Raw genomic sequence first — 117,500 nt, forward strand, 5'->3', positions numbered from 1 at the left:
TGCGTAATGCATGCCACGATCATTTTTACCCCTCAGTTTATAAGCCACACTTTACCTATACCAATTAAACTTCACATATAGGATCAAATGTGCACCACACCTGACTTATTCTGAAAGGATTTCCCACACACGTTTTATCTCTGCGTCATGGATCGATGTGCACCTACAGCATTAACATTTAAACCAAAGAGGAAACAGACGGCTGTATCATAATGCCATTATTAACACTTATATAGGCTTATAAACACACAGTAATGTTAATAAGCATCTTGTAAGGACCTACAAGGGCCTTATTACTGGTTAATTAATGGTTATTACAAGGACCTTAATATAAAGCGTTACCGAATCAGAATTACTTTATTGATCCCCGAAGGGAAATTTGGTATATCAGAAATAGCAAAAACATATAAAATTGAGAAAATATACAATCATAAAAAATAAACAGACTTAAACATGCTATTACTGCACTGCGTACTGCTGCCTACTTTGATAAAAAAATCATCTATCCCCTCATATTTAGCGGGTCATTGAGGGTGAAAACGGCATTTTCCTCCATTGTCAGAGAGCTATAAAGCACAATGCCAGTTGATGTAGTTTTAGTTTAGCTATGAAACACATTTTAAATAGAGCATGAAAGACAGTCGTGTCTGATAAACAAAAGTTTGTGGTGCCACCACACATTCTCACAGCAAGTTCACTTTTCTTACATGTGGCGTGTTGGAGAAACAGCGTACGCAATGTTTTTGTGCGTGCGCAGCGTTGACACATGAGGCCCCTGGTGCTGCCTTTGAACTAAGCCACGCCCACTCACTCTCACAGGACAAACAAACAGACAAACAACACAACAACAAACAAACAGACACAGACCCTGAAACAGCCTGGAGTCATGTGACTCTTCCAACCACAGCGAGCCTCGCCGTGATGTCATCACTTCACTTCTTCTTCTGTCTTCATGTTTTCTTCTCGCTTCATTTCTTCCTGTGAAACACTTTGTGAAGTCCGTCTGCAGGTCAGCAGGTGGAACATCACCTGAACTCAGAGAGTCACACACACACACACACACACACACACTGTTTCCTTCATCTGTGACTTTAAAACAAGTTTCTATCTTCTGATCTTCAGAATCAATAAAAAGAATCAGAAGTAATAAAGTGATGTTGTTTGATGAACTCTGATTCTGACTCGGTGTGAACAGATGGAGAGGGAAAGGAAACAAACCTCTCTCTCTCACACACACACACACACACACACACACACACACACACACACACACACACCGGGCCTGTTTGAACAGTGGCGGTGCAGCAGGTGGTGCGGGGTGCAGCAGGGCGTCTCTGGCCTGATCCTGGATCTGCTCTTCAGCTCGTCACATATGGAGCTCAGCAACCTTTGAGGCGGTGAATTAAAAGTTTTAGTGGAGCATCTGTCTCCGCCTGCAGCGGCGCTCTGTTAACAGGCGCCGTGCGTCCCGTTATGAGTTCACCTGTTAGAGCTTCACATCATCACATCATCGACAGCAGGAAGAGTTTCATCACCTCCGTCTCAAACCGCTCCGCTCTCAGGTGGAAAACAGGAAGTTCATCTGAGTGTTTCCTCCTGACACAATACCACAAGGTGACCCAACCACCCAGCACACCGCCACGCCTCCAGCAGCAACATCTGGACCTGGTCACACACATCTGGACCTGGTCACACACATCTGGACCTGATCAGACACATTTGGACCTGATCAGACACATCTGTATAGTTTAACATCTGTATAATAAAACACATCTGTAGAATAAAACACAACTGTATGATAAAACATCTGTATAATAAAACATCTGTATAATAAAATACATCTGTATGACAAAACATCTGTTTGATAAAACACATCTGTATGGTATAACATCTGTATAATAAACATATCTGTATGCTATAACATCTGTATGTTATAACATCTGTATAATAAACATATCTGTATAATAAAACATCTGTTTAATAAAACATCTGTATGATAAAACACATCTGTATGATAAAACATCTGTTTAATAAAACACATCTATATAATAAAACACATCTATATAATAAAACACATCTGTATGATAAAACATCTGTATAATAAAACACATCTATATAATAAAACACATCTGTATGATAAAACACATCTGTATAATAAAACACATCTGTATGATAAAACACATCTGTATAATAAAACACATCTGTATGATAAAACATCTGTATGATAAAACATCTGTACGATCAAACATCTGTATGATAAAACACATCTGTATAATTTAACATCCGTATGATAAAACACTATCATTTAACTTTATTTATTTTTATTTATCTTTATTTAACTTTATTAAACTTTATTTATTGTTGTCAAAACAAATGTAAATTCTCATTATTTTCTGTCATCACTCAACTTTAACTCTGTCTTTAGTTTTATTGATGTATTTCAATGTTTATATTATTGTTGTATTTTCTCTGTATTTATAGTTTTTATGTGTTGTGTGACCTGATCAATGAATTATGTAATAAGTACTAAAGGGTGTGACGAAGGTTATCTGTTTCCTTTGTGACCCCTGACCTCTGACCTCTGAGGCTCAGGTCGCTGCTGGTTGTGAGCTGCAGGTTACTGAGCGCGCTCAGTCCGCCCCCTCCTCAACACTCGCTCATCAGAGGAATTCTGGGGGAATTTATGCACCGTCTCCCTGCTAATTGAATTAGGCGCTTCGTGTCGACAGTGTGTCCATTGTGGATGCTGCACAATGTTGAGCTTCATCGTCCAGAGCCCCCCCGCCACCCCCCGACCCCCCCCGACCCCCCCACCGACCACTGGCTCTGTTTGTTCCAGTCAGTGATCCGCCTCAGGCTCCGTCACTGGACTTGGACGATCATTAACCGACTGGGGGACGAGGGGGGGGCGCAGGGGCTGGGGGGGCCGGGGGCCAGAGTCACCTACAGGGCAGCAGGGGGGTGGGGTGGGGGGGGTTAATACATGATTAACATGATTAATGTTAATGTGTAACGCTTTAGACACTGACCTTACTTAGTTTTTGTGGCCTTTTACTTTGAAAAACCGAATCCTCCTGGCTTTTATTCTACTAAACTACTCATTGCTTGTTTATGTTAACTGTCACTGTTCTTTCTGATGTGTCTTTGGGCTCAAAGTAATAAGAAATGACAAATAATACAGTAATAACTAGTATAGAATGATGAATCTTAACCAGTTTAACACATTTATAATTTTGAGATTAACGAGTCAGAACTAAACTTTTAGTTAACAGCAGTTTGTGTTTGATGATGATAGATAAGCTCAAATATGTTTAGTGTATATATACAGACATACATATATATATATATATATATATATATATATATATATATATATATATATATATACACTACCGGTCAAAAGTTTTAGAACACCCCAATTTTTCCATTTTTTTATTGAAATTCAAGCAGTTCAAGTCAAATGAACAGCTTGAAAGGGTCCAAAGGTAAGTGGTGAACTGCCAGAGGTAAATAAAAAAAGGTAAGCTTAACCAAAACTGGAAATAATGTACATTTCAGAATTATACAACATTATTATTATACTACAATTATTATTCAACTTAACTCTATGGAGTCTTGGGCTATTTTGTCCATTTTTGAATTCTTTTCATGTCTTTGTAAGTCATTTTGTGTCTTTTGGTGTCTTTTTTTGTCATTTTGTGTCTTTTTTTTGGTCATTTTGTGTCTTTTTTTAGTCCTTTAGTTCAAAATAAAATGTGATTTTGAATCTTTTTTTTATTTTCAAAACACTATCATGCTCAATAAATAATTTTAAATGTTGCAAATGTGCATTAATTTCAGAGTAGACTGAGACATTAAACTGCATCATTTTCAATTAAATTCTCGAAAAGTTGGTGTGTTCTAAAACTTTTGACCAGTAGTGTATATATATATATATATCTGTGGGTTATCAGACTGTGATGATGGGTTCAGGTGAGAATAAGAACAACATCATACTTATTGTTTACTGTAAATATAATGTCTGACTCTCACCTGAACCGTTCAACGTCATCTCATCATTTCCACAGTTTCAGATGGAAAACAGCAGTTTGGGACCTGACAGGAGATCATGTGATCAAATGTTGTGAAGTTATGTAAACATTTTACAAACAAAGTTCTGGATTTATATATGTATGTATATATGTATAATAATAAAGTATAAGAATCTAGCAGCCACAGTGTTTCCAGCCACGACATGAACAACAGAGGAAGCAACAACAGATCTTTGTGTTGGACTTTCTTCCTCTGAGGCTTCGTGCGTTTCACCAAAACCACTAATAAGCATGACTTGTGATAGTGGTGGCGAATGGCAGCGAGTCGTACTGGAGCAGTCACAGGATCACTCATATGACATCAGACTTTATTTGAAAATTACACATTATGACATTACAAGGAGCAGCTTTTAATGTTGTGCAACAAAAGGATGAAAGCGGTTAATGTGCTTGTTTTCCTGTGTCGGAGGAGGAAGATTCTCTGAGTCACAAGTTTTATCAACCGTACATGTTGTCCTGAAGTGTGTCACTACACACACTCTATATTTAACTCTGAGCCACAAATACAAACACTTCAATAGGACAATGAAGTCATGTGCAGAACACATTAAAGAAAACAACCTGAGATAAAGTTCTGTTTTCTTTATTTATTTGTGGAGATTTATGAATCAGGACATGAATGGACTATTGTGAATAACCTTTTAAATTGGACTTGTTGTAGACGTTTCTCGTGCTGATGAAGTTAGAAATGTCCATAAATCTGCTCAAAGTCAAACAACCCAATTCAATAAGAGTTCAGACGCTGTAATTATCTGATCCTCAGCTGAAAACTCTACAGAGACAATATATTTATTCATATTTATATTATGTTCAACCTGAAAAAACAGTTGTTTATGTTGATGTATTCAGTTTTTATCAACATGTTACCCAACATGTGGAGGTGGTCATATGGAGGGACGGCAGGTATAAAACACAAGACGGTGACTCTGACAGTTCAGGACCGAAACCACAAGTCAGTTTGAGTCAGAGAAACATTCTTCAGATTTTAATCTCAATACCAGCCGAAGCTTCAGGGCAGAGCCTGAACAGAGCGGTGTTCCCACGTGGAAACATGAAGCGGTACGTTCAGGAGGTGGAAACAACTCTTCTGTTTTACTTATGTTTTAAATAATGTCACAACTGTTTTTGAATCAGGGTTGAAATAATGTTTCTTTATAATACAAACAAATGAAGTTTAGTGGCATTATTACAACATTATACCCCGATTTTTATTGTTCTCAGAATGTTTTATTTCTAAGTAGGATAACATGCTTTAAAAACTTTTAATATATAATAATAATGATGGTGAGAAGCTGTTGGTAACCAGTGTTGGGATGGTTTATCATGATCAGGTCTCCCCGTGGAGGACTCCTCATCTCTAACAGCAGAACCCTGAGGCTGGAGGAAGGTTTAACACTGCTCTGAACTAAAACCAGCCAGTTTACTAAAAAGCTTCATTAATGTGAAAACAGAGCTGATGTCACATTGTCACATGACGTCCCATATAAACCTCATGTTTTCACGTATCTGAGTCCAGTCTATAAATATGATGGGACCTCCCATCTGTGAAAAAGAGCCTTTTGTGGATAAAGCTCGGTCATAAATTCCTTTACGCAGCTCCACATTGTTCTGTGTTGGCCATACAGTGGAGGCTTTATTACCTCCTCTCATCGGTCCTGCTCAAAACTGTGTTTACAGATTCACAAAATCCCCCCAAATCAGAGGCGCTATGCTAATGGCGAGGAGTACTACTGAGGGACCCCCCGGCCACATGTGAACGGGCTGACACCACCAACAGACGGGCCTTTTGTCCGGGCCGGTGCCGGGACCGTGCCTGGCCTCAGGGACCTGTTATTCAGATGGTGTCTGGTCTTTAGTGACTGAACATGACAGACACGCATAGCTCTGCTAATTCTGGAGCGCCTCTGGTCACAGAAAGAAGTGATAAATAGTGAATAGAACAGAGGACGAGCTCTTCATGGGGACGAGGTCAACGCCCGACCTCCGAGGAATCTGATGTGTGAAGTCTGAGCACACTGAGAGCATTCACACGTTCACACTTCAGTTACCTTCAGTCTGTCCACCACCAGGTGCTTTACCTTCAGTCTGTCAGGTGCTTTACCTTTAGTCTGACCAGGTGCTTTAACTTCAGTCTTACCTGGTGCTTTAACTTCAGTCTGACCAAGTGCTTTAACTTCAGTCTTATCTGGTGCTTTAACTTCAGTCTGTCAGGTGCTTTACCTTTAGTCTGACCAGGTGCTTTACCTTCAGTCCGTCAGGTGTATTACCATCAGTCTGACCAGGTGCTTTAACTTCAGTCTTACCTGGTGCTTTAACTTCAGTCTGACCAGGTGCTTTACCTTCAGTCCATCAGGTTCTTTACCTTCAGTCTGACCGGGTGCTTTACCTTCAGTCCATCAGGTTCTTTACCTTCAGTCTGACCGGATGCTTTAACTTCAGTCTGGTCTGTCAGGTGCTTTACCTTCAATCTGACCAGGTGCTTTACCTTCAGTCTGTCAGGTGCTTTACCTTCAGTCTGACCAGGTGCTTTACCTTCAGTCTGTCAGGTGCTTTACCTTCAGTCTGACCGGGTGCTTTACCTTCAGTCTGTCAGGTGCTTTACCTTCAGTCCATCAGGTGCTTTACCTTCAGTCTGACCGGGTGCTTTAACTTCAGTCTGGTCTGTCAGGTGCTTTACCTTCAGTCTGTCAGGTGCTTTACCTACAGTCTGACCAGGTGCTTTAACTTCAGTCTGACCAGGTGCTTTATCTTCAGTCTGTCAGGTGCTTTACCTACAGTCTGACCAGGTGCTTTACCTTCAGTCTGACCGGTTGCTTTACCTTCAGTCTGTCATGTGTATTACCTTCAGTCTGACCAGGTGCTTTACCTTCAGTCTGTCAGGTGCTTTACCTACAGTCTGACCAGGTGCTTTACCTTCAGTCTGACCAGGTGCTTTATATTCAGTCTGTCAGGTGCTTTATCTTCAGTCTGACCAGGTGCTTTACCTTCAGTCTGTCAGGTGCTTTACCTTCAGTCTGACCAGGTGCTTTACCTTCAGTCTGACCAGGTGCTTTACCTTCAGTCTGACCAGGAGCAATACCTTCAGTCTGACCAGGTGCTTTATCTTCAGTCTGTCAGGTGCTTTACCTTCAGTCTGACCGGGAGCAATACCTTCAGTCTGACCAGGTGCTTTACCTTCAGTCTGTTAGGTGCTTTACCTTCAGTCTGACCAGGTGCTTTACCTTCAATCTGACCAGGTGCTTTATCTTCAGTCTGACCAGGTGCTTTACCTTCAATCTGACCAGGTGCTTTACCTTCAATCTGACCAGGTGCTTTATCTTCAGTCTGTCAGGTGCTTTACCTACAGTCTGACCAGGTGTATTACCTTCAATCTGACCAGGTGCTTTACCTTCAGTCTGACCGGTTGCTTTATCTTCAGTCTGTCAGGTGCTTTACCTTCAGTCTGACCAGGTGCTTTACCTTCAGTCTGTTAGGTGCTTTACCTTCAGTCTGTCAGGTCCTTTATCTTCAGTCTGTCAGGTGCTTTATCTTCAATCTGACCAGGTGCTTTACCTTCAGTCTGACCGGTTGCTTTATCTTCAGTCTGTCAGGTGCTTTACCTTCAGTCTGACCAGGTGCTTTACCTTCAGTCTGTTAGGTGCTTTACCTTCAGTCTGTCAGGTCCTTTATCTTCAGTCTGTCAGGTGCTTTACCTTCAGTCTGACTGGAAACAGAATCTTGTGATTTGAATCAACACAAGTTTTTATTTACTGATGAGAAACAAAATAGGGAATTCTGCTTTAATGACACTTATAAATGAGGACTGGAGTTTTATTCCGAAAAGCTTAAACTCATTAAAGTCTAAAGTAATTAACAGAGATCAATCCATCTGAACATAAACACTCAGAGCTTCTTGGTTTACCTGTTTCTGAGGTGTGACCCTGACAGGAAGTGGTCCTGTGGAATCCCCTGTCAGCCTTGGAGCCGATCAGATCAATTTAATCAGCACTAATCACAGACACAAGCTGTTCCATATTCACATAATCAGATTAGACCAATCATAAATCTGCCTGTTTACTACCGCAGAGAGGAGAAGAAGAAGAAGAAGTACGGCGCCTCCTAACGATCCGGTCCAGACCCACTGTCGCCGTTTGGCGCGGTGTCCCAAACCAGAAGATGGCGGTCCCTAACCAGGAGACAGCGGTCCCTAACCAGGAGATGGTGGTCCCTAACCAGGAGACGGCGGTCCCTAACCAGGAGACGGCGGTCCCTAACCAGGAGACGCCGGTCCCAAACCAGAAGACGGCGGTCCCTAACCAGGAGACGGCGGTCCCTAACCAGGAGATGGTGGTCCCTAACCAGGAGACGGCGGTCCCTAACCAGGAGACGGCGGTCCCTAACCAGGAGATGGAGGTCCCGAATCAGGAGACGGAGGTCCTTAACCAGTAGACGGCGGTCTGTAACCAGGAGACGGCGGTCCCTAACCAGGAGATGGTGGTCCCTAACCAGGAGACGGCGGTCCCTAACCAGGAGACGGCGGTCCCTAACCAGGAGATGGAGGTCCCGAATCAGGAGACAGAGGTCCCTAACCAGTAGACGGCGGTCCGTAACCAGGAGACGGCGGTCCCTAACCAGGAGATGGAGGTCCCTAACCAGGAGACGGCGGTCCCTAACCAGGAGATGGAGATCCCGAACCAGGAGACGGCGGTCCCTAACCAGAAGACGGAGGTCCCTAACCAGGAGATGGAGGTCCCTAACCTGGAGATGGAGGTCCCGAACCAGGAGATGGAGGTCCCTAACCAGGAGATGGAGGTCCCTAACCTGGAGATGGAGGTCCCAAACCAGGAGACGGAGGTCCCTAACCAGGAGACGGAGGTCCCTAACCAGGAGACGGCGGTCCCTACCTGGAGACGGAGGTCCCTAACTGCCTCCTCCCGTCTCCTCTCGTCTCCTCCTGCCTCCTCCTGTCTCCTCCTCCTGCCTCCTTCTGCCTCCTCCCTTCTCCTCCTGTCTCCTCCTGCCTCCTCCTGCCTCCTCCCGCCTCCAACCGTCTCCTCCTGCCTCTTTCCAATTGGAAATTGTAATTGGTTTTATTTATTTTATATTGATATTAGATCTGAATGTACATTGAATAAATGTTTCCTGGACAGAAACAAACTGTCGGACAGTCGGTCAGTTGAAACAAACAGACGTGACAGGAAGTGATGTCATCATGCCGCTGGAGGAATTATTTCTGTTTTTACTTGAATGTTTTTATTGTTGAAATTTCATGTTTATTTGAATTGAGTGTTTAAAATAATTCACTAATGTATTAAATTATCAATTAATGTATTAATCACCAGCCGAAAGACAAAATAGTTTATTCTATGTATTGATTAGAGAAGTTTCCTAATCTGTAGTGAAATATAATTTTAGTGATTTTAGTGATTCATGATCCTGATCTCACAAACATTTAACAGAAACACAAAAACAGCAGAGAGCCTTTCTGTCTGTGTTCAGTGAAAAAAAAACATTGACATGTTTCCCAGCTCTGTGTGTGTGTGTGTGTGTGTGTGTGTGCGTGTGTGTGTGTGTGTGCGCGCGTGTGTGTGTGTGTGTGTGTGTGTGTGTGTGTACCTGAGCCAGCTGCTCTTAATGAATGGAAACCTTGTAAAATTAATGTGATTACGATCTTTTCAAATAAAAACACCTCGTTTTCCCAGCAGGCGGAGATTTCCCCCCTCATTACTTTCACATTAAAAGCATCAGAATGAGATTAAAACTCGCACATATGAATCGTTTCATCTTCTCTTTTATTTGTGCGGGGCCTCCCAGGACCGGAGAAAATGTCGAGCAAACGTTTCTACGGCGACACATTAACTCAGATTACAGATTACAGGAAGTGGAGACAGCTCAGAATAATAACATAAACATTAATGAAGCGATTCAAACATCTCTTAACTTCCTGCATCACATTTTTACTGAACTACTCCCATAGGAGTCTATGGGAGCTGTGGTAGAGACTCTCATAGGAGTCTATTGCTGTGGTAGAGACTCTGAGGGTCAGATGCAGCAGGATGGAGTTTCGTCTGTAACGTGACTTAAAGTGTGAAGTCGAGTTATCTGCAGCAGCTCTCTGAGGCCAGGTCAAATTAAATATATAAGGACGTGTGTGGGGACATATGTGAGACACCTCCTGGTCCTGGTAGTCCTCCTGGTCCTGGTGGTCCTCCTGGTCCTGGTGACTGTGGGGTTGGACCAGGTCCAGGGGACGTTGGCAGCGTATCTTCTTTGGTTATTAATATTCCTGACAGCCTGAGAAAATACACTTCCTGTCAGAGAGCGTTGCCATGACGCCTGGCAGCTGTCTTTGTCTCCGACCGCTCATTATGTTTCAATCTATGGGACAGGAAGTGTCCCGCTGAGGACATAGCAACATGTTTCTGTTTCTGAGGACACTTTTCTCACCACAGAAACAACAAACACTGCACAAGAGACAGACCTGTCCTGATGGGGACAGACCTGGTGGACTGGAGGACAGGAGGACTGGTGGACTGGTGGACTGGAGGACTGGTGGACAGGTGGACTGGAGAACTGGTGGACTGGAGGACTGGAGGACTGGTGGACTGGTGGACTGGTGGACTGGAGGACTGGAGGACTGGTGGACTGGAGGACTGGAGGACTGGAGGACAGTCAGGACTGGTGGACTGGAGGACTAGTGGACTGGCGTACTGGAGGACTGGTGGACTGGAGGAATGGAGGACTGGAGGACTGGTGGACTGGAGGACTGGAGGACAGTCAGGACTGGTGGACTGGTGGACTGGAGGACTGGAGGACTGGTGGACTGGAGGACTGGAGGACTGGTGGACTGGTGGACTGGAGGACTGGAGGACTGGTGGACAGGAGGGCTGGAGGACAGGAGGACTGGAAGACTGGTGGACTGGAGGACAGTCAGGGCTGGTGTACTGGAGGACTAGTGGACTGGTGTACTGGAGGACTGGTGGACTGGAGGAATGGAGGACTGGAGGACTGGTGGACTGGAGGACTGGAGGACAGTCAGGACTGGTGGACTGGTGGACAGTCAGGACTGGTGGACTGGAGGGCTGGAGGACTGGTGGACTGGTGGACTGGAGGACTGGAGGACAGTCAGGACTGGTCTACTTGACGACTGGTGGACTGGAGGACTGGAGGACTGGTGGACAGGAGGACTGATGGACTGGAGGGCTGGAGGACTGGAGGACAGTCAGGACTGGTGGACTGGAGGGCTGATGGACTGGAGGACTGGAGGGCTGGAGGACTGGAGGACTGGTGGACAGGAGGACTGATGGACTGGAAGGCTGGAGGACTGGAGGACAGTCAGGACAGTCAGGACTGGTGGACTGGTGGACTGGAGGACTGGTGGACTGGAGGGCTGGAGGACTGGTGGACTGGAGGACTGGAGGACTGGTGGACTGGAGGACTGGGGGACTGGAGGACTGGAGGACTGGAGGACTGGTGGACTGGAGGACTGGAGGACTGGTGGACTGGAGGACTGGAGGACTCGGGGACTGGAGGACTGGAGGACTGGGGGACTGGTGGACTGGAGGACTGTCTCTGAGCTGATTTGAGGAGAAATAAAATAAATATGTGATGTGAACAACAACAAATTCATATCTTCCAATTAGCAACGTTCCACTAGACTGATTCTGTTTTACATTTCTGTTTGTCTGCAGATTCACTTCTTCTGCTTTAATTGACCAAAATAACATGTGAGACACAAGACAGGAATATTGAACAACACTGAGGCAGAGAGACACGTCCTCATGTGAGACAGACAGAGAGACAGACAGAGACACGTCCTCATGGGAGACAGACGGAGAGACAGACAGGGACACGTCCTCGTGTGAGGTCCTGCTGCAGTGTTTCAGTGCTCTATCACTGCTGATCTCTCCTGACTATCATCAGTACAGACTCGCACACTCTAACACGTCTAATTTCTGACTCGTCTCTCTCTGACTCGTCTGTCTCTGACTCGTCTCTCTGACTCGTCTCTCTCTGACTCGTCTCTCTCTGACTCGTCTCTCTCTGACTCGTCTGTCTCTGACTCGTCTCTCTCTGTGACTCGTCTGTCTCTGACTCGTCTCTCTGTGACTTGTCTGTCTCTGACTCGTCTCTCTCTGACTCGTCTCTCTCTGACTCGTCTCTCTGACTCGTCTGTGTGACAGCGTGTCATTATGAACTCTGTGGAGCAGATCTGTGTGGGCAGCCAGTAATTACACCGTTTGAAGGAAACATGAAGAAATGTTCAGTATGTTTTCCTCGTGTCAGTTTGTCGCTCCAGGAGCATTTCTCTCCATCACGGAGCGTGAGAATAATCCTCCTGCTGCTCCGCAGGTCGTCTCCAGGTCTGGATCAATAATCTGATACAGCTCTAACACATCAGTCTGAAGCAGAATAAAGAGATTCATCTGTTATTTAAAGTAAATAAACGGATCAACAGGACACTGAAATAACTCCAACATGATGCTGAATTGGTGCTTTTTCAGGTCTGAAGAACACGAGAACACTGCTGTTAAAACAATAGTTTTCTGACTGGAGTCTGGTTCAGCAGAGCATTTAAATAACTGAGTTCATATGTTTAAAGACACAGTATTTACCATCACATTATTATTATTATTTTAAATGATAATAATAAAAATAATAATAATAATAATTGTGCTTATTATAATTGTTATTAGAAGAACAGATATTAATAACTGTATTAAGTGATAATCAGCTGTGCAGCGTTTGAACATTAATAATAATAATAATAATAATAATATGTATAAGTATAAGTATAAATAATAAACAACAGGCCACAAAACATAATAATAATAATTTGTCTTCATTTTAATCGCTGTGATGTGTTTGTTTGTTTATTTGTTTGTTATATGGTATTGTTGGTCTGATTATTCTGTCTTTTCTTATTTTTATTACTCTGTGTTTGAATGAGGCCACGGTTTTTGTTCTGATGTCTCAGAAGTTTATTATCATTATAATATTTTATAATCAGCAGTCTGAGACTGACATCATTAGATATGCATGAGCAAACGGCCAATAATATGCAGAGATCAGCTGATCTGATAAACACGCTTTATAAATGAGTCTGTTTGTCTTCTGCAGCTCAGAGCTCGGGACAGGAAGTGGACTGTCCTCTTCAAACTTTTAAAACATTAAAATGATTCCTAAAGAAACAAAACAGTTTACAGTTTAACTGGACGACATCGGTAAGAATTTAGTTTGAGTCAGTGAAGAGTCTAAACTTTAAAGGGTCTGGTCTTTAAAGAAGTCCGAGCTTTAAAAAAGTCCGGTCTTTAAAGGAGTCTGGTCTTTAAATAGAGTCCGGTCTTTAAAGGAGTCCGATCTTTAAAAAAGTCCGGTCTTTTAAAAGAGTCCGGTTTTTAAAAAGAGTCCAGTCTTTAAAGTGTCCGGTCTTTAAAAGAGTCCAGTCTTTAAAGTGTCCAGTCTTTAATGGTGTCCGGTCTTTAAAAGAGTCCGGTCTTTAAAGTGTCCAGTCTTTAAAAGAGTCCAGTCTTTAAAAAGAGTCCAGTCTTTAAAGTGTCCGGTCTTTAAAAGAGTCCAGTCTTTAAAGGTGTCCGGTCTTTAAAAGAGTCCAGTCTTTAAAGTGTCCGGTCTTTAAAAGAGTCCAGTCTTTAAAGTGTCCGGTCTTTAAAAGAGTCCAGTCTTTAAAGTGTCTGGTCTTTAAAGGTGTCCGGTCTTTAAAAGAGTCTGGTCTTTAAAAGAGTCCGGCCTTTAAAAGAGTCTGGTCTTTAAAAAGAGTCCAGTCTTTAAAAGAGTCCGGTCTTTAAAAGAGTCCGGCCTTTAAAAGTGTCCGGTCTTTAAAAAGAGTCCGGTCTTTAAAGTGTCTGGTCTTTAAAGGTGTCCGGTCTTTAAAAGAGTCTGGTCTTTAAAAAAGGTCCAGTCTTTAAAAGAGTCCGGCCTTTAAAAGTGTCCGGTCTTTAAAAAGAGTCCGGTCTTTAAAAAGAGTCCGGTCTTTAAAAGACTCCGTTCTTTAAAAGACTCCAGTCTTTAACAGATCTTTCTCTCTCTCAGACTAAATGAATCCTGAATAAGTTTGCAGAGCCAGCAGCCTTGTGGGACGGATTACAGAGAAAGTTGTCCTGATGGACAGCCGTCGTCTCTTCTTGTCTCAGATTAGGGGACACACAGGTGGTGTCCTGCTCTCAATCCGTCCTCTAACATCCGTCCAGCTGCTGCAGGAAACATCTGTCCTGATTGCTTTTTTGTAAGACTGATTAACAACATAAATCCTCCTGCACCTTGTCTGAGTTCAACGTCTGAGGATCAAAGTAAATCCTTCATCCTCAATCCAACACATTCACACACACACACACACACACATACACACAAACACACACGAACACACACACACACACACACACACACACATACACACACACACACACACACACACACACACACTCTCTCTCACACACACACATACTCTCACACACACACTGCATCACAATGAAACTCAGCCTGATATTTATAATAAATAAACTCCTCTTGGTCTGTTGGACAGAATTTGACCCCTAATGTGTCGTTGGTGAGTTTTAAATCCTTGTTGGCACTTTGTTGTTCTTTTTACACATAAAATTAACAAAAAAAGATTATTTCTTTGTTAATTTTTTTTTTGTTTCACGTCTTTTGTGGTCATATTACATCTTTTTTTGTTATTTTCAAGTCTTTTTTTTGTTAATTTTACATCTTTCTTTGGTAATTTTACATCTGTTTTTGTTCATTTTATGATTTTTTTGGTCATTTTATATCTTTTTGGTTCAATTTATGTCTTTTTTTTATGTCAGAGTTCTTCTTTGTTCCACCAGAGTTGGTTTGAGCGTTGACAGCAGCAGAAACCAGACGGACCATCAGACAAACAGAGTTCCTTTAGAGCAGTAGTTCTCAACCTTTTTGAGTCGCGACCCCCAATTTAACATGCATGTTGTCTGCGACCCCCACTCACTGAACACAATCTCACACGCACAGTTCAGATCACCCAAAAAAGAAACAAAATGACCAGAAAAGACACAAAATAATCAAAAAACACACAAAATGACCAAAAAAAGACACAAAATCACCCAAAAAGACACAAAATTACAAGAAAAAACAAACACAAAATGACCAAAAAAAGACATTAAATGACCAAAAAGACTAAAACACATTAACACATGAACACTTTAACACAGTGGAGACAGAGCTGACTTCCAAAATGATTTGGCGACCCCCAGAAATCCTCTTGCGACCCCAATTGGGGTCCCGACCCCAAGGTTGAGAATAGCTGCTTTAGAGGACGGACAGATTAGAGGGACGGTCCTTATTTGATCCTCCTCAGAGCCACTTTTCGCTCTTTATACTTCCTCCTTCGCTTTCACACACTGTTACATCACTTCCTCCTTGGCGTTGTTTGTAATTAGTCCGGCCACTAGAGGCCGCCGCTAACAGCACATGGTCATGATCTCTCAGCTGAAAACAACCTGCTGATCCCTGACAGAACCTCAGATCTGATATCGACTGAACACAAAGACTCTTCAACGGTTTTAGATCCACATTAAAGTTTGAACACAGGACAAAGATTAAACTGATAAAACACTCATTCAGTTCTTATTTATGTTTCACAGAGTCCAAACCTCTCTAAAGCCAGGACTGTTTTAATTCAAATGAATCATAAAGTGTGTGTGTGTGTGTGTGTGTGTGTGTGTGTGTGTGCGTGCGTGCGTGCGTGCATGCGTGTGTGTGTGTGCGTGCGTGCGTGCGTGTGTGTGTGTGTGTGTGCGTGTGTGTGTGTGTGTTGTTCCCATGCCCTCTCTAAATTCTTGCTTCAGATCCCAGACGTGTTTTCGGGGTCTTGTATTTATTTTTCCTCCCCCGACATCAAGTCCAGGATGTAAAGTCACACACACACACACACACACACACACACACACACACACACACACACACACACACACACACACTGTGACACTATTAGCTGAAACTTGAAGCGATAAGAGAAACAGACACTTTGGAAAAGGAAAACAAAAATGTACTAAAGTGGAAAAGTGAAATGCCGGCCGCATTCCAAATCTTTTACTGCGGCTGAACACAGAACTACAGTACTGTACTTATTATATGATATTAATATTATTGTTATTATTATTATTATATGATATTAATATTATTGTTATTATTATTATTATATGATATTAATATTAATATCATATAATACTAATGTACTATTAGATTAATATGATAATGAGTTCAGTGTGTAAATATGAGTCTGAAACACTTTTCATATGTTAATCATTAATGTTTCTGTTCATTAACCACCTCAGTGATCACACTCACCGGGCCCCCAGGGGACACTATGAAGGTACTTTATTGTGACGGGGTGTCATCCTGAAGAGGAGAGATGACTTCCTGTGTGAGTTTCTGTGGGAAACAGCAGCAGTATCCTGCCAGGACCTTCCCTCACACAGGAAGTGGTGACCCCCGAGGTGCCTGTTGTTACAACACCCACAGCTTCACACACACACACACACACACAAGCACACACACACACACACGCACACACACACATACATACACACACACACTGTTCTCCCACGATGCACTGCTGCCTTGACCTCCTCCTGACAGACGACGAGCAGGGAGCGAGGGAAAGATCCTCACAGCTTATTTATAGACTTTAAACTGACTTTTATTCTGAAATCCTCACATTAAAACAGCGGAGCTGCAGAAATTATTATTCATTATTTATATAAAAAATTATATATAATATTTTCAAAAAATATTCTGATATTTATATGAACAGTCTGTGGTTGTCTATGTGGCTTCTAATGTTTGATGTTATTAATAGCACTAAAAATAAAATACTACACTAAAAATAAAGAATAATATCAGGAAGATAAACATTAAAATATGTTTCTGTCAAGGGCATGATGATGAAGATGATGATGGTGATGATGATGATGGTGAGGATTATGATGGTGATGGTGATGATGATGATGATGATGGTGATGATGATGATGGTGAGGATTATGATGGTGATGGTGATGATGATGATGAAGATGATGATGGTGATGATGATGATGGTGAGGATTATGATGGTGATGGTGATGATGATGATGATGATGATGATGATGATGATGGTGATGGTGAGGGTGAGGATGATGATGGTGATGATGATGATGATGATGGTGGTGATGATGATGATGATGATGATAATGATGGTGGTGATGGTGGTGATGATGATGGTGATTGTGGTGATGATGATGATGATGATGATGGTGGTGATGATGATGATGATGATGATGATGATGGTGATGATGATGATGATGATGATGGTGATGATGATGATGATGATGGTGATGATGATGATGACGATGATGATGGTGATGGTGATGATGATGATGATGATGATGATGGTGATGGTGATGATGATGATGATGATGATGGTGATGATGATGATGGTGATGATGATGATGATGATAATGGTGATGGTGGTGAGGATGATGATGATGATGATGATGATGATGATGATGATGGTGATGATGATGATGACGATGATGATGGTGATGGTGATGATGATGATGATGATGATGATGGTGATGGTGATGATGATGATGATGATGATGGTGATGATGATGATGGTGATGATGATGATGATGATAATGGTGATGGTGGTGAGGATGATGATGATGATGATGATGATGATGATGATGATGGTGATGATGGTGATTGTGGTGATGGTGATGAAGATGATGATGATAATGATGATAATGGTGAGGATGATGATGGTGATGATGATGATGATGATGATGATGTGATGGTGGTGAGGATGATGATGATGATGATGATGATGATGATGGTGATGGTGGCGATGATGATGATGATGATGATGATGATGATGATGATGATGACGATGATGAGGATGATAATGGTAATGATGATGATGGTGGTGATGATGGTAATGGTGATGGTGGTGATGATGATGATGATGATGATGATGATGACGATGATGAGGATGATGATGGTGATGATGATGGTGGTGATGATGATGATGATGGTGATGATGATGAACCCAAATTGCTCTCAGTGCTGCGTTCATCAGTGTGTGAATGAATTCCCAATGGTGGCAGGTGGCACCAGTGTGCCCTGGTAGCCTCTGCCACCAGTATGAATGTGTGTGTGAATGGGTGAATGAGCGTAGTGTGTAGTGTAAAGTGATTTGGATAAAAGGACTATATAAGTACAGGTCCATTTACATTACCCATCATGCCCCTGGAGCTGGGCTCCTGATGACATCATCAGGTGCAGCAGATTGTTTTTTTAAAAATCTGCATTAGTATAAAAATAAAAGCCTCTTAGAGCTGAAATCAAATCCTCTGAGTGTTTGAGCTGCAGACCAGGAGGAGGAGGAGCAGGGGGAGGAGGAGGAGCAGGAGGAACGATCTGGAGGAGGAGGAGGAGGAGGAGGAGGAGCAGGAGAAGCAGGAGGAGGAGGAGGAGGATCTGGAGATGAGGAGGAGGAGCGGAAGCGGGAGGAGGAGAAGAGAAGGAGGAGCAGGAGGAGGAGGTGGATCAGGAGGAGGAGGAGCAGGAGGAGGAAGAGGAGGAGCAGGAGGAGGAGCTGTTCGTCACTAATTAATTAATTAATTAATTAATTAATTGTTTCTGTGGCGTCGTGTTTCAGGTGATAAAAGTGTTTATGTCTGAACTGCAGCAGCTCAAATATAAAAATTAATTAATTAAAACATAAACATATAAATATATGAACATAACAATATATAGAAAATATGAATTATCAATATGTAAATTAATACAAAACATAAATATATAAGAAGATAAAAGATATGAATATAAGAACATAAATAGAGCAGCAGCATGACTCTAAGCTGTGACAGCTGGGTGTGTGTGTGTGTGTGTGTGTGTGTGTGTGTGTGTGCGCGCTCATGCATGTGTGTGTTTGTGTATGTGTGTTGACATTTTTTTCTGTTTGCAATCTGATAGATCAAAATGTTTCACTTCACTAATAGGCTTTTATTTTGTACATTTTGGATTTACTGTGCGCACACACACACAAACACACACACACACACACACACACACACACACACAGATGTTGAACAGGAGCAGACAGATGTTTGACTCCAAACTGTTGGTTGTTTCTTTATGAATCATTTAACACTTTCATGTCCCATTGTTCAGGGGGACATAAACCTGAAGATAAATCTGAGATGCAGAGTGGAGAAGTTGAGGTCATTAACCTGTAAAGAGGCGGAGGAGGAGGAGGAGGAGGAGGAGGAGGAGGAGGAGGAGGAGGAGGAGGAGGAGGAGGAGTAGAGTTATGAACGACAGCAGTTTATGTTGATTTGTTTCTCAGATCTGAGGACAGAGAAACCAAATAAAAGAGGAAACAGGAATGACTGAGAACATGATATTAATGAGACGTCACAGTGAGAGTTCAGTCCTCCGGCAGCGTGTGTGTGTGTGTGTGTGTGTGTGTGTGTGTGCGTGTGTGTGTGTGTGTGTGTGTTGAAGTTGGAGCTCCTGACTGATGTTAATGTTTCCATGTTTTGCTCTAATTAAGTGAAGCAGCTGAGCGCAGAGATGTTAATCAGCTCCGCCTCCTCCACCAGCTAATGAGCCACACACACACACACACACACACACACACACACTGCTGCCTGTCAGCTGATGTGTTCACGTCTCTCAGTAGAAACAGGTGACAGCCAAACGGAGCCTGGAAACATTACTAAACATGTTCCAGGTTTCTGCATGAAGTCGTGTTGACAGAGCTGAGTCCCTGATCGTCTCCAGGTCTGGATCAATAATCTGATCCTTCTGCAGGAACCGTACAGCACTAACACATCAGTCTGGAGCAGAATAAAGAGACTGTGAATAAACTGATCTAAAGGTGCTGAAATAACTCCGACATGATACTAAATTGATGCTTTGTCAGGTCTGAAGAACACAAGAACACTGCTGTTAAAACGATGGTTTTCTGACTGGAGTCTGGTTCTGGTTTTCTGGAGACATGCTGCAGAGCTTCAACACTGACTTTATCCACACACTCACATGAATACACAAATATGCAAATACCGCCTTTTTAAAATTGTCTTTTATTGTCCTAACATCAGAGAAGTTTTGTAGCGTGAACCAAATGAAACTGCATAATTTTCACAAAACGTACTGAGACAGTTCCATCTCTCTCTCTCACACACACACACACACACTCTCTCTCTGTCTCTCTCTCCACGTGTGTGTGTCCTCAGAGAGACGAGTGTTTGCATTATTTTCTTACATCAGAACACCTTTTTGTGTGTTTTTATCCAGAGTAATCTCTCTGGAGCTCGCTGTGTTTTATTATCTGATGTAAATGATATATTGTGTTTATGTTTATGTGCAGCAGCAGCAGATTATCTCCGAGACAAACATCAGCTCACGGTGTGTGTGTGTGTGTGTGTGTGTGTGTGTGTGTGTGTGTGTGTGTGTGTGTGTGTGTGTGTGTGTGTGTGTGTGTGTGTGGGTTAGAGGCCTCGGGGCTCCTCAGTCAGCGGGGGAGGACGAGGGGGAGGAGGTGGGGGGGATGCCAAAACAGAAATGCAGGGATGCTCGGAGACATTACATAAGCACTTAGCTGCATGAATACTCCTCAAATACCTGGCATTAGAGGGACTAATCTGCTTACAGGGACATTATGGGATGCACTCTGCCGCTGTGACAGGTGTCTCTGCATTAGGACGAAGATTATCGAGGCTCCATGCCGCTGCACTCATCTTCATCTCACAGGAGCCTCTTAATCTGCTGCAGAGATCCACAGAGCAGCTACAGGACCTCACTATAGCTCACTACACATCACTGTACCTCACTATGCCTCACTGTACCTCACTGTACCTCACTATACATCACTATATATCACTATACCTCACTATACCTCACTACACATCACTATACATCACTATACATCACTGTACCTCACTGTACATCACTATGCATCACTATACCTCACTGTACATCACTATGCATCACTATACCTCACTGTACCTCACTATACATCACTATACATCACTATACCTCACTATACCTCACTACACATCACTATACATCACTGTACCTCACTATACATCACTATACATCACTATATCTCACTGTACCTCACTATACATCACTATACCTCACTATACATCACTATACCTCACTAAACCTCACTGTACCTCACTATACATCACTATACCTCACTGTACCTCATTGTATCACACTGTACCACACTATATCTCACTGTACCTCACTATACATCACTATACCTCACTGTACCTCACTATACATCACTATACATCACTATACATCACTATATCTCACTGTACCTCACTATACATCACTATACATCACTATATCTCACTGTACCTCACTATACATCACTATATCTCACTGCACATCACTATACATCACTATACCTCACTACACATCACTATACATCACTATACCTCACTATACATCACTATACCTCACTATACCTCACTGTACCTCACTATACATCACTATACCTCACTATACCTCACTACACATCACTATATCTCACTATACCTCACTACACATCACTATATCTCACTGTACATCACTATACATCACTATACCTCACTGTACCTCACTACACATCACTATATATCACTATACCTCACTATACATCACTATACATCATTATACCTCACTACACATCACTATACATCACTATACCTCACTGTACCTCACTGTTACTCACTATACATCACTATATCTCACTGTACATCACTATGCCTCACTATACCTCACTATACATCACTATACCTCACTAAACCTCACTATACATCACTATACCTCACTAAACCTCACTAAACCTCACTATACCTCACTATACATCACTATACCTCACTGTACCTTACTATACCTCATTGTATCACACCGTCCCACACTATACCTCACTGTACCTCTCTGTACTTCAATAAATCTCACTGTACCTCACTATACATCACTATACCTCACTATAAATCACTATACCTCACTGTACCTCACTGTAACTCACTATACATCATTGTACTTTACTAAACCTCACTATACCTCACTGTACCTCACTATAGTGTTCACTCTTACACACTGTACCTTATTGTACTTTACTACTGTAAAATTCTAAAGTGTCACTGTACACTTCACTGTAACTCACTGTAATTCCACTGTACTTAACTGTACTTAATTGTACTGCACAGTACTTCACAGCACCTCACTGCACTTTGCTGTAACACACTGTAGTTTCACTATAACTCACTCTACTTCAAATAATTTGCTGTATCTCACTGTAAAATTCTATAGTTTCGCTGTACTACACTGTACTACACTCCACCATGTTGTATTTCACTGTGACACATTTTCGTTTCACTGCACTTCAATTACTTAACTGAACCTCCCTGTACTTTATTGTACTTCACAATTATATGATGTGTATGTGGCCCCTGGTCCCCGCTGTGGCCCATGGTGCTGCAGAGAAGTTTTCCCAAGCGGGCCAAGCTGGTCTGGGATCAGATCACTGTGCAGCTTCAGTTTCCAGCTCACAGAGTCCCAGTGACACACACACACACACACACACACACACACACACACACACACACACACACACACACCCCTCCCCTGTCAGCCTTTAACTCTGGTGTTATAATAAAACACATAAAGGCTTTCTGAGCATGAAGTTCTGCTGCTGATAGAGGCTGAGACCTGACTGGATTATTATATCCTCCATCCTCATCATGCCACCCACCTGCACCAGTGTTGTGAGGACTGTAGGCCTGTGTCAGCATTACGGGGACGGTGTTGTGAGGACTGTAGGCCTGTGTCAGGATTACGGGGACGTCCTTGTGAGGACACCTCCACTCATTGTGTCCTCGCACAGCGTCCTCGTTGTGGTCCCCTCTCCGTCTCTGGAGCAGAAAGAGACAAACGATGTTGTGAGTGAACAGATCTAGATTTGATGCTCCCTTCCAGGAGGAGGTCTGCTGAAAGGAGGATCAGGACAGTTATGAATGTGCGTTTGATTTCATAAAGCTCCGACCACACTGAGCTGCTTGTTGAGGCGTCCAGATGTGTCGCCGCTCAGACCGCCATCAATGCCGCCCTGTTCGCCTTGAGACACACTGAGGGACCTGCTGTCCACGAGCCGTGCCGCTCGAGGGGGGGGTCACTCTGAGGGGGGGGGTGGCGAGGACGAGCCCGCCACACGTTGGGAACACGTTTACTCAGATATTCTCCTTCAGTATTTCTTTTTTTTTTGTTTAAGTTTGTTTTCACAAAACTTTTGATCTATTTCTTCTTAAATTAATCCTCTGTTCAGATATTAATCATTTCATGATAATCATTTAATTTGTTTCTCATAACTTTTATTGTTTCTATTCTACAGAGGAATCAGGGGAATCAGACACTCGTCACCTGTTGGTTCAGTTATTTTATGTACTTTTTTAATCCTGGAGGTTTGTTTCTAACTGAAACGTGTTTCTTCGCTGTTAGCAGATTCAGTTTGTCTTGATGTGAAACAGTTTCAGGTGAATTTTGAGTCAAAATAAAATAAAACAACATGAAGTGAACTCTCTGGTCCTACTGGTGGACTGTGGTCCTGCTGGTGGACTGTGGTCCTGCTGGTGGACTCTCTGGTCCTGCTGGTGGACTCTCTGGTCCTGCTGGTGGACTCTCTGGTCCTACTGGTGGACTCTCTGGTCCTGCTGGTGGACTCTCTGGTCTCGCTGGTGGACTCTCTGGTCCGACTGGGGGACTCTCTGGTCTTGCTGGTGGACTCTCTGGTCCTGCTGGTGGACTCTCTGGTCCTACTGGTGGACTGTGGTCCTGCTGGTTGACTCTTTGGTCCTGCTGGTTGACTCTCTGGTCCTGCTAGTGGACTCTCTGGTCCTGCTGGTGGACTGTGGTCCTGCTGGTGGACTCTCTGGTCCTGCTGGTGGACTCCCTGGTCCTGCTGGTGGACTCTCTGGTCCTACTGGTGGACTCTCTGGTCCTGCTGGTGGACTCTCTGGTCTTGCTGGTGGACTCTCTGGTCCGACTGGGGGACTCTCTGGTCTTGCTGGTGGACTCTCTGGTCCTGCTGGTGGACTCTCTGGTCTTGCTGGTGGACTCTCTGATCCTGCTGGTGGACTCTCTGGTCCTACTGGTGGACTTTCTGGTCCTGCTGGTGGACTCTCTGGTCCTGCTGGTTGACTCTCTGGTCCTGCTGGTGGACTCTCTGGTCCTACTGGTGGACTCTCTGGTCCTACTGGTGGACTCTCTGGTCCTACTGGTGGACTCTCTAGTCCTGCTGGTGGTCTGTGTGTGTGTGTCATCGCAATTTACCATTTATTACATTATAATTGTGTTCTATTCAAATGTTATGAGATACATTTTATTGTTTTGTTTTTTGCTTTTATGTCTGATTATTTATTGAATGTGAATGTTTTTATTGTTTTATTGTGAATGTGTTTGTTTGTGAGCAGGTCAGTGGCAGTAAACAGAGTTCTGATGTCAGAGTGTTTCATCGACACGACGTCACATTATCTCTGCTGGATCAGACACAATGAGACCACCAGGGCTTTGTTACTGTGTTTACGCCTGGGGAGCAGGAGCAGGAGGAGGAGGAGGAGGAGGAGGAGGAGAGGAGGCGGAGGAGGAGGAGAGAAGAGGAGGAGAGGAGAAGAAGAGGAGAGGAGGAGGAGGATGAGGTGATACAAACAAAAGGAGGATGAAACCAACCAGCAGTGATGAAACAGCAACATAACAATAAATCTGCTTTAATGCTCAGATCAACAAGATCTGCTGCCAGAAACACTGAGACAATGACAGGACCTCTCTCTCTCACACACACACACACACACACACACACACACACACACACACACTGAGGCCTTCACTGTCTTTCTGTGAATACACTGATTTGTTCTATTAATTCAGTAATAATGTGAGTTATTGTGTGACTCTAATGATAATAATAATTATATTGTTTCAGTAATAATAATAATAAGTATTATTATTATTATTATTATATTGTTTGAATAATAATAATAACAATAATAATAATAATATAAAATCAATCAAATCAAAATTACTTTATTTATCCCTGAGACAGCCTGATGTCTGTAGGAGAGAAGGATCTTTTGAATCTCTCCATCCTGCAGCAGAGAGAGAGGAGCCGTCCACTGCTGTTTTTTGGTCCATAAAGGTTTTGTGTAGCAGATGATCTGGTATTTCAGGATGGCCTCCAACATGTTGACAGGTCATCTCTCCACCACCTCCTCCAGTGTGTCCAACCTGGCTCCAACCACAGAACCAGCTCTGTAGACCAGAACCAGCTCTTTAGACCAGTCTGATCATCTCTGTGTGTGATGCTGCCTCCCCAGCAGACTGCAGCATAAAACAACACACTACCACCACACACTGATAAAACATCTGCAGCATCGCACTACAGATGTCCAGAGATCTGAGCTTCAAGAAGAAAAAGAGGCGGCTCCACCCCTTTTTGTAGAGAGCGTCAGTGTTTAGGGACCAGTCCAACTTATTATCCAGGTATACACCTAGATACTTAGAACTTGGCACCACCTTCATGTCCACCCCAAAGGTATTCACTGACTGAAGAGGGGGCTTCAAACAGCGGAAATCTATGATCATTTCCTTAGTCTTTGAGGTGTTCAGTAGGAGATAGTTCTTGTGACTCCAGTCACTGAAGGCTTTTATCAGATCTCTATATTCAGATTCCTGTCCATTCCTGATACACGCCACAATAGCAGTGTTGTCGGAGTGCACTGCAAAAAAGCCAACTTGAATTTTTTGGCCTAAAACAGTGATTTAAGTTGGTAAAACTTGGAAATATAAATTATTGACATTTAGGGCAATAATGTAAGTTAGCACAACAAAGGAAGCCAGTTGTCTGCTCAAAAACAAGTTGGTGAGTTGTTGTTACTTATATCTTTAAGTTGGGGTTCACAACAAGGGACAATAGTTCTGATAACTCTTATTTCTTTGTTATGAAATGCGGGAAAGCGGTTAAATTCGGTCATTAGCGAAAGCTAGCGGCTAACTGATGCTGAGTAGCCATTAGCGTATCAATGCTAACTCAAAATTGTGGTCGCAACATTAGCTGACATTTCATAGCGGCGTTACAATCGTGCCAATTCAGCACATTGCAGAAGTTAGCAGAAGTAAGGATTAAAAGTTATTACAATGTAAAATCATAAGTTAGTACAACTTACAGTTGAGTTGACAAACTCAAAAACAAAACTTAAAATATTTAGTTTAATTGTCCAACTTAAAATTCTATCGAAGTTTGTTGCCTTGAAATTTTGAGTTCACCCAACTTTTCTTTTTTTGCAGTGTACTTCTGGATGTGGCAGGACTCAGAGTTGTATTTGAAGTCCGCTGTGTACAGTGTGAACAGGAGTGGAGCCAGAACAGTGCCTTGTGGAGCCCCTGTGCTGCTCATTAATGTCCCAGAAACACAGTTCCCCAACCTGACAAACTGTGGTCTTCCTGTCAGGTAATCTGTGATCCAGGAGATGAAGGAAAGATCCACTCCCATCTCTGTCAGCTTGTTTTTGAGTATGTTGGGTTGGATGGTGTTGAATGCGCTTGAAAAATCAAAGAACATGATTCTCACATCAGCACCAGTTTCCTCCAGATGAGCAAAGGCACGGTGAAGCATGTAGAGGACGGCATCGTTCACTCCAGTGTGTTGTTTGTATGCAAACTGCAGGGGGTCCAGTTTGTCTTTGACTTCAGCTCTCAGTAGGCGTAGAATCAGCCGCTCCAAGGTCTTCATGATGAGAGAAGTGAGGGCTGCTGGTCTGTAGTCATTAGGTTCAGCTGGACAGTTTATTTTTGGTACCGGCACCAAGGTTATTATAGTTAACGACAACTAACAAAATAACGAAAACTAAAATTGAAAAAACATTTTTGTTAACTGAAATAAAAATAACAACAAGAGCTTTTAAAAAAATGATAACTAACTGAAACTGTATTGTGTGGTTATAAAACTAACTAAAACTAACTAAAATTATAGTGAAAATGCCCTTAGTTTTCGTCTTTGTCAACTTTTTTCAGACATAATTCAGTGTTTCTATTTCAACATGCAGGAACACATGGTAAATATGTTTACTGAGACTGGGATGTTTACACTTCAACCAAAGTACAAAACACCCCGAACTGTAAGAGTTAATAACCTTATTGGGGCTGAGATGGATAAACCAAAGGAAATGAAGGCACATACCCATTACAAAAAAACTAAAACTAACACTAAAACTAATAAAAACTAAACTAAAACTAAGCATTTTCAAAAAATAAAAACTAAACTAAAACTAGCAAACTCACTCTAAAAACTAACTGAATTTGAAAACAAAAATTCACAACAAAATTAAAACTAAAACTAATGAAAAATCCAAAGCTATTATAACTTTGACAGGCACAACACAGGAAATCTTCCACAGTGCCGGCACTCGCCAAAACTGTAGACTGAGGTTGAAGATCTTGTGGAGATCTTGTTGACACAGTTGGGCAACACAGTCCTTGAGCAGCCTTGGACACACACCATCTGGACCAGCAGCCTTCCCAGAGCAACGTCTTCCCAGTTCCAACCTCACCCCCATCTCTGTGACAGACAAGGGTGGAGGTTCAGGTGTTTATGGGGGGTGGATGCTGCTTTGGAGATGTACACATGTAGTATAGATATTGTAGTAAACTTGATGATCTCATGTAATTAAAACACAGTGAACTCTCCACATGTTCGTCTGGTTGCTGTTTGTTTGTCAACTCAACAGATTCTGAGTTTCTTCTTCAAACATTCATCTCTGATCCAAACAGCTGCTCACAGTTCTTCTTCTCTTCTCTCAACTTCACTGCAGAAACTCAGAACAAGCTCCACCCACTGACCAATCACAGCTGTCTAAAATAATCATTTTATATATATATATATATATATATATATATATATATATTATTCTTGTTCTTCCTACATATGAAAGTAAGAATCATTATGTTTTATGTTCATAATATTTCACATCACGTGTTCTAGATAATATTTAAAGTTTATCCAGACAGACTCTGAAACTTTAACTTCAGTGAAATAAGTTCAGTATACATATACATACAATGATTCAGTCTCAGCAGGAGAACACTGATCCAGAATCTTACTAAGGATCTGACCCAGGGTCAGATTTACTAAGTCCAACTGCAACAACAGAGACTCAGATCAGGTTCTCGTCTCTTTTTCCCTCATTTAACAGACCTTAAAGCTGCAGGATGAAGCAGACCTTTAGTTCCTCTCTGAGGATTACTGACTCAGCAGGGGGCGAGGTTCAGACAGAGATCACGGTGATCTAATGGAGATCTGAGGAATAAACATGCTGCGTTCATGCTCAACAATTATTAAAATGTCCGTGTGATGATATTTCTGTAGATTAGAGACGACATCGATCTGTTTCCCGTCAGTTTCAACTCTGCAGCTGTTAATTAATAAATTAATAATTAATAAAATGATTCATTCAATAGAAACCAAAACAGCAGATTTTGTATGTTTCTGTGTAAACTGTGATTGATTTGATTCATTTGGATCCACTGAACATTTTTTCATCTGAACTTTGCCTGAATTTATTCCAAACGACCGGTTCTCCAGACGCCTTAGAACCAAATCTGTCAGATCCGTTGAATCTTTCTGAGGCTCAAAGAATCTTCAGCCGGCTGCAGATTTTCATCATGAGGTCAGCTTTCACCTCAACAAAAAGACCACGCCCAGTCGACATGTAGACCACGCCCACTCGATCTGCAGATCGCGGCAACTCCTGGTTCCTGTCCTCCTGGTTCCTGTACTCCTGGTCCCTGTCCTCCTAGTTCATGTCCTCCTGGTTCCTGTCCTCCTGTTCCTGTCCTCCTGGTTCCTGTCCTCCTGTTCATGTCCTCCTGGTTCCTGTCCTCCTGTTCCTGTCCTCCTGGTTCATGTCCTCCTGGTTCCTGTCCTCCTGGTTCATGTCCTCCTGGTTCCTGTCCTCCTGTTCCTGTACTCCTGGTCTCTGTCCTCCTGTTACCTTCCTCCTGGTTTCTGTCCTCCTGGTTCATGTCCTCCTGTTACTGTCCTCCTGGTTTCTGTCCTCCTGGTTCCTGTCCTCCTGGTTCCTGTCCTTCTGTTCCTGTCCTCCTGGTTCCTGTCCTCCTGCTCCTGTCCTCCTGGTTCCTGTCCTCCTGTTCCTGTCCTCCTGGTTCCTGTCCTCCTGTTACCTTCCTCCTGGTTCCTGTCCTCCTGGTTTCTGTCCTCCTGGTTCCTGTACTCCTGTTACTTTCATCCTGGTTCGTGTTCTCCTGGTTCATGTCCTCCTGTTCCTGTCCTCCTGGTTCATGTCCTCCTGGTTCCTGTTCTCCTGTTCCTGTCCTCCTGGTTCCTGTTCTCCTGTTCCTGTCCTCCTGGTTTCTGTCCTCCTGGTCCCTGTCCTCCTGGTCCCTGTCCTCCTGGTTCCTGTCCTCCTGTTACCTTCCTCCTGGTTCCTGTCCTCCTGGTTCCTGTCCTCCTGTTTTCTGTCCTCCTGGTTCATGTCCTCCTGTTCCTGTCCTCCTGGTTCATGTCCTCCTGGTTCCTGTCCTCCTGTTACTGTCCTCCTGGTTCTGGTCCTCCTGGTTCCTGTCCTCCTGGTTTCTGTCCTCCTGTTGCTTTCCTCCTGATTCATGTCCTCCTGTTCCTGTCCTCCTGGTTCATGTCCTCCTGGTTCCTGTCCTCCTGGTTCCTGTTCTCCTGTTCCTGTCCTCCTGGTTCCTGTTCTCCTGTTCCTGTCCTCCTGGTTTCTGTCCTCCTGTTACTTTCCTCCTGATTCATGTCCTCCTGTTCCTGTCCTCCTGGTTCATGTCCTCCTGGTTCCTGTTCTCCTGTTCCTGTCCTCCTGGTTCCTGTTCTCCTGTTCCTGTCCTCCTGGTTCATGTCCTCCTGGTTTCTGTCCTCCTGGTTTCTGTCCTCCTGGTTCTGTCCTCCTGGTTCCTGTCCTCCTGGTTCATGTCCTCCTGGTTCCTGTCCTCCTGGTTCCTGTCCTCCTGTTTCTGTCCTCCTGGTTCATGTCCTCCTGTTCCTGTCCTCCTGGTTCCTGTCCTCCTGTTACTTTCCTCCTGGTTCATGTCCTCCTGTTCCTGTCCTCCAGTTCATGTCCTCCTGGTTCCTGTCCTTCTGTTACTGTCCTCCTGGTTCATGTCCTCCTGGTTCCTGTCCTTCTGTTACTGTCCTCCTGGTTCATGTCCTCCGGTTTCATGCCCTCCTGTTTTCTGTCCTCCTGGTTCATGTCCTCCTGGTTCATGTCCTCCTGTTTCTGTCCTCCTGGTTCCTGTCCTCGTGTTACTGTCCTCCTGGTTCCTGTCCTCCTGGTCCTGTCCTCCTGGTTCCTGTCCTCCTGGTTCCTGTCCTCTTGGTTCCTGTCCTCCTGGTTCATGTCCTCCTGTTACTGTCCTCCTGGTTCATGTCCTCCTGTTACTGCCCTCCTGGTTCATGTCCTCCTGGTTCCTGTCCTTCTGTTACTGTCCTCCTGGTTCCTGTCCTCCTGGTTCCTGTCCTCCTGTTCCTTTCCTCCTGTTTCTGTCCTCCTGGTTCATGTCCTCCTGTTCCTGTCCTCCTGGTTCATGTCCTCCTGGTTCCTGTCCTCCTGTTCCTGTCCTCCTGGTTCCTGTCCTCCTGGCTCCTGTCCTCCTGGTTTCTGTCCTCCTGGCTCCTGTCCTCCTGGTTTTGGGGGTCCCCCCTGCTTCAGTGTCTGACCTGTAGGTCCTTGTGGTCGGTCGTGTCCTCGCTGCCCGGGACAGTGGACTGAACCTTCTTCAGTGTCTCAGTCAGAGGGGACGGATTGATTATTATTCTTGTGGTTAGTGTGTTGGTCTGCAGTCGACTCGCTCCGCTGAACATCAGCGGTTATTAATTTATCATATTTATTCTGTTCTTCAGTTAAAACACCGGGGAGCACACGTCAGCAGGATGTGTGTGAACTGTGTTTATAATCGTCAATATATATATATATAGTGGGGAGAGTGTAGGACAGTGGTGGACAGTGAGGACAGTGGGGACAGTGGTGGACAGTGAGGACAGTAGGGACATTGGGGACAGTGGGGACAGTGGAGACAGTGGGGACAGTGGGGACAGCTGGTGTTAAAGTGACAGAGGAGACAGAATCTGTGTTAATCTGATAAAAGGTTCAGATTATTTGAAAACATTTAGAGCTCAACTGGATTATAGATGCTAATACGCTAACAGCTAACAGCTAACAGCTAACAGAGACAGACAGACAGACAGAGACAGAGAGAGAGACAGACAGACAGACAGAGACACAGACAGACAGACAGACAGAGACACATGGACATCAGTGTCCTGTGATGTGTTCACTGACATCATCTCATTCGAGATGGAGCCCGGTCCAGTCCCTGCTGTCCCTGCAGTCTGCTGTCCTCTGAGGAGGACAGGGTGGACGCAGCACTGGAAGGGGACGCTCCCCAGCCTCAGAGTGTCCACACCGTCCTTGTCCCTGTCATTCGCCTGAAGATGCTTGCCGCTCGCCGTGTCCTCTGATGAGTTCGTGGTGGAGAGCTGGTGTTGGACTCTTCAGCTGCTTGAGTAATTTCAATGTCAAACAAAAAGCGTGTTGCAGCGTTTGTGTCTGTGGCTGCAGCTCGTCTTTGATGTGTTTAAGGCCTTCGGGGAGATTCCGACTGTTATCTGCAGCCTCAGATGTTGGACGCCTCGCAGCTCGCTGACAGTCAGAACTGAAGAAGAGATCACTGAACACTGACTCACATTCATGCAAACGCTTCGTTTAGTGGCATTTATTAAACCTCTCAATGTGATCGGATATGATAACCGCTGATAACCGCTGATAACCCACAAGTCTCCTCTTTACAGACATGCCCACTTCATGTTGATAACCCACAAATCTTTACTGACAAGCCCACTTCATGTTGATAACCCACGAGTCTCCTCTTTACTGACTGTGGAGGGGGTGTGGTGCATCAGCTGCAGGAGAGCAGCGCCAGGTGAGTGTGATTGGCACACCTGTATAGAATGAGCTAATCACTCTCTCCCTTTAAAAATCTGAACACACACACCCCCTGCTGTCACACACAAGTTTTAATGTATCCTCTACTCCAGTAGTTCTCAACCTTTTTGAGTCGCGACCCCCAATTTAACATGCATGTTGTCCGTGACCTCCGCTCACTGAACAGAATCACGCACAGTTAAGACCACCCAAAAAATGAAACAAAATTAGCAAAAAAAGGAAACAAAATGAGCAAAAAAGACACAAAATGACCAGAAAATACACAAAATGACCAAAAAAAGACACAAAATGACCAAAAAGACACAAAATGACCAAGAAAAAGACACAAAACGACCAAGAAAAAGACACAAAATGTCCAAAAAACACACAAATTGACCACAAAATGATAAAAAAAATACACAAAATTACCTAAAAAGACACAAAATGACAAAAAAAAACCACAATGACCAAAAAAAGACATTAAATGACTAAAAAGACTAAAACAATTGAACACTTTAACACAGTGGAGACAGAGCTGACTTCCAAAATGATTTGGCGACCCCCAGAAATCATGTCGTGACCCCAATTGGGGTCCCAACCCCAAGGTTGAGAATAGCTGCTTTACGCCACACTCAGATCACATACACACACAGCTAAAGGGCCTGTCAATGCGAGGATCCTCCGTTGTTAACTGAGTCTCTTCCCCACTCAGACACTGTACATCAGTCCCCAGAGCCAAAGATACACAGAACCAACGCCGTCAGTCCCAGTAATCCCAGATTCTGCCTCGCCCCTTCTCATCCAGCCCTCTGCCTCAGTCTCTATAGTCTCTCATCAGCCTGCTGTCTACTACGCCAAGCCCTTCTCCTCCAACACTCCTGGGTGACTCGTCCTCCTCCTGCAGCAGGTTGTTCGATGGCTTTGAGGACGCTCTTCTTAGACGTATCCTGTATCTCTCCTCCCATCAGAAACTCATAAGAATAGAATAAAGAAGCCTTCTCAAAGTTAAAGATGATGTCCATCTCACACATGCTGCCAACGTATTTATCCAGGAGCTCTACTAAACGGTGGATGACTTCCAGTGTGATCAGCTCATTGTCCTGCTCTTCAATTGCACAACAGAAATACAGGCTGGCGTACCTTTTATAGACAATCTTGAGGTCTCTTCATTCTAGGAAGCTGCACATCTTTGGTTTGCAGGCGGGAACTATCTGCATCAGCTCCCTGACCATCTTCTTCTTGTCGCGCTATGCTGTGGCTGTGTACCACTTCTGCAGTCGCAGCTTCCCCTGTTGGCTGAAGAGCAGCATGAACCGCATCATTTCTTCCAAATGTTTAAACTACTGTGACGGAACAAAGAAACACTACATCTACACGGTGTGCTCCACGGCCCTATCGGTTACCTGAACACAAGAGAAAAGTGGTTCAGGCAGAATTGAAAACCCAATGTGTAGCCCCATTGGGTGGGTCCATCCGGTTCTGTGTGGACTATCGCAGGGTGAATGATGTTTCACGGTTTGACACCTATCCAATGCCCTGGATCGCCTGGGCACTGCTCGTTTTTTCACAACACTGGATTTGACCAAGGGCTACTGGCAGATTCCCCTATCTGCAGAGTCCAGGGAGGAAACGGCCTTCTCCACTCCGTACGGTTTGTACCAATTTGTTACACTTCCGTTCGGGTTGTTCGATGCCCCAGCCACATTTCAGTAGGTTCAGTAGAGGAGTAGGTGAGGCCGGATGGCTCCCCGGGCGGTGGAGGTATGTGGAGGGGGCGTGGTGCATGAGCTGCAGGAGAGAGGTGTGGAGAGGGCTCAGGAGAGCAGCGCCAGGTGAGTGTGATTGGCACACCTGCATAGCATTAGCTAATCACTCTCTCCCTTTAGAAACACAGTAGCTTGCTGGACCTGGGAGGCAGAAGACTGAAGCACACACTCAGTTGTTGCGGCAGCATAAAACCAGAGGAGGTGCCTGTGAACGGCTCTGTACCATTGTTTAAATTGTATTTAATAAAAGAAAGCTGAGCCTACCTGCTGAGGAAAGAACCCACAGTGGCTCAGACTACGCCACACTGACATGCCCACTTCATGTTGATAACCCACAAGTCTTTACTGACATGCCCACTGTGTTTCTCCTGCAGTAAATGTGTTATTTTGTCCTCTTGTGTGTGAATCTTTATGCATCCTGGGGTCCCTAAACAGTCTGACTTTAAAGCTGAGACTCTTGTGGATTCAATGAGCCTAATATTCTTCATGAGTGATGATGTAAGTGAGTGAAACTTGATCTCAAGTATGAAATGTCAGGCTCTCTCAGACCTGAGCTTCACCTGTCAGGTCTAAAACTGAAGAATAAAATTATTTTCTTCTTCTCTGGTGTAATCTGTATCGGTTGCCTTCATTGTCCCCTGAGCTGGCGTGTGATTGGCTGAGAGGACAATGACCACATGATGAGCAGCTCATTGCGATTCTCATCAGCAGAGAGACAGTTAATCAGCAGCAGACTCAGAGGTCAGAGGTCAGCGATAACACCCAGCGCCCTGATTATAGTGGTTATCAACGGGCAGAGACAAAGGTCCACCTTGGAGTCCTGGTCCTCTCCGTCCTCTCCGTCCTCTCTGTCTGTCTGTCTGTCTGTCTGTCTGTCTGTCTGTCTGTCTGTCTGTCTGTCTGTCTGCCAACAGTAAACTGGTTCAGAACATCAGATCTTAAAGTCGATCATAGTGGATTTAGTCGGTGGAGGATATTTGTGTGTCTGAGGATTCTCTCTTCACAGAGTCCACTTCTATAAGAACTGGTTTTATGGATTCTTGGTTCTGGTTGGAACAATGTCTGATGGGACTGATGTCTCTTAGAGTCTCTTTCTCTGTTCATCACATTCTGCTGAAAAACAGTTTGAAATATGAGAAGAGAAAAGGTGCTTTGACTTCCTGCTTTCTTGTCATGAAAGAGTTAATAAAATATGAATGTTACGGTCCTGTTGGAGCAGGACCCGGTCCCTGCAGGGCTCCGGTCCGTCCGGTCCGTCGGGGGACGAGCTGTCATGCAGCTAAAAGGTGCTGTTGCTAGGTGATGGCGGTGCAGCTCTGAGGCCCGAACCAAACGACCCGAGGACCCCGCAAACACTTCCTGCCACCGCTCCGGGCTGGGGGGGGGGGCGACCTGCTCGCAGCGTTGGCACGGAGACGGCACCACACCGAGTTTTTGTCCCCAGAGGACGACTTCCAGGCCGAGGACACAAAACGTCTCTTTACACGTCCATCTGTCCCCAGCGGCACACTGAGACTGTGTTCTGTCGCTGTTGGTTTTTCTTTTGTCACTAATGAGTTTATGGGGCGGCTCGCTGAATTACTGTGTGTTTAACTATCGGATCCGGTCCTCCAGCACAAACACAAGAACAAGAGTCAGACCTCCACACGGCTCCTCTGACGGACCTGGTCCAGGTCCAGGTCCAGGTCCAGGTCGTAGTTCTGATAAATCTACAAACTGTGAACAGTAACCTGCAGCAACAACTGATTCATGACATCATCACGAACAACCTGCTGACATCACTGACCACGACGAGTCCAGAGGAGGAGAACCAGTGTGTGTGTGTGTGTGTGTGTGTGTGTGTGTGTGTGTGTGTGTGTTGTTCTTTTCTTCATGGACATGGTTATTATAATATTACATTAATACATTAATATACTAATAGATTATTATACAATTATATTAATAGATTATTATATTATTATATTAATAGATGAATATATTATTACATCAATATATCATTATATTAATAGATTTTTATGTTATTATATTAATAGAATATTATAAGGCTAACCTGGTGAAATGATGTTTGTCTTATTATTTTAATAAAGAACATGAACAGGTTTCATGTTTCTGCAGGAACAAATATAAAATATATATAATACATATAATATTTATATTTATAATATCTGTCTCTGACTGTTCTCCATGAAGTCTGTTTCTAATAACTGTGTGCATATATTTTCCTTTTTCTTTAAATCATTTGAAAACAACAGTTTCCAGTGGAGCTGTGATGTCGTGGTGCCCTCTGCTGGACCAAAAGCTTCACTGCAGGAGCTGTTCTCCAAATATCTCTGATGGAAATGAATCATCAGTCAGGATTCATAAACTCAACAACAACAATAACAACAACAACAACAACGGAACAGAACAGTTCACAGAGAACATCATCAGGTGAACACATGAGGTCAAAGGTCAAAGGTCAGCAGAGGTCACAGACTCATCACCTCGTCACTAGAAACCCTGGAGTGAAGTGGAGGTTCCTTAAAGGTTCTGGTTCATGTTCCATCAGAGGAGATACAGTGAGTCCAGCAGGACCTGCTGCATTTCTGAAGGGTCTCTCTTAAAGAACTCAACGAGTTCTACACAGAACCCTGAAACCTGCAGGAACAGGAAGTTAGAAAGTGCTGGTTCAAGTTCTTGGCCTCCTCATTGGTTCTTAAAAGACGTTCCCCCAAATGACAGACAGAAGCTCCTGCAGACTGTCAGGAGGTTCTAGTGGTACTGATGAGTTTTCAAGGATCCATTACTGGTTGTTCTGGTAGCTCAGGAGGTTCTCGTGGTTCTAACGGCCTATGAAGGTTCTGGGGGTCTTTCAGGAGGTTCTAGTGGATCTAATCCCACTGAGGGTTTTGGGGGTTCTTTCAGGAGGTTGTTATGGTTCTAACGGCCACTGAAGGTTCTGGGGGTCTTTCAGGAGGTTCTAATGGATCTAATGCCCACTGAGGGTTCTGGGGGTTCTTTCAGGAGGCTCAGGTGGTTCTAGAGGTTCTAACGGCCACTGAGGGTTCTGGGGGTTCTTTCAGGAGGTTCAGGTGGTTCTAACGGCCACTGAAGGTTCTGGGGGTCTTTCAGGAGGTTCTAATGGATCTAATGCCCACTGAGGGTTCTGGGGGTTCTTTCAGGAGGCTCAGGTGGTTCTAGAGGTTCTAACGGCCACTGAAGGTTCTACAGGTCTTTCAGGAGGTTCTAGTGGATCTAACGCCCACTGAGGGTTCTGGGGGTTCTTTCAGGAGGTTCAGGTGATTCTGGAGGTTCTAACGGCCGCTGAGGGTTCTTGGTCGGTCTTTCAGGAGGTTCTAGTGGTTTAACATATCTTAACCAAACTTGGTATATAGAGTCATGACGTCATCCTGGGAACACCTAAACAATTTGGTGACCTTTGACATCTAGGGGGCGGTGCAATATAGAAAATGTGTTTTAACTTCTATATCTTCACATAAGTGGATTGCAAACTTATTTGCCAGACCTCTCCAAATAGTTCCAAAACTATTTTTCACATCAGAATTTGGCTGCCATTCTGATCTTTGAGCATCCTGGTGTTAAACTTTAACTCTTAGTGACATTAAACCTGCTTAGAACCTAGGAAAAAAACCTGGTCTCAACCAGCCTTGGTGCCATCCACTATACAGGCCCCTTCATCATTGCTTGCAGCTTTTAAACGTTTTTGGAATGGATTATTTTGTATTTCAAACTCAATTTCAACACACAACAAAAGTAACCTATATCCAGAATAAATAAAACCAATAGCAAATAGACAATGTATTATCATTATTGAATGTGAATATTATATGAAATAACTTCACTCACCATAGCCTCATTTGCCCTCCATATTTTGGAAGATAGACTAATTGAAGTAAATATAGAATGTAGTTAGAAAAACTATGTAGGTAATGCAATACTTGTAATGTAATACTATATTTTTGATTATTCGTATAAGTAGTAATAATATATTACTGGTGATGATTAAAGACAATAATAGTAGTAATAATAATAACATCTAGAAACAACTAGAGTGGATATTTTGGCTAAAATGTTGCAATGTTGCTGAGCTCACTAAGCTAGCTGCTTAATTTGAAACACGTGCATCAAGGACATATAAGGAGAGACCTTTGACCTTCATCATCAAATCAATTAATATTTAAGTCCCTACAAACACTCATACCAAATTTGGAAAAAACTTGCACCAATGCATTCTGGAGATACTGCACTCAAGATTATCATGGCTGTCAGAGAGCCAAATGGTTTTAAATTTGAAAAAGCTGTTTGACACATTTGTTCAACTTGGTCTGAAGATCATATGCCAAGTTTCATGAAGATTGGACAGAATATGTGGCCCCCTAGAGGTCAAAGGTCACCAGATGTTTTGGGTGTCCCCAGGATGATGTCATGAGTCATATGATGATGTCATGATTTCATATGTACCAAGTTTGGTTAAGATATGCTAAAGGGTTACTGAAAAATGGGCTTACTTCCTGTTTGGCGACCTCACCATCAAGTTTGATTGGCTGTCACAGCCAAGTGCCTTTGAATTTCATGAAGATGTTGAATGCATTCGTGTGTCATGGTCTGAAGATCATCTGGGCCAAGTTTAGAGAAGATTAGACAAAATTTGTGATAAGAGAGGTCTTTGAAAGGTTTTTGATCAAATCAAAGATGGCGGAAAATCCAATATGGCTGAAAAACCTCATTGAGGATGCATTGAGCTGGGATTGGCCCAAGGGTTCCAGTGATACAGCCTTTGTGAAAAACGGATGAACGGGTCAAAAGTTAATAAACATCCAACTTTGACCTGTTGGTGGCGCTAGAGCTCTTGAGCTAGAGTTGATACACAGTATCACCACTTGAACCCAAGTAATGGGTGGTCTGCTGTTAAATTATTACAATATTGGGGAATTATTACATTATCAGGACTTGTGAAATGAAGGCTAACCTGATAATGTAATAACCTCCCATTAATGTAATACTTTATTACATTATTGATAAAAAGTGTATTACATTATTGGGAAATGCACTTTTTTACATTATCGGGAATTTATTACATTATCAGGTTCTACAGGCCCCTAAGGGTTCTGGGGGTCTTTCAGGTGGTTCTAGTGGGTCTAACAGTTGCTGAGGGTTCTGGGAGTCCTTCAGGAGGTTCTAGTGGACGAGCAGTGATTGTCAGGTTGTTCTGCTGGTTCTTTGGGATGTTCTCGTGTCTACTGAGTGGCTTCTGTTGGTCCTAGATGCCTGCTGTCCGTCCAACACTTTTATTTCATGAAACTCTCTTAAAGTCATTCTGAGTTTGTCTGGCGGCCTCTTGCTCGGTCTCTTTCTGTCTCTGTGTCTCTTTCTGTCTCTCTGTCTCTCTTTCTGTCCCTGCGTCTCTTTCTGTCCCCGTGTCTCTGGTGTCTCTGTCTCTCTGTCCTCATAACGTGTCTCTGTGTCCGTCTCTGTCCCTGTGTCTCTCTGTCCTCATAACGTGTCTCTGTGTCCGTCTCTGTCCCTGTGTCTCTCTGTCCTCATAACGTGTCTCTGTGTCCGTCTCTGTCCAGCAGGGTGTTGAGTCGAGTTGTCTGCTGTGACTTTAACGTATTGAAATGATTTGTGTGAGATGAACCATCTGCTGATCCTGCAGCTTCACACACACACACACACACACACACACACACACACACACACACACACACACATATGTTTAATGTGACATGCAGCTGCAGACTCTCTGTTCTGCTGCAGGTTTCATGTCTCATCTGTACATTAAATACATGAATTGTTTCTCTATAAAACCTGATACTGAGTTATTAAACAACAGGAGGACCAACTCCTAGTATTTGTAGTACATGTAGTACTAATACTACATGTACTGTATTTTTTTTATCCTGGTAAAAGTAAAACATGAATAAAACATCTTGGGGGCTGTGTGTGTATGTGTGTGTGTGTGTGTGTAGGGGGGGGGGTCGGTCTCGTTGGACTTGCGTGCCGGGCTGATGAGGGGGGGGCTCTCGTCCAATCAGCTGCAGCCTCCTGCAGCCTGCAGACACGCAGAGGCTTTAATGCATCACGAGATCTGAACACACACACACACACACACACACATATCAGCCATTTAATTTTGGTGTTTCAGCTTTTAAATTTCTAGAAAACAGAACAAAACGTTTAATTAAAAAATTAAAACAAAATGGTTTTCTTTTCTTTCTTTTTTTTTTTTTAAATTTGCCAAAATGTTCCTGACAGACAGAAATTGTTTAAACCTCTAAGTTATTGTCAGTTGTTCAGCTTTTGGAACGTTCATGAATCAGGAAAAAGCTTCAAATGTGTCCAACAATCATCAGAGCGGCTGTTTTATTCATTTCTGTTAATAAGAAATTCTACTTTCGATGACTCGTATTTCTAACTGTAGCCCCTTTCATAGTGCGGTCCCGCAAATGTCCCGATACATTGCCGGAAAGATCTGTGCCGACTTTTCACATTAAGGCGTTCAGAGTGATCCCGCGAAGGAAACAGCAGTGCTAACAGGCTACACAGTGTGTGTGTGTGTGTGTGTGTGTGTCTCTGTAGGAGGTGTGGAATCTCACACTCGTCTGTCTCGTTCACAGGAAGACACACACAGATTCTGCTGCTCTACATTAAAGTTAATTAATTAATTAATTAACATTAATTATTAATTTGAAATCACTGCAGCACTATTAAAGCTGGGACTCACCTGATGATGTCAGTGGAAGCTGATTGGTGGAACAGCTGTCAGACACACAAACAGCCGGTTTACTGAGCAGAGACGTGAAACACAGCGTCGCTTCATCTTCATCGCTGTTAGAGAACACAAACACAACGTTCGGTCTGAAACTCCTCAAGATGCTGCAGGAAGACTCAGAGTTTCCCTCTGAGGGTGAATGAGCTCAGAGTTAGTGGAACATGTTGTTGTTGTTGTTGTTGTTGTTGTTGTATGTGCGACTGGCTGACAGCAGCTCTGTGTGAACCAGACGGACCAGATGTTTCTCTTTAAAGAAACGATTTATCACCCTATCTTATCTTTACCACACATCAAACAGGAGAGTGAACGTTTTGTCACACACTTTTTATTCTGAGTGCTGAGAGGAATAAAGTGGCTTTTTAATTACTGGAGAGACGCCATCAGCAGCTCGCCCACGCTGCAGCAGCAGAACTGCCAGGAAGCTCGAGACACTGAGAGGCTCAAGATCCCTCTTCACTCTGAGGTTCACGTTTCCTTTCTGGAGTATGTGTGTTTATTATCTGTTCTTCACAAAATTCAACAGAATTTCCTCAATATATATATATATATATATATATATATATATGTGTGTGTGTGTGTGTGTGTGTGTTAGAGTTGTCATAAAATCATCTGATATTTAGATTGTTGTGTCCTTCAAGAAAACTGTTGATCACAATTCTTCCTGTAGAGTAACAGCTGGTGGGCGGGACCTATCTGATGTGTGATGAGTCTCTATTGGCCGTCTTGATCAGAGTGACAGCTTAGAAAAACTTTTTGGATTTGTGTGTGTGTGTGTATGTGTGTGTGTGTGTGTGTGTGTGTGTGTGTGTGTGTGTGTGTGTCTAAAGGTCGTCTGAAGGTCGACGCACTGACACAATGACTTGCTGTGACAGAAACAGATAATCTGCCTCTGATCTGTGATTAAAAGTTAACGAGCCGAAGAATGTGAAGCATCAACACACACACACCTCTACACACACACTGTCAGCTGTGACACACACATCTACACACGCCAACACACACTAACACACAACAACACACCAACACACACTTCTACACACACACAGTCAGCTGTAACACACACACCAACACACACAACACATACTTCTACACACACCAACACACACAAGACACAACAACACAGACCAACACACACCTCTACACACACACAGTCAGCTGTAACACACACACCAACACACACAACACATACTTCTACACACACCAACACACACAAGACACAACAACACAGACCAACACACACCTCTACACACACCAACACACACAACACACAACAACACACACCAACACACACACCAACACATACAACAACACCAACACACACAACACACACCAACACACACACCAACACACACACCAACACATACAACACACAACAACACGCAACGAAATACAACAACAACTTCTGACCTGTAGGACAACTCACCTGGTTAAATACAGAAAACACAGAAAAAACAATTCTGTCCATTATACTCCTCTACCCGAGGACACGTTCCACCAGAGGACAGGTTCAACCAGAAGACAGGTTCTACCCAAGGAAAGGTTCCACCATAGGACAGGTTCAACCAGAGGACAGGTTCCACCAGAGGACAGGTTGAACCAGAAGACAGGTTCCACCAGAGGACAGGTTCTACCATAGGACAGGTTCCACCAGAGGACAGGTTCCACCATAGGACAGGTTCAACCTGAGTACAGGTTCTACCCAAGGACAGGTTCCACCAGATGACAGGTTCTACCTGAGGACAGGTTCTACCATAGGACAGGTTCAACCTGAGTACAGGTTCTACCCAAGGACAGGTTCCACCAGATGACAGGTTCTACCCAAGGACAGGTTCAACCTGAGAGCAGGCTGCTGTACTATAACTAATAGAGTTGTAACAGAAGTCCAAACATCTGATGTCAGCTCAGTCAGTTTTCTGTCCTGCTGGATGGATGGATGGATGGATGGATGGATGGATGGATGGATGGATGGATGGAAGGATGGATGGATGGATGGATGGATGGATGGATGGATGGATGGATGGATGGTCCCAGTATGACAGGTACCTGGTGGAGGTCACCTGTATCTGCTGACAGTGACTGAGAGCAGGTGAACCATCACACTGAAATGTAAAGAAGTTATTTTTGGACAGATGAGTGACTGAACACAACAGGACTACAGATTATTGTGGATTATCAAACAGGGATTATATGTGATGGGTCAGAATTGATCCGTCCATCAGTGATCAAATCGAGGTCAGTGTCACGTCCCGTAACTCTCCTCACGGGAGTCAGGACTCCTTACAGGACACTGCATCTAGTTTCCTCCACTGGAGGACACCTTATAGGACACTGCATCCAGTTTTATCCACTAGGGGACACCTTACAGGACACTGCATCTAGTTTTATCCACTGGGGGACACCTTACAGGACACTGCATCTAGTTTTATCCACTGGAGGACACCTTAGAGGACATCTCGGCTGTTATACTTAGCTCATAGCCGTTTATATGCATACAAGCCGTACGTATCGTATGTAGTAGCCGGCTACATATGGACATCTCATAGCAGTCTATGCACAGATACCAGCATGTAAATCACAGCGGTCTGTGCTGTTTTTTTCAGCAGGGTAACTAAAATTAATGAACAATTTTGACTGATTTTAAATTGTATCATCTTGACTTTGTATTTCATCATTTTTTATTTATTGTGAATGAATATTTTTAAATATTTTTTATTTTATTCTGTTTCTTTTTTCCTGGTGTGAACTGATAATAAAGAGTCAGCAGGTCATGTTTCTAAACGTGTCTGTGTGTGTGTCATAGGCTGTATAGACTGTAAAGGTGTGTATAGATAACAGAATGTAAAGGTGTTTATTGATCATAGAATGTATAGGTGTGTATTGATCATGTATTGATCATGTTCCGGGATTAATCCGTGTCTCTGGTGTGAACCCAGCAGGGGGCGGGGCTTCCATCACATTCCAGACGTCCTGCGTCAGGACGCCGCATCTGATTGGTGGAAGAATCCGGGTTGAGCCTCTCCTCAGCAGCCTATTGGTCGCTGCAGCTGTCAATCACAGTATCCTGACAGATTATTATGGAAGAAGGAAGAAAAAAAAACAAAAAACAAAAATAATCTGCGGGGCGGCCATCTTGCCTGAGCGGGTCCAGGGACAGAGAGAGTCAACCCGGCGGAGAGCTTCACCCCGGGCCGGTAGAGGATCCAGATCCAGTCCGGGGACGTGCAGCTCGGTTCGGGAGCTGCTGGTCGTGTCTGCGGTTCTCCTCCTCCGGATCCAGTCACGGAGCCAGCCCGACGGCTAGCCGCGGAGCTAAGCTAAGCTAACGGCTAGCCGGGCCAGCTAGCTGCTCGGTGACCGGACTGCGGGCGTCAGCGGCGGACAGAGGGAGCAGCTCGGCTCGGGGACACGCGGCGTGTTCCTGGGTGGACTCTGATCCCGGATCACAGCCTTGACACGGCTCCTGTTGGTCTGGTTCGGGGTCTCTGTTAGCTCGGACCCAGCGGCTCTAGCAGCAGCTTCAGCCCGCCTCTCAATCACTGCAGCCGCATGAACCGAGCTCCGGGCCGCCGGAGGAGAAGCGTGTTGTCCCGCAGCAGCCTGCAGCCTGTCGGTCAGATGCTCGTTATATAACCGGCTGATGCACCGACCTGTTGGGCGCTCTGACCCCGGGCCTGTGTTCACATAAACGGGTTAATCTGCAGCTCACTCACGGTGCTTTATGTGCCACATTTTATCTCGGTAGACCGGGACCAAGTGGTGGCAGAGTGGACCGGGACATGTCTCCGGGACTCTGTGTCCACCAGCAATTAGTTTGAAGGGACGTTAATCCGGTTGGTTCGGTGGATTATCAGTAAAATCTAGTTCTGTCTGTGATCCACCATGGGATCAGCCACCAAACTGGCCTTCAGTGTGTTCCTCATCTCCTGCTCCTCAGGTGAGCCTACCTGTCCACACACACACACTGTACACACACACACACACACACACACACACACACACACACAACACACACACTGCACACACACACACACACACACACACACATACTGCACACACACATACAGTACACAGAGTACACACACACACAGACACACACTGCACACACACACACACACACACATACTGCACACACACATACAGTACACAGAGTACACACACACACAGACACACACTGCACACACACATACAGACACACACTGCACACACACACACACAGACACACACTGTACACACACACACACAGACACACACTGTACACACACACACACACAGACACACACACACTGCACACACACATACAGTACACAGAGTACACAGTTGGAGTACTGCTCCAGTGTAACGATGCAGAGTCTGTTGTGTATTTCTTTATTGATCTGCATTTATTTTATTTATTAATGTGTGTTTATTAATCTATGTTTCCTCACTGTCAACTGATTTATGTCAGTTGTTTTCATTATTTTTATTCAATTTTGTTGTTATCGTAGTTTATGTTTGCTGTGGCAGTGTGGACTATAGTCCCCTCCATTGGTCTATTTCATGCCGAGACCTTCTCTGTAACGTCTCCCTGCACTCTGAACGCTCCAGCAGCAGGATGCTGATCAAATGATCCACCAAAGTTCCTCCAGAGTCACAGAGGAGGAACATTGGGGGGACTGTTGGAGCGGGACCACTGTGAACGGGCCGTCCCGGCATCTAACATACACCTCCATCAGGTCCGGTGCAGCTACCGCTTATTGTAAACAAACCGGCATGCTAACTGTGCACAGAGTCCGGTGCTTGTTGTAAACAAATGCAGGTCGCTAAGTGAACACAAACTGCTGCAGCACATACACACTGTACTGCTACAGAGCTAACTGTTAGCCTGTTAGCACTGCTGCTGCTCTGACTATCGTCTCCTTCCACTATCCTCCACCTCGTTCCGTGACGCCAGACTGCACTATGAAAGGGCATAATATCACTTTGCCTTCACAGGATCACTATGAATGCCCCGAGTTGAAAAGCCGGCACAGATCTTTCCGGCAATGTAGCCGGACGCATTGTAGTGTGACGCATCTTCTGTTGCATATTATTTATGATTTATTGATATTTTCATGGTCCATTGTTCAGTTTCTCTCTCGAACAATAGATTATTAGTTTAGTTGCTGAGTGATGATTATCTTCATTTGTTTTCAGTTGTTACACTTCTTTAATGTAAATAAAATGTGAGAAACTGAAACCTGAGATTCAAGTGATTGCTTCTCTTGATGAACTAATTAATTCATGAAAAACGAAGACAAGTAAAGATTAAATGTTCCGCTAGTCGCCAACGTTTTGTCCTGTTTTATCTTTAACTGTAAAAATCCCAAGGAGCTGAAAGCAATCCATTGGCTCGTTGGTGGATTTTTTTCTTTAGTGGTTTTATTCATTGGTGGATTTATTGGTTGGTGGTTTTGTTGGTTGGTGGATTTGTTGGTTGGTGGATTTGTTGGTTGGTCAAACATCTTCTCCTGTCTTCTCCTCAGGTGCCATCTTGGGACGCTCGGACTCTCAGAAGTGCGTCCACTATAACTACAACCCTTCGTCGTTCTCGGGGTCGGAGGGTCGGGGGAACCTCAGCGCAGTGGTCACCTGCTCTGGAGACAAAGATAAGAGACTTCACTGCTTTGCCACCTGGAAGAACGTGTCGGGAGCGGTGCAGGTGGTCAAACAGGGCTGCTGGCTGGACGACGTCAACTGTTACGACAGGTGAGTGACTTGGTCTGTGCTCTGTCTGTCTCTCTCTGTCTCTCTGTGTCTCTCTGTCATTGTCCTTGTGCAATATTCCTGTCCAGCGTGTCTCAAGACTTAATTAATTAGTTAATAGTATAATATGTTATATAATTTAATTCTCATGTTGTGTGAAGTACCTTCCTTTCTGTCTATAAATGACCTTATCCTTCTTCTTCTTCTGCAGGAGTGAGTGTGTGGAGAGGAAAGATGATCCTGACGTTTTCTTCTGCTGTTGTGAAGGAAGTTTGTGTAATGACAAGTTCTTCTACAGCCCCGACAACCATCCCATCACACCCTGTGAGTCCCCTGATTGCCTCATCCCTTGTCTGTGTGTGTGTTGATTCAGTTCCATAAACAAAATTCAAATAAATTAGAATTTCCTGTTTCTTATAAACGTTATTGTCTAAATATTCTGACTTCTGATTATATTTCTCAGAAAAACATTCTGACTTTTAATTCTTATCTTGCACAAATGTTACAGCTTTATTTGTTTACTTTTCAGACTCAGTCTGTTGTTGTTGTTGTTGTTGTTGTTGTTGTTGTTGTTGTAACATCTGTGTGTTGCCGCAGCGACCAACCAGCCAGTGACGGCGAAGCCTCCGGTGCTGACCACGCTGATGTACTCGCTGGTTCCCATCATGGCCGTCACCGCCATTGTCCTCTTCTCCTTCTGGATGTACCGACACCACAAACTGGCCTACCCACCTGTCCTGGTGCCCACACAGGTGAGACACACACACACACACACACACACACACACGATGTAAAGTGTTGAGCTGCAGGTAAAAGTGTGTCTCTGACTCTGACCTTTTCCTCTCAGCACGCCTTTCATATAATGATCGAGGTAAGAAGATCAAACGTTTCTACTTCACCTCATTTATCGTCTTTTTTTTTTTCTTCACTTGGTTCTGTTCAGTTCGTTCTGTACAGTTTCTTTAGTTCAGTTTTTTAAGTGCGGTTCATTCGGTTCAGTTCGTTCTTTTCACTCTGTTCATTCTGTTCAGTTCGGTCCTGATCGTTCAGTTTCGTTTTGTTCGTGCTGTTCAGTTCGGTTCAGTTCGTTCTTTTCACTCTGTTCAGTTCTGTTCAGTTCGTTCTGTTCTGTTCAGTTCAGTTCAGTTCAGTTCAGTTCGGTTCAGTTTGTTCTGTTCATTCTGTTCAGTTCGGTCCTGATCGTTCAGTTTCGTTTTGTTCGTGCTGTTCGGTTCAGTTCGGTTCTGTTCAATTCATTCAGTTCGTTCTGTTCAGTTTGTTCTCTTCGTTCTGTTCAGTTCTGTCTCTTTTCTCCTGTTGGCTGTTTGTCTCCATGTGTTGATGAAATGATGTCAGATAAACAGCTGAGTGTGTTTACACATTGAGAGTGATCAATAGATGTCAACATGTTTACACTTAAATCAGTTTATCGTCAAATCAAAGTTTCACAACACCGACACGCCCACCTAGTGACATCATCACCACTGTATTATTTTTGACCAGTTTGTCAGTTATCTCTGCTTAAACAAAGGTTTGTTTATAGACATGATCAATAATTATTTTGTGGTCGTTGGCGATACTTTAATAAATTTAAAGCTTCACATATCGCAACAAACTAAAGAACTCCCCGTCTGTCTGCCATCTGAACACTCAGTCCATATGAATCAATGAGAGGATGAATGTGTGTGTGGTGCAGGGGTTAAAATTAACTTTTTTGCACCACCGTCCCGGAAATGCCCCGAAAAACATTTTGAACCGTCCCGAATTTCCCCAAAAACCTTTTTTACATTTTGAGTTGTTACTTACTGATAATATAATAAAAACACAATACATTATGTTGATTAAAGAATATATTTATTTCCAGACTAGATTTGTTTAGCTTCAAGATTACAACCAACACCCTCAGTCATATAACTGTGGTCTACGTGACCTCCTGCCACTACTCCACCGTTCCTTTTTGCCTCATAACAGTTGGTAGAGCTTCCTTGTTTCTGTAGAAAATAAGAAATGTTGATTTTGATTAATAAAGAACAAAGAAATGCATTGTTGAGGTCAAAAACACAACAGCCGACTAAACCCTAAAAGAAAATAAATATAAATCTTCCAACATCTAACATTACACTGACATATGATACACAGCTGGTATACTTGTTAGGATTTAGAACCACAAAATATGGTTTTGATATGATCTAGCAATCAAACCATTTGGTCTTGAGTGAATGGGTCTCCACTTGAATTATAGTACTTTTTATTTCACACTTGCATTGACAACCGTATAAGTCAATGAACAGATGAATGTGTGAGATGTCCGTATGAGTCAATGAACGTGTGTGTGATGTCCGTATGAGTCAATGAGAGGATGAACATGTGTGTGGTGTCTCTGTGACTGTACAGCTCCATACTGATCTCATGCACCATGTGGGGTCCTCTGAACAGAGCAGCTCACCTGGAGACCCGACAGCAACACTGTTAATGTATTTCTACGTTCAGTCAGAACAAACGTATCAACTCTGACTCGTTGAATTCATACTCTGTTCGTCTCTGCCGCAGGACCCCGGGCCCCTGCCCCCCTCCCCCCTGCTGGGCCAGAAACCCCTGCAGTTACTGGAGCTGAAGGCCAGGGGGCGCTTTGGCTGCGTCTGGAAGGCTCAGCTGCTCACACAACACGTGGCCGTCAAAGTCTTCCCCATCCAGGTCTGTTTTGTCCCAGCCTCCTTGAACGCACCGCCACTTACTATCAATCCATACATCCATTAACTCATCCATCCATCCATTAACTCATCCATCCATCCATCCATCCTTTCATCCATCCATTCATTAACTCATCCATCCATCCATCCATCCATCCATCCTTTCATCCATCCATTCATTAACTCATCCATCCATCCATCCATTCATTAACTCTTCCATCCATCCATTCATTAACTCATCCATCCATTCATTAACTCTTCCATCCATCCATTCATTAACTCATCCATCCATCCATCATCCATCCATCCATCCATTTACTCATCCATCCATCCATCCATTAACCCATCCATCCATCCTTCCATCAACTCATCCATCCTTCCATCAACTCATCCATCCATTAACCCATCCATCCATCTCATTATAGTTCTTTATTGGTTATTATTGTTTGTATCTGAGGTTCAGAATCTAAGCGTTGTTCAGTGGTGACTTCCTCTGGACGGGACGAGTCCAAAGACTCGTTCAGTGTTCAGCTCTGACTGAAACACGCTGAGTGTGTTTTTTCTTCATGGACCTTTAGTCTCAGTTGTGACCTTTTGACCTTTGACCTTCAGGATAAGCAGTCGTGGCAGAACGAGTATGACATCTTCACGCTGAGCGGGATGAGACATGACAACCTGCTGCACTTCATCGGCGCCGAGAAGAGAGGAAGTGGTGGCGAGCTGGAGCTGTGGCTCATCACCGCCTACCACGAGAAGGTACCGCCCCCTGCAGGACACATTCAGAACCGCATTACATTCATAGATTAAATGTTATTAAATAAAATAATACGGTTTACATTTACATATTAAATATTATTAAATGTTCAAATCTGTCCTCATCAACACAAAAGGTTACATTTTCTTAACAATTGTTTCATATACTAATATTCATTAAATATTTAGAATATAAATGTATAAATATTACAAATAAAAAAATCTAATTTAAGTTTTTATTTTAATTAATTTTATTCAATGTGTCATGTTTTTAATTATTTGTTATTTCATTTTATTTTATAACATGTCATTATATATATATTTATTTATATGTTTTCATTTTCTCAAAATTAATATTTATATTTTGATTGAAGTAAAGTTCACTAACTGAGTCGTCTGTCCTCAGGGTTCTCTGACGGACTACCTGAAGGCCAACGTCCTGTCCTGGTCAGAACTCTGTCTCATCGCCCAGTCCATGTCCCGAGGACTGGCCTACCTGCACGAGGACATACCTGGACACAAGGACGGACACAAACCTGCCGTCGCACACAGGTACACACATGCACACACACACACACAGGTACTCAGGTACACGCACACACAGGCACACACACACACACACACACACACACACACACAGGTACACACACGGGTATACACACACAGGTACTCAGGTACACACACACAGGTACACAAACACATACAGGTATACACACACACAGGTTTACACACACAGGCACACACGAATACAGTCACACACACAAACACAGTCACACACACACACACACACACACACACATACAGGTATACACACACAGGCACACACAGGTACACACACACACACACACACAGGTACACTCACAGGTACACACTCTCAGGTACACTCACAGGTACACACACACACACAGGTTCACACGGGCAAACACACACACACACAGGTACACATACACACACACAGGCAAACACACACACACACAGGTTCACACAGGCAAACACACACACACAGGCACACACACACACACACACACACACACACACAGGTACACACACACACAGTTACACACAGGTACACATTCACACAGGCAAACACACATTTTTGGTGGGATGTTTCAAAGTTAGGTTTTTGGGTTTTTTTTGACAGGAGATGTCACTCTGCCTCTTTTTGTTAAGAGGTCTCACTCTGCCTGTGGTCTCACTCTGCCTGTTTCAGGGACTTTAAGAGTAAGAATGTGCTGCTGAAGTCCAACCTGACCGCCTGCATCGCCGACTTCGGCCTCGCTCTCAGGTTTGAGGCGGGAAAATCACCTGGAGACACACACGGACAGGTGAGTCCACCTGGGAGACAATAAAGTATTTTAAAATATTAGATCAAAACTCGGATGTTAATGAGACACACATCAGACAGGTCTGTGGCTATTACGGGGTACCACAGTTTTAAACCAGGTGTGATATGTGAAGTATACCTGTTTGTGTGTCAGGTGGGGACCAGGAGGTACATGGCCCCAGAGGTCCTCGAGGGCGCCATCAACTTCCAGAGGGACGCCTTCCTGAGGATAGACATGTACGCTGTGGGACTGGTCCTGTGGGAGCTGGCATCCCGCTGCAAAGCTGCTGACGGTAAGACCCTCACAGGACGGGTCCCTGGTGTCCCCGTCTGTCTCTGAGTATCCCCGTCTGTCTCCGATGTCCCCGTCTGTCTCTGAGTATCCCCGTCTGTCTCCGATGTCCCCGTCTGTCCCTGTCTCTGATGTCCCCTGGTGTCCCCATCTGTCTCTGATGTCCCCGGCGGTCTCTGAGTGTCTCTAATGTCCCCATCTGTCTCTGATGTCCCGTCTGTCTCTGATGTCCTGTCTGTCTCTGATGTCCCCGTCTGTTTTTGATGTCCCCGTCTGTTTTTGATGTCCCCGTCTGTCTCTGAGTGTCCCCGTCTGTCTCTGAGTGTCCCCGTCTGTCTCTGAGTATCCCTGTCTGTCTCTGGTGTCCCTGTCGGTCTCTGAGTATCCCCGTCTGTCTCTGATGTCCCTGTGTATCCCTGTCTGTCTCTGAGTGTCCCTGATGTCCCTGTCTGTTTTTGATGTCCCCGTCTGTCTCTGAGTGTCCCTGATGTCCCCGTCTGTTTTTGATGTCCCCGTCTGTCTCTGAGTGTCTCTGATGTCCCTGTGTGTCCGTCTGTCTCAGGGCCGTTGGACGAGTACATGCTGCCGTTTGAGGAGGAGGTGGGACAGCATCCGTCTCTGGAGGACATGCAGGAAGTCGTCGTCCACAAGAAGCTGAGACCATCTCTGAGGGACACCTGGCAGAAACACACCGTGAGTGTGTGTGGCGTGCTGACTGTGTGTGTGTGTGTGTGTGTGTGTGTGTGTGTGTGTGTGTGTGTGTGTGTGTGGCATGCTGATCGTGTGTGTGTCTCTGTCTGTCTGTCTGTCTGTCTGTCTGTCTGTCTGGCGTGCTGACCGTGTGTGTGTGTGGCGTGCTGACCGTGTGTGTGTGTGTGTGGCGTGCTGACCGTGTGTGTGTGGCGTGCTGACCGTGTGTGTGTGTGTGTGTGTGTGTGGCGTGCTGACCGTGTGTGTGTGTGTGTGTGTGTGGCGTGCTGACCATGGCGTGTCCCCCCAGGGCCTGGCGGCGCTCTGTGAGACCATCGAGGAGTGCTGGGACCACGAGGCGGAGGCGCGGCTGTCGGCGGGCTGCGTGGAGGAGCGGGTCGTGCAGATGCAGCGGCAGACGAGCGCCACGGCGCCGGAGGAGATCGTCACGGTCGTCACCATGGTAACGAACGTGGACTACCCGCCCAAAGAGTCGAGTCTATGACGAGGACTTTCGGCGACTCGGTGCTCAGGTGACCCGCAGGTGAGCCTGAGGAAGACGACATCAGTTCCTGTTTTGTATTACAAAGTAAAAGACTTCCTGGACAGATTTTCTACAATAATGTGATTTCAGAATAAAAGGGCGACTGTAGTGATGACGAACAACAAACAGCTTCTGAATGTTTCTCTGCTGTATGTACAGAAATATAAATACACATTATTATTATTATTATTGTTATTGTTATTGTTGTTGTTGTTGTATATTCAATCATCAGTTATTGATCAGGAGAAACTGAACAGAATGATGTGAAACACAGAAGATAAAATTATTTATTCATTTAAAAACTGGTTCATTTAATTTTATTGGTTTTAAAACCTGTAAACTTTAAATTATTAAACCACATTATGTGTTTCTGTCATTTGGATTATTTTGGTCAACATTGAGATTATTAGAGATTATAAATAATAAAATAACACACTGATTAATTTCAGTCCGACAATCTGACATTCAGTGTTCACTTTGCTCTATATTTGAAAATATATAATCTGAATTTAAAATTCTCAGAATAAAAAAGACAATCAGAACGTCGTCCAGTTTCTCCTCGTCAGAAACCGATCAACTGATCAATGACCCTGATCGGCTGATCAATGACCCTGATCGGCTGATCAATGACCCTGATCAACTGATCAATGACCCTGATCGGCTGTTATAAATAAGTCTTCAATCAGAATCTGAAACACTAAATGTCAATATTTAAAGCTTTTATTTTGTTATATTTCCTGCTGGTTTCCTCTCTTTCTTCCTGTTTGTTTTATTTTGACAAACCTTTTTGAAATGACTTGTCATCAATAAATATTTATATTAATATTATTTCATTGGCAGAAGTAAAACTGAGCAGCAGGGGGCGATGTGGCGATAACGAGAGCACGTTACGAGAAAAGTATCGTAACTACGAACAAATTAAAGGAGAAAAACTACGAAAACAAACGGAGGCGTTCAGGGACCTGCAGGAAATCACAACACTATCTCACTTCACTGTGTCAGATAAACGTTCACTTTCTTCTTCTTCTGACCGGCTGTAAAGACAAAATGTATTTCTGCAGAAGGAGAAGTTTATTTGGTGTTTTTGTACATATGAATGTTGATTTTAGCATGAGTTCATTTTTTAAAAATCCTTTATAATGTTGACAAATAGATTTTATATGATGAGTGTTTAAGAGTTTTATGTTGAAAACTCAGAACACTAACTTCCTGTGGAGGAAAGTGTGTGTGTGTGTCTGTGAGAGTGTGTGTCTGTGAGAGCGTGTGTCTGTGAGAGTGTGTGTGTGTGTGTGTATCTGTGAGTGTGAGTGTGAGTGTGTGTGTGTGTGTGTGTGTCAGTGTGCGTATGTGTGTGTGTGTGTGTGTGTGTGTGTGTGTGTGTGTTAGATACCTCAGACGTCCCTGCTGGTGCTCACCTCTCATCATCATGACATCATTGTGACATCATCCCTCAGCTCTCCTTCAGTTTCCTGTTTTTATTTAAATGTTTATTTTCACTTTATTTGTTTCTTTAACGTTTTAAAGTTTTCCTGTTTGGAAGCAAAAAATAAAACTGAACCCGAGAATCAAATGTTTTTACTTTCCTTCAATCTGCAGAAACAACGACCGGAGATGAGAAAAGTACAGTGAATATGAGAACATGAAGAGAAAACTAGAGTGAAGAAAAGTCTGTTATTTTGATTTGATTTGATAAATCTTTATTGTCCCTGAGGGGCAATTTGTTCTGCATTCAGTAGTTAAAAATGTCACACAACAAACAAATAATCATAATAAATACAAAACACAGAACATAAAAACATTAAAGCATAAAAGCATATGGGAGACATCATGGAATATATAATTTACATTGCTTAAGAAAGACAAAGCTACTACCCTAGTTCAGCTGTTCTCAACCTTGGGGTCGGGACCCAAATTGGGGTCGCGAGATGATTTCTGGGGGTCGCCAAATCATTTTGGAAGTCAGCTCTGTCTCCACTGTGTTAAAGTGTTCATGTGTTAATGTGTTTTAGTCTTTTTGGTCATTTAATGTCTTTTTTTTTGTCATTTTGTGTCTTTTTTTGGTTGTTTTTTTTCTTTTTTTGTCATTTTGTGTCTTTTTTGGTCAATTTGTGTCTTCTTTTGGTCATTTTATGTCTTTTTTGGTCATTTAGTGTCTTCTTGGTTATTTTGTGTCTTTTCTGGTCATTTTGTGTCTTTCTTTGGTATTTTTTTTCTTTTTTGGTCATTTTGTTTCCTTTTTTTGGTGATCTGAACTGTGCGTGTGAGATTGTGTTCAGTGAGTGGGGGTCGCGGACAACATGCATGTTAAATTGGGGGTCGCGACTCAAAAAGGTTGAGAAGTACTGCTCTAGTTTGTTTAGGAAGCCAACAGCTGAGGGAACAAATGATTTTAGATGTTTGTTTGTTTCGGTCCTCTTCCTGTAAGTATCTCTCCTTCCTAGTGGCAGGAGTCTAAACTCTGCATGTAGAGGCTGTAGGAGGTTTGACAGTATGGCCTTTGCCTTCTTGTGGCTCTGACTTGGTAAATATGTGTTCCAGGTCAAGGCCAATGATCTTTTGACATAACAGAACAATTTTTCCAAGCCTTTTCTTATTGATCAGACTGAGGTTACCGAACCAGATCATTCCAAATGTTAAAATTGACTCGATAAAAGATGAATAAAACATTTTTAAAATCGATCTGTCAACATTAAAACTCCTCAGCTTCCTCAGGAGAAACCGCCTCTGATTGGCCTTCTTACAGATGGAGTCTGTATTCGCATCGTCAATTTGTCGTCCAGAATGGTGCCGAGGTATTTATATGTTACACTGATTACAGTGGGTGCTGTGGCAGGAACATTCCGGCGGAAGTCGATTTTCATTTCTTTTGTCTTTGAAACATTTAATTGTAGATATGAACTATCACACCACTTGACAAAATTGTCCAAGACAGGCCCATGGTCCACCTCATGGTCCTGCAGGAGACTATGACTGAATCATCTGCAAACTTAATAATAGTCCTAAATATAGTATAAAATAATAAAAATAATAGGCCTTGTGGGGATCCAGTGGAAGACATCAGGGCATCGACAGAGTGTCATTAACACGAGTTCATTGTCCAGAAGTCAACAAGCCAACACACAGTGCCCATCTCAGCTTCCTTTGGGCAAAGTTTGTGTTCAAAAAAGTAAACTGTTTGAATGATAAAACTATAAAATTATTTCTTTAAATTGTGTCAAAATAAAAGCCTGTAAGTATTACCATTATTATGAATCCAGCCAGACAGAAACATAAATAGATAAATTAATAAATAAATATATAAATAGTAAATAAAAGCAGCGGACTGTTTCAGGACTTTATGTTTAATATAAAATTATTGTTTGTCCCTGTCTCTTTGTCTCATTCTGGATCATTTCATGTCTTCAAGGACACAGGTGAATGACAGTGGTTTGTGTCCACACGGGACACAAACTGTCCACAGTAATTTACATAATATATAAATTACAGGGAGGTCGCCTGTTGATTGTCCATAATAAATCAATAAAGTTCTTCTCTCACTAACTGTATTAAAACCATATATTAAAACTACAGGAAGCTTCTTCTTCTCTCTGTTGTATCTGTTGATGTTGGTGCTGCCACCTGGTGGACACACTGAGTCCTGCTTTATTTGGGGAACAAATGTCCCCTGCAGCCCTGGGACGTCTCTGTTTCTGTAAAGAATAACTTTCTATATTTATTTATTTATTATATTTATTATCTATCACAAATGATGTCACAGTGCAGGCAGACCGAAACACTCTGAACCAGAACGACTCCTCCTCTTCTTCTGCTTCTTCTTCACAAGTTCTATCAAAATAAAGTTCTATCAAATAAAAGTTCTGTTTGAATTCTAGAACGCATTCAGAACTATCAGAATGTTGAAACATTGTTGCTTTAAGCAGTTTAAACTTCATTATTATTAAATATTATCTCCAGTTTGAGCCTTATTATTGTTAATAATAATAAATATTATTATCTCCAGTTTGAACCTTATTACTATTATTAAATATTGTTAAGTGTGTCCCTTAGACGGTCTATGGTCTTAACATTATTATTATTATTGTTATTATTATTATTATTATTATTATTATTATATATTATTAGTGTGCACCATAGACGATCTATGGTCTGAACATTATTGTTATTATTTTTTAATTATTTTTAAATTATTATATTATTATTATTAGTGTGCCCCATAAACTGTCTATGGTCTGAACATTATTATTATATATAATTAGTGTGTCCCATAGACGGTCTATGGTGAACTCTGGTTTCCTTTTCCTTTTTTCTGAGCGCGCCGCCGCGGTGGCTGACGGGATGCCTGGCCGCTGTGTGGACATGTCCGCCATGTTTGTCCCGGTGCTGGAGATGAGCGGACCGGGTCCCGCCGGGTCCGGGTCCTGCAGCGGACGGTCCTGACGGAGCAGACGGACTGGGAGCGGAGCGGGTCGTGTCCGGTAGCGGGTCGGTTCTGTTTGTTAAAAGCATGAGTAAACTGTCGTTCCGGGCCCGGGCGCTGGACGCCGCCAAGCCGCTGCCGGTGTACCGGAGCCGGGAGCTGCCGGAGCTGGGAGCCTGCCTGGCCATCAGCCGGGCCGTGCCGGCCCTGCCCAGCGGGATGGAGAGGGAAGAGGAGCTGGTAGGACATGTTTATTACCGGACCGGGGCGGGATTCATCACGTCTCTACGTAAAGTCCTGCCGCCGCCCGCCGCCGCGCTACGCCGCTGACGTAGTCTTTACGTAGTCTTTACGTAGACGCTCCGCTGTTAGCGTAGCGCCGTCAGGCAGGAGCGCGGTCTGTACTGTGACGTGAACGTTTTTACGTAGTCCCCATGGCAACGGACGACGCAGTATCTTGCATCTTCAGCCAATCAGACGACGTCATTTCTTTATAATCATGTTTTATCATTATAGAAATAAAAAATATAGAATCTGTTTATCTGCAGAATGTTATTAAATAAATGTAAATCTGATACAAACTACAACAAATGATTGTTATTATTGATTATAATTGTTGTAATGTTATTATTATTGTTATTATTACAATCAGTGAACTACAACTTCGTCAGGCAGAATAACTCAAACGTGTGTGTGTGTGTGTGTGTGTGTGTGTGTGTGTGTGTGTGTGTGTGTGTGTAGGAGCACCACCTCCAGAGGGTGATGTCTGCTCAGCAGGCGTTCAGGGAGAAGGAGGCGAACATGGTGATCCCGGTCCCTGAAGCAGAGACCAACACCACCTACTACGACCGCCTGTACCGAGGAGAGGTTCGGGTCCCCAAACAGCTGATCCACATCCAGCGTGAGTCATGAACCAGGTCCAGTCTGACCTGATGTGTGTGTGTCTGACCCAGTCCTGATGTGTGTGTGTCTCTCTGTGTGTGTGTGTGTGTGTGTGTGTGTGTGTGTGTGTGTGTGTGTGTGTCTGACCCGGTCCTGATGTGTTCTGTTTGGTCCTGCAGCTCTGGGTCTGGACCCGGAGCAGCCAGACTATGACATGGACTCGGAGGACGAGTCACTGCTCAACAGACTGAACAGGAAGATGGAGATCAAACCGCTGCAGTTTGAGACCATGGTGGACCGGCTGGAGAAGGCCAGCACACACCAGGTAACACACACACACACACCAGGTAACACACACACACACACACACACTGGATCAGTGGTGATGGTTTTCTGTCACTTATTCAGCGTTGACTGTGTCTTTATTCTGTGTCTCAAAAACTCAGAAGCTTCAGCCTGTAGGATTGTTTCAGTCAGTCTGTAGGATTGTTTCAGCCAGTCTGTAGGATTGTTTCAGTCTATATATTTGTTTCAGTCACTGTAGGATTGTTTCAGTCTATATGATTGTTTCAGTCAGTAGGATTGTTTCAGCCAGTCTGTAGGATTGTTTCAGTCTATAGGATTGTTTCAGGCAGTAGGTTTGTTTCAATCTATAGGATTGTTTCAGTCTGTAGGATTGTTTCAGCCAGTCTATAGGATTGTTTCAGTCTATAGGATTGTTTCAGGCAGTAGGTTTGTTTCAGTCAGTCTGTAGGATTGTTTCAGCCAGTCTGTAGGATTGTTTCAGTCAGTCAGTAGGATTGTTTCAGTCTGTAGGATTGTTTCAGCCAGTCTATAGGATTGTTTCAGTCTATAGGATTGTTTCAGGCAGTAGGTTTGTTTCAGCCAGTCTGTAGGATTGTTTCAGTCTGTAGGATTGTTTCAGTTGGTAGGATTGTTTCAGTCAGTCTATAGGATTGTTACAGTCTATATGATTGTTTCAGTCAGTAGGATTGTTTCAGTCTATAGGATTGTTTCAGGCAGTAGGTTTGTTTCAATCTATAGGATTGTTTCAGTCTGTAGGATTGTTTCAGCCAGTCTATAGGATTGTTTCAGTCTATAGGATTGTTTCAGGCAGTAGGTTTGTTTCAGTCAGTCTGTAGGATTGTTTCAGCCAGTCTGTAGGATTGTTTCAGTCAGTCAGTAGGATTGTTTCAGTCTGTAGGATTGTTTCAGCCAGTCTATAGGATTGTTTCAGTCTATAGGATTGTTTCAGGCAGTAGGTTTGTTTCAGCCAGTCTGTAGGATTGTTTCAGTCTGTAGGATTGTTTCAGTTGGTAGGATTGTTTCAGTCAGTCTATAGGATTGTTACAGTCTATATGATTGTTTCAGTCAGTAGGATTGTTTCAGTCTATAGGATTGTTTCAGCCTGTAGGATTGTTCCAGTCAGTAGGATTGTTTAAGTCTATAAGATTGTTTCAGTTTGTAGGATTGTTTCAGTCTATATGTTTGTTTCAGTCAGTCTGTATGATTGTTTCAGTCTGTAGGATTGTTTCAGTCTATAGGATTGTTTCAGGCAGTAGGTTTGTTTCAGCCAGTCTGTAGGATTGTTTCAGTCTGTAGGATTGTTTCAGTCTGTAGGATTGTTTCAGTTGGTAGGATTGTTTCAGTCAGTCTATAGGATTGTTACAGTCTATATGATTGTTCCAGTCAGTAGGATTGTTTAAGTCTATAAGATTGTTTCAGTTTGTAGGATTGTTTCAGTCTATATGTTTGTTTCAGTCAGTCTGTATGATTGTTTCAGTCTGTAGGATTGTTTCAGTCTCAGCTGGTTTCTGTGGTTCTGTTCTGTCCTCAGCTGGTCTCTGTGGTTCTGTTCTGTCCTCAGCTGGTCTCTGTGGTTCTGTCCTGTCTTTAGTTGGTGTCCCTGGCGGAGGCGAAGCTGCTGCTGAACGAGGACGACTACCTGCTGAAGTCTGCGTATGATTACTGGCTGAGGAAGAGGAAGAACTGCCGGGCGGCGTCGCTGATTCCTCAGGTCAAACAGGAGAAGAGAGACGGGTCGACCAACAACGACGCGTACGTGGCGTTCAGACGGAGAACGGAGAAGATGCAAACCAGGAAGGTCAGTTGTCTTTATTATATATTATCTGCTGATTATCTTGAAAAAAAAAATCAGAATGGAGAATTTTTAGCCTCTTTTCACTATTTAATGAACAAAAAGTTACTGAATTATCTTTTTGTTGATTGAGTGACTCATTGAATTATATTTTTAAAATATTTCAAACTGTTCTTGTAAAATAAGAAATTAATTGGAAAATCAGCAAACATCTATAGATTTATTTCAGGTTCAGAGGCTTCAGACATCCATTTTTACAGAGTCTCGCAAAATCATGTTTCACAGATGAGTTTCAGTTTAATAAGGAAAACATTAAAAACAATGTAAAAATGTTTCAGAATCGTAAGAACGACGAGGCGTCCTACGAGAAGATGCTGCGGCTGCGCAGAGAGTTCAGTCGCACCGTCACCATCCTGGAGATGATCAAGAGGAGAGAGAAGTCCAAGAGGGAGCTGCTGCACCTCACGCTGGAGGTGGTGGAGAGGAGGTGAGACACCAGTTAGAATATATTCACTCACCCTGAAACAATTAAACATGTGATAATTATAGAATATTTAAATAGTCGTTATAAAAGACAGCTATCAGATCAGCTCCTGACTCCCAGGTGTGTTTAAGGTGTGGTGATGTGTTCAGGTACCAGATGGAGGACTTCAGTGGAGACGCTCTCAGAACCGTCTCACTCCCTCTGCTGGACAAACAGCTGCACTGCAGCGCTGCAGCCGCCAGCAGACACAAACCTGACGTCAGCAGCAAGGTAACACCTGTCTGTCTGCCTCCACCTGTCTGTCTGCACTGTCTGCCTCCACCTGTCTGTCTGTCTGCACTGGCTGCCTCCACCTGTCTGTCTGCACTGTCTGCTTCCACCTGTCTGTCTGCCTCCACCTGTCTGTCTGCACTGTCTGCTTCCACCTGTCTGTCTGCCTCCACCTGTCTGTCTGCACTGTCTGCCTCCACCTGTCTGTCTGCACTGTCTGCCTTCACCTGTCTGTCTGCCTCCACCTGTCTGTCTGCACTGGCTGCCTCCACCTGTCTGTCTGCACTGTCTGCCTCCACCTGTCTGTCTGCACTGGCTGCCTCCACCTGTCTGTCTACACTGTCTGCCTCCACCTGTCTCACTGCAGTTACCTGTCTGCCTGCACCTGTCTTGCTGCACTTTCTGTCTCCACCTGTCTGTCTGCACTAGCAGCCTCCATCTGTCTTTCTGCACTGTCTGCCTCCACCTGTCTCACTGCAGTTACCTGTCTGTCTGCACCTGTCTGTCTGCAGTTACCTGTCTGTCTGCCTCCACCTGTCTGTCCGCACTGGCTGCCTCCACCTGTCTGTCTGCACTGTCTGCCTCCACCTGTCTTGCTGCACTGTCTGTCTCTACCTGTCTCACTGCAGTTACCTGTCTGCCTCTACCTGTCTCACTGCAGTTACCTGTCTGTCTGCAGTTACCTGTCGGTCTGCATCCACCTGTCTCACTGCAGTTACCTGTCTGCCTGTACCTGTCTGTCTGCATTAACCTGTCTGACTGCACCTGTCTGTCAGCAGTTACCTGTCTCAATGCAGTTACCTGTATGCCTCCACCTGTCTGACTGCAGCTGCCTGTCTCACTTCAGTTACCTGTCTCACTGCAGTCACCTCTCTGTCTGCACCTGTCAGATTCTTCGTCGTATTTAGATTTGAGTGGATTAAATTCCGTCTTGGAATTCCTTTCTTCTTAATGCTTCCATGAGTAAACGGACGGTGGTCTGATGCTTTCAGATGCAGAATAAGAAGCAGCTCTCCGTCAGGGAGGAGCTTCCCTTCGACCTGCTCAGACCAAAGAAGAACGTGAGACGGGACAGACTGTATCCTCCCCAGAGATGTCCCGCTCGTCCCCCTGGTCCCTTCACCGTCAACAAGGCCGATATCAAACAGTACGACTTCCACAGCTCCGGAGAGGACGACGGGCCTCTGCTGCCCCCGCTGGTCAGACACACACTCAACAATACGCAGAATATTATAACAGAATATCATAGAATATCATTTAATGTAATCTTCATGTCTCTCAGTCTCCTCCATCTTCACCTGATGATGAAGAAAATCATCCTGATGGAGTTTTTGACTTCAGGAGAAAAGCTGGATGCCAATATTTCTCTGTGAGTTTATTACTTTTATACGATTATTATTACTAATATTATTATTGCTATTAATACTATCACCATAACTTTTATTACTACTACTACTATTATTAATAAATGTATGTGCTTTTTGCTGGCAACATATTTAAAAACATAATAGCAATAACAGGTTGTAGAAACAGCTGATGGAGCGAGGTTCACCACTTAATAATCAGTTTAACAACAGTTTGAGATTTCCTTATGAAAAGTGCTTTACCAATAAAATTAATTATTATTATTATTATAACGTCTGTAAACTCCAACATCAGCACCAAGGAACTTTAGTTTAGAACCTGAGCAGTTGGTGTCGTCGAGTGTTAAAGAACGGCTGATTATTTTAAACTTTAAAACAAACATTTTTTCAGTTTGAACGTTAAATATTTTGTCTTTAGACAGTTTTCAGTTGGTTGTAATGAGTGTTTGATGTGCAGCCTCGTACGGAGGAGACGGGCGGACTGGATCTGGTCCCTCCGTGTCTCCGGCACTCTCTGGCTCAGCTGACGCTGCCTCCTTATTGGACGGGACTGAGCCGGCGGCGGATTGGACGAGGGGGACGGTAACATAATGTTTTCTTATCATAAATCAATAAAATATATTTCTGTGTTCCTGTTAACCCTTTATCAGGCAAAGAACTATATTTGGTAACTTCAGGTAATATTTCGAGGAAAAAGTTGCAAATTTACTAGATTAAAGTGGCAAATCTACAAGAAAAGAAGTTGCAGATTTTCGAGAAAAAAGTGGGGGAAAAGCAATTAAATCTCGTAAATCTGCGCATTTTTTTCTCGTAGATTTGCCACTTTAATCTGGTAAACTTTTTTCTCAAAATATTATTTTCGTATGTTTTTTTTACACATTCTAGCAGTATGTAATATCCTCCAATATTCTCTAGGGTTGAAATTTGGAATTTGCAAGTATTTCAATGAGTGTCCTATTAAGGGTTAAAGTGGTGAATCTGGGAGAAAAAAGTTTTTTTTCCCCCACTTTTTTCTCGTAAATCTGCGACTTTTTTCGCGCAGATTTCCCACTTTAAATCTCTTAAATCTGCGACTTTTTTTCTTGTGGATTTGCCACTTTTTTCTCGAAATATTACCTGAAGTTACAAAATATAGTTCTGTGCCTGATAAAGGGTTAAAGCTGAAGTCTTTTCTCTCTGATCAGGATCATCCTGGACCGAGCCTCCTCAGCTCTGGATCCAGTACTGAAGCAGCTGGACTCTGGAACCAGAACCAGGACGAGGACCTGCATCCTCAGTGACCCAGTAACAGCCTCCAGCTCAGGAACCAGCACCCTCTCCCTGACTCAAGTCCTGAACAACATCCAGACCCTGAGGAGGTTCTGCTTCAGACCCAGACCACTTCAGGACCAGAGGGAGGGGGGCACCCAGACCACAGAGTCCTCTACAGAGGACAACAGACTCGCCTGTCGTCTTTCACCTGACAATAACTCAGGTGAGTTATGAGTTTGAATAAGTCATTTTGATAAGTTTTAATATTTTAAGCTGCTCCCTCTGCAGCATGATCCCTGACTGTACTGTAAAAACACCAACAACTGTTTATCTTTGTTTAGCCTGTCAACCTCAGCTCCTAGACCTGACCTCTGACCTCTGACCTCCACATATCTGAACCAAATGTGTTCTGTGGGTACCCACAAGGTTCCTCCTTACTAGTGCTGGGTTTAAAGGATTTCTCAATACTGATTCTTAAATCTTAAGAGCGGTCTGTGCCATCACTTTTTTTAAAGTCAACACCATAATGCCTAAAAAATATCAACGGAAAAGAGATGAAACAAGCTCGTCCATAATCCACCGCACCAATTCCTCTTTTTTCACCATGTTTATGAACGCCATCACAGTCACCAAGCTTTTAAAGACACTCAGCTGCTGGGACATTTTGCTATTGTATGCTACTTGCTAACGGTAGTTAGCTGCAGTTATCCCACAGGAACCTGACAGTGTTTAGCTCTGAATATCAACGGAGTGTTCCAACAGCGATCCAGCACTCAAGATCAAGACAAGATCAGACAAAAGATAATTAATATGTACACAATATACCTGCTGGACAGGAGGTGCGAATTACTTTAATTTTGGTGGATCAAAAAGTGTGGGTCATCATGTGTGATGATTTTAGTGAGTAAAACTTGAGCTCAATCTATAAAATGAGCTGCTGTGACCTCTAGGAGAATCACAGCCTCATGAAACTTTACAACCACAAACTAGAGACCTGGAGCATTCAGAGGACGGATAGACTCTAGATTCACAATAAGCAGCAACAAAACACAAGTGCTGCCGTACAATCGCACAAAATCCACAAATCTACCAAGTGTCAAAAGTTTCTGAACCCAATGAATGTGCCTGCAGGGGGCATCACAGAGGAGCAGTACCACAGTCATCAGCAGCAGCTGGTCCAGATGCAGAAACAACAGCTGGAACAGCTGCAGAACAACACGTCTGCTCGCAGACTCACTGCACAGGTAACACAGCAATACTTTATTTATATTATTATTTATGTATATTATTATATAGAAATTATAAAACAGGCTATAAATCACATCCTGGTCCGTCTGTAGTCCAGCAGGGCTGCCGAGTCCAGCTCCAAGACCCTGGACTCGGCCGGCGCTCAGTTCGCAGCCTCAGCTGTGATTACCGCCGCTCCTCACGGTCGCATCAACGGCGAGAACAGACAGCACAAGGCCAGCGTCAACGGAGCCCTCCACCCGATAGGTGAGTCACCTCACCTGTCTGAGTCTCACCTGTCTGAGCCTCACCTGTCTGAGCCTCACCTGTCCTCTCACCTGTCCTCTCACCTGTCTGAGCCTCACCTGTCTGAATCTCACCTGTCTGAGCCTCACCTGTCCTCTCACCTGTCCTCTCACCTGTCTGAGCCTCACCTGTCTGAATCTCACCTGTCTGAATCTCACCTGTCTGAGCCTCACCTGTCCTCTCACCTGTCTGAATCTCATCTGTCCTCTCACCTGTCTAAATCTCATCTGTCCTCTCACCTGTCTGAATCTTATCTGTCCTCTCACCTGTCTGAGCCTCACCTGTCTGAGTCTCACCTGTCTGAGTCTCACCTGTCTGAGTCTCACCTGTTTGAGTCTCACCTGTTTGAGTCTCACCTGTCCTCTCATCTGTCCTCAGGTCCCTCTAGGTCTTCATACTCTTCATCCTCCTCCCCTCAGTCCCTCCCCAACCAGAGGACTCAGGTGGGAGCCGTCTCCCCTGCCCACCCTCACACCGCTCGACCCTCCGCCCCCCCAACATCTGCCTTAAAGCTCGCCACTGTCGCCACCAGCAGGTAAACTCCACCTACACACACCTGTCCAGGTATACTCCACCTACACACACCTGTCTAGGTAAACTCCAACTACACACACCTGTCCAAGTAAACTCCACCTACACACACCTGTCCAGGTATACTCCACCTACACACACCTGTCCAGGTAAACTCCACCTACACACACCTGTCCAGGTAAACTCCACCTACACACACCTGTCCAGGTATACTCCACCTACACACACCTGTCCAGGTATACTCCAACTACACACACCTGTCCAGGTATACTCCACCTAAACACACCTGTCCAGGTATACTCCACCTACACACACCTGTCCAGGTATACTCCAACTACACACACCTGTCCAGGTATACTCCACCTAAACACACCTGTCCAGGTATACTCCACCTACACACACCTGTCCAGGTATGCTCCACCTACACACACCTGTCCAGGTATACTCCACCTACACACACCTGTCCAGGTATACTCCACCTACACACACCTGTCCAGGTATACTCCAACTACACACACCTGTCCAGGCATACTCCAACTACACACACCTGTCCAGGTAAACTCCACTTTCTTTTGTTTTTTTTCCAACAGAGACGCTCACGATTCAGAGAGACTTCTGAACGGACTGTCAGAGACCACGCTGCCCATGGAGGTCACATAACGTCCTCCTCCTCCTCCTCCTCCTCCTCCTCCTCCCCCCATCAGCTTCTCCTCCTCCTCCTCTGACAGGTGAATGTGACCTCCAGAAGAAGTCATCAGAATCGGGGGTTTAGATTATTATTGATGATATTGTTATTATTGTTATTATGAATATTTTTATTATTATTACTGTTGTTGTTGTACAGTTTGTAAATGTCTCTGATGTAAAATAGGTTTTGTTTGTTTTTATTAGTTAAGTCTCAGATTATCATCATGTGACTGCAGAATCATCTCTGATTGGCTCACAACTAGTCCGGTATCTTTCCTCTGATTGGTCCATGGTGAGCCTGTATCTTTGCTCTGATTGGTTATTTATTTCTCATGTTTACATCTTGTATTTCTTTAAATATCTGAACTTGATCTCGTTTGTTTTTGTTTTCCCAAAGATGAAAACTAATTCACAGATTTAAAGATGTTTTTCATATTTTTTAACGTTTGATAAAGATTTTCATCATGGCCCTCTCATCATTTCATCCCACATTAAAATAAAATATGCATTGTGTAAAACCAGATGTGGATCTGCAGCTGCAACACAAAGTTTTTTATATTTTTAAACTTGTCAGAGGTGATTCAGACTGATGATCAGATGTGTGTGAACTCTTTATATTCAGTGTGTCGACTGGTTTACACACTCTGCTCGCTCTGTTTGTGTCATATAAAATGCTGGGAAATAAAAATGCATCAACACAAACTTTGTTTTATTTTATTTTGTAAATAAAACATTTTCAGCCTGAACACTCAACACAACCTGTTAGTTGTCTTCTTCTGGTTCAGAGTCTATGGGCAGCAGGTGATGTTTGATTGGCCGGTCAGAATGGAGGTTTATTGAATCAAGCAGCTGCAGCAGCTCTCAGACTGACCTGAACCCCATAGGAGTCTATGGGCTGTTGTCAAGAGGAAGGTGAGAGACACCCGATGAGCTGAAGGCTGCTATCAGAGCAACATGGTGCTGTAGGCTGATCTCCTCCATGTCACCAAGTATTAATGCAGTAATTCATACAAAAGGAGCCCAACCAAGTATTGAGTGTATAGAAATTAATATACTTTTCAGAAGCCTGACATTTGTGTTTAAAATATCCTTTTTTTATTGATCTTATGTAATATTCTAATTTGTACGCCATAATCATCAAAATGACAATAAAAACCGGCTTGAAATATTTCACTCTGTGTATTGAAACTATATAATATACAAGTTTAACTTTCTGACATAATTGACAAAAATAATGAACATTTTCCCAATATTCTAATTTTTTTAGATATACCTGTACACCAGGGGTGGGCAACCTTTACTAACTAAAGAGCCACAACCCAAAAAAGAGAAAATCGTGGAAGGGAGCCGCAAACCTTATATTGAGCCTAAAATGAAAATTAAACAGCCTAATAAGTCTAAATTAGCCTACCAACATTATTAATAGTCATATTGAGCATTTATTAATATGATTTTGAAAACTAGTCTATCTCGGGGAACTCAAAACTAAACTCAAAATTGGCAAAACTTAAAAGTTAAGGCGCCGGGCTGCAGACTTTCGTAGGCTATGAAGCACATTTTAGTTGACTTAAATGTCTTTTTTAACATGCTGTAAAAAGGCTATACAATTTTACAATTGAGGAATACAAATAGCTTTTGGTCTACACCATTGATAAATGAACATTTTAATGTAAAAAATATGTATATCATTTTTTTTGCATGACATTACATGACGCTGCAATACAGGGGCATCTGGTGGTAAAAGTGATGGGATGCTGCCCTCCTCCCATAGCTTTTATGTTGATTCAAGGTCACAAAATCACACCATATACAGGAGCATCTCAATACATTATAATATCATAGAACGTTTATGTCAGTAATTCAATTGAAAAGGTGAAATAACACATTATATAGATCCATTACACACAGAATGAAACATTTCATGTCTTGTGAACATTCCAAAAGACCAATTTTAAGACCAGGAACACACACATAAATGTGATTTTTTTTTCTTCTTCAAAGCTGATAAAAAAATCAGCTTCTCTCTATGGAAACAGAACTCCATGTCCCAGAGTTCCTTGCGGCTCAGCGGTCCAGGGTGGACCTGTGTGAGGTGGGAGTGTCCATCAGTCTGCAGCATCCTGATCTACCGGAGACCTGCTCGGTTCACGGCGGGGCTCTGTCGGTGTTTTTCTCAGGCTCAGCCCGGTCTGTGTGTGTTGGTGTGTTTGTGTGTGTGTGTCCTGTTTACCGGTGGCTGCGTGTCTCCCGGTGAGTGTGTCTGTGTGTCTGTGTGTCGTGTTGACCGGACGGTATCGGTGATGGAGGACGCGGCGGGGTGCGGGGTGTGCGGGGTGAAGGTGATGTGTCGCTTCAGGCCGCTGAACGACTCGGAGAGGAGCCGCGGAGACAAAGACATCCCCAAATTTAACGGAGAGGACACGGTGGTGGTGGCGGTGAGTCCCCGGACCGACTGGTACACCGGTGTGTGTGTGAACACGGTGTTTTACCGACACACCCTTTATCCGTCCGTCTGTCTGTCTGTCTGTCTGTCTTTCTAATTGTCTGTCTGTCTGTCTGTCTGTCTGTCTATCTATCTATCTATCTATGTCTATTGCCTGCAGCCACAATAGAAACAAACACCTGAAACTGCTGATTCATCAGGATGTTGTTTTGATTTTCAGAAATGAATTAATTAAGTTAAATGAAATCCGCCATCACACTCTGCTGGTTTATGATTGTATTTTTTGATTATTGTTATTATTTTTATCTGATTCTTGGTTGCAGGTAATAATGTGATTCTCTCTCTCTGTGAGAAAGGGATAAAGGCATAATTTCAAGAAATATATTATGACAGTTACCTTTTTTTTTTTTCCACCAATAAATAATACAAAAATAGCAGAATTTACAACATGTTTAATTGAAAAAGCAAAGTAGACGTTTTCTTTTTCTAAATCTCAAGTTCTGCAAACATTTCAGCATCCACAGATCAATGATTGTTGTAGGATTCATTGTCCGTTTATGGCTTTTAAAGATATTAAATCATTTCCCTCCCTGTGTTATTGAAAGATACGATTCATGCTGTTGACTTGGTGTGTGTGTGTGTGTGTGTGTGTGTGTGTTTATAATATAATTGAAGACATAACGAGGACAGTCAGTCTGTCTCTGTTCTCTTCATCTCTTTAATGAGACGTCATTAACGGGACAAACAGACGTTTAAGGGTTTTTTACATTTCTTTTACAAACTCATCCGTAAAAGTAAAAAAAAAACAACATCAACAAAAAGACTCAGAAACAGAAACAAATTGTCTTTTATGTAAAACAAGCTTATTTATTTAACTTTAGCTTTATTTAAAAATCAAAGAAAACTTTTGAAAATGCAAAACAAAGTCAAACCTTAATAATTTAATTGATTAAATACATGTTAAGATAACATTAATTTCTCATCAATTTAACAGGAATTATGTCCTGATCATTAACTAACTAACCACTTATAACTCTTGCTAACTATTATTAACCACACTAATCATAAGTATAAACCATACTAACATTTCCATTATTAACCTTACTAACATTAGTATTATTAACCATACTAACATTACTATTATTAACCATACTGTCACTATTATTAACCATACTAACATTACTATTATTAACCATACTGTCACTATTATTAACCATACTGACATTACTATTATTAACCATACTAACATTACTATTATTAACCATACTAACATTACTATTATTAACCACACTAATCATAAGTAGAAACCATACTAACATTACTATTAACAATACTAACATTGCTATTATTAACCATACTAACATTACTATTATTAATCATACTAACATTACTTTTATTAACCATACTAACATTACTATTATTAACCATAATAACATTACTAAATTAGCAGCTAAAAAAGCAGAGGTCCCCATTTGGCGAGTGAAGACTGATGGTCCCCTGTTGGTGTAGGTGTGTGTGTGTGTGTGTGTGTGTGTCTGATGCGGTAACCATGACAGCACACAGACGTCAGCTGCTTCACATTTTCTTTTCTTCTGAGTTTCACATTTTCAGTGAAATGTCACGGCTCAGTCTGCTGCCCTGATGGTTTATTGGGACGTTTCTGAGTATATTGTGATTTTTGTGGGTGTACTGGGACTTCTATAACACAATTGTATGTGTAATTTAATGAATCCCATGTCGGACTTAATTATTTTTCTTTTGTTGTTGTTTATATTTCCTACAATATGATTCTTCTGGCCAAATATTCACAATAAATATTTGAAATATTACATTTATTTAAGAAGTTTATAATCTAAAATGTTTTTGGCACATTTCAAAGCAAACTGGAAGACTTTTATTCAGAAGGATTGTATTTAAAGTAATTAAATACTTTTATTTAATGTACATTAGACTTTTATTTTGACACTGTGTTTCCTGTGTTCCAGGGGAAGCCGTATGTGTTTGACCGAGTCCTCCCTCCGAACTCTGAACAGGTCCAGGTGTACGACACCTGCGCCAGACAGATCGTCAAAGGTTGGTCACATGATCACCATCAGGAAAACCCTATCTTATTCTGAAAAGTCTTGTTAATGATGCTTTGTGACTTCCTGCTCAGTAACCATGGTAACTAGCCTCCTCTGTGGCTAAGTGAAGAGCTAACACGGGGCAATCGCACCGAGCACTATTGTTATACTGTGGATTTTTTCTTCTTCCTCTTATATATCAAAACGTGCGGTTTTATCGGGATCGGTGTGCTATTACTTTTCTCTACGGAATACGAATTTATACGAAAAAACTGCCCAAAATTTTGCATTGAAGTGAATGGGACGGCCGAAAAAAATGAGCGAAAAAGAACAATAATTGGAGATTTTTAAACGTCTACTTCTCCGGCATAATTTCACCTAGAGACTCCATTTGAACTTTAAACAGTAGACACAAGTCTTGTGTATCGGTGTATTAATCCACGTTTCGATAGGTCATATAGTTTTTTATCAATCCCTGTTCAATGACCATGATCATTTTTGGAGAAATTCTGAGATTATAATGGGTGTGTATTGCACGGAATGTTCGTGTCACAGTGTGTGACATCATCGCCAGAGTGTAGAGGGAGAGGTAAAATTGTCAAAAAATAAATTTGAAAACAGCGCTCCAGGCCGCAAATTCCACTCTACAGAAATAATTTATACATAGAAACGTAGGAAAATTAGTCTTCTCACTCACAATCCTCTGGTAAAGCTGTCAGAGTTATAGTTTGGGCGTAGGACGCACAAATGCGCCACCAACAGACTCATTGGCTCCCACATTAAAAAACGCAGGAAGATTTCTGAAAAGGGGAGATGTAACAGTTTTTCTATTTTTAAATTTTCTATTTAATATATATAGTTTAAACAAACAAATTATCTCACTCTGTTTTATTTACGTGCTACACAGCGTCCAACTAATGTGTTGTTGTTGTTGTTGTTGTGTTGCAGATGTGTTGGGAGGATACAACGGGACCATCTTTGCTTACGGTCAGACGTCCTCAGGAAAGACTCACACCATGGAGGTTATTATTAATGATATTATCAACTTATTGTTTGTTTCATGATGAAAAACGTTTGTTTTCTGTCCGTCAGTGAATCTGATGTTTCAAACTGATTTAATTTATTTAAGAATATTAAAATAATGTCATATTAAAGGCTGATGAACTGTTGTGTGTTGTGGGAAAAGTAAAATCATTTTCACAATGTACTGAATAGAAAAACATGCAACTTCCTTTTAATATTCTTTCATGTTTTTGAATTTTGAATCATACATTTTCCAGGGGAATCTTCACGACCCGCGTCTGATGGGAATCATCCCGCGAATCTCCAGAGACATCTTTGACCACATTTACTCCATGGACGAGAACCTCGAATTCCACATCAAGGTGATGATGTCATCAGTCATTTTTTATAATATACATAAACGGTTGAAAGGTCGCACAGCAGTGAAACAGAAAATGTTTATAAATTAAAACATCAACTGGAAAAAAGAAAAAAACATCCTTTTTGGATCTCCAGGACCAACCGTTTTCACCTGCTTTCCAAGTTCACGTGCTCATCTGCACTTTTTGCATTATTAACAATAATAAATGTGTACACGTCATTTTAATTAATCTCTGAGTTTTCATATTAATATTTGAATGAATATTTTAGAACAAACAGTAGAGAATTTATCTTTAATTTGCATTAAAATGTAATTTCATTAACTTTCTGTATAGAAAAAATGTAAACAGAATATTACCTTTTTTTCCTGCAGGTCTCTTATTTTGAAATCTATCTGGATAAAATCAGAGACTTACTGGACGGTGAGGATGATGTAATGTTTTAATAATTTAATAATGAACTGGACGGTGAGGATGATGTAATGTTTTAATAATTTAATAATGAACGTATTTAATAAATAACATATATAATTGTAATATTCCTGTTTCAGTGTCGAAGACGAACCTGGCTGTTCATGAAGATAAAAACAGAGTTCCTTTTGTCAAAGTATGTCCTCAGTAATATTTCAAGATAATGTAGTATCAGTACTGCAGTATCTGGAGTACAGTAACAGTACTCTGCTGTGTACTTCCTGTCAGGGCTGCACCGAACGCTTCGTCTCCAGTCCTGATGAGGTGATGGACGTCATCGACGAGGGGAAGGCCAACCGACACGTCGCTGTCACCAGTGAGTACAAATACTACTACTACTACTACTACTACCACTACTACAACTACTACTACTACTGACACGTCGCTGTCACCAGTGAGTACAAATACTACTACTACTACTACTACTACCACTACTACTACTGCTACTACTGACACGTCGCTGTCACCAGTGAGTACAAATACTACTACTACTACGACTACTACTACTACTGACATGTCGCCGTCACCAGTGAGTACAAATACTACTATTACTACGACTACTACTACTACTGACATGTCGCCATCACCAGTGAGTACAAATACTACCACTACTACTACGACTACTACTACTACTACTACTACTACACGTCACTGTCCCCAGTGAGTACAAATACTACTACTACTACTACGACTACTACTACTACTACTACTGACACGTCACCGTCACCAGTGAGTACAAATACTATGAGTACTACACGTCGCCGTCACCAGTGAGTACAAATACTACTACTATTACTACGACTACTACTGCTACTGACACATCGCCAACACCAGTGAGTACAAATACTACCACTACTACTACTACTGACACGTCGCAGTCACCAGTGAGTACAAATACTACCACTACTACTACCGAGACTACCTATACTACTACTACCGATACTACTGATACTACCAGTACTACCGATATTACTACTGATTCTGATACTACCTATACTACTACTACTACTACTGATACTACTGCTACTACCGATACTACCTATACTACTACTGATACTACTACTGATACTACCTATACTACTACTGATACTACCAATACTACCGATACTACTACTGATTCTGATACTACATAAACTACTTCTACTACTTCTACTACTGATACTACCGATACTACTGCTACTACCAATACTACTACTACTACTGATACTACCAATACTACCTATACTACAACTGATATTACTACCTATACTAGTACTACTACCGATACTACTGCTACTACCAATACTACTACTACTACTGATACTACCAATACTACCTATACTACAACTGATATTACTACCTATACTAGTACTACTACTACTGATACTACCAATACTACCTATACTACTACTGATATTACTACCTATACTAGTACTACTACTACTGATACTACCAATACTACTGATACTACCGATATAGGGAGGGGCAAGCAAAAAAATACAAAGACAGCAGAAAAACTAAACTTTATACTTCATATTTACATTACTACTACTACTGACGTACTAACGTATATTTCCGTGTACTAACGTGCACTTCCCCTGTAAGTCCATGTACTAACGTGTACTTTCTGTGTACTTGCAGACATGAACGAGCACAGCTCTCGCAGTCACAGTATCTTCCTGATCAACATCAAGCAGGAGAACGTGGAGACGGAGCTCAAACTGTCGGGGAAACTTTACCTGGTCGACCTGGCGGGCAGCGAGAAGGTCACACTCTGTTATTATTATTATTATTAATGTGTTATTGTAGATATTATTATATTTATGTATTATTACCAGTGATGATGCTTTTGTTCAGGTGAGTAAAACGGGAGCAGAAGGCTCCGTGTTGGACGAAGCCAAGAACATCAACAAATCTCTGTCTGCTCTGGGGAACGTGATCGCCGCTCTGAGCGAAGGAACGGTGCGTCTGTGGAACAGGAAAGTTTACTCCTTTCAAAATAAAGGAGCTTCTGGTAATATCAGTTCTCTATGTGTGTAGAAAACCCACGTCCCGTACAGGGACAGCAAGATGACCCGGATCCTGCAGGACTCTCTAGGAGGAAACTGTCGAACCACCATCATCATCTGCTGCTCGCCGTCCGTTTACAACGAGGCCGAAACCAAGTCCACCCTCATGTTCGGACAGAGGTAAAGTACTGCTCAAAGTAATGCAAGTACTGGTATATTTCAGGTATATAACTGGTATATATCAGGTATATAACTGGTATATTTCAGGTATAAAACTGGTATATATCAGGTAAATAACTGGTGTATTTCAGGTACATAGTTGGTATATAACTGGTATATTTCAGGTTTATTTCAGGTGTATAACTGGTATATAGTTCAGGTATATATTACTGGTATATTTCAGGTATATAACTGGTATATTTCAGGTATATAACTGCTATATATCAGGTATGTAACTGGTGGATTTCAGGTATATAACTGGTATATTTCAGGTATTTAACTGGTGTATTTCAGGTACATAATTGGTATATAACTGTTATATTTCAGGTTTATTACAGGTGTATAGCTGGTATATATCAGGTATATAACTGGTATATTTCAGGTATATAACTGGTATATATCAGGTATATACCTGGTATGTTTCAGGTATATAACTGGTATATTTCAGGTATATAACTGGTATGTTTCAGGTATATAACTGGTATATTTCAGGTATATATTACTGGTATATTTCAGATATATAACTGGTATATTTCAGGTATATAACTGGTGTATTTCAGGTATATAACTGGTATATTTCAGGTATATAACTGGTATATTTCAGGTATATAACTGGTATGTTTCAGGTTTATGGCTGGTATGAAATGGCCCCTCCAGTACTGAACTAAAGACTCTTCACCGCCCTTTATCTGTTGTGTCACACGTCCTGACAGCAGCAGCTCTCTGACTGTTTGTTGCTTTTGTGTCTTAGAGCTAAAACCATCAAGAACACCGTATCTGTTAACCAGGAGCTGACGGCTGAAGAGTGGAAGAAGAAATATGAGAAGGAGAAAGAAAAAAACAGGAGTCTGAGCATCATGGTTCAGAAACTGGAGAATGAGTTGAAACGCTGGAGGAAAGGTAAACGCCAGAAATACCCAGGAGGAACAGTCGGGTTCATAGGAATGAATGAGGAGGTTTGAGCAGGCCTGTTTAAAGGTTCCTCGAACTTCAGACTTGTCGCTGCGCTCGCTGGGGTTCTCGGCAACAAGCCAATAGGGTATATTTCAAGTATATAACTGGTATATTTCAGTTATATATCTGGTATATTTCAGGTATATAACTGGTATATTTCAGGTACATAACTGGTATATTTCAGTTATATATCTGGTATATTTCAGGTATATAACTGGTATATTTCAGGTACATAACTGGTATATTTCAGGTACATAACTGGTATATTTCAGGTTTATTTCAGGTGTATAACTGGTATATATCTCAGGTATATTTCAGGTGTATAACTGGTATATATTTCAGGTATATATTCCTGGTATATTTCAGGTATATAACTGGTATATTTCAGGTATATATCTGGTATATTTCAGGTATATATCAGGTATATAACTGGTATATTTCAGGTATATAACTGGTATATTTCAGGTATATAACTGGTATATAACTGGTATATAACTGGTATATATTATTGGAATATTTCAGGTATATATCTGGTATATTTCAGGTATATATCAGGTATATAACTGGTATATTTCAGGTATATAACTGGTATATATCAGGTATATAACTGGTATATATTATTGGAATATTTCAGGTATATATCTGGTATATTTCAGGTATATATCTGGTATATTTCAGGTATATATCAGGTATATAACTGGTATATTTCAGGTATATAACTGGTATATATCAGGTATATAACTGGTATATAACTGGTATATATCATTGGTATATTTCAGGTATAAACACCGTTTATATTTCAGGCCAAATGTGAAGTTGATTGGATGAATTTCCTGAGTTATGTGGACAGACAGGCTCAGCTTCAGTCTTCACACTGAATCAAACTCGTCTAAGCGTGAATGTTCTGAACGTGTCCAGGTGAGTCTGTACCTGTGGAGGAGCAGCTGAGCAGCAGAAACAAGAAAAGTAGCAGTGAGACGATGGCAGTGGCTGACAGCTTGGCCCCGCCCCCTGTCCCTCTGTCAGACGAAGAGAAGACGCAGTATGAGACACTCATCAGTGACCTGTACCATCAGCTGGACGACAAGGTGAGTCTTACCTGTTCTTTCACCTGGATATTATAAAGCAAGTCTCACCTGGACCAGCTGGGAAACAACATATAATACTTTTGACTGTTTCAGGACGAGGAGATCAACCATCACAGTCAGACAGCCGAGAATCTGAAACAGCAGCTGATCGATCAGGACGAGGTGAGTCTCACCTGAGTGTCTCCGCCTCCAAACGCCTCGGCAGCACCTGACTGTCTCTTCTTCATCTTCTCATCCAGGTGCTGCTGTCCGGCCGCCAGGACTACCAGCGTGTGCAGGAGGAGCTGTCCCGGCTGCAGAGGGACGGCGACTCGGCCAAAGAGGAAGTGAAGGAGGTGCTGCAGGCGCTGGAGGAGCTCGCCGTCAACTACGACCACAAGAGCCAGGAGGTGGAGACGAAGAACCGCTGCAACGAGGCACTGAACGAGGAGCTCGCTCACAAAACTGTGAGTGGACGTTGAAGACAAGGGTTAGAGGGACAGGGGGACAGAAGGACAGGAGGACAGAGAGACAGGAGGACAGAGAGACAGGAGGTCAGAGAGACAGGAGGTCAGAGGGACAGTAGGACATACAGACAGACAGGAGGACAGAGGGACAGTAAGACAGGAGGACAGGGAGACAGTAGGACAGACAGACAGGAGGACAGAGGGACAGTAAGACAGGAGGACAGAGAGACAGGAGGACAGTAGGACAGACAGACAGAAGGACAGAGGGACAGTAAGACAGGAGGACAGAGGGACAGGAGGTCAGAGGGACAGTACGACAGACAGACAGGAGGACAGAGGGACAGTAAGACAGGAGGACAGAGAGACAGGAAGACAGAGGAACAAAGAGACAGGAGGACAGAGGGACTGGTGGACAGGAGGATAGAGGGACAGGAGGACAGAGTAACAGGTGCACAGGAGGACAGAGGGACAGGAGGACAGAGAGACAGGAGGACAGAGGGACAGGAGGACAGACAGACAGGAGGTTAGAGGGACAGAGAGACAGAGGGACAGGAGGACAGAGAGACAGGAGGACAGAGGGACAGGAGGACAGAGAGACAGGAGGACAGAGAGACAGGAGGACAGAGGGACAGGAGGACAGAGAGACAGGAGGACAGAGAGACAGGAGGACAGAGAGACAGTAAGACAGGAGGACAGAGAGACAGGAGGTCAGAGGGACAGTAGGACAGAGGGACAGTAAGACAGGAGGACTGAGGGACAGGCGGACAGACAGACAGGAGGACAGTTGGAGGTCTGTGTGAGCCGTCTCTTCTTCTTCTGTGGTCAGGTGAGCCTGGAGGCGGTGCAGAGGGAGCTGTCCGGCCTGCAGGAGGTCAGCGCTCACCACAGGAAGCGTTCTGCAGAGATCCTCAACCTGCTGCTCAGAGACCTCGGAGACATCGGCAGCGTCCTCAGCACCTCAGACCTCAAAGCGGTGAGACTCTTCTTCTGCTCCTCGTCTGCACGGCGCTGACCTCTGACCTCTCTTGCTCACTCTGTCCCTTACTGTCTGCAGATGACGGAGGCGAGCGGCGTGATGGAGGAGGAGTTCACCACGGCGCGGCTCTACATCAGCAAGATGAAGTCTGAGGTCAAAACTCTGGTGACCCGCAGCAAACAGCTGGAGCTACACCTGACAGAGAACACCTGCAAGATGGAGGCCAACGAGAAGGAGCTCAACACCTGTCAGCTGCTCATCTCACAGGTAACACCACTCGTGACAGGTGACGAACACCTGTGACAGGTAACAAGACTCCTGTGACAGGTAACGAGACTCCTGTGACAGGTAACACGACTCGTGACAGGTAACGAGACTCCTGTTACGGGTGATAAGACTCTTGTGACAGGTAACGAGACTCCTGTGACAGGTAACGAACACCTGTGACAGGTAACGAGACTCCTATGACAGATAACGAACACCTGTGACAGGTAACAAGACACCTGTGACAGGTAACGAGACTCCTGTGACAGGTAACGAGACACCTGTGACAGGTAACGAGACACCTGTGACAGGTCACAAGACTCCTGTGACGGGTGACGAGACTCCTATGAAGGGTAACGAGACTCCTGTTTATTGTTTTTTTTAATTATTATTATTATTATTATTATTATTATTAATGATAATAATAATAGATAAAAAGGTGTTTTCGGTTGCAGCTCCAGGCGAAGGTGGCGTCGCTGACTGACGACCTGCAGAAGGTGGAGCAGAAGAAACGTAAACTGGAGGAGAGTCAGGACGCTCTGATGGAGGAGGTCGCCAAACTGCATGCTCAAGGTCAGACAGAAACCATAGTTACAGGAAACACTACCCTCTGATTGGCTGCTGAAAAGGCGGTTAAAGAGTGTGTGTGTGTGTGTGTGTGTGTGTGTGTGTTCAGGTCAAATGCACGAGGTGTCGTCGATGGATAAAGAGAAGGAACACATGAGTCGACTGAAGGACGCCGTTGAGATGAAGGTAAAGATTCTGATCCAAACACAGGTCATCGTTTAAACGTTCCACATCAACTGATCAGATGAGTTTTTCACTTTTTTGAGCTGATATCAAAGATCAAACACTTTTTTCTATGAACACAAAATGCCTGCATTGCACAAAGTTCTCAGAAGATCCTGGAGACCTTTCAACAGGACCAGAGAACATGAGGATCAGCCAGGAAAGATGATGGTTTTTATAGAAAACCTGCAATCTAATTTGGAGAGTGTGAAAAGAGCTGAGTCAGAGTGGAGGGTCCATATACAGGAACAGTGTTAACTTACACAATCAGTGAGTAACAAACTGATATCAAACAGAAATGAAGCGGCGTGTCTGTCTCTAAAGAGGAGGAGACAGAGAAAGGTAAGGTTCTCAGAGTCAGTTACCACGGCAACCAGCCAGAGCTGAAGTTACCTCCCTTTCTGGAGTTTCCCTCATTTCAGGTTAACAAAGTAAGAGTTATCTGAAAACCTGCTTTCTGGAACAGGCCCCTGGTCTTCTGTTTTATAGTCAGATAAAACAAAAAACGAATTGTTTGGCCACAGTGATATATCCTTCATTTGGCGTAAAAAAGGAGAAGCCTTCAACACGAAGAACAACATCCCCACTGTCAGACATGGTGTTGGGAACCTGATCACAGGAGAAAAGATTCCATCAGGCAGTCTGCAGAGAAACTTAGCCATTTCAGCACGACAACGACCCAAAACACAAAGCAGAAGTAATGAAGAAATGGTCAGTGGACAAAAACATGAAGGTTTTGAGTCCTGAATCTGTTACAAAATTGTGGGAAAATTAAAAAAAAGATGACTAGAAGTTGCTCAGCAGTTCTAGGAAGAGTTTGATTGCTGTAATAGCCAATAAAGGCTTTTATATTGGTTATTGTGTCATAATAATGAGTAATCTATCATTGTTAATGTAACAGAGAACTCTGGAGGAGCAGATGGAGAACCACAGAGAAGTTCATCACAAACAGCTGAGTCGCCTCCGAGACGAGATCGAGCAGAAACAGAGAGATGTCGACCGCGTCAAAGAGTACCTTTTTGATTTTTTAATAACCTTAAATCATTATTCATCATGTCAAACATAACTGATCAGTGTCTGATTGTCATTATTGATCTATTGAGTCTGAATTTGTGTTTGTGTTTCAGTGTGAATCAGGCCCTGCAGCTGGAGAACAGGAAGCTTCAATCTGACTTTGACAAACTGAAAGCTGAAGACAAGAACAAAGCCCAGAAACTCCACAAACTGCAGTAAGTTTGTCCTGTTCAGCTCACAGTGTGTTTTGTTTCCTTATCAACAATCCTGAGTGGAAACACTGCAAGTAAACAAGATGAAATATGAGTAAAAGTTGGAGTACGGATGAAACAAATGATTTGATCATGAGTCAGACTGTGTTTGTGTGAATCAGGTTCCTGAATGAGAAGAGAGAACAAGCCAAAGAGGACCTGAAGGGCCTGGAGGAGACAGTGGTTCGTGGATTATTATTCTTATTTTTTACATTCATCGTATCTTCATCTGAGATCAGCCGAGTTATTCTGTTTACTCACAGGCCAAAGAGCTGCAGACGCTCAACAATCTCCGCAAAGTCTTCATCGAGGACCTCGGCACTCGAGTCAAGAACGTAAGAATACCATCAGTCGCCTCTTCAAGACTACAGAAGAGTTAAAGCATCAATCACAGAATGTAAAAAACAAAGTATTTAGCATTAGAACGTTGGGGTGAACAGGCTTCAGGTGTGTCCTCACCTGTCCAGGTGTGACATCATTGACAATGTGTCAGATCAACATTGAAAACCACCTCTGCAGCTGTTGATGCTCGTCATTCATCAAAGATGAACGTTAAAGGTTTGTTTGTGTGAACTTCAGTGTTTCTTCTTGAACAGAGTTCAGAGAACGACTGCGACGAGGCCGGTGGCAGTTTGGCTCAAAGACAGAGAATTATCTTCTTAGAAAACAACCTGGAGCAGCTCAGCAAAGTCCACAAACAGGTCCGTGTCCACTCGATCAAGTCAATCGATCAGTTTTTTATTTTATAAATAAATGGTGTCAGATCTGAAGCCTTTGTGTTCTTCAGCTGGTGCGGGACAACGCTGACCTCCGCTGTGAGCTGCCCAAGCTGGAGAAGCGTCTGCGGGCCACGGCAGAGCGGGTGAAAGCTCTGGAAGCCGCACTCAGAGCCGCCAAAGAGTCGGCCGTCAGGGACCGCAAACGGTACCAACAGGAAGTAGACCGCATCAAAGAGGCTGTTCGCTCCAAGAACGTCTCCAGGGGACACTCTGCTCAGATAGGTGAGGAAACAAACTAAACATAGTGATGAGTCAGACCGTCAAAACAAACCTGAGTCACTGCAGGAAAGGGTTTTTCCTCAGGGGACCTCTCAGTGTCAGGTTGTGTAATATATCCAACACTAACAGCTGACTGTCCTGTCTCCATACAGCCAAGCCAATCAGAGCTGGACATCATCATCATCAGTACCCGTCCTCCTCTCCATCCATCAGACCGACTATCCGAGGGGGCGGGGCATCATCCAGCCCACGCCATCACTCCCCCCGACAGCAGCAACCACGACAACAACAACAACCACAACCACAGCAACAAGCATTTCATCAGAGCCACAGCAAGTAAACTACAGGTGAGTCACAACCACAGCAATCCTATCAACACCCATAACAACCACAACCACAACAACCACAACAATCCTATTAACACCAACAGCAACCACAACAACAACCACAACAATCTTATCAACACCCACAGCAACCACAACAACAACCACAACAATCCTATCAACACCCACAGCAACCACAACAACAACCACAGCAACCACAACCACAGCTACACCCACAACAACAGCCACAGCAACCACACCAACCACAGCAACCACAACAATCCTATCATTTCATAAGAGCCACAGCAAGTAAGCTACAGGTGAGTCAAAACCACAACAATCCTATCAACACCCACAGCAACCACAACAACAACAACCACAACAATCCTATCAACACCCACAGCAACCACAACAACAACCACAACAATCCTATCAACACCCACAGCAACCACTACAACCACCACAACAATCCTATCAACACCCACAGCAACCACAACAACAACCACAACAATCCTATCAACACCCACAGCAACCACAACAACAACCACAACAATCCTATCAACACCCACAGCAACCACAACAACAACCACAACGATCCTATCAACACCCACAGCAACCACAACAACAACAACAACCACAACAATCCTATCAACACCCACAGCAACCACAACAACAACCACAACAATCCTATCAACACCAACAGCAACCACAACAACAACCACAACAATCCTATCAACACCAACAGCAACCACAACAACAACAACAACAACAACCACAGCTACAGCCACAACAACACTCACATTAACCACAACAACAACAACAACCACAGCTACAGCCACAACAACACTCACAGCAACCACAACAACAACAACAACAACCACAGCTACAGCCACAACAACACTCACATTAACCACAACAACAACAACCACAACAACAACAACAACAACCACAGCTACAGCCACAACAACACTCACAGCAACCACAACAACAACAACAACCACATCAATCCTATCAACACCCACAGAATCTATGTCAATAAACACAACAGCTGAATAAGTAAACCTTGAACATATAAACATGTTGTTTTGTTAATCTGCTTCGTGTCTTCGCAGGTTTCAGACGACTCCAGATCATTTTCCTTCTCTGTGGATCTCTCCTGATCTCACCACTCTGCCTTTACTGGAACCAGACGCCTTGTTTCCACAACTCTTTCCATTCCACCTTAACAACCATTCCACCTTAACAGCCATTCCACCTTAACAGCCATTCCACCTTAACAGCCAACAAGTGCTTTCTTTCCTCCTCTGAGTCGGGTCAGCTGTCTGACACACAAATTCAGTTAAATGAGTAAAATAATGCTTTGAATAAGGAGATTAAAAGGTCTTTTAGGTTTTAAGTAAGTTAAATAAAAAAGTTCAATATCCTCTTTAATTTGTTTAATAAGAAGTTAAATTTTGACTTCAATATTGACTTAAATTGAGTTAAATACTGACTTTAATGATAACTTTAATGAGTTTAATAATTATTTAAATACTGACTTCTATGATAACTTTAATGAGTTTAATAATTATTTAAATACTGACTTCTATGATAACTTTAATGAGCTGAATAAGTGAATCTGGGGTTTCTGAAGTGAAATAAGTTGGATGATAATGGACTCCAATGTAAATTGTTGTTGTCTTTGTGTTGTTTTGCAAACAAACATTGATCCGTGTGTTGTTCTGAAAAATTAAAGTATTAAAAAAAAGAAGAAAGGTTTGGAAACGTACAATCAAAGTACTACAGGGAAATTATGAGAGTCAACTTACTTTTCTCCATGCATTTATTCAGGTTCTTCTCTAATTTCTTATCCATCTGTGGTTGTAAATATTAACTTATTTTGTGATTTAATTTTTGGTTAGAAAGTCATAATTTAGACATAATATCCGGTGCCGGTACTCTTATTCGAGGGGGGTTATCAACCAAGTTGTGCCTTTCCTGCATTACTCTGTGGTGTACGTTAAGGAAAACAAATCATATTCGAGGTATAAAAATATAATGGAATATAATGCAGTAAGGCTCTCAGGCATTCCATATTGTTTTTAAATATGTATTCTCCTATATGTACGATTTACGAGGTGCACCTGAACACACCGTGGAGTCTGTCAGTGCCCACAGTACACCGGACCAAAACAAAACTAAGTGACTTTATCATCTGTTAACTCTGCCTGAGAAAATGTTGAAGTCATAATTATGAAATTAAATAAATGATGAAGCAGCAGAGGTACGGTGCTGCAACATGGAGTTTTAAAGGTGGAACCCCAAATACTTTAGAGCCATCATAAAACAAATATAGAGGGCAGAAAAGAGTACTGGCAGCTTGTAAGAAAAAGTCACAGTACACCAAAGAGTAAAAAGTAGACATACGGGCGAGTACTGGTACTACATACATGGGAGTACTGTTACTTTATACGGGCGAGTACTGTTACTGCGTACGGGCCAGTCCTGGTACTCCGTTGGGGCCAGTACTGGTACTGCGTACAAGCCAGTGCTGGTACTACGTACGGGCCAGTACTGGTACTCCGTAGGGGCCAGTACCGGTACTGTGTACGGGCCAGTACTGGTATTGCATATGGGCCAGTCCTGGTACTCCGTAGAGGCCAGTACTGGTACTCCGTATGGGCCAGTCCTGGTACTCCGTAGGGGCCAGTACTGGTACTCCGTATGGGCCAGTTCTGGTACTCCGCGGGCCAGTCCTGATACTCCGTAGGGGCCAGTCCTGGTACTCCGTACGGGTCAGTACTGGTACTCCGTAGGGGCCAGTACTGGTAATGCTTACGGGCCAGTACTGGTAATGCGTACGGGCCAGTACTGGTACTGCATATGGGCCAGTACTGGTACTCCGTAGGGGCCAGTACTGGTACTGTGTAGGGGCCAGTACTGGTACTCCGTAGGGACCAGTACTGGTACTGCGTACGGGCCAATCCTGGTACTGCGTACGGGCCACTACTGGTACTGCGTACAAGCCAGTACTGATACTCCTTACGGGCCAGTACTTGTACTCCGTATGGGCCAGTACTGGTACTGCGTACGGGCCAGTACTGGTACTATGTAAGGGTGAGTTCCAGCGCTGCTTGTATCTCATTTTAACCAGTAAATAATCATTTTGTTTTAAAGGTGATGGTGTTGACCCAGTGCTGAATAAAATCTGCCCCTGTGCTCGGTTACTTATTTAACTTATATTAACTTATATTGTAATAATTCCTCCACAGTATTATGTATCCGTTACAGCTGTAGAATCTTTACATCATGTTGGAACTCTGATGAATGTTTACATCTGTTTTTATAAAAAATGTGCTCAGTTTTCCTCCAGGAAAATAAAAACATGAACAGTTAGGAATAATAAAATATAAAATATCATATACAATTTTATATTAAAACAATCTTTTTTATTATAATGACATATTTGTAATTTTATAATGTCAATATTTGGACTTTTTCCAACCTTTTCTTTAAATGTTCTAAAACGTAAAATTTCAAATGTATCTGGAAATAGCACAACTGTCCTAGATATGTACTAATATTATTATTATAATAACTAACATTAGACAAATATATGATAATATATTTTAGTAAGTGAAATAGAATTTAAAAACAAATAAGTACAAATTTAAGTTGGAAGTCCCTTAATTATTGTTATGATGCGCTATCTGCTTATTTTTAGGCAAAGTGATATTTATTTATTATTCCTAACATTTCATGATATTTTTATTTTCCTGAACAGAATGTTTTATCACACTGATATTGTTTTTAAAGAAATATTTATTACAGAGGTGTTTTTCTATCTTCATTTTTTTTACTTTGTTTCACTGTAAACTGTTTGTTGTATCTAAAATCGTTCTGAGAAGCACAGTGTGTGTGTGTGTGTGTGTCTGTTTGTGTTATTAAACTGTGGTGCAGTAGTTTGTATCCTGAGTTTTTGTCCTGACTGACTTTCACAAATATTTTATTGTTGGGCCTCAATCATCAACTTGGTTCAACAAATTAATGTTTTCTTTTTTCTTAGGTAAGTTAGTGTTTTGCAAAATAATTCATTACATTTTCTTCAGTTATTCAGTTGTATAATATTATAGGATTTATATTAGTATTTTTGTTCTAATTTATAAAATGTTAAAATATTTCCATCACCAAACAACAATGCATTGTTTAAAATGCTTTAAAATTTATGAACACTGCTGGTCTGACACGTGTCCTCCAGTGGAGAAAACAAGACACAGTGTCCTCTAAGGTGTCCTTCAGTGGAGAAAATAAGACACAGTGTCCTCGAAGGTGTCCTCCAGTGGAGAAAATAAGACACAGTGTCCTCGAAGGTGTCCTCCAGTGGAGAAAATAAGACACAGTGTCCTCTGAGGTGTCCTCCAGTGGAGAAAATAAGACACAGTGTCTTCTAAGGTGTCCTTCAGTGGAGAAAATAAGACACAGTGTCCTCTGAGGTGTCCTCCAGTGGAGAAAATAAGACACAGTGTCCTCTGAGGTGTCCTTCAGTGGAGAAAATAAAACACAGTGTCCTTCAGTGGAGAAAATAAGACACAGTGTCCTCGAAGGTGTCCTCCAGTGGAGAAAACAAGACACAATGTCCTCTGAGGTGTCCTTCATTGGAGAAAATAAGACACAGTGTCCTCGAAGGTGTCCTCCAGTGGAGAAAATAAGACACAGTGTCCTCTGAGGTGTCCTCCAGTGGAGAAAATAAGACACAGTGTCTTCTAAGGTGTCCTTCAGTGGAGAAAATAAGACACAGTGTCCTCTAAGGTGTCCTCCAGTGGAGAAAATAAGACACAGTGTCCAGTGAGGTGTCCTCCAGTGGAGAAAATAAGACACAGTGTCCTCTAAGGTGTCCTCCAGTGGAGAAAATAAGACACAGTGTCCTCTGAGGTGTCCTTCAGTGGAGAAAATAAAACACAGTGTCCTTCAGTGGAGAAAATAAGACACAGTGTCCTCGAAGGTGTCCTCCAGTGGAGAAAACAAGACACAATGTCCTCTGAGGTGTCCTTCATTGGAGAAAATAAGACACAGTGTCCTCTGAGGTGTCCTCCAGTGGAGAAAATAAGACACAGTGTCTTCTAAGGTGTCCTTCAGTGGAGAAAATAAGACACAGTGTCCTCTAAGGTGGAACCTGCAGACTGGGCAGATCTCAGTGACTCTTTTATTAATAATGTTTCTTTAAAAGCTCTGTAGCTTGGTAGACAACCCTGTGAAGGTTTTCTATGGAACAATATAGAGAGAATAAACCACCTTCAGAGTGTAGCGCTGCCTGATGAGAAGAGTAAAGCACCTGACATATACTACTGTACATTATACTGCTGTTCTCTGTTGAACATTATCTTTTCCACAATTCAGGTTAGGGTTAGGGCTGTTTATTTTTTGATTTCTGTAACAAAATGAAGAAAGATTTTCATCTATCTTTTGATTTTTTTAAGATAAAGTTTGGCAAGTGACTTACCTAAAACTGCCAGGTGGTTTGTTGAATAGAACCATCTGAGAAACCATTGAAAACTGTCAGCAAAAGGACAGACACTTTGAAAAACCTCCCGAGCCACCTGAAACAGCTCAGCAGGTGACAGGTGGTGAGGTAAACTCACCAAAACAATGTTAATTAAAAAAATATCTTCTTAAACTTTGTACAGATCAAAAGACATTTGTTTATTTTATTTTTTTTACATACTTCTGTTTTCTGCTTAAACATGGAATGAGTTTGTTATAGTTGAAATGTGTACATGTGAGTCCGTCAGATAATCAGGTCCACCTCAGCACGCTTTACTTCCTGTCCAGGTTGAAGATTTCTCGGCTCTCAATGAGGATGAACTCCATAATCTGGTTCTGGTAGACCATGTTGACCGCCATGTTTCCCCCGTCCAGCTCGGGCCACATCAGCGTCGGGCCAAACACGATGCCGATGCCCTGGGTGGACATCAGGTTCTTCTTGGAAAAGGCCAGAACTCTGCAGCAGGGAAACTCCAGTGAGTACCAAGGTTATAATAGTTTGGGATTTTTCATTAGTTTTAGTTTTAATTTTGTTGTGAATTTTTCTTTTCAAATTCAGTTAGTTTTTAGAGTGAGTTTTCTAGTTTTAGTTTAGTTTTTATTTTTTGAAAATGCTTAGTTTTAGTTTAGTATTTATTTGTTTTAGTGTTAGTTTTAGTTTTTTGTAATGGGCTATACGTTGGGTGCCAGATTCAAAGAGGTCATAATAAATTTTGTCTTTATTTCCTTTGGTTTATCCATCTCAGTGCCAATAAGGTTATTAACTCTTACAGTTCTGGGGGTTTTGAATTTGGTTTGAGTGTAGACATCCCAGTCTCAGTAAACATATTCACCATGTGTTCCTGCATGTTCGAATAGAAACACTGAATTATGAATGAAAAAAGTTGACGAAAACGAAAACTAAGGACATTTTCACGATAATTTTAGTTAGTTTTAGTTAGTTTTGTAACCACAAAATACAGTTTCAGTTAGTTATCGTTTTTTTAAAAACTTTATTCTTATTTCAGTTAACGAAAATGTTTTTTCAATTCTAGTTTTCGTTATTTCGTTAGTTTTCGTAACTATAATAACCTTGGTGAGTACCATGTGTTTTAATGAGTATTTTTACAGTACAGTACTTTACATTTTACGTCATAAAGTAAACCACATTTTACAATCCTAAAATGTGACATTTACATCAGTATGTTTTGTATTTGTGCTTCATTTTTAGGGCTGGGTGGTATAGCCCAAAAAATAATGAAATTAATTATCAGGTCAAATCTTTATTTCTTCCAAGTTGCAAGGCTGATTTTGGCTGCTGAGTTAAATTTGAAGAAACCTTGATGCCACGACACTAAAACACTAACATTTCTCTGATTGTCGGAATCTTTAATGATGTGATGGTTTCTAGATGGTTGTGTGTTGAAAGACAGTCTAACAATGTTTCTACTGAATCTCCAGTTGTGGCTCAGGTGTGTGCAGGTACCTGTGCAGGTGACTGAAGAGCAGCTTCATGGTGTCATGGTTGGGTTTGGGCAGTTCCTGGATCAGTTTCTTCACAGCCTGAATTTTGTGTTTGGATTCTTTAGTCTCTGTTCAGAGAAAACACAGGAGCAATATTTTAATATATGCATCTTATTGTAGTTAAACATATTTTGTATGTGGACAGCATTGCAGTTTGACTCACTGACGGCCTCCAAAAAAGGCTGGAAGAACCTGAAGGGGAAGAGCGGCTCAGGCAGCTCCCGGAAAAACATTTTGAGGGCTCCGGTGACGACATGGATGTCCTCCCACTGACTGTGGTCCAGGTCCAGGTGCTCCTCTGGGGGGAGAGACCAGAAGCAGACACAGGATCCTTTGATAATGTCTATTTTGATATACAAATATTAATATCACAATAAGTTTAGCTGATGAGCTGGACTCAAGTCCAGCTGATTATAGTTTTTCAGCAGCGAACCATGAAGTCAGACTTTCAGTTTCACTCTCAGCTGCAAACCGTTAAGGTGAGTACTGAAGGTCTGATGAAACCAACTGAACCTTCAGAGTCTTCAGAGTTGAAAACAGCAAACAGAGACCAGGGACAGTCCTGATGGAGACCAACAACCACTGAGAACCTGTTTGATGTTTGAGGTTCCTCATATTCCTGCAGTACACGCTACAGCAGCTATTCTCAATCTTTTTGAGTCGCGACCCCCAATTTAACATGTATGTTGTCCGCGACCCCGCTCACTGAACACAATCTCACACGCACAGTTCAGATCACCCAAAAAAGAAACAAAATGACCAAAAAAAGGAAACAAAATGACCAAAAAAGACACAAATTGACCACAAAATGATCAAAAAAGACACAAAATGACCAAAAAAGGAAACAAAACTACCAGAAAAGACACAAAATGACCAAAAAAGACACAAAATGACCAAACAAAGAAACAAAATTACCAAAAAGACAGAAAGTGACTAAAAAAAGACAGAAAATGACGAAAAAAAAGGAAACAAAATGACTAAAAAAGACACAAATTGACCACAAAATGATCAAAAAAAGACACAAAAGACACAATATGACAAAAAAAAAGACATTAAGTTACCAAAAAGACTAAAACACATTAATAAATTAACTTTAACACAGTGGAGACAGAGCTGACTTCCAAAATGATTTGGCGACCCCTAGAAAGAATCTTGCGACCCCAATTGGGGTCCCGACCCCAAGGTTGAGAATAGCTGCCCTACAGGACTCCTGGTGGGGCACAGAACACATTTAGACCGTATTCCCATGAGGGAATCTGGTCTAAATGTGTCATTATGTTTGATAGTTCCCATCAAACACAATATTAAAATGTCCTGTTGTAAATGTAAGCTATAGGAGACAGGGCAGGGTCCAACAGTGAGGAACTGACCCTGATCCACGATGAAGCGAAGTTTCTGGATTGTGGCCAGATTTCCACTGACTCTGTAGATCCCGTCAGCCTCCAGACCTGAAACCACAAACACACAATATGAAAAGGCACCTCTGGATTTTAATGGTGTTTTCTCTGGCAGCTGCTTCTGTAAATGTTGTTGGTTCTTTATCAGCGGAGGTCGGTGACATACCTCGCTTGTCAACGGCATCCAAACACGTCTGAACGAACCTGGGCACCGTGGTTCCTTCACGCTCACAAAGAGTCAACAGATGGCAGCCGAAAACCCGATCTGACACACACATATAGAACATGTATAACATTAAGTTTGATGGGAATGAATTAGGAATTGTTATTATCCGCCTGCTTATTGGATCGTATCAGTCATGATGCAAAATGGTGCAGCAGACATGAATATAGAATATTTTGAAAGAATCCTGGGTAACGCTTTATACTAAAGTCCTTGTAATAACCATTAATTAACAAGTAATAAGGCCCTTGTAAGTCCTTACAAGATGCTTATTAACATTACTGTGTGTTTATAAGCCTATATTAGTGTTAATAATGGCATTATAATACAGCTAATAGCAGGCGATAAGAGATTTATAATAAGAACATTAATAAAAGCCTCATGAGTATCTTATAATTCTTCATAATAGCATTACAAACACCCATAACCCACCCATTATGTCTTTGCCATGCCTTTATTAATCTTTTGTTTGCTTATTGATATTAAAATATACTTTATTGCTCATCTATTATAAGTTAACTATGCACTTGTTAACAGTTAACTATGCTTTTTGCAGCTAAAGGGATCTAAAGCGAGAACAATGCCTTATTACTTGTTAATTAATGGTTATTACAAGGACCTTAATATAAAGCGTTACCGAATATAGATATAATAAAAGCATAAAATAAAGTAATTATGATCCTGTCAGACAGACCACATATGTTCCAGTTTCATGTGTAAAAAAAAAAGCGGGAACCTTTGATGAGGCCTTTCTCCTGCAGCGTCTTCATGGACGGACGTCTGCTGATGAACTTCTTCAGTCGGTTCTTCACGCCATTCTTGTCGGCGCTGTCAGACGCGCTGTGTTTCAGCTTGGCACTGCCGAACATATCTGCAGAAAAACCAACATCTGTCAGTCTATACTACTTGTACTGCTAATAATAGTTTGTGTCTGTGGGCGTCTTACTGATGGAGCGTCTGTGGACGGGGTTGCGTTGCTTGGCGTTGGGGGAGGCGGAGCCATATCCAGGTAATGAGCTGTGTCTGGGCAGGTACTCTGTGCTGTTTGATCTCCGCAGAGGAAGTTTAGTCTGAAACAATCGCAGGAAGCTTTGAAACAACTAATAACCTAAAGAAGATCAGGTGGGGCTGCTCATTTTGAAAACCATATAAATAATGTCTTTATGTCTCAGATACAACTGAAAACGAGACATCTAACTCAGACTGCAGATCTCTGCATGGTACTAAAAAACAGAAATACATTTTTTAAGACGTCTAAATTTTGACGCACTTCACAGCATTGATAACGTGTCCCACATTGTCCCACACTGTCCCATATTTTCCCACATTGTCCCACATTTGGTTTATTGAGGTCACTGCAGTCAAGACCCCAGTTGGTGTTCAAAGACAGCAGAGAGTTCTTACTGAAGAGTCAACGGTCTTTCTGATGGCGTCGTACCATTTAGTGGCGGTGGAGTAACCGTCCGTCTGGAGGAGGTACTCACTTCCTGTGTTTGTTGTGATCTGGAAAATTTGAAGGTGAGTAAAGTCAGAAACCACTTCTTCCATACATACATTAATAATAACTAGAAAATTTCCTCTGGGGAAACTTTGAAAGGGCCACGGGGGCTACTGCCGGTGTGTGTACACGATGATGAGATTCTTCAGAGATTTTAAACTATGCCCTTTAACCTCAAAATGTGTGTGTGTGTTTAAAATTAAAATCACATAAAGTTACTGTGTGTGTGTGTGTGTGTGTGTGCGTGCGTGCGTGCGTGTGTGTGTGTGTGTGTATCTGTAACTGTAATCACATCAAAGATCAAAGGCAATCAGATCAAAGCAATCAACAGAATTAACTGACACCACCTGTTAATGAAAGAGTGACAGCAGCCAGAGGTGGACAGACTGGAATTTCTGGCCTCGAACAGAAAGCATTTTTGGCAAAACCATAATACCTATCATTGATCCGACTTCACTTTGAGCGTCCCGAGTTCTTCCTGAACGTCCACATATGTTTTTTTTTAAGAAAAATGAAAAAATAGCTTTGTTAGAGCGATCTAAAAAAACTGTTCCATCTTCCTTTTTTCCGAAATCTTCCTGCGTTTTTAATATGGGACCCAATGAGGCTGTTGGTGGTGTTGGTGGATCATCTGTGCGTCCTACGCCCAAACTATAACTCTGACAGCTTTACCAGAGGATTGTGAGTGAGAAGACAAATTTTCCTACGTTTCTATGTATAAATTATTTCTGTAGAGTGGAATTTGCGGCCTGGAGCGCAGTTTTCAAATTTATTTTTTGACAGTTTTACCTCTCCCTCTACACTCTGGTGATGATGTCACACACTGTGACACGCACATTCCGTGCAATACACACCCATTATAATCTCAGAATTTCTCCAAAAATGATCATGTTCATTGAACAGGGATTGATAAAAAACTATATGACCTATCGAAACGTGGATTAATATACCAATACACAAGACTTGTGTCTACTGTTTAAAGTTTAAATGGAGTCTCTAGGTGAAATTATGCCGGAGAAGTAGACGTTTAAAAATCTCCAATTGTTGTTCTTTTTCGCTCATTTTTTGTCGGCCGTCCCATTCACTTCAATGCAAAATTTTGGGCAGTTTTTTTGTAACAAAATTTGTATTCCGTAGAGAAAAGTAATAGCACACCGATCCCGATCAAACCGCACGTTTTGATATATAATTTGTCCTGCAACTCTTGAAGTTGTAGGACTAGTAGCGGGACGAAATTGCGTCCGGAAGAGGAAGAAGAAGAAATCCACAGTATAACAGTAGTGCAGTTTCTGTTACCTGGAAGACATTCTTCCTGCTCGACTTCTCTGTTGTCCAGTGGATAACTGCTCCGCACAGCTGGACCACATCTGTCTTTCCTCCAGGTTTCTAAACACAGAGGTCAGAGGTTTACTGTTAGCAGTTTATTCTGCAGTCACTTCACTGACCAACAGAAATGAGTCAGTTTTAGTTGGCCTTAGAAAGACGAGTCACAAACATGTTGCTGATATTACAGGATGACTGACTCGACTCAGTCAGCCGTGTGACGTCTCACTTCATGAAACAAAGATACAGAAGAAATATTAGAGACTGAATGTTCTCATACCGGACCCGTTTCCTGTTGTTTCTCTTTATAAAGCAGCAGCTGGTCTGTGGTCAGAACACTCCACATCAAGGTCCAGTTCTTCCTCTGCTTCTTACCGCAGTCAGAGATTTTAGCCACATTCAGGTGTTCACCTTTCAGCTCCACCTGGACACACACACACACACACACACACACACACACACACACGTAGATGAATGGAAAGTAATCATGATGTTTCAAAAATTCAGTTCATCGAAAGGAAAGAAAGACCAGCCGACAAAGCCACATACCATTAGAGTGACATACCGACAGAGCCACATACTAACAGAGCAACACAAGACAAATCGACATACAGATCGAGCCACAGAGCCATATTTAACGACAGAGGGACATACAGACAGAGCGTCTGACTGACAGAGCCATATACCGACAGAGCGACATGTTCAGATTAAATAATACCAATAATGCAGTGTGAGGAGAAGACAGTTTGGAGTTGACATTAGATTAACCCTAACCCTGGATTCTGGTGCTACATGAGTTGACATTAACTCGTTAACTGGGACAGTTCTGGAGCTAAATGAGTTGACATTAACTCGTTAACTGGGACAGTTCTGGAGCTAAATGAGTTGACATTAACTCGTTAATGGGACAGTTCTGGAGCTAAATGAGTTGACATTAACTCGTTAACGGGACAGTTCTGGAGCTAAATGAGTTGACATTAACTCGTTAACTGGGACAGTTCTGGAGCTAAATGATTGACATTAACTCGTTAACTGGGACAGTTCTGGAGCTTAATGAGTTGACATTAACTCGTTAACGGGACAGTTCTGGAGCTAAATGAGTTGACATTAACTCGTTAACTGGGACATTGTTGGAGCTAAATGAGTTGACATTAACTTGTTAACTGGGACAGTTCTGGAGCTAAATGAGTTGACACTAACTCGTTAATGGGACAGTTCTGGAGCTAAATGAGTTGACATTAACTCGTTAATGGGACAGTTCTGGAGCTAAATGAGTTGACATTAACTCGTTAACGGGACAGTTCTGGAGCTAAATGAGTTGACATTAGCTCGTTAACGGGACAGTTCTGGAGCTACATGAGTTGACATTAACTCGTTAACGGGACAGTTCTGGAGCTAAATGAGTTGACATTAACTCGTTAACGGGACAGTTCTGGAGCTACATGAGTTGACATTAACTCGTTAACGGGACAGTTCTGGAGCTAAATGAGTTGACATTAACTCGTTAACGGGACAGTTCTGGAGCTAAATGAGATGACATTAACTCGTTAACGGGACAGTTCTGGAGCTAAATGAGATGACATTAACTCGTTAACGGGACAGTTCTGGAGCTAAATGAGTTGACATTAACTCGTTAATGGGACAATTCTGGAGCTAAATGAGTTGACATTAACTCGTTAACAGGGACATTGTTGGAGCTAAATGAGTTGACATTAACTCGTTAACGGGACAGTTCTGGAGCTAAATGAGTTGACATTAACTCGTTAACGGGACAGTTCTGGAGCTAAATGAGTTGACATTAACTCGTTAATGGGACAGTTCTGGAGCTAAATGAGTTGACATTAACTCGTTAACGGGACAGTTCTGGAGCTAAATGAGTTGACATTAACTCGTTAACTGGGAGAGTTATGGAGCTAAATGAGTTGACATTAACTCATTAACTGGGACAGTTCTGGAGCTAAATGAGTTGACATTAACTCGTTAATGGGACAGTTCTGGAGCTAAATGAGTTGACATTAACTCGTTAACGGGACAGTTCTGGAGCTACATGAGTTGACATTAACTCGTTAATGGGACAGTACTGGAGCTAAATGAGTTGACATTAACTCGTTAACAGGGACAGTTCTGGAGCTAAATGAGTTGACATTAACTCGTTAACGGGACAGTTCTGGAGCTAAATGAGTTGACATTAACTCGTTAATGGGACAGTTCTGGAGCTAAATGAGTTGACATTAACTCGTTAACGGGACAGTTCTGGAGCTAAATGAGTTGACATTAACTCGTTAACGGGACAGTTCTGGAGCTAATGAGTTGACATTAACTCGTTAACGGGACAGTTCTGGAGCTAATGAGTTGACATTAACTCGTTAACGGGACAGTTCTGGAGCTAATGAGTTGACATTAACTCGTTAACGGGACAGTTCTGGAGCTAAATGAGTTGATATTAACTCGTTAACGGGACAGTTCTGGAGCTAAATGAGTTGACATTAACTCGTTAACGGGACAGTTCTGGAGCTAAATGAGTTGACATTAACTCGTTAACAGGACAGTTCTGGAGCTAAATGAGTTGACATTAACTCGTTAACAGGACAGTTCTGGAGCTAAATGAGTTGGCATTAACTCGTTAACTGGGACAGTTCTGGAGCTAAATGAGTTGACATTAACTCGTTAACGGGACAGTTCTGGAGCTAAATGAGTTGACATTAACTCGTTAACGGGACAGTTCTGGAGCTAAATGAGTTGACATTTACTCGTTAATGGGACAGTTCTGGAGCTTAATGAGGGTCGTGGTAGCAGGACCCACCAGTGGTTCAGAAGCAGCAGCTCCTCCTGAGACTAGGACGCTGTGCTGAGACTGATTCCTGCGGTGCCGAGACATCTAGCAACAGAAGAATAAAGTGTTAGAGGTGAAGCAGAGCGCCCTCTGCAGGATGGAGGCTGTCTGTTGACTCACGGGCTTCGGTGGGAGGTCAGAGTCCTGCAGCACCATGGACTTGGACTGACTGAGGCGCTCTCCGGAGCTCTGGGAAGTCTTAATGCGCATGTGGACGGCTCCCTGCGGCGTCGTGCTGCGCTGCGGAGGAGGTGGCTTTGCCACACTCAGGTTTGTGATTCTGTGGAGAAACAAACAAAAACAAGTCAATATGAAAAACTTGTCAACATGTTCTCAGTCATCGTTCTGTAAAAACTGACTTTGTTAGTGTGCCAAAAACATTATAGTTCTTATAAATACGGGAAGATGGCTTCCTGCTGTAAACCCACTCTGTGATCGATGTGGACAGGCACCCACCTCATTAGCACATATGTTTTGGACTTGTCCAAGCATCACCACCTACTGGGTTAAGATATTTCAAAGTTTATCTGAGATTTTCCAGAAATATATTAAACCAGACCCAGTTCTTGCCATGTTTGGGGTTGGCTCCGCTGCCATGGAGCTCTCTTTGTCAAATAACCAAAAGAATGTGATTTGTTTTGTGACACTGTTAGCGAAAAGAACAATTCTGCTGAACTGGAAACAAAAAAATCCTCCAGTTTATCAAACTTTAATGAATGATATAATGTAACATTTGCAGTTAGAAAATATAAAATTCACCCTGAGAGGTAAGATAGATACCTTTTACACAATATGGCAGCCATTTATGGATTATTATACTAATATATAAGTGAAAAATTAACAAATGTAAATTTTGGAAAACCTGACATCCTCTGAGTTGTAGTATTAATATTTACATCTATTTTATTTATAAATACGGGAAGATGAAACATTTCCTCTAACTATAGACTATGTGTTTATAACAAAGTGAGAAAACTTTAGTTCGTTTAAATTGTGTGGAAGACGTTTTCCTGTCTGGGTTCCTGTTTGCAGCTGTGATTGCTTCACTGAGTTTCACAACATTTGTTCTTGTGTTGACGACGAGGAAAACTAAACTCATACAAACTACAGAGTAATAGAGTGTGTTTAGTTATATAAAAAAGTGAGGTCTCTTTATTAACCCGTGCTTAAAATGTGCAGCTTTCTTATTATAAATTGGAATTCATAATTCAAAAAGAAAAACTAAGACTCATGCACAGCGACATTATGGAAACAGCTGATGAACTGATGCATGAAATTAGTAATTATAACTTATGTAATACACATCAAATGTATTTATTGCAGAGCTGCTTTATCATAAACATTAAAACCAGCTGTGATATTTGGGAGTTGTTGATATTATTAAGCACCTTTACTGTAAATGAACATTATTAGTTGTAGAAATTACATCAAAGAGCATTAAAGAACAGAACGGTAGTTTTCACTCATATCTTCTAATATTGGTCATTAATCATCAAGTAGCCTTTTACTGAAGCATCGCTGTCACTTTAAAATGACACAGCTCTGTGGGTTTAGACCATTTTAGTAAGTGACTGAGTTAAAAACCACATTATACACCATGCAACATCTGATGGTGAGAGCCATAGCTTCACTAACAGGAAACAAACTGAACCCTGCATACGGAAGCTGGAACTTCAGTCGAACTCTGGCCTCCTACAGAATGGAAATGTTCAAACCAGAGAAGGGAGGTTTTAACTCTGAATCATAGCATCTGTCTTTAAAATCAAGAAGTGGAAACAATCGTCCATCCAAAGTTGCGTGATTCACACATCAGTGAGTTTAGGCCTGCAGAGTAAATCCATCAAACCAAGAGAGATAATGATGTGAAGAAATATGCACCAACAGATCACCGAGACAACAAAACCAGACTCTAACCCTGACCCTAACCCCAAACCTGAGCCATCATTGAGTGTGATCTTACCTCGTCCCCGCCATCTCTGTGTCTCTGATCAGAGAGTCTGACAGTTAGAGGAAGTAGCGTTCATCACGTGCTTTCTTTAAACCAGCCGAGTGCTGCAACCTTCCTATTTCCTGAAGAAAAAAAAAGTCTAACCTCATTCTCATGAGACCAGACACGAGCAGTCTCCTACTGCTTTTAGAAACCTTTCATACTACATGGCCCAACATCAGAAACACTTTCTCTGTTTCACTTTATTCTGCTGATGTTTCCTATCCTTTTTAAACATGGTTACTGTAGAAATGCATGACATTTACCTGTTTTAAAGTTTTGATCTGATTTAAATGTCATAATGTGCATGTACATCAGTTCTTATCGATACTAATGGTCAAACATGTAGAAAGTTTCTGCACTGAGGGAACTTTACATTACTCTGTGTCAGTGTTTCCCTGTATTATCGTGCTAAAATCAACTGTAAATCCTCCTTTCAACGCTGACATTTTGATGATGTTCTTGTTTTTCTCTTGAGATGACTCCAGGCTGCTAGCTGGTCCTGAAGCTGAGAGCAACAGCTGCTCAGGGGTCAGCTGGGGACCAAAACTAAAAATAATATTAATAATAAGAAAAATAATTCTAAAACAGAATACAACAAAATTATTTTTTTAAAAAGGGAATAATAAACATTTAGAAATGGTGTTTATTTCATTTCTATTCATTCTGGGGTTTTAAATGTCAGCTATTGACTGACAATGAGCTACAATAATGATGATCATTACGCTATTTACTTTCATTGTATATTGTAATCTATATCAATGTAATATTCCCATTAAATGTTCCACAAATTATGAATAAATAAATACATTTAGGCATTAAATAATTAATAAAATGATATATAAATACAACTCGCTAGATATGTATATTTAAATAATTTTAAATAGTTATTTACATATACTACTTCATAAAATTAATAATTCTCTCAAATGTTGTGAATCATAATTCACTTCCCAGCATGCATTTCACTCCAAACGGGAAGATTTTTTCAGTTCTTTTATCTTTATTTTTTCTTCTTCTTCTTCTTCTTCTTCTTCTTCTTCTTCATTCCAAATGGGAGGATTGTTGAGTATTTTGTTAAAACACTTGCTCTTGAAGGTTAGGGTTAGAGTTAGATTTTAAAATCCACTCACATTAGGTTAGGGTTAGGGTTAGGTGAGGGGTTGCGGTTAGGTGAGGTGAAAGGTGCACAGTCCATCACCCCGACAGACCTCCCGTACTCCCGTTCCCATCTTGGCTGGCAGGCACACTGGCGTCTCCTGCCATAGCGTCCAGTCGTCCATTTTTTGGATCTTCTTTATTCCTCTTTCTTTTTTTTCAAAAAATATTTTCTTTTAAATAAGGCAAAGAGACCTTTTACAATTCAAACTCAACTATATTTATTTAAACACAACTAAAAACACCAAATTACAAATAATCAAACAAAAAAGGTGTGCAAAGGCAACGTTTCAACCTTCTAAGGTCTTCCTCAGGCGTGAGCGCGGTGCTTCTTCCTGCTGGAACGCCTCAGCCGGTTCTGAGCGACAAAGAAATGGTGACGGTCATCGTTCGGTCTCATAGATCCATAGTTATAGGCATAACTTACGATCTATTTCAACCTCACTCAGGCCGTCACCACGGTCATAACCTTGGATGACTAGTGCCAGCAGTGTCGTGAAGAACAGAGGACCTTCCTCACAACCTTGCCTAGCAACTGAAAGCAGCATGGCAGAACCAAACGGTGCAGGGGACGCCATATTGACTCTGTAGAACCTGGAGAACGTGCAGGAAGTGCCCCAGCTCGCTGCTGCACAAATCTCCGACAGAGGAACGTCCTTCATGGCAGCCCAGGAAGTGGCAATTCCCCTGGGGGAATGAGCTACCACGTGCCCTGGGAGTGGGATACCCTGAGCAGAGTAGGCCTCAACAACGGTATGGACAATGCAATGGGACAACCTTTGCTTCGAAACAGGATGACCAGCCTTCTGTCCCCCAAAACAGACAAATAACTGAGAATGCGAGCGCCTCAAAGACTAAGTGCGTGCAACATAAGACTTCAACGGCCTCGCTGGGCACAAAGTAAGCAACCCAGCACCCTCTTGTAACAGGGCCTGACTGGGCTGAAAGGTACTGATGTCAATCACCTGGTTGACCGTTTGAGGGTTCGGCCACAGGGACACCCCGAGTCATCGGGTTTCCACTGTAAACAAGTGTCACTAACAGACAAAGCATGTAGTTCACTTACCCTCTTGGCTGAGCACACAGCCAAGAGGAAAACCGTCTTGTAGGTCAAGAACTTAAGGCAACACTGATCCAACGGTTCATAAGGAGCCTGCATCAAGGACCTCAGCACCACAGGGAGGTCCCATGATGGAGCCCTGGGTGTCCTGTGCAGGCGCAGTCGACATGGCCCCCTAATGAACTGAGAGACTAGTGGGTGTCTCCCCACTGTAGCACCGTCAACCCCCCGATGAAAGCAAGAAATAGTAGCAGTATAGACCTTGATTGTGGTAGGAGTCCTGCCTGAGTCAAAAAGTGAATGCAGGAAGGCAAGAACCAGATCAATCGGACAAACCAGATTTGCCAGATTTGGCCCCCTACCTGGGAGAGGAGATCTGCCCAGCCCATGGCTGGCCGTGACCAGACGGAGAAGTGTGGGGAACCAAGGTCTCCTGGGCCACCTGGGGGCTACCAGGAGCACCCTGTAGCGGCCCTGAGCCACCCGATTGAGCAACTGAGGAATCAGAGGGAATGGTGGAAAAGCTTATAACAACCCTTCCGGCCATTCTTGAGACAGCGCATCCAGCCCCAGGGGCCCCCCTGTCCTTACAGGGAGAACCACATGCTGCAGTGGGTTGTCTCAATTTAAATTCCAAGTTTTCAAAAGGCTTTAATCTTGAAATGATCCTTTATAACGTCTTGAAACAAACTGAGGGACAGCCTGAGGATGTCCACTGTCCAAGTGAAGTAGAATGAGTCTCTGATTATGGATGGTTTCCTTTTAATTGCAATTTGAAATTAGATGGAAATACAGTTAAACCGGAAAACTGCTTTTATTTTAAAGGCCGTTCTAACATGTTGGTACCGTAATGTCTAGTAAATACATGCACCACGAAAACAAGTGGCGGCTGGCTGGGCTGGGTTTTCTGAACTGGGGGGTGGCTTCATAGACATATATATATATATATATATATATATATATATATATGTCTATGGGTGGCTTGACAGCAGTAAAAAAAAAACCTACAAGTTTTCCGACTTTTTCCTCATAAATCTGCTACTTTTTTCTTGCAGATTTGCGACATTTCTTGAAATACTACACCCCTCCCCCGGGTCCGTATTTAAAAAATAAATAAATAAATAAATATATATATATATATATCGTCACCCTGTTAAAATAATTGCCCAACTCATTTTTTCAAGTTTTGCAGGAAACACAAAAAAACTTCACCAAAAGTGTAACATATGACATTTATTGATCATTTCACTCAAAATGGATGTAACAAAGGATGGATATTGGCATAGTAATAACACTGTGTGTAAATTATGTAACTTAAGAGAAATAAATGACTTAGGCATGTTTTTGAACATGCCTTTGTGACTTAAGCAAGATATGGTAACACTTTATTTTGAAGGTGTCTACATAAGAGTCACACAAGCCTGTCAGAAACATGACATGACAAGTATCATGAGCATTAATGTTACTTGAAAGTGTCATTAATGTTCATGACACATCCCATGTCATGTTTATGACACGCTCATGTCACTCTTATGTAGACACCTGAGAGTAAAGTGTTGCCAATATTAGTGTCAACAATAAAACACTGGGTGATGGACGTAGTGGCTCATCTTAAAGTGGAACAACTAAGATATACGACTCAAGGCTCAGAAAGTAAATTCAAAAAGCTGTGGCAACCGTTCCTACTATATGTTGAGAAGCGCCCCGTAGACTAAATGATTTCAAGGGCCCTGTGAATGTATTTATTTACTCATTTATTTTACTGTTTTTTGTTTTTACTTCTCTGTTCACCTCTGTCGGTTTTGTATAGCTGATTTGCATCATTTGTGAAGTTTTACCATTATTGCTTTTCTTTGTGTCAGAATGTCTGTTTATTTTTCTTATTGTCATTAAGGCTAATATATTTGGGACATGAATGTTTTTTATCAGTCTTGGGTCTTGCGATCATATTATCGCAAGTCGCAGTGACGCAACACAATCAACAACCAATAGATGAGCGGTTCCAGACTGGCAGGAAAACCACTTCAACAGGAAAAAGTTACATCACAATAATGTTAGTAAACTCAATCCTAAATACAAATATAGAGATGTAATATATTTACGGCCACAAGCGGTATTTTGGGGGCGCTGTTTCTTAGTAAAGAGAACAGTAAGCAGACCCAGTTAAAATGTATAAATAAATGTATAAGTAATAAATAATTGATGATGAATGTGTGATCAACTAAATGAAAGCTGATAGAGCTGATAAGTATAATTATTCAATTAAACAAATTATAATTAAATAGGACATACATGTATATCATGAATTATTTTCTACAGTTTCCTTTCCTTTATCTATTTTTAGTGTAAAATAGTCAACTTTTCATGTCAGAAAAACAGAAATCCTTTTTCAGCTTTGTGAGGGGGCATTTTGTGGCGTCTTCTCTTCTTTTTGTTGTTTCTGCACACACAAAAATTGCATGGTAGGTAAAAAATGCTAAAGGAAATCTAGTTGTAGTTTTGTAAATAGTGACCCTGCAAGATTGACAGTCTTTGTAGAACCTCAGTGTGAGACTGGGCTGGGACTAAAAACTCTCAACACTTGTCTTTAGGTGTGAGCAGGTGTGAGCTGATAGTCTTGCAGGAGTTTTTCCAAATCTTTTCAAAGTCTTCTGGTGTATAGGCAGAGGTGGAAAAAGTATTCAGTTCCCTTACTTAAGTAAAAGTACTAATACCACAATGTGAAATTACTCCACTACAAGTAAAAGTCCTGCATTCAAAATGTACTTAAGTGAAAGTACAAAAGTATCAGCATCAAAATGTACTTAAAGTATCAAAAGTAAAAGTACCCGTTATGCAGCATGGAGCCAGTTAGTTTTTTTTTTTTATATATTCCAAATATTATATTAGTTTATTATTATTGATGCATAATAACTCATATTGACTACTTAATATACTGTTATGAGGTTTATTTTAAAAAGTGCCTAATCACCTAAATTTATTGTGTTTTTTATGTTAAATCTTGACCTGAAAAGTAACTAAAGCTGTCAGCTAAATGTAGTGGAGTAAAAAGTACAATATTTGCCTCAAAATGTAGTGAAGTAGAAGTATAAAGTGACATAAAATGGAAATACTCAAGTAAAGTACAAGTACCTCAAAATTGTACTTAAGTACACTGCCCTACCAAGCATAACTGCAGTAACTACATTTTTGGTTGAAATTGAGTTATAAGTAAAAATGAACTCACTGATGTCTGTTTTATCTTGTGACAAAGTTTTAGATTTCAATTTTGCTTTATTTCAGAGAAATAATACTGTGATACAGTGTAGCCTTGTATTTCTTCATTGTGTTGAATAGTGAAGACAGTAATAATAGAAATTATAAGTTTATTTGATAGGGAAATTATTATCTAGATAGTAATTAAGTAAAAAAAAGTGACAACATTTTATTTAGACTAAAATATAACCTTACTTTATAATATTAAGTCTAAGATACACAAATCTTTGAATAGAATTGTTAAACACATATTGTAGTTACTGCACTGTGTTTGTGCAATACTATTAGAAGCTTTTACAGCAATGCAAAACCAGAATGCAGTAACAACATTTTTGGGGTCAAAGTTTGAATAAATTATCTTGATTTTTTAGCATAAAAATAACATCATCAATACATGTAGAAATAAGTGTCATATCACTTGCCTACCTGTAACCCATTTGGCTGCCTCGTTAAAAATTTTTTTTAAAAAAACTTTAAAGCAAATTTTCTCAGTTTTACCCTTTGCGTAGTTACTGCAGTTAGGCTTTGTAGGGCAGTACAGTACTGCCCTACAAAGCCTAACTGCAGTAACTACACAAGAGTTAAAACTAAGAAAAACAGTTTTAAACTTTTTAAAAACTTTTTTTGACTGGCCAGCCAAATGGGCTTGGTAGGTAAGTGATATGACACTTATTTCTACATGTATTGATGACTTTTTTCAGCTTTTATTTTCTGTGAATAAACATTAAATGGATTTTGTTATAAGTGTATTTCAAAGTGTTTAACAACTCTACTGAAAGATTTGTGTATTTTAGACCTAAAATTATAAAATAACGTTATATTTTAGTCTTAATATCATTTTATCTCACTTTTTTTACTTAATCACTATCTAGATAATAATTTCCCTTTCAAATAAACCTCATTTCTATTATTCTTGTCTTTATCACAGTCAAAGTGAAGTTACTGTGGTCTGCTTGGGTTTTGAGTTGGATTTTGTAGTTACTGCAATTTTTATATCATTATTTCTCTGAAATAAAGTAAAATTGAAGTCTAAAACTTTGTTACAAGATAAAACAGACATCAAGGAGTTCATTTTTAATCATAACTCAATTTTTACCAAAAATGTAGTTACTGCAGTTAGGCTTTGTAGGGCAGTGTACTTGAGTAAATGTACTTAGTTACTTTCCACCACTGTGTGTGTATAGGTAGCATAGGTGATTATTTTACCAGTGTGATGCTATGCTAACATGCTAACAGTTCCTGCCCTCCGCCGCTGCAGCCTACAGCAGAGCGGCTGACGAACATCCGGGTATTCTGTCGAGATGGTCATGGCGGAGGGTGCTGCAGTTGTCAGGAGGAACCGGCCTGGAACCAAGGCGAAGGTACGTCCACAGCCCGCAGGAACACTCTAACATCCCCGCAGATAACCCCGGAGACTCGGACACACCACCTCACCTGAGCCCTGCTGTTCTTCTTCACGGCTTTTGTCGAACGCTGAGGTCGCAGACGACACACAGGAAGCGGCCTGACCTGGACATAGCCAGCCAGCTAGCTAGCTAGCTAACGTTAGCCGTTGATCCCGTCTAGTTCCTGGAGTAACGTTACATTAAATAGAGATTTACTCTAACTCTGTGAGCTCTGTGTGGTAATACTTGTTGCTTTAATAGTCATAGAGATAGTATGGTGAGTTAAGTTCTCACACTAACCCTAAACAGGGGCTAACTTATCCCCTAACGTTAAGTGGCTGTTTGCATTGCAGGAAGCAGTCGCACCCCGGCTGACGTCATCCAGCTAACTAGCTAGCGTCAAGTTAGCTTCGTAGCTGTGTTTTAATGTAGGAAGAAACAAACGGTTAGCTGTGATGATAATGTTTTCTCGCTTGTAACCAAACTTCAGCTAGCTAACGTTAGCCTCCTAGAGGCCGTTTACGGTGTTATCACGTTAATTATTAACGTCAGATGTGAGTTAGTTGGCACTGTTTATGATAAATGTTAGCTGTGGGTGAAGGCTAAAATTATTCCTCCTCCATGTTCAGGATTTCTACAACTGGCCGGATGAATCATTCGAGGAGATGGACAGCACCCTGGCTGTCCAACAGGTGTGTTGACATATGTGTCTGCAAGTGTGTGTGTGTGTCTGTGTGTGTGTGTGTGTGTGTGTGTGTCTGTATGTGTGTGTGTGTGTGTTCCTGTGTCTGTATGTGTGTGTGTGTGTGTTCCTGTGTCTGTATGTGTGTGTGTGTGTGTGTGTGTGTGTGTGTCTGCATGTGTGTGTGTGTGTGTGTCTGTATGTGTGTGTGTGTTCCTGTGTCTGTATGTGTGTGTGTGTGTGTGTGTGTGTGTGTGTGTGTGTCTGTATGTGTGTGTGTGTGTGTGTCTGCGTGTGTGTGTGTGTGTGTGTGTGTGTGTGTTCCTGTGTCTGTGTCTGTATGTGTGTGTGTGTGTGTGTCTGCGTGTGTGTGTGTGTGTGTGTGTGTGTGTGTGTTCCTGTGTCTGTGTGTGTGTGTGTGTGTGTGTGTTCCTGTGTCTGTGTGTGTCTGTCTGTATGTGTGTGTGTGTGTGTGTGTGTTCCTGTCAAGGTTATAATAGTTTTGGATTTTTCATTAGTTTTAGTTTTAATTTCATTGTGAATTTTTGTTTTCAAACTCAGTTAGTTTTAGTTAGTTTTTAGAGTGAGTTTTCTAGTTTTAGTTTAGTTTTTAGTTTTTGAAAATGCTTAGTTTTAGTTTAGTTTTTATTAGTTTTAGTTTTTTTGTAATGGGCTATGTGTTGGGTGCCAGATTCAAAGAGGTCATAATAAATTTTGCCTTTATTTCCTTTGGTTTATCATCTCAGCCCCAATAAGGTTATTAACTGTTTTGAATTTTGTTTGGAGTGTAGACATCCCAGTCTCAGTAATCATATTCACCATGTGTTGCATGTTCAAATAGAAACACTGAAATATGAATGAAAAAAGTTGACAAAAACAAAAACTAAGGACATTTCCACTATAATTTTAGTTAGTTCTAGTTAGTTTTGTAACCACAAAATACAGTTTCAGTTAGTTATCGTTTTTTAAAAACTCTAGTTTTTATTTTTATTTCAGTTAACGAAAATGTTTTTTCAATTCTAGTTTTCGTTATTTCGTTAGTTTTCGTTAACTATAATAACCTTGGTTCCTGTGTCTGTGTGTGTGTGTGTGTGTGTGTGTTCCCCACCCATCGAGCATTAGTGGAAGAAGTATTTAGACATATTACATATAACACGTAGTACAAAAGTAACACTACTTATGGTGATATAATGTGTGTTGTATAAGGAGATTATTTGTGCCAAAAGAGAATATGATCAATCAAAAATCACACTTCTAACTACAGTGAAAGACAGGATTGTTGAGAAAAGAAAGAAAATGATGGCATTGTATTTATTAAGTGTTATCCATTTGATTTTGTGACACTGCGTGTGTGTGCATATCTCTAATATTCAACTTTTTATGAATTAGTGGATACCATACTCATACTTGATTGTGCTCCTTGTAGTTTATGAGATGCAGCCATTTTCTTATTTTAATACACAGTGTTTTGGGCACGTTAGACTTTTTTTCCACCCAAAATATAACACAGCATACCAACAGTAGTTCCCTGTGCCCAAAGACTAGATGATAAGGGAAAGCTATGTTATTTCCTGAAAATATTTTAAGATTTGTGCTTTAGCAGGAGAAAATCCAAATTAGTTTGTGATACTGGAAATATCAATACCAGGTGGAAGGCAGAATGTTTTTGTTCAAGTAATCTGTGGAATCATTTAGTCCTCGTAGTCCTACTTATTGATGTTGTCGTTGACACAAATGTTTACAAAAACAGCAGATGGAAACAACAACTGAGTTTCATCTTGCAAATGCAACATGTACAGGAAAGTTCCTGTTGTAAAATGTTCCCCTCAAGATTGAACATTCACTTTGTCATTTCATTTTTTAACCACAGAAGTAATTAAATACAGTTCTATATTATATTTTTATATTTAACCTGCTAGATATCTTAAATGTGGCTGTGATGCATCAGCTAGCCTCTCAGCTCACGTTTTCACACGTAGTGCTTGAGTGCTGATAAAAACACTGATTTTCCTCTGATCTGGGGTTTTATTGGGGAGCTCTGAAAGCTGAAAATATGGCTACAGTTATGTTGTCTGAAATAGTAATAACTCAGACTGCTGAAGCCCCAAAGTAGCTTCAGCTGAACTTCAGATCTTGAAGACTTTTGTTGAGGATTTTGTCCTCAACTTTCAGATAACAGCCGTATGTGGATCTCTTTAGAGATAAGTCACTGTAATCATTCTGCTTCTCTGTACTAAGTATATGTTTTCGTGAGAATTGAATTGAAAGACTAGAAAAAAATCTGAGACTATTCTGTAGTTATGTAAAACTTAGTGTTTCAATGTTTGATCATTATTTTAGTTTCCCACAAACAACCTGACAGCAGAATAATTACAGTTAACATGGCATTGTGGATTCTGTGTGTGAGTTATGGACTTAACCAAAGGGTGTTTGTTCTGTTTCAGTACATTCAGCAGAACATTAGATCAGATTGCTCCAATATCGACAAAATCCTGGAGCCTCCGGAGGGTCAGGATGAGGGAGTGTGGAAGTATGAACATCTCAGGTACGTTGAAACTAAGATGCTTTGGGGATTTTTTTCTTGGAATTGGAGTGTACTGCAAATATTTAAAGATAAAGGAAAAAACAAGTCTAACTTAAACAATATCCACAAGCAAAAATTCTATTTATAAAAAAAAATGTAGTTTATGTACCTGTATCAGTGTATGAGGTTACAAGCACACTTAATGCAATTTACTTGAGCCTTCTGTTTACAGTTTACAGAAATTTGCTATTCGGTGCATCCCTAATAAATATATATGTATATATATATTTCATGGCTTCTCCAATGATTATGAGCAGGAGAGTGAAGCAATATCGGTACTCTTAGCCCTTAACTAACCTGTAGCCCTTCCTGTTAGTTCCCCTAAAGTCTTTTTTAAAATGTGATCACAATGTTTGATTAAAACCTGGTTTTTGAAGAAGCATGTGCTCATCTTTCCTTCTAACTGTGCTCTTATTCTGTCTGTTTTTGTAGGCAGTTCTGCCTGGAGCTCAACGGACTAGCCGTAAAACTGCAGGTATGTGATCTAACTTACCTGTTTACTGATTTGAGGATGCTTAGATTGAACGATTTTGTCTTTTTTAAGTACTGAAAGCAAACCTCTGAATGATGGAAACAAAAAAGAGCTGAAAGAGCACCTACTGGTAAACAAGGTACCAGTAGGTGCAGTAGACTCTCAGAAAACCAACCAGACCAGCATTGGTGATATGCAGCTCTTAAGGCTGTGACATTGGGCAATTAGTTGAAAGGGGGGTGTTAAAAAATATAGCAGTGTGGCATTCAATCAGTGAGGTCATCTGGTGTGAAAAACCAGGTGTGAATCAGGTGGCCTCTGTTTAAGGATGAAGCAGCACTTGTTGAACATGCATTTCTCTTTGAAAGCCTGAAGAAAATGGGTTGTTCAAGAGATTGTTCAGAAGAACAGCGTTCTTTAATTAAAAAGTTGATTGGAGAGGGGAAAACTTATAAAGAGGTGCAAACAATTATAGGCTGTTCAGCTAAAATGATCTCCAATGCTTTAAAATGGAGAGAAAGCCAGAGACATGTGGCAGAAAACGGAAGACAACCATCAAAATGGATGGAAGAATAATCAGAATGGTAAAGGCTCAGCCAATGATCAGCTCCAGATGATCAGAGATAGTCTGGAGTTACCTGGAAGTGACAGTTAGAAGACGTCTGTGTGAAGATAATCTATTTAAGAATTCCCCGCAGAGTCCCTCTGTTAAAAAAACGGCATGTGCAGAAGAGGTTACAATCTGCCAAAGAACACATCAACTGGCCTGAAGAGAAATGGAGGAACATTTTGTGGACTGATGAGAGTAAAATTGTTCTTTTTGGGTCCGAGGGCCGCAGACAGTTTGTGAGACGAGCCCCAAACTGTGAATTCAAGCCCCAGTACACAGTGAAGACATGAAGCATCATGATATGTTCCTCTACTATGGTGTTGGGCCTATTTATCTCATACCAGGGATCATGGATCAGTTTGATATGTCAGAATACTTGGAGTGGTCATGTTGCCTTATGCTGAAGAGGACAGGCCCTGGAAACGGACGTTTCAACAAGACAATGAGCCCAAACACACTAGTAAACCAGCAAAATCTGGTTCAAACCAACAACATTAGAAGCTAGAAGGCAGATTCTGATCCCTGCGGACGGAAGCAGGGTAGCTGGGTTTTTCGGGCAAGATGGCGCCAGTCTGTTCGGCGATTCGTCTTCCACGGGCGCTCTGTCTATTGTTTGTTATAGCCCTGTTTCTAAGTGTCTATCTGGATGTTTCTGCCATTCTGTGCTACGATCGCCAAGCCCTGCTTAACATCCGCGACCTAAAATTTCCTGTGGCTCTGGCAGCCAGAACCGATCAAGGAGACTGGACCAGTTCTCCCCCTCCTGAGCTGTCAGGTATCCCAGCTTACCTGCGCCGCCATTCTGCGGTCCCTTCTCGCAAAAAGCGTTCCAGGAGACGAGGAAGGAGGGGAGGTCTGCTGGTGAAGATCAAGATCCAGCTGCCCTCACACCGAGCTGCCGCCCGGCGTCTGGCGCGATGCCTGCGTCCTGTTGCCTGTGTCTCGCCTGCTACTCCTGCTGAAGCCGTCCTCGACCGCAATGCTGCTCCACTGCCTCGGCCATCGTTGTTTCCAGCCCCTCCAGCCGTCCCGACAGCGCCGACCGGACCGCGACGTACTCAAATCTCCACTCCTGGCTCGGCCGGCCGGCGATCCCCCGGTAGGTGCAGTCGTGGTGTTGACCACTCTAGCCTTCGCCTGTTGAGGCGCACCGGACCAGCGGCTAGCGCCGAGCTAACCCTCCGGTTGGCGTTGATTAACGTGCGGTCGCTAGCGAGCAAAACGTTCATGCTGAACGACTTCTTTATCTCTCGGGAGTTGGACTTTCTATTTCTGTGTGAGACCTGGCTCTCTACCGGTGATAACACGCCGTTCTCTGAACTTCTCCCACCGGACTGTAACTTCCTGAATTCTCCCCGTGCGACTGGGAGAGGCGGAGGCATTGCTTCTGTTTACAAGTCGTTTTTTCACTGTCGGCAGATTCCACACGCTGGTTTTGCTAGCTTTGAACTACAGCTCTTTGAATTAATTATGTCTTCTCCCATATTGTGTGCAGTGGTGTATCGCCCTCCTAAATTCAACAAAGACTTCATTAATGACTTTGCTGATTTTTTGTCTGGGCTATTGGTGAAGTATGACCACTTAATAATTTGTGGTGACTTTAATGTCCATGTTTGCTGCGAGTCTCAACCTCTGACCCGGGACTTTCTGAACCTTCTAGATTCATTTAGTCTTAAGCAAGCTGTCACCGGTCCAACACATGAAAAGGGTCACACACTTGACCTTGTGCTGTCTTATGGTGTTTCTGCCTCGGTGACTGAAATCTGTGCCATGTCTTTCTCTGACCATTCCCCAATTCTGTTCACTGTATCAGTCCCACACCCAGGTAGTAACCCTAGTGTCACCAAACGGACCTCACGCACAATTAACTCATCCACTGCTGGGCATTTTTCAGCCGCTTTCAATGATTCACCCCTGTATGGGCCACAACTGGAAATTATCTCTGAGTGTAGTGCTGATCAGCTTCATTCTGCATTCTCATCAGCTTGCACTGACATTCTGGACTCTGTTGCCCCTCTCAAACCCAAACAAGCTAAAGCCCAGTTAACACCATGGCTCAATGATGCAACGCGTGTCCTCAGACGCTCCTGTAGGCAGGCTGAGCGCAAGTGGCAGAAGGACCGCCTCCACGTGTCCCTCCAAATCCTCCGAAGTCGCCTAGTGGACTACCAACGAGCCGTTAAAACTGCCAAATCACAGTACATTTCCACCCTGGTCTCCAGAAACAGTCACAAACCTCAGTTTCTCTTCAAGACTCTAAATTCTCTCATAAATCCCCGTAATAAATCCCCTGTTGTGCCCTCACCTGCCCTCTGTGAAAACTTTCAAAAATTCTTCATTGACAAGGTCGCAGCACTCAGGCCCTCTGATACCTCTGCCAGCCCCCTCCCCCCGCCTCCCCCCCTTCCCCAGCCGGCTGTCTTCGAGCAGTTTGAGCCCATTACCCTATCCTCCCTCTCCGATGCAGTCAGACACCTGCAGCCTTCTAACTGCCCCTCTGACTGTCTACCCCCCCGTCTACTTAAGGATGCTACAGTCTTCAACACAGTTGCCCCCTTCCTTCTACTGTTGTTTAATTCCATCCTCTCCACTGGTTGTGTCCCGGCTGCCTTCAAGTTCGCCGTGGTGCAGCCACTACTAAAAAAACCCAACCTCGACCCCTCCATTCTCTCAAACTTCAGACCAATTTCCAAACTACCCTTCCTGTCTAAACTCCTCGAGCGAGAAGTCTACATCCAACTGAAAGCCTTTCTCACCAATAACAAACTCTATGAAAAATTCCAGTCTGGCTTCAGAACAGCCCACAGCACAGAAACTGCACTGCTGAGAGTGCTAAACGACCTGCTCTTAGTCGTTGACTCAGGGAGTCCTGTGATCCTAGTGCTCCTCGATCTCACAGCAGCCTTTGACACGGTGGATCACAGGATCCTGCTGTCTCGGCTTGAGCACCAAGTTGGCATCAAAGGCACAGCCCTGAAGTTCTTCCAGTCCTACCTGGCTGACAGGAGCTTCTCTGTCCTGCTTGGGGATTTCTTCTCCTCTGTTGCCCCCCCTCACCTGTGGGGTCCCTCAGGGCTCTATACTAGGTCCCATCCTCTTCCTGTTATATATTTTACCCCTAGGGGACATCCTGGTCAAACACAACATCTCCTTCCACTGCTTTGCCGACGACGTCCAGCTATATCTGCCTCTTAAGGTTGATGGGCAGGCTGCACTCCAGCCACTGCTTGATTGTCTGGCTGACATCAGATCATGGATGGGTGAAAACTTCCTCAACCTGAATGAGAGCAAGACGGAGGTCATTATTTTTGGAAAAACCTCTCCGGCCTTCTCCACTGATGCCCTAGGCCCTCTAGCCTCCAACATCCGGCCTTCTGTCAAAAATCTTGGTGTGATTTTTGACAGTGCTTTTAAGTTTGAACAGCAGGTTAGTGCAGTGGTGAGGAGAAGCTTTTTCCACCTGAGAACTCTAGCCAAGACAAAAGCCTACCTGCCTCAGAGTGACCTGGAAAAAACTATCCATGCCTTCATCACATCACAACTGGACTACTGTAACGCCCTCTACACCGGCATGGATCAACTGCAGCTTCGCCGCCTGCAGTTGGTCCAAAACTCAGCCGCCAGACTCCTCACCTGCACTAAAAAACATGATCACATCACCCCGGTCCTCGCATCACTCCACTGGCTCCCCATCCGTCACCGCATCAACTATAAACTACTTCTAACTGTCTACAAATCCCTCCATGGTCTGGCCCCTACATACCTGTCTGACCTTCTGCACCACCACACCCCCTCCAGAGCTCTACGGTCAGCTGACCAGCTGCTGTTGGAGGTGCCCAGGTCCAGACTAAAGACAAGGGGCGACAGGGCCTTCTCAGTAGCAGCCCCCAGACTCTGGAACTGCCTCCCCCTCCACATCCGTGCAGCGCAGTCCCTAAATGTCTTTAAGTCTCACTTAAAAACCCACCTCTTTTCTCTTGCCTACAATTAAAGTTGTTTGGTTGCTGTTTTGTTTTGTTTTGTTTTGTTTAGTTTTAGTCTCTTTTTTACCTTTGTCAATTCTGTATTTTATTGCACTTTTTGCACTTTTATGTGAAGCACTTTGGTGCGGCTCAGCCGTCTGTAAATGCGCTATATAAATAAATTTGACTTGACTTGACTTGACTAACATTGATGTTATGGAGTGGACCTTAATCCAGTTGAGAACTTGTGGGGTCATCAAATATGCTGTTTCTGAAGTAGGGGTGTGCCATATCGTATCGTTCACGATAATATCGGTATATTTTTTTCATGGTTTAAAAAAAATGCATATCCTGATATTGGCAACATTCCTACTTCTTGATGTAGTGGCGTAAGGTTAACATTAGCTAACAATTAAAGTTGTTTTAATCACAAAAAGCTACTTACTCTCTGTCGCTAAACACATGCAGCTTTCAAAATAAGAGCACAGTGTGTTAACAGAATCCACCACAGAACTTACAAGAAGACTGTCAAAATAAGATGCCTTAAATAAAACATACAAGAACCTTTATTTTCCTTTACAAAATGTCATTAAAATATGCCCCCGAAACCCCTAAATGGTTATTTTTATTATTTTCTCATACATTTTTTAATTTTATTTGGCAACTGTTGAGATTTGCACTTCACACTACATTTTAGATTTTTTATTTATTTATACAGACTAAAAAAAACATATTGTCTATATCTTTTTAAGTATTTCGTAATATCGTCAAGAATATCGTTATCGCAAAAATAGCCTGAAATATCGTGATATTCTTTTAGGGCCCTATTCTGAAGCAAAACCAAGAAATGTAAATTAATTGATGAATGTTGTTAGAGGATCTTTGAGCGGAATAACAGCTGAAAGGAGCCACAAGTTGGTTGACTCCATGCCAAACCAAAATGTTTGTACAAAATCGTTTTGAGTTTGTAAAGTCAACGGCAGATACTGCTATTTTTTTGAACACGCCCCTTTCAACTAATTGCCCAATGTCACAGCCTTAAGAGCTGCATATCACCAATGCTGGGTCTTGTTGGTTTTCTGAGAATCTACTGCACCTACTGGTACCTTGTTTACCATGTAGCAATAAAAAATATACTAAAAACCTGGATTAATCTGGTTAGTCACATTGGACTGCTATTATATTGAACACTACTGTAAGTGGATTGCCGTTATCGGGATAACGGTGAGTGTCTTGGGGAAAAAGCTGTCTAGCAAAACTGCAATAAAAAATATTTGTTTCCTTACAAAATGTGACTCCAGACAGTATGTTTTGGAGTGATTCAAAGAGCTTAAAGCATGATTATTATGATAATCCTGTGCTTAGACCTGTGTGTCATGTTTTTTTGAGTTGTGTTATCTCATCACCCCAATGAGAAGAGGTTTAAAAGTATGTTTGTTAATAATTTGCTTGTGTTTTTCTCCTTCAGAGTGAGTGCCATCCAGACACCTGCACTCAGATGACAGCCACAGAGCAATGGATCTTTTTATGTGCTGCCCACAAGACACCCAAAGAGGTGAGTCAAGACTGCGGTTTATTTTTTTCAACACCACTTATTAATCCCAAAGCACGATATATTTGTCTCTGCAGCTGCGTGAGTAAAACAGAACCTTTGCTCAGTTCTATGTGTGTGTTTCTTGCTCCTCCTCAGTGCCCTGCCATTGATTACACCAGGCACACGCTGGACGGAGCTGCCTGTCTTCTCAATAGCAACAAATACTTTCCCAGCAGGTCAGTCACCTTCCTTAAACCTGCAGTATACAGGTACATCTAAAAAAAAAAGCTCAATATTTTTTATCAATTATTTCAGAAAGAGAAACTCGATATTATATAGATTCATTACACAGAGTGAACTATGTAAAGCCTGTTTTTCTTGTAATTTTGATGATTCTGGCTTACAGATAATGAAAACACAAAACTCAGTGTCTCAGAAAATTAGAATATTACAAGAGATCAATGAAGAACAAAGATATTTTAAACACAAATGTCAGGCTTCTGAAAAGTATCTTCATTTCTATACATCAATACTTGGTTGGGCTGCATGAATTACTGCATTAACCCTTTATCGGGCAAAGAACTATATTTGGTAACATCAGGTAATATTTCGAGAAAAAAGTTGCAGATTTACGAGAAAAAAGTGGGGAAAAAAGCAACTTTTTTCTCCCAGATTCACCACACAAAACTCAGTGTCTCAGAAAATTAGAATATTACATAAGAACAATAAAGAAAAAGGATATTTTAAACACAAATGTCAGGCTTCTGAAAAGTCATCTGCATCTGGTGTCTTTCACCTTCCTCTTGACAACAGCCCATAGACTCCTATAGGGTTGAGGTCAGCCCAGTTTGCTGGCCAGTCCAGCCCATAGACTCCTATGGGGTCACTGAAGCAGCTTTTGGTACCTTTACCAGTGTGGGCAGGTGCCAAGTCCTGCTGGAGAATGAAAGCAGCATCTCCTGGGAGCTGCTGGGAGCATGAAGACTCTAAATGTCCTGCTAGATGGACCTCCTCCTCCTCCTCCTCCTCCTCCTCCTCCTCCTCCTCCTCCTCTAAATGTCCTGCTAGATTGACCTCCTCCTCCTCCTCTAAATGTCCTGCTAGATGGACCTCCTCCTCTTCCTCCTCCTCCTCTAAATGTCCTGCGAGATGGACCTCCTCCTCCTCCTCTAAATGTCCTGCTAGATGGACCTCCTCCTCCTCCTCCTCCTCCTCCTCCTCCTCCTCCTCCTCCTCCTCTAAATGTCCTGCTAGATGGACCTCCTCCTCCTCCTCCTCTAAATGTCCTGCTAGATGGACCTCCTCCTCCTCCTCCTCTAAATGTCCTGCTAGATGGACCTCCTCCTCCTCCTCCTCCTCTAAATGTCCTGCTAGATGGACCTCCTCCTCCTCCTCTAAATGTCCTGCTAGATGGACCTCCTCCTCCTCCTCTAAATGTCCTGCTAGATGGACCTCCTCCTCCTCCTCCTCCTCTAAATGTCCTGCTAGATGGACCTCCTCCTCCTCCTCCTCCTCTAAATGTCCTGCTAGATGGACCTCCTCCTCCTCCTCCTCCTCTAAATGTCCTGCTAGATGGACCTCCTCCTCCTCCTCCTCCTCTAAATGTCCTGCTAGATGGACCTCCTCCTCCTCCTCCTCCTCTAAATGTCCTGCTAGATGGACCTCCTCCTCCTCCTCCTCTAAATGTCCTGCTAGATGGACCTCCTCCTCCTCCTCCTCCTCCTCTAAATGTCCTGCTAGATGGACCTCCTCCTCCTCCTCCTCTAAATGTCCTGCTAGATGGACCTCCTCCTCCTCCTCCTCCTCCTCCTCCTCTAAATGTCCTGCTAGATGGACCTCCTCCTCCTCCTCCTCTAAATGTCCTGCTAGATGGACCTCCTCCTCCTCCTCCTCTAAATGTCCTGCTAGATGGACCTCCTCCTCCTCCTCCTCCTCCTCCTCCTCCTCCTCCTCCTCCTCCTCCTCCTCCTCCTCTAAATGTCCTGCTAGATGGCTGCTAGGTTGACTGTGGACTTCAGAAAACACAGTGGAGCAACAGCAGCAGAGGACATGAACCAAACCACCACTGACCCAGGACCAAAATATTCAACTTTTTCACTATATTCTAATTTCTGAGACACTGAGTTTTGTGTTTTCATTATCTCTAAGCCAGAATCATCAAAATCACAAGAAAAACAGCTTGAAATATTTCACTCTACGCTAGGGTGCATCAAAAAACACAATTCTTGAATTTTGATATGTCTGGGTGCTAAAAGTGTTCCAATATATGTAGAAACAACACATGCAAAATATTTTCCCAGTAAATGATGATTTAGGGTCGCCACCGCACATCTGTTTTTGTTGGATAAAGTGGTTAACAGTGCCCAATGGTTGCCATGGAGATCTGAGGTAAACAATACTAGAGCTCAAGAAAACTGAGGTAATCTTTCTGTTTGAGGTGATCTTTCTGTGTTGGGTATGTATTATTACATATTACCATCATATCTGTAGTTGTGTCTTTGTATACTTATTTATCATAAGTCATTTAAGTCATATTTATAGGTATTTGGTGCTCATTACATCTAGCTAACGTTAGCTAGCAACAGTTTGCTAACCACAGTTAGCTATCTATGTTAGCTTAGCTATTAAGCTTAACATTAACAGTATTCTAGAGTGGACAGTCTACGCCTAAT

General features: G+C 42.4%; 5 protein-coding genes and 1 pseudogene across 9 annotated transcripts in view; 4 read left to right on the forward strand and 2 right to left on the reverse strand.

Moving 5' to 3' along the window:
- Positions 1–32,918: 32,918 nt before the first annotated feature.
- Positions 32,919–33,426, reverse strand: LOC131978686 (AP-1 complex subunit sigma-1A-like; annotated as a pseudogene).
- Positions 33,427–43,778: 10,352 nt separating this feature from the next.
- acvr2aa (activin A receptor type 2Aa) lies at positions 43,779–53,047 on the forward strand. 2 transcript variants are annotated; one of them, XM_059343221.1, is made up of 12 exons: positions 43,779–44,576; positions 46,144–46,366; positions 46,575–46,687; positions 46,961–47,115; positions 47,211–47,234; positions 48,914–49,057; positions 49,666–49,809; positions 50,213–50,358; positions 51,017–51,131; positions 51,285–51,423; positions 51,985–52,115; positions 52,423–53,047. In XM_059343221.1, exons 1-12 carry the CDS (start codon positions 44,522–44,524, stop codon positions 52,615–52,617), a joined length of 1,584 nt encoding a protein of 527 aa, XP_059199204.1. In that variant the 5' UTR covers positions 43,779–44,521; the 3' UTR covers positions 52,618–53,047. The 2 variants fall into 2 exon arrangements, with proteins under 2 accessions (XP_059199204.1, XP_059199205.1); XM_059343222.1 differs by lacking the exon at positions 47,211–47,234.
- Positions 53,048–57,004: 3,957 nt separating this feature from the next.
- On the forward strand, positions 57,005–66,919 carry epc2 (enhancer of polycomb homolog 2 (Drosophila)). Of its 2 annotated transcripts, none has more exons than XM_059342901.1 (14): positions 57,005–57,313; positions 57,815–57,974; positions 58,135–58,280; positions 59,853–60,059; positions 60,392–60,540; positions 60,669–60,807; positions 61,800–62,006; positions 62,090–62,176; positions 62,629–62,753; positions 63,356–63,645; positions 64,554–64,666; positions 64,763–64,916; positions 65,334–65,490; positions 66,077–66,919. In XM_059342901.1, exons 1-14 carry the CDS (start codon positions 57,161–57,163, stop codon positions 66,144–66,146), a joined length of 2,157 nt encoding a protein of 718 aa, XP_059198884.1. In that variant the 5' UTR covers positions 57,005–57,160; the 3' UTR covers positions 66,147–66,919. The 2 variants fall into 2 exon arrangements, with proteins under 2 accessions (XP_059198884.1, XP_059198885.1); XM_059342902.1 differs by having other exon boundaries at positions 60,687–60,807.
- Positions 66,920–68,261: 1,342 nt separating this feature from the next.
- On the forward strand, positions 68,262–84,217 carry LOC131979455 (kinesin heavy chain-like). Of its 2 annotated transcripts, XM_059343442.1 has the most exons (26): positions 68,263–68,608; positions 70,602–70,689; positions 71,628–71,701; positions 71,960–72,064; positions 72,436–72,484; positions 72,613–72,668; positions 72,761–72,848; positions 74,153–74,277; positions 74,369–74,473; positions 74,552–74,700; positions 75,491–75,639; positions 76,612–76,781; positions 76,875–76,943; positions 77,021–77,227; positions 78,054–78,200; positions 78,282–78,470; positions 78,923–79,040; positions 79,144–79,220; positions 80,158–80,267; positions 80,384–80,485; positions 80,644–80,704; positions 80,785–80,856; positions 81,118–81,222; positions 81,309–81,522; positions 81,672–81,866; positions 82,955–84,217. In XM_059343442.1, the coding sequence occupies exons 1-25, from the start codon at positions 68,474–68,476 to the stop codon at positions 81,857–81,859; spliced, it is 2,952 nt and encodes a 983-aa protein (XP_059199425.1). In that variant the 5' UTR covers positions 68,263–68,473; the 3' UTR covers positions 81,860–81,866; positions 82,955–84,217. The 2 variants fall into 2 exon arrangements, with proteins under 2 accessions (XP_059199426.1, XP_059199425.1); XM_059343443.1 differs by lacking the exons at positions 80,644–80,704; positions 81,672–81,866; positions 82,955–84,217 and having other exon boundaries at positions 68,262–68,608; positions 81,309–81,441.
- A 3,124-nt stretch (positions 84,218–87,341) lies between these two features.
- Positions 87,342–99,392, reverse strand: arhgap15 (Rho GTPase activating protein 15). Its single transcript, XM_059342398.1, has 14 exons — positions 99,338–99,392; positions 98,100–98,136; positions 96,260–96,419; positions 96,110–96,184; positions 93,587–93,730; positions 93,280–93,369; positions 91,890–91,988; positions 91,432–91,555; positions 91,222–91,356; positions 90,429–90,527; positions 90,236–90,313; positions 89,029–89,163; positions 88,828–88,933; positions 87,342–87,819 (listed from the first exon to the last, which is right to left on the reverse strand). The coding sequence occupies exons 1-14, from the start codon at positions 99,390–99,392 to the stop codon at positions 87,636–87,638; spliced, it is 1,521 nt and encodes a 506-aa protein (XP_059198381.1). The 3' UTR covers positions 87,342–87,635.
- Positions 99,393–104,857: 5,465 nt separating this feature from the next.
- mob4 (MOB family member 4, phocein) overlaps positions 104,858–117,500 on the forward strand; it is a 14,259-nt gene continuing 1,616 nt past the window's right edge. Inside the window, exons 1-6 of one of the 2 annotated variants that reach the window (XM_059342728.1) lie at positions 104,858–104,960; positions 105,614–105,676; positions 108,111–108,211; positions 108,683–108,725; positions 114,763–114,849; positions 114,985–115,064. In XM_059342728.1, the coding sequence (XP_059198711.1) occupies positions 104,901–104,960; positions 105,614–105,676; positions 108,111–108,211; positions 108,683–108,725; positions 114,763–114,849; positions 114,985–115,064 (434 nt within the window). In that variant the 5' untranslated portion in view covers positions 104,858–104,900. Of the gene's footprint in view, positions 104,961–105,124; positions 105,262–105,613; positions 105,677–108,110; positions 108,212–108,682; positions 108,726–114,762; positions 114,850–114,984; positions 115,065–117,500 lie in introns of those variants that run through there. The other variant, XM_059342730.1, reaches the window with a different exon arrangement.

This window comes from Centropristis striata, chromosome 10 (assembly GCF_030273125.1).
Source record: "Centropristis striata isolate RG_2023a ecotype Rhode Island chromosome 10, C.striata_1.0, whole genome shotgun sequence".
NCBI classification, from domain to species: domain Eukaryota; kingdom Metazoa; phylum Chordata; class Actinopteri; order Perciformes; family Serranidae; genus Centropristis; species Centropristis striata.

Coding starts and splice junctions, on each gene's coding strand:
- arhgap15 (XM_059342398.1), bottom strand. CDS start 99,392: ATGGCAGGAGACGCCAGTGTGCCTGCCAGCCAAGATGGGAACGGGAGT. Junction 91,357..91,431: donor CGTCCACAGACGCTCCATCA/GTAAGACGCCCA, acceptor GTTTTTCTGCAG/ATATGTTCGGCAGTGCCAAG. Junction 90,314..90,428: donor GGATGCCGTTGACAAGCGAG/GTATGTCACCGA, acceptor TTGTGGTTTCAG/GTCTGGAGGCTGACGGGATC.
- epc2 (XM_059342901.1), top strand. CDS start 57,161: ATGAGTAAACTGTCGTTCCGGGCCCGGGCGCTGGACGCCGCCAAGCCG. Junction 60,060..60,391: donor AGAAGATGCAAACCAGGAAG/GTCAGTTGTCTT, acceptor AAAATGTTTCAG/AATCGTAAGAACGACGAGGC. Junction 60,808..61,799: donor AACCTGACGTCAGCAGCAAG/GTAACACCTGTC, acceptor TGATGCTTTCAG/ATGCAGAATAAGAAGCAGCT.
- LOC131979455 (XM_059343442.1), top strand. CDS start 68,474: ATGGAGGACGCGGCGGGGTGCGGGGTGTGCGGGGTGAAGGTGATGTGT. Junction 72,669..72,760: donor ACAGAGTTCCTTTTGTCAAA/GTATGTCCTCAG, acceptor ACTTCCTGTCAG/GGCTGCACCGAACGCTTCGT. Junction 74,474..74,551: donor CCGCTCTGAGCGAAGGAACG/GTGCGTCTGTGG, acceptor CTATGTGTGTAG/AAAACCCACGTCCCGTACAG.
- acvr2aa (XM_059343221.1), top strand. CDS start 44,522: ATGGGATCAGCCACCAAACTGGCCTTCAGTGTGTTCCTCATCTCCTGC. Junction 46,367..46,574: donor GACGTCAACTGTTACGACAG/GTGAGTGACTTG, acceptor CTTCTTCTGCAG/GAGTGAGTGTGTGGAGAGGA. Junction 47,235..48,913: donor CCTTTCATATAATGATCGAG/GTAAGAAGATCA, acceptor TCTCTGCCGCAG/GACCCCGGGCCCCTGCCCCC.